Source organism: Scyliorhinus torazame, chromosome 21 (genome assembly GCF_047496885.1).
Source record: "Scyliorhinus torazame isolate Kashiwa2021f chromosome 21, sScyTor2.1, whole genome shotgun sequence".
Lineage (NCBI taxonomy): Eukaryota > Metazoa > Chordata > Chondrichthyes > Carcharhiniformes > Scyliorhinidae > Scyliorhinus > Scyliorhinus torazame.
Genome location: NC_092727.1, coordinates 10,268,603 through 10,407,517, shown reverse-complemented (window position 1 = coordinate 10,407,517; position 138,915 = coordinate 10,268,603). Strand labels below are relative to the sequence as shown.

At 45.9% G+C, this 138,915-nt stretch overlaps 1 protein-coding gene across 5 annotated transcripts; it reads right to left on the bottom strand.

Moving 5' to 3' along the window:
- Positions 1 to 38,913: 38,913 nt before the first annotated feature.
- usp28 (ubiquitin specific peptidase 28) lies at positions 38,914 to 122,551 on the bottom strand. Of its 5 annotated transcripts, XM_072486484.1 has the most exons (26): positions 122,314 to 122,551; positions 98,076 to 98,153; positions 90,685 to 90,817; positions 90,176 to 90,299; positions 88,804 to 88,966; positions 81,718 to 81,804; positions 81,193 to 81,330; positions 79,689 to 79,759; positions 79,106 to 79,182; positions 78,130 to 78,278; positions 75,143 to 75,270; positions 73,837 to 73,932; positions 69,978 to 70,154; positions 68,725 to 68,942; positions 68,353 to 68,423; positions 67,480 to 67,708; positions 66,048 to 66,248; positions 63,498 to 63,637; positions 55,573 to 55,740; positions 53,671 to 53,766; positions 47,943 to 48,121; positions 46,734 to 46,812; positions 45,790 to 45,869; positions 43,485 to 43,608; positions 40,834 to 41,029; positions 38,914 to 39,347 (listed from the first exon to the last, which is right to left on the bottom strand). In XM_072486484.1, the coding sequence occupies exons 1-26, from the start codon at positions 122,356 to 122,358 to the stop codon at positions 39,172 to 39,174; spliced, it is 3,423 nt and encodes a 1,140-aa protein (XP_072342585.1). In that variant the 5' UTR covers positions 122,359 to 122,551; the 3' UTR covers positions 38,914 to 39,171. The 5 variants fall into 5 exon arrangements, with proteins under 5 accessions (XP_072342585.1, XP_072342587.1, XP_072342588.1 ...); XM_072486486.1 differs by lacking the exon at positions 53,671 to 53,766; XM_072486487.1 differs by lacking the exon at positions 55,573 to 55,740.
- Positions 122,552 to 138,915: the final 16,364 nt, after the last annotated feature.

Sequence of the window (138,915 nt, the reverse complement as noted above, 5' to 3'; positions counted from 1 at the left end):
GAGAGTATTAAACAGAATACCAATCAGAGTATTAATCAGAGTATTACAGAGTATTAATTAGGATATTACAGAATATTAGTGTATTAATCAGAGAATCAATCAGAGTATTACCGAGTATTAATCCGATAAACAATCAGAGTATCAATCGGGATATTAATCAGACAAGTACAGAGTATTAATCAGAGTCTCAATCAGAGTATCAATCAAAGCATTACAGAGTATTAAACAGAATATCAATCAATATTAATCTGAGTATTACAGAGTATTAATTGGAATATTTATCAGAGTATTAAGCAGAGTATTACAGAGTATTATTCAGAGTATTCATCAGTATTATTCAGAGTATTCATCAGTATTAATCAGAGTATTCATCAGTATTAATCAGAGTATTAATCAAAGTATTACAGCTACATAATTCATCTATTTTAATCAGATGGCTTATCACTATCCATTAATCATATTTCTACCATTATATAGTAAGAAGTCTTACAACACCAGGTTAAAGTTCAACAGGTTTGTTTCAAATCACTAGCTTTCAGAGCACTGCTCCTTCCTCCGGTGAATGAAGAGGTAGGTTTGCGAAATCCTACCAACTGTCCTGGCTTGAGACAATTCACACCTCTTTAACCTGGGAGTGCCCCTCTCTCTGGATCTGTAAAGACTTAATTACCTGCAAATGCTCGCTTTCAAAGTGTCGTCTTGCATCTTTAACTTTGTCTATATGTATGTTTCTGGAACCTACCTCTTCATTCACCTGAGGAAGGAGCAGTGCTCCGAAAGCTAGTGATTTGAAACAAACCTGTTAGATTTTAACCTTGTGTTGTAAGACTTCTTACTGTGCTCACCCCAGTCCAACGCCGGCATCTCCACATCATGGCTACCATTATATATGTATTATGTATGTCTATAAATTATTTTAATTGTACTTATTTTTTTAGGGATAAATCCGAAAAATATATATGCAAATAACAGAATTATTGTTAATTTCAAGATTCTGGCAGCTTTTATTCTCCTATCTCACTTCCACTCTCTTTTATCTCAGGCCATCATCACTTTTATGATTTAATCTTTCCTGTCTTCCTTCCTACCAAGGATCTTCCTTGTTCCCACTCCCCAATCCCGCCTTTGTATTTGCTTAAAACCTCTTACAGCTTTAACCTTTTCCAATTCTGCGAACGGTCAACGACCTGAAACTTTAGCTCTGTTTCTCTCTCCTCAGATACTGCCTGAGCTACTGTGCATTTTCAGGGTTACCCCTACCTTCTGCTTTCTGGATGTTTTAAAGTGATGGTGGCCTTCACCATGGCCTGTATTAGAATCATTGGGCGTGATCCAACTGCTACGTTGCGCCCAAAAAGCATGGTCAACAAAAGCAGGGAGACCCCGCTCCTGGGTTATGCCCAGCCCTTGGGGCCTAATGCGATCTCACGAGACGTTGTGATTAAAATCCCGCCCATTGTGGGTTAGATCACTTTTTAGCAAATCTGCGTATTAAAGCGAGACAGTAGTCACACTTTAATGTGCAGATTCCTGAGGTACCCCAGGCGTTGGGATCTGTTCCCTTTGCCTCAGAGACCTCGGGTGAGTGCTGTCATGATATTCAGATAAACGTCATGGTGCAAACATACATACACACTGATGGACAGATCAACAGACCAATCAATACACCCGCAACATCACAGCCAATCACAAGCAAGAGCAGACACACTATAAAACAGGGACACAACACTTCCGAGGGATTCCAGCAGGAGACAGCTCAGGGCACAGAGCTCACAGCAAGCCACTCAGACATTCACCATGTGCTGAGTGCCTCTCCAAGATAGTGTTAGGGCTGGGTCCACAGGTTAGAGGGTAATGAACGAACCACAGTAACCAGTTTACAAATGTTAATATTGTTAGTAATAAAACTGAGTTGTACCTTCCACAACCGTGTTAGTTCGTCTGTGTAGCAGAGCACCCAACACGACAAGTGCCATTCAGCACTGGTCCCCACAAACGGGGACCAGATGGAACGGCACTCATGCTGGTCTCTCAGGGGATCAGATGCCCCCAGGTGCATGCCCTTTGGGCAGGGTGGCACCCGAACACTGCTCTGCAAGATGTTCAGGTGGCAATGCCAATGTACCAAGCTGGCATTTTATGTGTGCTGCCGTTTGGAGGGGGGGGGCCCTGTGCGTGTGGGGTCTAACATTGCAACATTCAGCAACCTTTCAAAGACATATATGAGATCCCATGCAGCCAACTGATAAGACTTTCTGTGGTGGCGATGGTTGAGTTTAAGGAAGGGTTTCTGCTCATTATCCAAAACACATTGCCAAATTTGGCCTGGATATAGTGAACTCTTGGACCATGAGGCACAAATAAATTACTGGTGTGCATAATCTAACCATTGTGTGATAATAACGTGTATTTATATAGTGTCTTTGACATAGTAAAACATCCTAAGGTGCCTGACAGGAGCATTATCGAACATTAATTCACAACGGCTCTCAGGAGACAATATTAAGGTAGGTGACCAAAGCCGTGGTCAAAGAGGTGGGAGCTAAGGTGTGCCTTCAAGAAAGAAGAAATGTGGAGAGGTTTAGGGAGGGAATTCAAAAGCTTAGGACCCAGATGACTGAAGGCATGGCCACCAATGCTGGAATAATTAAAATGTGGGATGCCCACACCTTTTATATATTTACCTCGGTGCAAGTACAATTTCCGTCTTCCTTCTCAAAAGGGAGACTTTGACTCATTACCATTACCTTGTTCAGGATTGATTTTCCTTGTGTGGATTCAAAATATCCTCCACAATCATAAGAACATAAGAACTAGGAACAGGAGTAGGCCATCTGGCCCCTCGAGCCTGCTCCGCCATTTAATGAGATCATGGCTGATCTTTGTGGACTCAGCTCCACTCTCCGGCCCGTACACCATATCCCCGAATCCCTTTATTCTTCAGAAAGGTATCTATCTTTTTCTTAAAAACGTTTAAAGAAGGAGCCTCAACTGCTTCACTGGGCAAGGAATTCCAGAGATTCACAACCCTTTGGGTGAAGAAGTTCCTCCTACACTCCGTCCTAAATCTGCTTCCCCTTATTTTGAGGCTATGCCCCCTAGTTCTGCTTTCCCCGACCAGTGGAAACAACCTGCCCGCATCTATCCTATCTATTCCCTTCATAATTTTATATGTTTCAATAAGATCCCCCCCGCATCCTTCTAAACTCCAATGAGTACAGTCCCAGTCTACTCAACCTCTCGTCATAATCTAATCCCCTCAACTCTGGGATCAACCTAGTGAATCTCCTCTGCACTCCCTCCAGTGCCAATATGTCCTTTCTCAGGTAAGGAGACCAAAACCGAACACAATACTCCAGATGCAGCCTCACCAACACCCTATACAATTGCAGCATAACCTCCCTAGTCTTGAACTCCATCCCTTTAGCAATGAAAGACAAAACTCGATTAGCCTTCTTAATCACCTGTTGCACCTGCACACCAACTTTTTGCGACTCGTGCACCAGCACAACCAGGTCCCTCTGCACAGCAGCATGTTTTAACATCTTACCGTTTAAATAATAATCCATTCTGCTGTTATTCCTCCCAAAATGGATAGCCTCACACTTGGCAACATTGAATTCCATCTGCCAGACCCCAGCCCATTCACCTAACCTATCCAAATCCTTCTGCAGACTTCCGGTATCATCTGCACCTTTTGCTTTACCACTCATCTTAGTGTCGTCTGCAAACTTTGACACATTGCACTTGGTCCCCAACTCCAAATCATCTATGTAAATTGTGAACAACTGCGGGCCCAACACTGATCCTTGATGGACCCCACTAGTTACAGGTTGCCAACCAGAGAAACACCCATTTATCCCCACTCTCTGCTTTCTGTTAGTTAACCAATCCTCTTCCCATGCTACCACTTTACCCTCAATGCCATGCATCTTTAGTTTATGCAGCAACCTTTTGTGTGGCACCTTGTCAAAAGCTTTCTGGAAATCCAGATATACCACATCCATTGGCTCCCCAATATCTACTGCACTGGTAACGTCCTCAAAGAATTCTACCAAATTAGTCAGACACGACGTACGCTTTGTGAACCCATGCTGCATCTGCCCAATGGGACAATTTCCCTCCAGGTGCCCCGCTATTTCCTCCTTAATGATAGATTCCAGCATTTTCCCTACAACCGAAGTTAAGCTTACCGGCCCATAATTACCCGCTTTCTGCCGACCTCCTTTTTTAAACAGTGGTGTCACGTTTGCTACTTTTCAATCGTCTGGGACCACCCCAGAGTCTAGTGAATTTTGATAAATTATCACTAGTGCGTTTACAATTTCCCTAGCCATCTCTTTTAACACTCTGGGATGCATCCCATCAGGGCCAGGAGACTTGTCTACCTTTAGCCCCATTAGCTTGCCCAATTCTGCCTCCTTAGTGATTACAATCATCTCAAGGTCCTCACCTATCATATCTTTATTTCCATCAGTCACTGGCATGTTATTTGTGTCCTCCACTGTGAAGACTGACCCAAAAAACCTGTTCAGCTCCTCAGCCATATCACCGTCTCCTATTATTAAATCTCCCTTCTCATCTTCCAAAGGACCAATATTTACCTTAGCCACTCTTTTTTGTCTTATATATTTGTAGAAGCTTTTACTACCTGCTTTTATGTTCTGAGCCAGTTTACTTTCATAGTCTACCTTACTCTTCTTTATGGCTTTTTTAGTAGCTTTCTGTTGTCCCCTAAAGACTTCCCAGTCCTCGAGTCTCCCACTAATTTTTGCCACTTTGTATGTTTTTTCCTTCAATTTGATACTCTCCCTCACCTCCTTAGATATCCACGGTCGATTTTTCCCCTTTCTACCGTCTTTCTTTTTTGTCGGTATGAACCTTTTCTGAACACTGTGAAAGATCGCTCGGAAGGTTCTCCACTGTTCCTCAACTGCTTCACCATGAAGTCTTTGCTCCCAGTCTACCTTAGCTAGTTCTTCTCTCATCCCATTGTAATCACCTTTGTTTAAGCACAAAACACTAGTGTTTGATTTTACCTTGTCATCCTCCAACTGTATTTTAAATTCCACCATATTGTGGTCGCTCCTTCCAAGAGGATCCCGAACTATGAGATCATTAATCAATCCTGCCTCATTCCACAGGACCAGATCTAGGACCACTTGTTCCCTTGTAGGTTCCATTACATACTGTTCCAGGAAATTATCCCGGGCACATTCTATAAACTCCTCCTCAAGGCTGCCTTTACCAACCTGGTTAAACCAATCGATATGCAGATTAAAATCGCCCATGATAACCGCTGTACCTTTTCTACATGCATCCGTTATTTCTTTGCTTATTGCCTGCCCTACCATCCTGTTACTATTTGGTGGCCTATAGACTACTCCTATCAGTGACCTTTTCGCCATACTATTCCTGATTTCCACCCAAATTGATTCAACCTTGTCCATCATAGCACCAATATCATCCCTTACTATTGCCCGGATGCCATCCTTAAACAACAAAGCTACAACACCGCCCTTACCATCCATTCTATCCTTTTGTATAGTCTGATACCCTTGGATATTTAACTCCCTACGCGCCGGCTCCTGTAGTCCTGCGCCATGTTGCATGGGCCGGCGCGTTGAAGGAGGCCACGGTGCATGCACGCATTGGTGCCAGCGCCACTGCGCATGTCTTCGGTGACGCCGGCGCAACTGTACATGCGCGGATCCCGCGGCACACAGTTCACGCCTGGATCGGCAGCTGGAGCAGCGTGAACCGGTCCAGCGCCGTGCTGGCCCCCTGTAGGGTCCAGAATGAGTCCTGGGAGCAGCCATTCACGCCATCGTAAAATGTGATGGCGTTTATGACGGCGTGGACACTCTGCCGCGGGATTGGAGAATTCCGCCCCTAATGCTTTACAAGACATTCATTTTCATTAAAGCATCAATTCATCTAAGAAACTACAAGCATGTCATGAAAGAGACTGAGACAATCAAAATTGTAATTGTATTGTTTTACCTTCATCTGTATCTAATCTTCATGTGTGCATAAATTGAGTGAATGAGCCATCATATTTTAAATGTTCAGGAAAAGTGTGGGATAATATTTAATATTTATTTTAAAACTCACTAAAATCTTGCTGCCAGAAATTATTTAAATTGGAACAATCACTCCAATGGTAAGAGAGCACACACCTTTTACAGACAAATATACTGATTGTGAATAATAAAAGGAAAACAAAGTTTTTAAAATTTATTCATTTGTCGGATGTGGATGTCGCAAACTGGGCCAGCACTTATTGCCCATCGCTGAGGGCATTTAGGAATTGAGCACATTGCTGTGGGTCTGGAGTCACATGTAGGCCAGGTAAGGATGGCAGATTTGCTTCCCTGAAGGACATTAGTGAACCAGATGTTTTATTCCGACAATTGACAATGGTTTCATGGTCATCAAATTTCGTCATCTGCCGGAGTGGGATTCAAACCCAGGTCAGCAGAGCTTTATCCTGGGTCGATTACTAGTCCAGCGCAATACCACTACACCACTGTCCCTGACATCTGCCATTGATAATCTGACGGTGCCCTTAATCTAGCAGGAGCAGGAGAAATGTTAATGTGTCAGTCAGCATAGTAAAAAATATTATAAGCATTTTAAACTGAATAACACTTCAACGATATAATTTTGTATCCAACTTAAGTGGAATCTATTAGCAATATTTCACTATATATTGCTTACATTTTTCAATATCCTCCAAATGGTAATAAATTATTTACAAACAATTTCCCAGATTGCTTTAAATAATCCATGCTTGGTCAAGCTTCAACATCATAAAGTTTAGGTGAATCAAAAGCTGAAACTATGAGTTTGTTTGTTCTGTTTTATTCTGTCTTCCGAATGGACAACCCCTTCAGATTTTTACAAAGAAATAGAGAACAGCAGTACAAGTGGATGTAAATATCATTTATTCGGGTATTCTAATTGCTGGAATATATAATTGCACCTCCCCATTTTCTCTTCAGTGTTAGGTTTTTTGGTCAAGCAGTATTAAGGCAACATGAATAAATACTAAGGAATAAAATGCAGCATTTACGCCTTCAAAGATTTGAAAACCTTTTCTTCTCATCATATTGAAATGTTTGAATCATTCAGGGGACTAACTGTTGCCTTGCCTATTAACACTAACGAGTGCCTGTTAGCAGTATTGTGATTTTAGCTGAGGGTGTTACTCCTCCGAACTATTTAACCTCCTGAAATATTAATTCCTCTGACTCGGCCCTCTACTGGCCTCATTTGGCAGTCATGCCTCCAGCTAGGCTCCACATCCAGGAATTTTCTCCCTAAATTAAAATGTTCATGTGTTGCATCAATTTCATGAAGATAATAATTCTGCATTCAAGAGAAACTTTTAATATGAATTTCCCTTTGAGCATGAGGACCGGAGTAGCACTGCCAGGCACTAAGGCAAAATTTTAAATTATACCTTTTAGAAATTTGCTCATCAGTCAGATGATTTAATACCATCAATATGGGTCTCAACGAATAACAGCCATTTCACTTGACTTTCAATGTCTAATCAAATTCTGAACACAGTAGTTGATTCCATGAAGTTCGAGTCCTTGGGAGAACAAGCTGATTACATTAATCAGCTTTCCAACCTGACCAGCAGTAACTGAACAGGACTGGGGCTCAAGCGATGCAGTACACAGGTACAATGATACCATCCTGTCCAGTGATGGGCTGCAGGTTCAAATCTTTATTCTGCCCCACTTTTCACATCGGTTGCATTAGCACAGAGAATAATCAGCAGAAACTAGTCATTCCCTCGTTAAGTCTTTGGAAAGCACCCTTGATATAAAAACAAATATGCTGGAAATACTCAGAAGGTTTGGCAGCATCTGTGGAGCAAAAAACCTTAATGTTTAAGGTTGATCACCCCTCATCAGAACTGGGAACGTTTGGATATTAGTTACATTCCCCACAGATTCTGCGTGATCTGCTGAGTATTTCCGGCATTTTCTGCTTTTACTTCAAATTATCAGCATCTGCCGTACTTTACTTTTGTATTAAAGGCTATCCTTGAGTTATTTCAATGTGTTGTTTTATTGCCTCCTTTTGAGGCATTCTGGAGATTTCTATGTGGAATAGGATCATTTCTCGAGGAATTAAGGGCTATGGAGAGAGAGCGGGTAAATGGAGTTGAAATCAGCCATGATTGAATGGTGGAGTGGACTTGATGGGCTGAATGGCCTTACTTCCACTCCTATGTCTTATGGTCTTATGGTCTTATTTTACACTTAATACACCATGAAAAATGTAATAGCACATGTAATATCCAGTATGGAATCAATACACTCTATTTGTTCGTGGGATCGGAACATTGCTGGCAAAGTTAACATTTTGTTTGGCGAAAATTATTCATAAAATATCTCTAGGAAAACATTTCAAATTGTCCTTGCAGAAAAGTGCAATGACATTCACATTTTCTACAAAGATGAAAATGCAACTGAGGTGCTACAATACAGGAATGAGAACATTACAAACATTTCAATATTTTAATTACAGAGACTACAATGCTGTTTCACTGATATACATCAATCATGTCTGAGGGATTCCACACGGTTACCAGACCCTTGATGTCTGTTGGCTGTAAGGCCTTACACAGTGGCCTTTCCTCTTTGAGCCTTGGCAGCGACTGCCCCAAGTTTGAGTGCGTCCCTCAGAACATAGTCTCGGACTTTGGAATGTGCCAATTTGCAACACTTGGTCAGGGACAACTCTTGGCACTGGAATATCAACAGGTTTCGGGCAGACCAAAGAACTTCTTTCACTGAGTTGGTGATCCTCCAGCAGCAGTTGACATACCATCAATGTGTGGCCCGTGTGGATCCCCAAGGCCAACATTTACTGCCCCTCTTCAATTAGCCGAGAAATTGGTGATGAGCTGCATCGTTGAAGCACAGCAGTTCACGCAGCAGAGCATAGACCCAGTGTGCTTTTACACCTTCATGCCTGACCTTCATTATCTCTTCCCCAAAATGCAAGCTAAGTGCTTATGTCACAACAGTGTGACATTTCCAAACCCCACCCCACCCCTCAACTTGTAAAAAGAGGGGTGGGGTGGGGGTAAAGGTGGAAACACACCTGTATACACAGAAGTGTGATAGTAGAGTCGGACACTTTAGGAACTTTCAAGCAGTTATTGGATAGGCACATGGAGCACACCAGAATGACAGGGAGTGGGATAGCTTGATCTTGTTTTCGGACAATGCTTGGCACAACATCAAGGGCCGAAGGGCCTGTTCTGTGCTGTACTGTTCTATGAAGGTGAAGACGAAGAGGATGCTGTCACATCTGAAATAATGGCAAGCTGTGCTCCTGTTGGCAATTTATTTGAAAATATCCAGTTATTTTTCTGTCTTTGTAATTAGATTAAAACACTAACATAATTGTAAAAGACTATCTGTACAGTCAAATAATGTCAAAAATAAAATCTGGTGGTAATGACTTTGAATATGAAGTCAAAGGGATAGAATTAACATAATATAGGTTCCGAATTAGGGGCCGATAAACATGAGATATTGCAGAATGCTACCTGTCCCTGACAAGCAAGGTCTGGTCTTGCCTGAAGAGGAAAGCTATCGAGTTGACCCAGCTGGCCAGCCGATTGAATAGAAATGCTTTGCAGGTCAATTTACTTCACATCACTGCCACTCACAAAAGGCGTGGAGATGCTGGACTGGGGTGGGCATCATAAGAGGTGTCACAACACCAGGTTAAAGTCCAACAGGTTTGTTTGAAATCACAAGTTTTCGGAGCAATGCTCCTTCCCCAGGTGAAGTGGAGGCAGGTTCACAAGCACAGCATATATAGGAGACACAATTGCAAGATAATTACAGATTGCAATGTGAAGAATGGTTGGAATGCGAGTCTTTACAGGTAAACAAGTCTTTACAGGTACAAACAGTGTGTGTGGAGTGAGGGATAATCACAGATAATCGAGGTGTGAAGTGTCTCAAGCCAGGACAGTTGGTAGGATTCTGCAAACCTGGGCAGTACGGTGAGGGTTACATATAATGTGACATGAACCGAGACCCCGGTTGAGGCCGTCCTCATGCATGCAGAACCTGGCTACCAGTTTCTGCGTGGCGATTCTGCGTTGTCTTGTGTCTTGAAGACTGTTTTACCCATAGATTGGAGGCTGAATGTCCTTGACGGCTGAAGTGTTCCCCGACTGGAAGGGAACACTCCTGCCTAGCGATTGTTACACGGTGTCAGTTCATCCCTTTTCGCAGCGTCTGCATGGTCTCGCCGGTGTCCCACGCCCGGGGCATCCTTTCCTGCAGCGTATGAGGTAGACAACGTTGGCCGAGTCGCACGAGTATGCACCGTGTACCTGGTGGGTGGTGTTCTCACCTGTGATGGTAGTATCGATGTCAATGATCCAGCCTGTCTTGCAGAAGTTCATATCTGCAAGGGCTTAAATACATAACCTACTTGAAAGACCGATGTACAACCAGATATGTTCCCTGTCAGGTGAGATGACAAACCAAAGCTCCAGTTGCACGCTCAGCTTGACAAGAAATAGCCGATGACAGTTTGCAAAGAGCCGAACTTCATCTGACCAATGTTCACTCTTCCATGAACAAAGCCAGTCATTTAGTTCATTGTTATTCATGTGATCTTGCAGTCTGTGAAGTGACTACCAAAGCTGTCTATATAGTCAGTGTCCTTCAAAGGTCATTTTACATGGAGCTATTTGCAATAGTAATGAGATTTAAAAGAGGCACCCTAAATTCGAAGAGGTTTCGATACAATGAAGAGAGTAAAACTGTTTCCAATGGCAGAAGGGTCTTTGAGCTGAGGACACAGATTAATAATAATGTCCGATCACATGACTGAGAAGGAAGACCGAGCCGGAAGGAGAAGTCCCGATCTCATGTAGAGACCCAAGTGAGTAAATACCTACTGTGAATAAACATAGAACATAGAGTGCAGAAGGAGGCCATTCGGCCCATCGAGTCTGCACTGATCCACTTAAGCCCTCACTTCCACCCTATCCCCACAACCCAATAACCGCTCCTAACTTTTTTGGACACTAAGAGCAATTTATCATGGCCAATCCACCGGAGCACCCGGAGGAAACCCACGCAGACACGGGGAGAACATGCAAATTCCACACAGACAGTGACCCAGCAGGGAATTGAACCTGGGACCCTGGCGCTGTGAAGCAACTGTGCTAACCACCGGGTGCTCCGGTTTCCTCCCACAGTCCAAAGATGTGCAGGTAAGGTGGATTGGCTATGTCAAATTGCCCTTAGGTTAGGTGGGGTTAGGAGGGAGGGGTGGAGGTGTGGGCTTAAATAGGGTGCTCGTTCCAAGAGCCTGTGCAGACTTGATGGGCTGAATGGCCTCCTTCTGCATTGTAAATTCTATGAAAATTAACAACTGATTTAGCTTCAACCGCTGTTTCTGGGAGAGAGTTCCAAACCTCTACCACCCTTTGAGCGAAGAAATGTTTCCTAGGCCGGGATTCTCCAATCCCTTGGCCAAGTTGGTTTATGGGGCTGGTTTAGCACACTGGGGCAGGCCAGCAGCGCGGGTTCAATTCCTGTACCAGCCTCCCCGAACAGGCGCCGGAATGTGGCGACTAGGGGCTTTTCACAGTAACTTCATTTGAAGCCTACTTGTGACAATAAGCGATTTTCATTTCATTTCATTTCATTTTCAAGTTCTCACGCCGGCGTGAAAAGCGGCGCGAGCCACTCCGGCGACAACGGGCCTCAAATGGCTGGTATTCACCCCTTCCAAGGGGGCTAGTATGGCGCCGCAGTGGTGTCCGTAGCTCCGGCTCCCAAATGCCGACGCGCCAAGGCCGGCGCAATTTCGTGCATGTGCGTGGGTTTCCGTCTCCGCGCCGGTTCCCAGGCAATATGGCTGAGCCCTACAGGGGCCTGGCGCGGAGGAAAATAGGCCGCCCAACGATCGGTAGACCCCGATCTCGGGCTAGGCCACATAAGAGGCCCCCCCCCCCGGGTCGGATCCTCCCAATCCCCTCCAGGACGGCCCCCGCAGGCAGAACTCCGAGGTCCATACGTAACCCCCGCCGGCGGGCACTCGGCCCGTCGAGGCCCAGAGAATTGCCGGGTGGGCCGCTTTCAACGCCCCCCCCGACCGGCGCAGCGGTGATCCCGGAGGCGCCCGAGAATCGGCGCTGGAGAATCGGCGAGCCAGCGTCGGGGCGGCACGGGGTGGGAGAATCCCGGCCCTAATATCTCTCCTGAATTGTCTGGCTCCAGTTTTTAGACTATGCCCCCTAGTTTTAGAATCTCCAACCAGTGTAAATAGTTTATCTTTATCTGACATGTCTTTCCCTAAGTTGAGTGAGAGGGCAAATGAAGTATAATTTGGATAATTGCGAGGTTATCTATTTTGGTAGTAAAAATGGGAAGGCAGACTATTATCTGAATGCATATAGATTGAGAGAGAGGAATGTGCAACAAGACCTGGGTGTCCTCATGCACCAGTCACTGACGGTAAGCATGCAGCGACAGCAGGCGGTAAAGAAGGCAAATGGAGTGTTGGCCTTCATAGCAAGAGCATTCGAGTACAGGAGCAGGGATGTGTGGCTGCAATTACACAGGGCCTTGGTGAGGCTACACCTGGAATACTATGTGCAGTTTTGGCCTCATTACCTGAGGAAGGATGTTCTTGCTGTTGCAAAGGTTTAATGGACTGATTCCTGGGATGGCAGGACAGATGTATGAGGAGAGATTGAGTCGGCTAGGTTGCATTCGCTGGATTCAGAAGAATGAGGGGGGAATCTCATAGAAACCGAAAGAATTCTAACAGCATTATACAGAGTAGAGAGTAGATGCAAGAAGGATTTTCCCGATGATGGGGTGTCCAGAAAAAGGGGTCACCAGAGGATATGGGGTGGACCATTTAGGACAGAGATGAGAAGAAATTTCTTCACCCAGAGAGTGAGCGACCTGTGAAATTCATTGCCATAGGAAGTGGTTGAAGCCAAAATATTGTATGTTTTCAAGAAGCTGTTAGATATAGGGTTTGGGGCAAAGGAGATCAAAGGATATGGGGGGAAGGCGGGATTAGTCTCTTGAGTTGGATGATCAGCCATGATCAGAATGAACGTTGGAGCAGCCGCGGAGGGCCGAATGGGCTGCTGCTGCTCCTATTTTCTATGTTTCAAGAACACCGCAAAAAACTGAGGCATTTGCCTCCAGGTTGGGTATTCCCAGCAGCATGGCTAGTTGATGAATTAGCACTGCTATTTCATTAGCACTGCAGGCTCATGAATCCCCATTACAGACACATAATGGGGCTGGTTTAGCACACTGGGCTAAATCGCTGGCTTTTAAAGCAGACCAAGCAGGCCAGCAGCACAGTTCAATTCCCGTATCGGCCTCCCCGAACAGGTCACAGTCACTCCCCACAGTCACCCGAATGTGGTGACTGAACAGTAACTTCATTGACGCCTACTCGTGACAAGCGATTTTCATTTCATTTCACAAATCCAACCTGTGGCTTTCCTTCTGACTCGCAGCGTTCTCATTTTTAACCCAGCTCATCCTTCACCCAATTGAAAGATTTTCCCAGGGCAACATGATCAATGCTTTCTTGTAGCCTGGGAAACACCCAGCATAATGTCTCAAATTCTCCTCTTTCCTGAAAGCAAGCAGAGCTCAGCTTCCTTCATTTTCCTTCTCCATTTAAACTCCTGATACACGGAATAAACTTTGCTGCCTGTTTCCATCTCTCTCAAGGGGAAAATCATTGAGAGCGCAAGGTTAAATTGACTGACCTAACCAAATTCCCAAACCATCTGTTTGTGCAGTAGCAGCACTCTTTGAAATTGCACTCAGCCCACTGTATTTCAGGTTCCTGAAATGTCCAATTAATTCTGATTTCCAGCAACCTGCTGAGGGCATTTAAGATTGGCTAATAGTTATACATGATACGTCAGCTGGTTTTCACATTCTGGAGTCACGCAAGGTTAAGGCATGGGATGCATTTAAGGGAAAGCTAGATTAACACACGGGTGGGGGAAACAAGAGAAGGATTTGTTAACTGGGTGGGATGCAGCAGGGTAGGTGGAGGAGGTGTGGAGCCTAAACACCAGCACAAACCAGTTGAGCCAAATGGACTATAATAATAATTTTTATTATTGTCACAAGTAGGCTTACATTAACACTGCAATGGTTACTGTGAAAATCCCCTAGTTGTCACATTCTAGCGCCTGCTCAGGTACACCGAGGGAAAATTCAGAATGTCCAATTCACCTAACAAGCACGTCTCTCGGGACTTTGTGGGAGGAAACTGGAGCACCCGGCGGAAACCCACGCTGACATGGGGAGAACGTGCAGGCTCCACACAGACAGTGACCGAAGCCAGGAATCAAACCCAGGTTACTGGTGCTGTGAGGCAACAGTGCTAACCACAATGCTACCGTGCTGCCCTATGGGTTGCCTTCTATGGGCCACAATAGTTGCCGGTATGCAATGGGCTCTATGTAATTCTATGTTTCCGGTTAATTCCTATTAAGCAGGCTTTTCAATTATGAAGGGATGACAGCCAAGTCCATCCTATGACTTCCACACGCAGACACACACACAGCCACACACACACATAGGCAGACACACATACACACACACACACATACACCCACACACACACAACCTCAAATTCAGCCCTTCAAGCCTGTTCCACCATTTTTTTTCCTATGTTTTTTCATGGGGTGTGAACATTGCTGGCAAGGCCAGGGTATTTGTTGTGCATCCCTATTGGCTTGCAAGGCCATTTCAGAGGCAAGTTGAGAGCCAACCACATTGGAGTCACATGTAGGCCAGACCAGATAAGGATGACAGATTTCTTTCCCTAAAGAACATTAGTGAACCAGGTGGATTTTTACAACAATCGACGATGATCACTATTACTGAAAATAGCTTTCAATTTCAGATTTTATTTATTGAATTTAAATTCCACCAGGAGCTGCCTTGATGGGGTTCAAACCCTTGTCCCCCAAAGAATTAGCCTGCGCCTCCGGATTACTGGTCCAGTGACATTACCACGATGCCACCGTCTCCCGCATGATCCGTTAGATCATGTTTGAACTGTCGCACATTTGCTGTTACAGTGGAGGCAAAGGATAACCAGGTTGCACCCATACTGTAGGTTTCTTAACCAGTTGTCAGAATTTATTGCAGAGATGTCACTTGTTCACAGTCTATAAAGGAGAGGGCCTCTGATGATGTCGCCATGTAATCATGTGACATACTGCACAGAAGGGCATTGGTTACAAGACATAACACCCCTCCCCCTTTACTCCTGTAGTGCAACAACAGATATTAACTTAAACGTTTATTCATGGTGAACAGGGATTGTTTAACCAAGTATTATAGACACACACATCAGGATGTGAGTATTTTAGCCTTGATCCAAACTTCTTGGTTTTGATGTCTGTCCACGACAAATAACTTGATTTTGTTGTTGTCGCTCTACTGTGGGAGAAATGTCAGGCAGTAAAATCATTTCAGGACGCTGTCAGGTTTTATCTTAAGTCGGGCCTCGACTCCGGTCATTTGCCCGAAAGTGTTTTCAAATACCGCCTTGTACTTTTATAAGAGTTTCTGTAATGTGTCCTTTCCATAAATCAACTGGTTCACAGCTTGCCAATTTAGTTTGATTTTGTTCAATCATGCTCTTCCAAAAAGTGCTGGAAGATTTCCTCTTACCACATGTGATGACAATTTTTCAGATTGACTATTCCCTTCAACATGCACCAGAATAAAACCCTTCACCGCAACCACCTCTTCCGTGTAAGTTCTCAAGACTATATCAGTTGATTTTAATGATACATTCTTGAGTTTTTGCTGATATAATGTTTCAAAGAGATAAAGTGGCTCCCATATCTACTTCCCATTTAGTTTCGGATAGACCCAGAATCTCTGTGCTTTGCTACGATAACACATCGACTTTTAGTTCTTTGATCTCCGTGGACATTGTGTCTTCCTGGGAACTTTCATTGTCTTTGGTCATACTGCAGACTCTTTTTGTGGATTTCAGTACGTTCTTGTTTTTAGTCATCTTCGAGGTTTGAGGATTTTGTCTCGCCCAGCATACATTTGTTATGTGACCTTTTTTGCCACAATCACAACATTTGCTTTCTCAATGACAGCACTCCTGTGGAGAATGCCCCATCTGGGCACACCTATGGTATGCTTGTGTGTTGAGAGATCGCCTTTTCTCAGTATTCAGCTTTACTTTGGTGCCAGCTCCAATCTGGGAAGTTTATTTTGCTGCCAATTCCATAGACGCTGCTATTTCAACAGAAAACTTGAGTGTTAGACAGCTTTCGGTCAGCAATCATCTTTGAATTGTCTCATTTCTGAATCTGCACACAAGTCTGTCTTGCAGAGTGTCCTCAAGGGTTGATCCAAACTCACAATTCTTTGCTAGTTTCCATTGTACTGCTAAAAGTCATTGAATATTTCACCCTCTTCTCAACTATGTTGATGAAATCTGAATCTCTCTACTACAGTTTCTGGTTTGAGCGAAAAATGTTCTTCAAGGACCTTCTTTAAGTCCTCTAAGTTATTGTACCAGACTTTGCAGAATGGACAAGACTGTGTAATACGGCAAAGGTTTTCCATCCTATTACACTCAAGAAAGTTGCTACTTTAATTTCATCTAATATCCTGCTTGCTGCAAGGTAGTACTGGAGCCTCCCTTCATAGGAACTCCATGATGGGGCAGCACAGTGGTGCAGTGGTAGCACTGAGATCCCAGGTTCGATCCCGGCTCTGGGTCACTGTCCGTGTGGAGTTTGCACATTCTCCCCGTGTTTGCGTGGGTTTCGCCCCCACAACCCAAAGATGTGCAGGGTAGGTGGATTGAACATGCTAAATTGCCCCTTAATTGGAAAAAATGAATTGGGTACTCTAAATTTATTTAAAAAACAAAAAAAGAATAGGAACTCGTGATTCCACATTCTCATCGCAGTTAACAGTTCTTAAGTTGTAGTACAATCTTTAACTTTTCCTCCGCTCTAATTTCTGTCCCTTCCAATTTAATTTGCACCCTTTTCTTTGTATTTTTAAAAAAAAATTATTGCTTGGACTGTAGCTTTAAGAAAATGTTTGGTATTTTTGCAAAGACCAATCTGTTTTAAAATCAGAAGATTTCAGCAGTAATTCTGCTGAATCGCAGTTACTGTGACTGTATTTTATCCTTTTCGAGCAGTTACTTCCCAAAATCAGCTCTCTCCCCCTTGGAGAACAAGGATCCGTCGCTGCCCCCCCCCCCCCCCCCCCCCCACGTGAGAAGGCACTGCTGGAAACACCCCCCCCCCCCACGTGAGAAGGCGCTGCTGGAAAAACTCCCCAGCTTTGACAAATAACGTTTTTTTTACAGCCTAGCCCCTTATTTCCTGACGTGCTCTGATCATTTTCCAGGAGGTTTTTATTTCTTTGGCCCACTGACTGTGCAAATTGACCAGCACAACAGTCGATGCTCTGGCTGAAAGGTTTTTCCCTTTTCCCATCTCCGACTCTCCGAGCGTTCCCGGGCTGCAGCGACGGAGAAAGAAATACTGTTATGCTTTTGGGGGGGTTTACTTGTTTTTCCTTTTAAAATAAAATTTCGAGTACCCAATTCATTTTTTCCAATTAAGGGGCAATTTAGCGTGGCCAATCCACCTACCCTGCACATCTTTGGGTTGTGGGGGGTGAGACCCACGCAGACACGGGGAGAATGTGCAAACTCCACATGGATAGTGACCCAGGGCCGGGATCGAACCCGGGTCCTTGGTGTCTGTGAGGCAGTAATGCTAACCACTGAGCTACCATGCTGCCCCTCACCATAGGTTACTTAAGCAGTTGTCAGAGTTTATTGCAAAGATTTGCTCACAGTGTAAAGTGAAAGTGAGGGAAATCTCCCAAGTGCCTCTAAATGATGTCACCACGCAATCATTTGAAATACTGTACAGAAGGGAATTGGTTACAATACAAAGCAATTTCCATCTGTCCACCTTGGTTTTATAACTCTTAACATCCTTGCCTCATAAAAACGTGTCAATTTCTGCTTTTGAAATTTTCAATTGACCTCTGCCTCAAAAGCGTTTTGAAGAATCATAGAAAATAGGAGCTTGAGCAGGCCGTTCGGCCCTTCGAGCCTGCTCCGCCATTTAATATGGCTGATCCTCTATCTCAACACCATACTCCCCATAACTCATGATACCTAGAGGCCGGGATTCTACGACCCCCCGCCGGGTTGGAGAATCCCCGGGGGAGACGCAAATTACGCCCTGCCGCCCCGACTCGGCTGCCCTATTCTCTGGCGCCGTTTTTCAGGCGGCGGCGGGATTCTCGCCACGCGGTCGGGGGCCGCTGACAGTGTCCCCGCCGGCAATTCTCCGGGCCCCGATGGTCCGAGCGGCCATTCAGCTTTGGCCAGTCCCGCTGACGTGAATCACTCACCTCACGCACCGGCGGGACCTGCCAGGTGAGTGTGCGGGGGTAGTCCTCGGGGGGGGGGGGGGGGGGGCTGTTGATGCTGGAGTCATTGGCTCCGGTTTTCCCGCCGGCGTGGGGACTTAGTCCCCAGAAAGGAGAATCCCGGCCATAGTGTCTAGAAATTTACCTATTTCCTTCTTAAATATATTCAGTGACTTGGTCTCCACAGCCTTTTGTGGTAGAGAATTCCAAAGGTTCACCACCCTCGGAGTCAAGATATTTCTCCTCAACTCCGTCCTAAATGGCCTACTCCAGACCCTGAGACTGTGACACCTTGTTCTAGGTCCTCCAGCCAAAGGAAATAACATCACTGCATTCAGTCTGTCCAGCCCTGTCAGAGTTTTAATTAGACCCCCACTCATTCTTCTAAATTCCAGTGAATACAGGCGCAGTCGACCCAATCTCTTCTCATACGACAGTCCTGCCATCCCAAGGACTTTTGTTGCACTCCCTCTATGACAAGTATATCCTTTCTTTTATAAGGAGACCAAAACTGCACACAACACTCATGCCATGTCTCAAATTACTCACACTTTGCAGCGTTCTTGACTTGAGCACAAATCTTACATTGAAATAGTTCAACTTTGAATATTCTTTCCCTTTTACCAAAATATGTCGTGTGTGTTACTCGGCACGACTACTGTTCTCATCTCTATTGCTTTAACATAAAGCAACACTGACAGATTTTTAAGATTTACCCTGGAAAATGCATGGAGCTGCATAGTGATAGTGGACAAGCAGACATTCAGGGACTATGGAAACATCTTTGCTCGATATTCAACCCCGCAACCTATGATTAATTTAAGGTGGTCAACTGGATGTTCTAATTGAACCTGACATCGCATCACCTCTGTACAGCAGACATGCCAGGGACTAGGGATCAGATCTGATTGCTTAATTCCTGTAGCACCAGGGCAAAGTATTTCAAGTCAATGACAAATGCATTTACAGCAGGGGATTGTACAGTCGCTGCTACAGGAACTGTCAAAACTTCAAAACGAGTTTTAGTACGTGCAGGGTACTGGGAACAACTAAGTTTAAACAGTGAGTCAGCCAATCTCAGCTGAGGCAGTATTTGCTACAAGTGGTTTCCAATGCCCTTACATTGAAGGTGCCTGGGTTCCAATTCCTGACAATAATTAGGGATGAAAACAGAAAGTGCCGGCGAAACTCAAAGCCTGACAGCGTCTATGGAGAGAGAAAAAACCTAACACCTCGAGTCTCTGTGACTTCTTCAGAATAAAGGTGCGGCTCTCCTGACGTCCTCCCCTACTCCCCCCACTGCCCCCCCCCCCCCTACCATTTCCCCCAATGCCCTCCCCTGCCCCCTCACCACCGGCCCCCACCGTCAACCCCCATGGCACATGAAGAACAAAAAGGTTGAGAGATGTATGGAGATGGATTTCGGGAAATAGGGTAGTCGAGTACAAGACAGCATGAGGAGCTTCGATAGTCTTGCTGGGTCCTAATGAGACAGCTTCATCGACCCGACAGAGCTTAGACACCGGATTTCTGTGTCTCGTCGGCTGCTGATCATTAACCAGGTCCATTTAGCAGAAGTTGAATCAATTATTTTAATCTTTTGCACACCGAACTGCACTCGGATTGGACAGAGTGGAAAAATAAATTCATAACGCAGGAATGAAATAAAACATTTACAATTCTTCAATCACTGGAACCTGCGCTGCTCAATAAACCTCAGGTAATCAAAGTTATATGGTTTTGCTTTAGTATTTTTGTTTAATTTTGCAGCTTTTAATAATAAATGCAAAAGTAAAACCCTGCGGATGATTGCAAATTGCAGCATTTGAGTAGAGGGAGAGAGACTGAGTGAGTGAGTGTTAATGGGTGGAATCTTAACCGAGATGATTCTTGGACATTGAGGCTGTAGGCAGCCCTGAAGGTGCCTGAGGCCCCACCCGCCTGCACAATCTTTCTGGCATTGGAGAATTAATAGGTGGATCGGGCCGTACCAAGGGAGGAACTCTCTTTTGGACGAGAGTTAAACTGAGGCCCTAATCTACCCACTCATGTGGATCCTAAGGCACTATTCAAAGAGGAGCAAGGGAGTTACCTCTTGGCCAACATGTATCCCTCAATCAATATTAAAACAGCTGATCTAGTCATTTAATTGATGTTTGTAAGGTTTTTCTCATGTACAACAGTTCCAAAAGTATTTCATTGGCCTACAGACGCCCGGAGGTTGTGGAAAGAAATACACAATTGCTTCCTTTTATTCCTTTTCTGTTGCCTCTTATTTATTGTTTTGGCCACCTATTGCTTGAAAAAAACCTATTGTTCCTCACTGTGCTCGCTAACCTTCACTGGCTCCCGGTCCTGCAATGCCTCAATTTTACTATCCTTGTCCTGCTTTTCAAATCCCTCCATGGCCTCACGCCTCTCTATCTCAGTAAACCTCCTCGAGTCCGACGGCCCTTTGAAATTTGTGCTCCTCCCATCCTGGCTTCTTACATAAGGCTAATTTTCATCCCTCTACCATTCAGAGCCAAGCCTTCAATTGCCCGTATCTTACTCCATGGAAATTTTTCCGTGAATATCATTACTCCTCTACCTCTCTCTCATGATGCTTAAAACCAACTCTAAGGTCAAGCTTTGGTCACCTGTCCTGATTCCTCCATCTGCGTCTCATTGACAAAATTGCAGAAATCATTTTATTGACATCGCTCTTATGAGGTGGTGGCACAGTGGTTAGCACTGCTGCCTCACGGCACCAGGGACCCGGGTTTGATACCGACCATGGGCGACTGTGAGGAGCTGGCACTTCCTCCCCGTGTCTGCATGGGTGTTCCTTTGGGTGTTTGTGTTTCCTCCAGAGGTGTGGAGGTTAGGTGGATTGGCCACGCTATCCAGGGCCTCAGTAGGCTTCATTTGGAATATTGTGTACAATTCTGGTTGCCACTCTACCAGAAGGATGTGGATGCTTTGTAGGGGGTACAGAAGCGGTTTACTAGGATGTTGCTTGGTATGGAGGGCATTAGCTATAAAGAGAGGTTAAATAAACTTGATCTGTTCTCACTGGAACGACGGAAGTTGAGAGGCGACCTGATAGAGGTCTACAAAATTATGAGTGGCATGGACAGAGTGGATAGTCAGATGCCCTTTCCTAGGGTAGGAGAGTCAAGTACTCGGGGACATAGGTTTAAAGTGCGTGGGGAAAAGTTTAGAACTGGTGTGCAAGGCAAGTTTTTTTACACAGAGGGTGGTAAATATATGGAACGCGCTGCCTGGGGAGGGGGTGGGAGAAGGTACAATAGCAGCATTTAAGGGGCATCTAGACAAATATATGAATAGGGTGGGAATGGAAGGATATGGACTCCGTAAGTGCAGCCAGTTTTAGTTTAGGCAGGTACCATGGTCGGCGCAGGCTTGGAGGGTTGAAGGGCCTGTTCCTGTGCTGTATTGTTCTATGTTCTTTGTAATTTGCCCCTTAGTGTCCAAAAGGTTAGGTGGGGTTACAGGGATAGGACATGTGCATGCACCTATCCGAGGGTCAGTGCAGACCTGGTGAGTTGAATGGCTTCTCTTCTGCAGTGTGGAGATTCTACGATTCTATTCTATGATTCTAAGTGCCTTGGGATGTTTTACAATGTTAAATGTGCTATGTTACTGTTGGTTGCTGCTGAAGGTAGATTTTGATTGGTGAGGGAGTTAAGGGTTGGTGGGGGGGGGGGGGGGGGGCAGACAGGAAAGTGGAATTGAGGCCATAATCAGATCAGCCATGATCTTAGCGAATGGAAGAGCAGGCTCAAGGGGCTGAATGGCCTACTTTGCTGCTTCTTGTGTTCTTGGCGGTTTAGTGTGAAGACAAGGGAGGTTGAAAATCAGCTGGTGCCTGTGAAGCTGCAGATGTCCCAACCTTCGCGAAGTGAAAGAAAAATGGGGCAGAAGCGAAGGAAATCTCAACTGTTCTCCAGAGGGATTGACTAACAAATTTCCGAGTGCTATGTAATGCTCAGTGAAGCCTGTGTTGACCGTGTCATGTTAGCTCGAGAAAAACTAGGGGCTGTTGGAAAGCTGCATCAATCTTTCAGTACATGAGCGGAACATGGCCGTGAATGCACTGAAACTAACTGGGACTCTTCACATGTAAATGTAACCTGTGACTGTTCCTTGGCCTTCAAGTGCCTCTGCGCTCCCTGCGATCTAATGTTCGTCGTTTGTCATCCCGGGTAAATAGTTTTAGTGCAGCCTGTGATCCATGATCACAAAAACACGCAGTGCACGTCTGCGCTCTATATGCCTCAACATTGCCGATTGTAACCAAGAGCACATGCAGGCAGGAACATTACACCTCCCACATCACAGTGCAGCATTCCACTGCTAAGGCAGACCTCGACCAGGCCTCTTTTCATAAGGCTCCAGGGACTAAAGTGCTGAAATTGGGCATATGCTGAGATTAATTGCCAGGGCAAGTTTGTCTGCAGATTGGCAATTGCTTGGGATTCCCCAGCACCTTCAGAGGTAACCAGCAGGAGATTAATATTTTTCCATAAAATGCACAGAATTTTGCATTTTGCGACAGTATCCACTGTGGCTCAGTGGGTCGCAGTGTCATCTCAGAGTCAGAAGATTGCATGCTGAAGTCCCACTGCAGACACTTGAGCACATAGCCCAGGCTGACTCCCTCAGTGCAGTACTGTCAAATGAGCTGTTAAACAGAAGCCCTCTCAGGTGGACATAAAAGATTCCGCGTGGCATTATTTTGAAGATTAGGGGAGTCCCGCCCAAAGTATTTGTCAATATTTACTCCTTAACCAATGTCACTTAGCTGGTCATTGCAACATTGCTCTTTGTGGGAGCTTGCTGTGAGCAAATTGGCTTCCACGTCTTTTATAAGGGTAAAGTGGGGAAAGTCACCATAGTCCCAGATGACCATAGGCTGCTTTCGCCTTTGAGGGGGACAGCTGACTGTTGGTGGTTTAACCTGAGGGTCACCACACCTCAGGTGAGGGGCAAGGTTGAGATAATAATAATAATTACTTATTGTCACAAGTAGGCTTCAATGAGGTTACTGCGAAAAGCCCCTCGTCACCACATTCTGGCGCCTGCTCGGGGAGGCCAGTATGGGAATTGAACCCACGCTGCTGGCATTGTTCTGCATTACAAGTCAGCTGTTTATCCCACTGTGCTGAACCGGTGGCGGGCCCTTCATGAATAAACTCTTCCATAACATCTTCTAGATTACAACAGTGACGACTCTTCAAAAGCTGTTTCAGTAGGTGTAAAACACTTTGTGGCATGCTGAAGTCATGTGTGGTGTTATATAAATGCAATCTTCTTTTCCTTCAAAGGTTCCGTAGAGATACGTCCCTATATTTATCTAGGAATACGGAAGAGGAACAGACCATAGCCATCAATCCGAATGATCACAAAATTCAAATGGACAGCAGGATTGAATTGTGTCTCTGATAAGCTGCTGTCTAACTATTCAGAGCCACCAGCAACAATGGAGATTTATGCTAAGGTGCCGAGGGATATCTGGGGATACGCAACATCATATCAAAGAGACAGTGGCTTCAGGCAAGGTGGAGAGACAGTGTTGCCAACGCAGGTTGGATATGTCTCAGGAGGTTTTATTGTGGGGCCATTCGCCTCTAACCATCCTATCCCCAGCGTAGCAGCCATTGGTCCGCGAGCATATCCATCCTCCAAGCCAGCCTCACCTTCTCACACCCACTGGAGAGGAAACAGAATTCAGTTATCCCATTGAATGTTCTTGACTACCAGACAAGCAGCCCGCTCCAAAGATTTCACAAGTTTTCAATGAAATTGTTCCAGACAGATGCAATAAATTCTCCTTCACGTTCTTACATTTTTATTTTCCGAGCTGTCCCATGCAGCCAGTGCCTGGAACGTTAATTCCCAATTCCTTGGAGGTTCCAGTCAATCCCGGAGGGTTAGCAACTTCAGGAAAAGTGGGAATCCAAGGTGACAATGTTCACAGTGCAAGGCTGAGAATCATAGAATCCCGACGGTGCAGAAGGAGGCCATTCAGCCCATAGAGTCTGCACCAACCCTCTGGAAGAGTACTCCACCCAAGCCCACTTCCCCGCCCTATTCCTATAACCTTTTAACTTAACCTACACATCCCTGGACACTAAAGGGCAATTTAGCGTGGCCAATCCACCTAACCTGCACATCTTTGGACTGTGGGAGGAAACCGGAGCACCCAGAGGAAACCCTCGCAGACACGGGGAGGAAGAGCAAACTCCACACAGACAGTAGCCCGAGGCCGGAATTGAACCCGGGTCCCTGGCGCTGTGAGGCAGCAGTGCTAACCACAGTGCCGCCTCAAGAGCAAGAGGTAAATCGAGTGTGATGAATGGTTACTGTACCCTTAACATCATGTTGGTGATGCCCCTTTAAGACCGGGTTTGGAACCCTGGGGGACTCCGCCTCCGGCTCCGCTCACCAGGGAGCCGTATATAAGGTGACGCCCTGTAGGCGGCACCCAGTAAGCACACGTCCCGGCAGCAGGCTAGTTCTCTGCTTATTAAAGCCTTCATTTACCATTCCACACTCTCGTGTCGTTATTGAGGGTACTACATCGAGCTTAAATGTTTTTTTAAAAAGATAGTATAAACCCATTTGTCTGCGGCAACACCTTTCACCCATTTGAACCCAAGATTCAGCAAGAGAGAGGAATGAGGAAAGGACCCCGAGGGTGAGCCCCAGGGTTGGGACTTTTCTGGGGGAATTCCCTTGATCCGCCGTTTTAACTAGAAGGCCTGGAGGAACCCCACCCAAACAACCAATATCTCTGCTGATTGCCTCCAGAGACAGAAAGGGCAAATTTCCAGCACCTATGTTTAATCCATACGATGCAAGGCCCACACATCATTTTCTTATTTCTCTCTGAAATAGTTTTCTTGTTGAGTGTTACGGGGAGGCCAAGATCTTGCAATCTATCAGACAAACATGTGATTCACAATAACTAAGAAGGATGATGAGACAGGCAGCAGCAATTGCTACCATTTCCCGCTTCTGTCACCTCTCCCTGGATTGGTAAATGAAACATGTTTAATGAGCCTTCTGACAATGTCCAGTCTCAACACACAATCAACAAGGCTGGATGCAGCAATCCTGACCCCTGGTGGTTAGGCAATAGATGTTCCTCTCGAAACCTATTTCTTACCAGTTTTCAACCTTTTCGCCACAGCTAGGCTTTAGGGGTGTTCACAAAGCATCCTTGGAGGAGTCAATGCCCCCGCCGATTCATTGTGGTCCGCAGCTTGGGACCGACCAAAATGCAGCAGGTTCATTCAGAACACGTCAAGAGACTTGGGAACACACAGAGGCAAAGTTGAGGCATCAGAGGCAGCGAAAAAAACCTCCAACAACTTATCCACCTGGCCATTCAAGCACCAGCCGCTCGGCACGAGACACAGTCTGCAAAACACGCATTGGGATTATCAGCCACCTCAGACCCTATCAAACCGGAATGAAAGTAAGTCATCTTCGATCCCAAGGGACTGACTAGGAGGAAGAGACAGTTACGCCTGGCCAAGTAGTTTATTCTCGCAGTCTGAAGGTTAAACGTGGGCAAATGAAATCGCGTGTGTTTTGAACCTCCGCTCATCCTCTGTTGCATACTCATTTGAGAGGAAATTGTTGATCACCTGCCCATGACGCCAACAGACAGTGGGTGAAATTATTGAGCAGTTTCATCATAAGAGTAAAACGTCAAGAGGGTTGATTTCAATCTGTGCTGAGTTAGCTGGTTTAAACCAGATGGAGTTGTTGTTGTTTTTCTTCCCGCACCCACAGACCTTCATCCGATTTCATAGCTGGCGTTTCTTGGCCTAACTACAGAGGCTTATATCCTGAGGGACGCCACTCCGCATCAAGCGTGGCTGACCAGGAGTCTCTCTCGGTCGTACCACCAGCCATTGGCCTGTCGGAAGGATTTTGCAGGTTGGCACTCACCCTCTTCGGCCGCGTTATGAACACACCTTCCTCGGCCGTAATGTCCAGGGCTGGGATTTGAACCCAGAGCTTCCGGCTCAGAGGAGAGGACACTGCTCACTGTGCCATAAGACCTAAACCAGGCAGGTGTAGGGACAATAAGTTTCTCCTCAATACCCATAGGATGGGTGCAGGGAGGGGATATAAATAGGCCTAAGACTCCTAATTGCTATTTAGTGAGTTTTACCAGGCGTGCAGAATGCCCCCACCCCTGTTTAAGCCAATGTCAGTTTTCAGCCTCTGGTAACTCAGCTCAGGTCAAGCTCCTTCTGCTCTGTATAACTCACCAGATATATTTATAGGACCATGATCATTAACATTTATAAGGAACCGGAATAGAGTAAGGATCGTAGAACAGTTTCAACACAGGAGACCATTCGGCTCATCGAACCTCTGCTGGCTCATTCCACGAGTGGTACCGCTAATCTCACTCCTCCGCCCTTTCTCTATCACCCTGCATTTTCTTTTTTGACCTCAAGTGCTTATCCTCTTCCCTTTCAAAAACCAAAGTTGAATCCGCCTCCACCACACTCTCAGACAGTGTATTCCTGACAATAACCACTGTAGCCATCTGAGATGGCCACCTGCAAAGGACCATGGGAATTGTGGCCAACCCAGGACTCAGACACACTCAGAGCTTGTGTGTGTATTTGCAACCCAGGCAGCTAGACCCGATCGAAACCCCCAGCTCGTTTGCATTCTAATGGCCCATTTCCCCAGAACAAAAAGATTGTACTCAGGTAACTGATACAGATGCAGACTAACCTGCGCCACTCCCTTTGCTAAGAAAGCCCAAACAATGACAGCTCACGACACACCCAGCCATCAAGGCACCCGCCTCTTTATTGGCCAAAATCGAAGGCAGTGATCGAAGCTTGTCGAATTATTGGGTCCAAAGCTAAGGACCGCCCCAAAGAGCACAAAATCCCAGGGGGATAAAAAGAGACACAGCCATGTGCTCGGTCTCTCTTGGCCCCGGCCTACGCCTAAAACCAAGTGTAGCATTACGACCAGAAGACAAGTTCAAGACCAACGATCGCTACCAGACGGATGAGCCCAGCAGAAACGAAGCCACTTCTTCTACCCAGCCACGCAAGATCTGAACAAAGGCCTTGTTCATCTGCAAGGAGCCGGTTGCCCTGAAGTTAAGTGTAGGTTATTGTAGTTGTTAGGTGTAGTTTAACTTGTAGTGTTTTATGTTGCATGCCGAAGTAATCCTTGTGTGTAAATAAACTATATTTGAACTTGAACTGACTAACTGGTTGTTTGGTCTTTGATCGATATCCGGTAAAGCCTTGTGGTGGTATCATTTGATACCTGGCGACTCTGAAAAGCAATATTATCATTAATAACTGCTATATCTAGTTAATTTGGCAACATTATTGGTGACACTGGTGGGATAGTATTCCACTCATTAAAAAGAGCAACATTATTGGCGTCTCCGGTGCCGATTGGCAACACCACTAGCTGCATTGAAAAGATTTTCCCCATGTTGCCGTTGGCTTTTTTTTGCCAAATACTTTAAACCTTCGCCCTCTGGTTCTCAACCCTTCCATCAGCTGGAACAGTTTCTCCCCCGTCTGGGTCCAGACACCTCAGGATTTTTGAAAACCTCGATCTAATCTCTCAGTCTTCTGTTCTCTGAGGAGATCAAGCCCAGCTTCTCCAGCACAGGTAGCACAGTGGGTAGCACTGTGGCTTCACAGTGCTAGGGTCCCAGGTTCGATTCCCCGCTGGGTCACTGTCTGTGCGGAGTCTGCACGTTCTCCCCGTGTCTGGTGGGTTTTCTCCAGGTGCTCTGGTTTCTTCCCACAGTCCAAAGACGTGCAGGTTAGGTGGATTGGCCATGATAAATTGCCCTTAGTGACCAAAAAGGTGAAGAGGGGTTATTGGGTTATGGGGATAGAGTGGCAGTGAGGGCTTAAGTGGGCCTGTGCAGAATCGGGCCAAACAGCCTCCTTCTGCACTGTATGTTCTATGTTGTTCTCCAGCCCATTATAAAGTTGAACTCCTCAGTCCTGGAGGCACAGATAGCAATGCCAAATGCACCTCACACCTGACCACCAGATATCCACATGCCTAGTTTTTGTTTTACCATAACTACTCACTCCTTCCAGGTTTTTAGCCATTGCCCCTCCAAACCATATCGCCGGCAGCTTCAGGTTGTCTGACGATGACGATGACGGGGACATCAGATCAGGCGGCTCAGTTCCCAGAGAAAATAGCCAATTCTGAAATTTTGTTCCGCACAACCAGCTCTCAACTGATTCATGAAAATCTTAACGTTCAAATGATTTACTTAAAATCTGTCTATCTATCTCTTCCGTTATTTTACCATAGCGAGGCACTGCACTTTGCATATCTACTTGTTCAAATGTCCCGCTTTGTTACAGATATAAAAACAATCTTCTGGTCAACCATTTTTGTTCTCAATTAGCACAGGGTCCAGATTACACTACCCAAAACCATAGGACGGCACAGTGGTTTGCACTGCTGCCTCACACCACCAGGGACAAGGCTGGATTCCGGCCTTGTGTGACTGTCTGTGTGGAGTTTGCGCATTAGCCCCGTGTCTACGGGGGTTTCCTCCGGGTGCCCTGAATTCCTCCCACAGTAGAGAGAGGCACGTTAGGTGGATTGGCTATGCTAAAAAAAAAACTGTCCCTTGGTGTCCAGGGATGTGGTTTCCCCCAGGGTGGGATTATGGGGATAGGGCGGGGGAGTAGGCCGAGATAGGGTGTTCTTTCAGAGGGGCGGCGCAGACTCGATGGACCAAATGGTCCACTTCTGCACTGCAGTGTTTCTATGGATGGACTGCTAGTGGTTAATAAATATGTTGACGGTTGTTTTTGCAATAGAGTCAACATAACTGTTTTTATTTTGCAATTGCTATATCTCATATTAAACAATGATGTAGTTCAACTGACACTACAAAATACTGTGACAGGCAAAGCAGAAATGAACAATCCAAACACCATTCTTGACACAATCGTTAGCACCAATGTTGAGAAACAATAAGCTTGCTCTCCAATTAACAGCTGTCCTTGCCATAAAGATCCTCGGCAGTGCACTTCACACATCGACTTGTTCAACAGAAGCTGTCGTTTTAAAAGAAGCTTTTATGTTACATACTGACAAACAAAAGAGAATGTGAAGCCTCATGTTCAGTCCCATTTGACAGAGCTAATCTCGACCCTTTCTACACGAGGTAAAAGAGCAGAAACTTGTTTAACAATTCTAGGCGCTTGCTTACTTTTCTGACACGAAAGCCAACTAACTTTAGGATTATGAATTGCTTTCATGTTCTTTAAATGTGCCTCATGTTCACTCACGAAAGCAGCCCGGTGGCGCAGCGGGTTAGCCCAGCTGCCTCACGGCGTCGAGGTCCCAGGTTCGATCCTGGCTCTGGGTCACTGTCCGTGTGGAGTTTGCACATTCTCCCCGTGTTTGCGTGGGTTTCGCCCCCACAACCCAAAGATGTGCAGGGTAGGTGGATTGGCCGCGCTAAATTGCCCCTTAATTGGAAAAAATGAATTGGGTACTCTAAATTTTTTTTTTAAATGGTTCATTCCCGAAAGTGCAAAAGAATTGCAGATTGCTCCAAGAATAGGCATTTGCGTAAATGCAGTTTTGTAATTTTCTTCAGTGTTGGTTCTATGTCACACCCTAGTCTGTTTTTAAACTGCAGGGTATAGACGTGCTCTTACATTATATTTATATAGCGCTGTAGATTATTCGATAAATAAAAGCTAGGTCAACATATTGAGTTAAAAGCGTTGCAGGCTCCCAGACTTCGGATCACCGGGGCGGGGGGGGGGGGGGGGGGTGGTTAAGATTGCCATTATAAAAAAAGGTCATGTTTCTATAAAGCACTGAACAAAGTTTTTGCAATGGCTCAAACCTTACCAACCCCAAAGCTCATGCACCATCTCATGGATTCTCCAATGGTGGGGATTGGTGTCCAGAGGACATCTAGACCTCCTGTGGTATGCCCGCTGAAGTCAAAATAACCTACCTAATGAAGAAGAAGAAGGTCGCTTATTGTCACAAGTAGGCTTCAATGAAGTTACGGTGAAAAGCCCCTAGTCGCCACATTCCGGCGCCTGTTCGGGGAGGCTGGTACGGCAATTGAACCCACGCTGCTGGCCTTGTTCTGCATTGACAAGCCAGCTGTCTAGCCCACTGTGCTAACCCAGCCCCTATGGTCTCATGGTCATCATTACTACCTTTTAATTCCAGATTTCTAAATTGAATTTAAACTCCGTGATGGGATTCAAACACACATCCCCAGATTAGCAGCCTGTGCCTCTGGATTATTAGCCTGGCGGCATTACCAGGTCGCCACCATCTCCCCTTAGGGAATGCTCCAGTTTTCAGCAGAAGACAGTACCCAGTATATGGATCAGACAACTTAGCCTGGTGGTACCTCTCAGTGGGTAGCAGACTGGGCTCGGTGTCAGAGGCCCTGGTCTCAGATCCTGCTCCTGATGAGGAGGTTTTAGGAGCACAAAGGAACAAAGCTGTGGAAAGACAAACGTGAAGAAGAGGTTTGATGTTGGGGAATGGGGAGCGAGTGGAGGTTGGGGTGAAGAAGTGCCAGTGTGTCGCACGGGGTGGGATAGCAGTCACAGTGGTATTGGTGATTGTCGAGTGGAACAGGGGTGGCGGGAGAGGCAAGGCTTTCGAGGAAAGTGAAGTTGGCAGTATTGCAAAAACTGCCAATCATCAAATCCCACAGATAGGTTGATCCCGGGAGGCAACCATAAAAGTGTGAGCTGAATCCCCAAATTTAAATGACTTGAGGCTCCTTGCAGTGGACGAGATCTACAAGAGCTGAATCCTATCTGTCCCTATAATGACAGTCCGGTGAATCTCCTAGCAACGGTGAACGGCTGTTAGTGAGTGACACTGTGGTAATTATCTTTGACTCAAATTCTCTCATTTCTCTCTTCACTGAGAATATTATAGCATTACGTGTCGCTCCTTCATGCAATGCAAATAATGCTTCATTAACATTGTAGCAGAGTTGTCACATAAGCTGACAAGCATAAAATATGTCAAGTCATTTCTATTAAAGATCCTGCAGTAATTTCAGCTCAATCTATGAATATATATTACTCAATAGATATCCACTACCAGACAGGAAATGGAATTGAGGCCATAATCTTATTGAAGGGCTGAATGACCTACTTCACATCCTATTTCTTATGTTGTTGTGTACCTGACATGGTTGTCCCTTGTTGAACACTCTTTGACTTTCAGGTGTCCGGTGGTATGTTTTGGCCAATTTTTCCCGTAGTCTATATCCAGAAATCTGTATTGCTAACCCATTTCATTTGTTAACTGTGCTAATAATTGAGTGACAGATATTCTCCCTCCCAAAATTGAAAGCATGCGAATCCCATATCCAGCAAGGGATAATGAGCGTTAAACTTTCAAATCAACTCGGAGCAGGGTTATATAGAGAACAGCAGACGTTTGTTTGATAATAAACAGTAACCCATTCTGGCGCATACCATCTTGTGCCTTTTCCCATCCAGATCTCGTCTTATATATCCAACCTCCCCATGCCCTTCCCCACCACTTGGGGCACGAACTCCACCAGCCCATACCTAACTCCCTCAACATCATTACAACCATTTTTCAATTGTTATGGACAAGGGTTTAGAGAATCCCAAAGTGTATCATGGAGTTCACCTGACCCACAACTTTTAATAGATTGTGATTATGGGGAGCACACGGGCCCATTTTACAGGTGTGGTGCAAGAGCGTTAAAGTACTTTTAAATTAAAACAATGTTTATTTATGAAACCAGTTAACACTTTATAAACCCACAGTAAACATCTTCACAACTATCAATACCAATAATCCCCACAGATACAATATTCTATAAGTAACCCTTAAACTTTCCTTGCAACATCCACAATAAAAAATAAGATAAAAGACCCTTTTTAACACAGAGATCAGGTTAAATTCTCTACTGAGAGCAGTTAGCACTTTGAAATCATCCAAATGATCTGGAGACAGTCTTTAGATTGAAGAGAGATCCTTATTCAGCTGCTTGCTTTTCCTGCAGCTATCCAGCTCTCAAAAGAAACTAAAAACACCCTGTGGCTGCTATCCCAAAAACGAAAGTGAAAGACAGGCAGCCCAGCTCCACCCACACTCTGACATCACTGCAGCTATTTGATAAACACCCATTTCTTAAAGGTACTCTCACATGACACAATAATGAGGACAATTAAAAGAACTGGAAGTAAAATAGTTGAAAGATTATTTTACAAGCTGTCAATCAAAAGAGAAACTACAGAAAACCATAAAAGGAAATAAAAAAATATTTGAAAACATAATAAATTATAGGACAGGATAAATACAATTAGTAGATGGCTTCAGATGAAGAACTAATATTGAGAATACTGTGCTATAACTTATATGATTTGCCTATGAAACCTTGAAATTTTTTTTTTTAAGGTACCCAATTAAGGGGTAATTTAGCGTGGCCAATCCACCTGCCCTGCACATCTTTAGGTTGTGGGGTGAGGCCCACACAAACACAGGGAGAATGTGCAAACTCCACACGGACAGTGAGCCAGGACCTTGAAAGTTCAACATTATTTTTCCACTCTTTTTGCCCTTGGGAACAATGGGTGAATTTAGACTTACAGGTTTCAAATCTCTCCAACACTGGGGCATTATCTCATGTCATGTATGAGTCTGTTGTTGACTAATTGACAGAGCTTGGTCGCTATGATTAGTCAACAACTCGGTTACTGTTGTATAATACAACTACCAGCATGGTAGAGGGTTGAGTGGATGGAGTTTGGTCAATTTTCATCGAGCAGTAACTATGAAAGAGAAACTGATGGTAATGGATTTTGTTACTGATTTCAGAACAGTAAATATAAATGGAGATTCACCGTCTCATCCGACAGGTGGACAAGAATCAAAACCAAGGCCCTGTTTGCCCTCTAACTTGAACATAAAGGATGCAATGGCACTATTTTGAACTGACGCAGTGGACCTCTCTCCAGCATCCTGGCCAATATTGATCGCTCAACCAAAAATTGTCATCTGGTCATTATCTCATTGTTGCTTGTGGGAGCTTGCTGTACCCAAAAAGAAAATGCTGGAAAATCTCCAGCATCCGCAGTAATTTGCTTTTATTTGCTGTGCTCAAATTAGCTGCCACACACAAAAAAAAAGAGCTTTGATGAAGGGTCACCGGGACTCGAAACGTTAGCTCTTTTCCCTCCTGACAGATGCTGCCAGACCTGCTGAGATGTTCCAGCATTTTCTCTTTTGGTTGCCGCACTTGCTACATTCTGACAGTAACTACACTTAAAAGTAGTCCATGGGCTGTGCGGTGCTTTAATGCGTGAAAGTCTGGAGGTCAAGAATCGGGAAATGTCCATGCAAGTTTTATTTTTAACTGCAAGTGTCCCAGAGAATGACAAGGGCATCGGTGTTGTAACACGTTCCCGTGTCTCTGTGTTCTTTTCCTTGTCCTCATTTCAAGTTGTTGCATTTTTTAAAAAATCATCTTCTCCGTGCCCTAGTCCCTGACTCACACAACTCTGAACTATTGTCTGTTCCTCTCCCCTTCCCCATATCTCCAATTTCCTGATCCACCAATTACCTGTCAAACTGCTGCATTAACATCTCCTCCCAAAATGACTTTGCCTGTCAACCTCCCTTCCCACCTACAAAACAAAGTCTCTTAGAGACCGTCTGCTTTTAGTTTCCACACCTTCTGTCATTTGATAAAAATATTGACTAACGTGGTTATATTTGTATAATAATTTATTGCCAGGCAAAGTGTGATTTGATTGCAATAAGTACAAATAAGTTGTGTTCGTTCATGGCTGTTAAGCAAAGTTAGCTCTCGCTCTCAAGTTACATTCCCGCTGATGATTTTCGCAAGCCGAAACCTCAGGGCAGAATTTCAAATCTTACTTAAGTATATTTGAAAGCAGTAATCACCCCACTCTGACATACATCAATTCAGCACAGGAGGCTGGTGGTAAGATTTGTTACGGGGCATTAGAGCTGCTTAATCCTCGTTCAGAGACTCAGCAGGCTAATGGTAAAACGTTTAGGAGCCTTTCCCAGGGATTTCACCTCTCACCAAATACTTCTGACACTTTAGTATCATTTTCAGAGCTTCAGTAAATCTGTTGACTCATGAAGTTAATCCCATTGGTAACAAAAGCGGAAAATACTGGAAAACACTCTGCAGGTCAGGCAGCGTCCGTAGAGAGATAACGTGGTGAGCATTTCAGGCTGAACGCCTTTCATCAGAGCTGGAAAATGCTGAAGGTTTGACAGGTTTTAAGAAAGTACAGAGGCCAGGAGTAAGTGGGGGAGAGGGAGAACAATTAGGAAGATCGGTGATAGGGTGAAAGGCGGGAGTGATAAAATGACAAAAGTAATGATGGTGCAGAGTTAAAGGGGGTGTGACAGGACAAGGAAGAAACAAAAGGATAAGTCCAGAGGAGAAATCATTTTAATAATAATCTTTATTGTCACAAGTAGGCTTATATTTAACACCGCAATGAAATCACCGTGAAAATCCCCTAGTCGCCACATTCCGGCGCCTGTTCGGGTACACTGAGGAAGAATTCAGAATATCCATATTACCTAACAGCACGTCTTCCGGGATTTGTGGGAGGAAACCGGAGCACCCGGAGGAAACCCACGCAGACACGGGGAAAATGTGCAGACTCCGCACAGACAGTGACCCAAGCCGGGAATCGAACCTGGAACCCTAGCGCTGTGAAGCAACAGTGCTAACCACTGTACTACCATGCCGCCCATTTTAGCACAGGCAGAAGCTATTTGGCCCAGTGCGCCTGCGCTATTTCTTTGAATGTGATGTCCAATTTAATCCCACATTTTCTTCCTAACCCAGATAATTAGTCCTCAAGACTTTTGTATTCAATTCTTTTGAAAGTTCCTATGAAAGCTGATTCCAGTATGTTCTCTGATAGTGCATTGCAGATCACAACAAGTGTAAAAAAAGGTTCCTTATTGTCCCTCTCAATATTTTGCCAATTATTTTAAACCTATGACCACTGCCAATTGATGCACATAGCAGAAGAAACAGCTGATCCCTACTTGTTCTATCAAAAGCCCTCAATTTTAAGCATCTATAATTTCCCCTTAGTCTTCTATGCTCCAAGGAGAGCCATCCTAGTTTCTCCAATCTCTGCAAATAGCTGACGTCTCTCATCCAGGTACATTCTAATAAATCTTCTCTGCGCCCTCCCCAAGGCCTTGACATACTTCCTAAAGCACCGTGCCAGAATTGGGCACCGCGCCAGAATTGGATGCAATGTTCTGCCTGAGGTCTAACTTGATTTGTAAAAGTGTAGCATGGCTTCCTTGGTTTTGTATTCAATGCCCTATTTATTAATCACAAATGCTTTCCTAATGTCTTCTCAACTTGCCCTGGCACCTTTATAGATTCGTGAACATGTATCTCCAGGGCCCTCTCACCTTGTCACCCCCAAAGTGTACCATTTCAGAGATAAAACAGAAAGTGCTGGAAATTCTCAGCAGGCCAGGCAGCATCTGTGCAGAGAGAAGTAGAATTAATATTTTGATGTTAATATGACTTCTTCGGGAAATGTAGATGTTTCACTTCATAGTTATCCACCTCAAATTCAATCTTCTATGCTTTCCATTTCAGCAGCCAAATTGCTGGTAATTTCTCCTTATTATTTACAAAGTTGCCATGTTTTATATCACCCACAAATTTTGAAATTGTACCCCCTCGAGACCCATATCCCGGTCACTCAAATACAAGAAAAGGAATAAGTCTAATATAACTACTGGCAGACTGCACTGCACAATTCTCTGTCAGAAGATCATTGGTTTACCCCTATTTTCTGCCTTTTATCCCTTCACCAATTGGTTTCAAGTTACCATTGCCCCGTTAATCCCACGTATTTTTACTTTCTGAATAAGTATATCACAAAGTCAGGGATGGCTGGACTGTCATATGAGGAGAGATTGACTTCGATGGGATTGTTCTCGCTGGAGTTCAGAAAGATGAGGGGGGAGATCTCATGGAGACTTATAAAATTTTAACGGGACTAGGTAGGGTAGATGCAGGGAAGATGTTACTAATGATGAGTGTGTCCAGAACCAGGGGTCACAGTCTGAGGATTCAGGGTAAACCATTTCGTACAGATATAAGGAGACATTTCTTCACACAAAGAGTGGTGGGCCTGTGGAATTCATTACCACAGGAAGTAGTTGATGCTAAAACCTTGAATATATTCAAGACGCGGCTGGATATAGCACTTGGGGCGAATGGGATCAAAGGCTATGGAGAGAAAGGCTATTGTGTTGGATGATCAGTCATGATCATGATGAATGGCGGAGCAGGCCCGAAGGGCCTATCTTCTATGTATCTATGTATTACAAACAGGAGCTCCTTTGATCCAAATCCATGCTGGAATATATTGTGTCACTTATCATGACGTCTGGAAGACTTCAAGAATATTGGATTCTTGGTATTGGGCAATTTAAGGGTTAAAAGGCTGGGGTGAGAGTGTGTTTGACTGCAATGGTCGCTCACCTCATTTCTGGGTCTGTTCTAGGCTGGTCAACAGCTCCTTCATCATTGTAACATACAACTATCCAGATGGTAGGTGAACAAAGAAAAGTACAGCACAGGAACAGGCCCTTCGGCCCTCCAAACCTGCGCTGACCATGCTGCCCATCTAAACTAAAATCTTCTACACTTCCGGGGTCCGTATCCCTCTATTCCCATCCTATTCATGTATTTGTCAAGATGCCCCTTAAACGTCACTATCATCCCTGCTGCCACCAGCTCCTCCGGCAGCGAGTTCCAAGCACCCACTACTCTGTGTAAAAAAAAAAAAACTTGCCTCATACATCTCCTCTAAACCTTGCCCCTTACACCTTAAACCTATGCCCCCTAGTAATTTACCCCTCTACCCTGGGAAAAAGTCTCTTACTATCCACTCTGTCTGTGCCCCTCATAATTTTGTAGACCCCTTTCAGGTCGCCCCTCAACCTTCTTCATTCCAGTGAGAACAAACCAAGTTTATTCAACCTCGCAAGTCTTCTTCTATCAGCCATTCGTATGTTCAATTTAAACTTTTTTTTTAAATTAAATAAACAAGAAACAAAGTTTCTAATCTGTTCAATCCCAAGCCACACTATCCAGCAAGCACCGAACCTCAATTGTGAAAATGAATTAGGATTAAGGGATTTTGGATAGCTTGCTCAAAAAACACAAATTCCAAAAATCAGAAAATACTTCACGGAAATTAAATGAGAGCTGCTGTGAAAATAAATTTTTGCAGTCATTTTCGACTGACTTCATGATGGTTTCGGAATTCCATTAAAAGCTGATTTTAAGGATTAGTCTCGCTCTTGAGAACGATCTGCTGTTGCAAGCTTGCAATACCCTCTGCTGGAGAATGTTCAGAACTGAACAATAGTTTTAACATAGGATAGCCAGGACTCGCAAGCCAGGGGAAATAGCCTCTCAGTATCTAACTATTCAGCCGTCTTTAGAATGTCATGGGCTGGATTCTCTGTTTTGGGGACTATGTCTCCATGCCGTTGTGAAAACTGGTCTTTTACGCCAGGAAAACTGGCGTCAAAAGGCCACAGATTCCCAGTTTTGCTGGGGGCTAGCAGGCAGCTGTCGTGGAGCTCGCAGCTGCCGATACGGCCCCCCGCACTTCCGAGTCAGAGGCCGCGCATGTTCACGGCGGCAGCCTCCAGCGGACATGCCGTGCTCCATGGCGGACTCAGCCCGCGGATCTGGACCGCCAAAACAGTGCCCCTGATCGGTTGCTCGCCCGACCCAGACTGCCGCACACATAGCCCTCAGTCCCGAATGAGGCCCCCCCCCTGCTCTCCGAACGGCCCTCCCCCGACTGTGGCGGCTGCGGGCTGAGTCCGCAGCCACCTGGTGAGTTTCCCGAACGGCAGGACCACATCAGAAATACGCCATTGGGAATTCGGCCGGTCGGGGACCTGTTCTAATATTTTCTTATGTGGCTCAGTGTCAAATTTTGTTTGCTAACTCTCCTGTGAAGTGCCTTGCAATGTTTTGTTAGAATAATCATTATTGTCACAAGTAGGCTTTACGTTAACACTGCAGTGAAGTTACGGTGAAAATCCTCTAGTTGCCACACTCCAATGCCTGTTCGGGTACACGGAGGGAGAATTCAGAATGTCCAATTCACCTAACAAATCTTTAGGAACTTATGGGAGGAAACCAGAGGAAAGTTGCCACAAGTATGTTGCTTTCATTTCTGCCAGCAGTTTGCCCCACCCTCCTGTGGTGGTTTGCACACTTTCAAGATTTAATCTTTAAACAAAAACATGCAAATGCTCATGCAATTGTAAAAAAGTACTTGCACACTGCAGGGAAATAAAACACAAAAGGTTTTATTGCACAACAAATACAAAATAAAAGGTCACATGAAAATAAAGGCACGCAATATTTCACAGAACCATTGCTATTCTGCACCCTCACTCCCGCCCTAGTCCTGATGTAACAGATAACAGCGATTGACAATTAACTGCAGGATCAATGCTTGCGAGGGGCTTTGGGACTCAAAGACCGCACAATTGAATGGGTCCAGTGTTCAAAATTCCAATCTTGAGCTGTTATCTGGTGGAATAGCTATTTGACGGTGACTGGCGATGTGCTGTGAATTGACTCCATTACTGCAGCAAACCTGTTGCAAAGGTCATGGGGTGAGTTTGGGCGGATCTTTGGTGGCTCTCTCAGGATTCGAACCTCGGCAGAGCAGTCCAGAAGTCTCGGGAGGAATTCGGTAAGTTTCTCCTGCAGCCGGGCTGTAAAAGAAATGTAGATTTCAGGCATTTTGTAGGGCATAAATAACAGCCCTGTGTTAACAGAACATATTCTCAGGCCATCTCCAAAACAACTCACATCCAACAAGTTACAAGTCCCGGGAAATATAGAAGTCAAGTTTGTATGTACATGAATGGCCAGTTATTTTGTTTTTGGTGATGGTCGGTGTGGTGATTGTCTCCCTCAGGGCAACACAGCAGAGTAAGCGTCACCCGGCCTGGGTGACCTATTGGGACTCAGTGGGGAACCACCCCAGGGGGAGTAGCTCACCTGGGCAGTATGGTAGCACAAGTGGATAGCACTGTGGCTTCACAGCGCCAGGGTCCCAGGTTCGATTCCCCGCTGGGTCACTGCCTGTGCGGAGTCTGCACGTTCTCCCAGAGTTCTATGTGGGTTTCCTCCGGGTGCTCCGGTCTCTGCCCACAGTCCAAAGACGTGCAGGTTAGGTGGATTGGCCATGATAAATTGCCCTTAGTGACCAAAAAGGTCAAGAGGGGTTATTGGGTTACGGGGATAGGGTGGAGATGAGGGCTTAAGTGGGTCGGTGCAGACTCGATGGGCCGAATGGCCTCCTTCTGCACAGTATGTTGTGTTCTGTGTGTATTTTAGAATTAGCTTCAAACATGCTACTGCTTTTTAAGGTCACTAAATAAATCCCAACTGTAATGTTCACTGTTCACCAATGAAGTCTCAGAAAGTGCATCATTACAGTTGATTGAAGGATGAATGTTGGCCAAGAAATTAGGATAACCTCCTGCCCTTCTTTCCATAATGCCACAGGATCTACCCGAGCCACTCCAGCAGGCGCAGGAGGCCTTGATTTGACATTGTATCAGAGAGATGGCTCCACCAGTAATACAGCACTTTGAAGTATGCTTGGACACCAGGTTGTCACTGTAATAATGCAGAATGGTTGTATAAAAACATTATTAGCCAATATATTAAAGCTTGTGGTTTAAAACCCTTTGGGGCTAAATTATATATCATAAAAGCAAATATGACCAGAAATTCACAAATAAAAACAAAAAAAGATTGAGATCAGCTGTAATGCCCCTCACAGCTACGATCATAAGAAAAAAAGTTCTATTGTTGACCAGACCACCAAATTCTAGCAAGGACTAAAAAACAACTGCCCACTTTATTCAGAACAGAGGTGCCCAAAAGTATTGGGAGTCTTCAAGGATAGATTGACAGAGCTGCTTCCAGCAGGAGGGTCAGTAACTGGAAGACAACCAGGTGACAAAAGAGTTAGAGTGGGATACGGATGAGTTATTTTATGCAATGGGTTCTGATGATTTGGAAGGCGTTGTCTGAGAGGGTGGTGGGAACAAATTGGATCGCAACATCGGAAAGGGAATTGGATATTTACTTGAAAAGTTCTTCCAAAGACCTTCCACAGTTGTGTTGGGTCAAATGGCCTCCCCTCTGCAGTATCCAACTGAGAACAAGTGGTTCACAAAGACTTACAATCCATGTCTTCGCCGAGGTAGGAACACCAGTGGTTCCTCATCATCTCCACCGCAGCCAGGTCTTCCTTGGCGAGCTCATTGGTGACTATCAGGTGCATGCACGGAATGACCATGTCGTTCATTATGCTAAACCCTTCTGCTACATCGTTTTCATTGCCACTTTCAAACAGGTCTGCTGCACAGGCATTCAGCTCCTGCAATGGTAGGTGTGACATCATTAGTGAAAGGAATGCAAAAATTATGGAACCATTATATGAAGCGTTCAGCCCTCCAATATCAGGCAGCTGTGTTTTCTTTTCCACATTTTGTTGGTGTTGCTGATACTTGTCTATCATCACAGATTATTACCTGGCAAAGACAGCAGGCAAAATACCTGCTTCTAGGCTGCTGAACTAGCACTCTCTGACCAGCCACTCAGAGAAGAGTGGTTTGTTCCCAAGGAAACACGGTGTAGACTTCCCTACCTGCGTGAGCCCTTGGCTTCCACTCTGTATTTGTGTTCACGGATACATGGAGAACTATCAGGATAGATTGAAAAGGTTGGGGCTCTTTTTTGGGGAGCCAACGTCAAGATTGAGGGTTGACCAGACGGAGGTCTTCATCATTCCAATAGAGATTGACAGGGTAGAGATAGAGATTATGCTTCCACTGGTAGACAAGACCAGAATTAGAAGTCCTCAATGGAATTCAGGAGATTTTATCTTTATCCACAGACTAGCTAATATATAGAACTTTCTACCAGGGGTTGAGGTGAGGAGCATTCAAAGGGAAGTTAGATGAGCAGACAAGCAAGGGATAGAAAGTTATGTTGATGAGGTAGGTAGGAGGAGGCGTCTTGTGGAACATGAACACCAGCATGGATCTGGGCAGAATGGCCAACTTCTGTGCTATAAGTTAACACTTTAGAACTGTTGCCACATTACATAGAATATGCATCGTAGAAACAGGCCTTTGGTCCAACTGCACTTTCCTTAAGTTTATACTCCACACAAGTCTTCCCCCATTCTATGTACTTTATCTCGGTCTTTCAGAATACCTCTCTATTCCCTTTTCTCTCATGTATCCATTTAATTTCATTCAGAAGTCATCTAAGCTATTTGTCTCAATTATTCCACGAGGTAGCGAGTTTATTCTAATCACCATTGGGATTTATCGGGACTGTCGGTTATTGGCCTATCCCAAAAACACCAGCACAAAGATTCTCAATGAATTTTTCTCAATCAACTTCACACCAGAAAAAGTAGATTTAACAAATGCGAGAAGCGGAAGGAAGAGGCAAAGAAGTAAATAGAAAGTTAGAAGTCAAATTAGAATTAGATGGGGGAGAAATAACGCGAGGGAAAGAAAGATTTGTAAAAAAAATAAGACAAAAGAAAAGCAAAACGCAATTTCCATTATAAAATCTCCAACAATATTTTATTGCCTGTAAGAATGAGATTCCATTGCTTTATCTGGGGCAAGTGTGGTATCTCATCAGTAAAATGTTCCTTACAAAGTGAGAAGTATCTCTCTTAACTTTGTATGACGAGTTTAATTGGCAATTAATATGCAACTGTATCAACATCTTGAGATTCGCCTGAGGAAGGAGCAGTGCTCCGAAAGCTCGTGTTTGAAACAAACCTGTTGGACTTTAACCTGGTGTTGTAAGACTTCTTACTGTACTAACATCTTGAGAGACATGGGAGGTTGATGTCGAGCTGACATTTCTACAAGGCTAATGGCCGAGTGGTGCAACAACCTGTGGTGACTCCCAAATCAAAGGGTTCCTTGCCACAAGATGCTGGATGATTTACTAATTAATAAAGGCATCCACCATTAAACCCGCAGTGGTGGTGGCTGCAAATTCTGTCCCGATGCATCTGACAAGAGCTGGCTGCTGTCCAGCTCAGGACTGGGACAGAGATGCTGTAAGTGCTGCTCAGCTGCAGGAGCTGCAGCCTAAGCCTTGAATGTACCCGGGATGCATGAAGCTCACCTAGACTTCTTTCAGCACCCTGATACTGGCGGGAAGCAACAGCAGTACACATTGTGGCATTATAGAAATGTACAGCATGCGAAGAGTTAATGTCATGTTACAATTAGCCACTAGATGGAGCTAGGGACAGTACTATAAAAGGCACCGACTCTTAGGCTTCTGGGAGAGAGTGGAGTAAAGGAGAAGAGATTGGAGTGAAGTGCATAGTACTGCTAGAGAAGATAGAAGTTACAGTTAGAGTGAGTGTAGTTTAATATCATCTATTTGTTTATTATAGGAAGAAGTGTCAAACATTAATTTTAGTGTAAATAAATTTAGCTTTGTTGATGAACATTGCTTCAAGTGTCTTTGTGAACACTACGTTTTCCATCCTGAAGTCAACCTCAAAGATCACCACAGACACCAACAAAAATATTAAAAATGTCAAGAGCTGAAGATCTGAAATAGAACTGGAAAACACTCGAAACACACAAGTGATATCTGGTGGATGAGGCATGATTAACTTTTTGAACAATGGGTATTTCAGATCTGACAAGGCTACACCTGAAACATTAACCTGCCCTTTCTCATTCAGATGTTGCATTTTCCCAATTTTCTAAAGTTTTCAACCATAGTGCCAAACCTTGCCCCATGTATTTTACTTGGTATACCTCTTCTAAAAAATATTGACTGACCAAAAGGCACTTTCTCCTGTAATATGCAATTAGTGTATCATCAATCCCTCTGTTCTTCCCGTTCTTCAGCAGCTTCAGATTGCTATGGTACGCATGAACCAAGTAAGTCAGAGATTCACGACATCTATAAGTAGATACAAAATATTAGTGCAAGTACTTCATTAAGTACATCCATGAACCTACCATGGTTAGAAGAACCGGGAATGAAGAGAAGAGGAAAAGGACACTCCGTTCTCTGCCCTATGGTGTACACCTTTTCCGGTAAATCTCAAGCCAAGAGTATCCTATCTCTTCCGTAAACACGGTGACACTCTTTAACCTACAACAATCTAACAGACGCGTGTCTCACTTCAGAGCCTCGGCACATAAACCATTTTGACACTCTACTGGAAGAACTGAAGCGATGCCGCTCTGCAAAGTGCTGTCTTTCCAATGAGATGTTAAAGATCTGCCCTCACTTGGGGGCATGGAAGATCCCACGGTACTTGTGTGAAGAGCTTGGGCATTCTCCCCAGTGTCTGGACAACATTCGTCCCTCAAACAACATTACTAAAGTAGATTATACGATCATTATCACATTGCTGTGTGTAGAAGCTTGCTGTGGGTAAATTGGTTATAATATTTCCTACATTGCAACACTGTCTATACTTCAAAAAGTACTTTACTGGCTGCAAAATACTGTGCCATCCTGACATTATGAAAGGTGCTACAGAAATACAAGTCCTTTTTTTTCTGTCTCTCACTGTGCCAACATGATCCCATTCATTGTGTACTTAAGACAGCCATTCCATTTGGCCAATGTGGAATACTTAATATTTATTAGCACTCAACTGTTATTTGCAGCTTGTATTGCTCCTCAAGCTCTTTTGCTGCACCTCCTTATTCTTTACTGTCCCCCTACTTCAGGACACGTTGTCAACCTTGGATACAATGAACCTGTTCTACTTTAGGCCTTTTGGAAAGATAATAATAATAATAATAATAATAATAATGTAGATTAGCTACACCATTAAAAATAAGTTTCCAAATAAATTTACAGAAATCTCTGACCCTGTGAGAATCTCATCACTGGGAGAAGTAGGAAGCTGTAGTTACTAATTCCTCACACCCCACCTGATATGAAGCCTTGTTAAAGCCTTCTCCAGATTAGTTGGGTGCTCCTCTTCTGTGGCTCCCATGATTAGCTCATCATCCAAATAGATGGCTACCGGAGGCAAATCTTGCAATAGGCTCTCCATTGTGTGTTGAAAAATTGCACAAGCAGACGAGACTTCAAACGGCAATCTGGCGTAGTGGCAGAGGCCCTTGTGTGTATTAACAGTGACCAGCTCCCTGGAAGCCTCATCCAGTTCTAGCTTCTGGTATGCATGGCTCATGTCTAACTTCGTGCATGTTAAGACCTCAGCCAACTTTGCATGCAAGCCCGCTGTTTAGGTTTTGGGTACATGTCTAATTTTTGGTGTCCGGTTTATTGTTATTTTGTAGTCTCTGCATATTCCTACAGTGTTCTCTGGCATGACCACTGGCACAATGGGAGCTCCGTCTTTCTTAGTGGCAATTTGAAGGCGCTGCCGTTGATCCTCATCGCCAATGTAATCATTCAAAGATGGGCGACCACCAAGTTTACTAACTAAACAAAGTATTTACTATAAGGAATAAACTATGGGCAAAGTATAAGAATCTATAACAAAAGAGAAAATGCTCGAAAATTAGCTTTGGCAAAGTCATTGGACTCGAAACGTTAGCTCTTTTCTCTCCCTACAGATACTGCCATACCTGCTGAGATTTTCCAGCATTTTCTCTTTCGTTCCAGCATCCGCAGTAATTTGCTTTTATAAGAAACTATAAGACTGGCTGGGAAAACCAGCGCTCAGCTCCAGGATGCGTGGTCTTGGGCTCGAATGGTTGATTGGGTTACATAATAATAAGAATCCTTATTAGTGTCACAAGTAGACATACATTAGCGCTGCAATGTAGTTACTGTGGAAAGCCCCCAGTCGCCACATTCCGATGCCAGAACTGTTGCATGGAGGGAGAATTCAGAATGTCCAAATTACCTAACATGATGCCCCCACCCTACCCCCACCTTACAGGGGCTCGCTATCACACAATCCATTCCCCTATGGCCCAGGAAAAGTTTGGATATTCCCCGTGTCGTAATCGCAGCCTTGTATTCAGCTTGTGCCACTACTTGCAAAGAGGTGGGAGGCACAGTATGTCTAGACAGGAAGGCGCGGGCCACACAATTAACTCTTCAAGCATTCCAAAAGAGAATCACACTGCTTTCGAAACATTCAATACATACTTTCCATTCTGATAGCACTCCAGCCCGGTCAGAAGATAGACGGAAACCTTCCGGAACAGACTGTAATCCTCATGCCATTCCTGTAAATGAAACCAGGAGCCACATTATTGAAATGTGATGAAAAAAGGTGCTAAGAGCCGACCAATCCCGGCCACTGTTTGCTGGCATTGTACAATGGGTGCAAATTTGCTGCATTTGACGGCATGTTTATACGGCCAATATGCAACTCCAGGGTTTATTTGCCACCCAAACACAGGACAGAAACAAGAGGTACTGATTCTTAAATGGGTTTACTACTTGACAATGATAGGAACTTTACAGTAAAAGCAGAAAATCTGGGGCCCCAGATATACTGGATGCACGTGCAACAATGCTCACTATCCGAAAATACGAAGTGAAAGGAGTAGGCCATTCGGCCCCATGCCTGCGCCGCCATTCAATAAGATCACGGTTGATTTGATTGTAACCTCAACCCCACAAACCTGCCGACCCCTGATAACTTTACATCCCCTTGATAATCAAGAGTCTATCTAGCTCTGCCTTAAAAATGTTCAAACACTCTGTCTCCACCGTCTTTTGAGGAAGAGACTCACGACCCTCAAGTGAAAAAAATGTATCCTCATTTCTGTCTTAAATGAACGACTCCTTATTTTTCAACAGTGGCGACCCCTAGTTCTAGATTCTCCCACAAGAGGAACCATCCTCTCCGCATCCACCCTGTCAATACCTTTGAGGCTCTTAAACGTTTTGATCAAGTCACCTCCTACTCTTCTTAACTCCACTCCTACCTCTCCAACCTTTCCTCATAAGACCACCTGCCTATTCCTGGTATCAGTCAATAAACCTTCTCTGAACTGCTTCTAGTGCTGTTTTTCAGCTCTATGTCAAAGTGCATAAAAATATCTCTGCAATAGAAATCACACAACAGGCTAGTGCAGTCGCACCTTGTACTCCTGCATGTCCATATCAGAGGGTCCAATGAGCTTCAGTTTTGACTGTGCCACCTTCATTATACTTATGGACCTACGAGTTGAACACAAAATAGTTGATTACATTTTGGAGCAATGTTCCAGTTGGAAGATGGTTAAATACATTTTGATTTGAGAATCAGTGGGTTAGACTGTCTCCTTTCACCTCGGGATCTGAAGTCCGACACGTCCAACAGGGAGTAAGGTCATTTCTGTCAGTTGCTTATATTCTAACTTTAATCGTGTTTACACAGTTCCCAATGGGTAGCAGCAGTTCACAGCACGAAGCTATCCAGCAACTTGCAATGAAAAGATCAAACACCTCAAGAATTGCGTGTGAAACAGGAAATTTCACAATCTGGTTTGGCCTGACGCAATTGTTTTTAAATCCGAAGGCTTAGCCTACATCTTTATTATTGTCACAAGTAGGCTTACATTAACACTGCAATTAAGTTACTGTGAACATCCACTAGTCGCCACATTCCAGCGAGTGTTCGGTTACACGGAGGGAGAATTCAGAATGTCCAATTCACCACACAAGCACGTCTTTCGGAACTTGCGGGAGGAAACCGGAGCACCAGGAGGAAACCCACGCAGACACCGCACAGACAGTGACCCAAACGGGAATCGAACCTGGGACCCTGGCGCTGTGAAGCAACAGTGCTAACCACTGTGCTACTGTGTCACGACTCTCTGCTGTGTTACACCCAATCTAAATGCACATTCCCAGTAATATTAGCAAGTTTGCTTTATTGACCAGTTATGGTCTAAATGTCACTTGGTTGAATCCAAAGAGGCAGACCTCTGGAATGAAGTAAAGCTCTAACTCGGAGTTGACATTATACGTACTTAGTGTTGCCATGAAATGCAAACCGGCAATAAAACTGCAGGGTTTTCAAGCTTGATGCTGAAGCAACGTGCAGAAAGGAACTCTCCAGGAAAATCACCCCCAGTCCAACATCGATGTCCCTTACTGAGCACAATAACACATTCTCCTTCCTTAGGTCATTTTGGCTTGGTGTCACACTCCGTTTTATGACGAGCCTGTGAAGCACTTTGGGGCGTTTTATTACGTTGCTGTATAAATATAAACTGTAGCCGCTGATGATGTATGAAGGGTGGAGAACCAGACTTTGAAAGGTGCAGTTGAATATTTGACACACGCGTGGTTAAATCGATCTCTACCTTTCATCGTAGCTCAGGTTTTTATCTGCAAACTGCTCCAGGAGTGTCCGCTCGATCACCCGCTTGGAAGCTTTATTCTGGAAGAAGTAGATGAGGACGTGCTGGAGCCGAGGATCATTCTGGGGTGTTGGTTTATCCTTCGCCAAGTCAAACAGCCGTGAGTACTCTTCATGGAATGCCTAGGAATGATTGGGGGGGGGGAAGAAAGATCAAGATACAATTTAGCACTAAAATATTTCCAAAGGTGAAAACCTAAAATGATTTTTTAAAAATTAGTTTTTAAATAAATGCTGGGATATACTCAAGTGCCCCCCCCCCCCCCCCCACCTCTCACAAGGAACCCTGCAGGGATCAGTTCTGGGTCCTCTGCTGTTTGTAATTTTCATTAAAGACTTGGATGAGGGAGTTGAAGGGTGGATCAGTAAATGTGCAGACGATACGAAGATTGGTGGAGTTGTGGATAGTGAGGAGGGCTGTTGTCGGCTGCAAAGAGACATAGATAGGATGCAGAGCTGGGCTGAGAAGTGGCAGATGGAGTTTAAACCTGAAAAGTGTGAGGTTGTCCATTTTGGAAGAACAAATATGAATGTGGAATAACGGTAGGGTTCTTGGCAATGTGGAGGAGCAGAGAGATCTTGGGGTCTATGTTCATAGATCTTTGAAAGTTGCCATTCAAGTGGATAGAGCTGGGAAGAAGGCCTATGGTGTGCTAGAGCTCATTAGCAGAGGGATTGAACTTAAAAGCCGTGAGGTGATGATGCAGCTGTACAAAACCTTGGTAAGGCCACATTTGGAGTACTGTGTGCAGTTCTGGTCGCCTCATTTTAGGAAGGATGTGGAAGCTTTGGAAAAGGTGCAAAGGAGATTTACCAGAATGTTGCCTGGCATGGAGAGTAGGTCTTACGAGGAAAGGTTGAGGGGCGACTTGATTGAGGTTTATAAGATGATCAGGGGAATAGATAGAGTAGACAGTCAGAGACTTTTTCCCCGGGTGGAACAAACCATTACAAGGGGACATAAATTTAAGGTGAATGGTGGAAGATATAGGGGAGCTGTCAGAGATAGGTTCTTTACCCAGAGAGTAGTGGGGGCATGGAATGCACTGCCTGTGGAAGTAGTTGAGTCGGAAACATTAGGGACCTTCAAGCGGCTATTGGATAGGTACATGGATTATGGTAGAATGATGGGGTGTAGATTAATTTGTTCTTAATCTGGGACAAAAGTTCGGCACAACATCGTGGGCCGAAGGGCCTGTTCTGTGCTGTACTTTTCTCTGTTCTATGAACCAACTTAAAATAGGAAAGGTGGAGAGGGTTCATAACTGTTGTGCAGCAAGCAACACAGCTACTTTATAGGTCCGATCAAGTCAAGAGGTGGGGCTGGGGAGTAGAAGTGCTCTTACACGAACTCCGATAAAAAGACTCCAGACAGATCACTAACTTGTGAGCTGTAGTATGTGTAGTTTTGGTCTCTGCATTTAAGGAACGATATGGTGGAAGTAGCACAGCAAAGGATCACTAGATTGGTTCCTGGATTACCTTATGATAATAGGCCGAGTAAATTCAGTCTTTTTTCTATTGAGAATGAGGGGTGATCGCACTGAAACATGCAACATTCTGATGGGGCTGGTGAGGATAGATACAGAGACTGTATCCCCTGACAGGGGAATATAGAATCCATGGAATCCCTGCAGTGCAAAAGGAGGCCATTCAGCATGTCAGGTCTGCACCAACCCACCAAAAGAGCATTCCACCTAGGTCCATTCCCCCGTATCCCCATAACCTAACCTCCACATCCCTGGACACTAAGGGGCAATTTATCATGGCCAATCCATCCAATCTGCACAGCTCTGGACTGTGGGAGGAAACCGGAGCACCTGGAGAAAACCCACGCAGACACGGCGAGAAAGTGCCAACTCCACACAGTCACCCAAGGCTGGAATTGAACCCGGGTCCCTGGCACTGTAAGACAGCAGTGCTAACCACTGTGCCACCGTGCTGCCCAAGGGATGTTCATGCCTTCAAGATGCTGAGAGAGCGAGTTGTGTTTTTCTGTTTTGCTCAAGAGACCCTACAATCTAGGACTCTTATTTGGCACACAACTTATAATAATAATCTTTATTATTGTCACAATTATTATTATTAATCACTCATTAACTCTGCAATGAAGTTACTGTGAAAAGCCCCTAGTCGCCACATTCTGGTGCCTGTTCGGGTACACAGAGGGAGAATTCAGAATGTCCAAATTACCTAACAGCACATCTTTCAGGACTTGTGGGAGGAAACCAGAGTGCCCAGAGGAAACCCACGCAGACACGGGGAGAATTTGCAGCCTCCGCACAGTAAGTGACCAAGGCTGGAATCAAACCTGGGATCCTGGCGCTGTGAAGCAACAGTGCTAACCACTGTGCTGCTGTGCCACCCACTCTTGGTCTTAGTGACATATCATTTTACATTCCAACTTCTAACATGTCAGAAAGCTTTTTTTCGCTTCAAGATAACAAGCTGCCAACTTTTTAAGTAAAGCCACTTAAAGACAGTGCACTAATTAAGAGGGCTGATACATCAATGTCAAAAAACGTGCAATGAAGCTGTATCTTAGTTACTTTCCTTCAAATTAATTAACATCATAACTGTTATGGATCAGAACACATGTTTAATATCCTAATGGGATTGAATTAGTGCCACCTCAAGATGTTTATAGGCGTGTGATGTGATCATAGGTGCCTGTAATCACTCACTATAAGTGCTAATTTTGGAATGATTGGTTCGAGAAAATGATTCTCACATAAAGAATAAAAGGCTCCCATTAATTTAAATGAGTGTAAAATGTAATTACACTACCAACAGCATGGGCGGAGAAAGGGAGACCCTGTCAAAGTCCAGCTAGATTTCATTCATGCTACAACTGTTGTGTTTGTACAAAGTGATTTCACTTTGCACAGATGCTTTGCTGGGAGTTGCATGTGCAGCCTGAGGCTAGAGTCAGGCTCTGTCATCCTTACTTGGGGTCCGGCCTACCTGTGACTCCAGATCCACAGTAATGTGGCTGACTCTTAACTGTGCCCTCAGTGGTGAACAAGAAATGCTGACCCAGCCTGTGACGCTCACGTCCCGTGAACTCCTCGATACCAATTCATGTGACACAGGCTGGGTCAGTGCAAAGCGGAAACAACCTTCAAACTTTGCAGAACTGATGAATCATTAGACTCAATATTTAATTTCCCAAAGTTCAATCTTGTATTCATTGGAAATGTTTCCATGGTCAGTGAACACCAAGCCTATTTCCCCCACTCTATCAGATCGTGGCTGCTGTCCTTGTTTCTCTAATGCTCAAAACCCACACCTATCAAAATGATCTCTCAATTTTCAATTGATTCCCAACCTCAAACGTTTCTGGGAGGGGGTCCACTACACTTTACGTGATGTCCCCTTCCTGACATCATTTCTGAACGATCGAGTTCTAACGTTAATGCTCTGCCTCCTTCCACTTTGCTTCATCCACCAGAGGAAATAGTTTCGCTTGATCTACCCAATCAACTCATTTCATCACTTCTTAATCTGCTTTATTCATGAGGGCCAAGCCTAGACTAGCAATGCGGAAATTATAGCACTGATGGCTCAAAATATCTTCTAATGTTTGACAAAATGATGCAATTTAGTCCTTAGATGTCACTATCGTTTGAAGTAGGCAGAAAATATTATAACTGTGACACCATTGCCTAATTTGACAGCCCATTTGCCCTATTTCTAACTATCAAACATCCTGGGAATCAGTCAAACAAAACAGTGGGGATGGACAGCGGGGTGTCATGGTTACCAATCATGCATATTTCGAAGTGCAAAGCATGATTGTTATTGGAGCAATTTCATTTCACGGGTTCTTTGCTGTTCTCCATTTCAGGCAACACGACAGATGCACAGGCCAGAGGATTTGGGTGACCAAGCCTTTGTGGGTCACTTTAGTGTACAATGCAAAGTTTAAATCAATATTTTCATCGATGTGCAGGTGCCTCAAGTTGTTGGCACAAAATTATCTACCATTAACTGCGACCCTTTCCAAAACTTCCAGGACCACCATATTCAAAGACGACAACCAATCAAATAAGACACTTAAACACAAGTAGAATGTACTCATGGGCTGAATTACCAGGTCCCGGAGATAGTGAGTGGCCCCTGCCTGGGTCAGTAGTCCACCACCCATTCAAGAGGTGCAATAATAGATTTACAGTGCCAGTTAATAGTCACACAAGGTCAAGAACAATGGTGCAACCTTACACAGAATAACTTGTTAAATTCATTACCCACAGTTTAGGAATGAGCTATACTGGCCTGGGAGGTACAACTAAAAGGAAATAAAAATACAGATGTTGGAAAACTGAAATAATAAAATTAAATTCTGGGTTACCGCCTAAATGTGTTTTCCCATTCCATTAATCTACTGTGCATTTTCAACAATTTCTACCCTTGTTCCATGAGTTTGAGCTAAAACCCTGCTGCTTGTCTCCTAACTCTCACCAAGTCCCATTCATCCATCACCGCCTGTGCTCGCTGACCTGCACCGACTCTGATCCAGCAAAGCTTCAATTTTAGAATTCTCGGCTAATTTTCATATGGTCCCACCCCCTTCAGCATTCAGAGATATCCTCCAATTCTGAGCTTTGGAGCACCCCAAATATTAATTGCTCCACCAATGCAGACTGGGCCCCAAGATCTGAAATTCCCCCTTTAAACCTCTCCCGCCTCTCTCTACTTTTAAGATGCTCCTTAAAATCTATTGCTTTTTCACGGTGCCGAGGACCCAGGTTCGATCCGGGCCCCGGGTCACTATCCGTGCTGAGTTTGCACATTCTCCCCGTGTCTGCGTGAGTCTCACTCCCACAACCCAAAGATGTGCAGGGTAGACCCACGCTAAATTGGCCCTGAATTTGAAAAAAAAAAATTGGGTACTCTAAATTTTTTTAAAAATCTATTGCTTTGGCCAATAAGATTTTGGTCACCTGTCCTAACAGTTCCTTAAGTGGCTTAAGTGTCGAATTTTGTCGAATAACGCACTTGAGAACTATAAATAACTTGTAACTATAAATGCAAGTTGGAGTTGAAGGTATCAGTTTTAATTCCAGGTTTATGGGTTATGCGGAGTTAGCCGGTTGCCGCCACAGCATCACTTTCAACATCATTGGGACTTGGGAGAGGGATTTGACAAAGAATCATCCAAAATGTTAGCTCCCTTTTCTCTCCACAGATGCTGTCAGACCTGCTACAATTGTCCAGTATTTTCTGTTTTTGTTTCAGATTCCAGCTTCCGCAGTAATTTGCTTTTAGTTTTTCTGCCCCTGATTGCTATCCAGTGGTCTGCTTGGGTCAGTATTTGCAAGTGGAGGCCAGACAAGTGACTTTAAAAAGGGAATTGGTTGAATGATTGAAGGCGATACATTTGCCGGGTCATGGGGAAACAGCTGAGAGATTGCGACTAGTTGGATAATTCTTTCAAAGAGCTGGCACGGACACAATAGGATGAACGGCCTCCACCTGTGCTGTAAGGTTGTGTTGGAAACTGTCTCAGCATGAGGAGCTTATAAAAGGAGGAGGGGGAGTTGGAAGATATCAGAAGACATTAAATCCACAAAATATTTACAAAACCAAGGCTGAAAATCAGCATAAAAAACATCTGCAAAGTTGCATTCACAGCAAAGCACAAGACTCGCAGAGCACTTAATATTATGTACCTTTCTGAACCCTGCCTCGGCCCCATCCCGATCATAGACTTCTCTGGACTTGGCAATAGCCAGGATGATGCCTTGCATAGCCGGGCTTAACATTTCCTGCCACAAGAGGGCAGAAGGAGGAAAGACAGCAGGAATAGACAAAGAGAGACAGGTCATCAAACCGCAGAGAAATATAGGACCCAAGTCTTAACGCACACCACAAAATCATTCATCAACAGCATCTACACATGGATGGCAATGAGGGAGATATTGGGCTATTGAGATATTGAGTACCTTGTCCAGAAGGACATAAATTGAGAATCAGCTGAGTGTTTATAAGCAGGGGAGGTGTTTACTCGGAAAGTAAGGATATGGAGAAAGGAAGAAAAACTGAAGTTACATAGAACATAGAACATATGGTGCAGAAGGAGGCCATTCGGCCCATCGAGTCTACACCGACCCACTTAAGCCCTCACTTCCACCCTATCCCCGTAACCCATTAAGCCCGCCTACCCTTTTTTGGTCACTAAGGGCAATTTATCATGGCCAATCCACCTAACCTGCACACCTTTGGACTGTGGGAGGAAACCGGAGCACCCGGAGGAAACCCACGCAGACACAGGGAGAATGTGCAGACTCCGCACAGACAGTGATCCAGCAGGGAATCAAACCTGGGACCCTGGCGCTGTGAAGCCACAGTGCTAATCACTTGCGCTACCGTACTACCCTTTCTGCTACCGTGCTGCCCTTACAAATAAATACAAATAGATAGAGGCTTCAGGGCTGCGTGGCATATCCTGACATCTACATTCTTAAAAGATGTGCATCCGTCTATATCCATCTCTTCACATTTCTGTACTGTTGACTTATTAACAATTTTTTTTCCTGTGGCAATCTAGACCAGGCCAGTAGTTAGAGGAGTCCCACCCCCGCCTCCATAGGGAGTGCACCAACATTCTAAGGGAGTCCACAGGGATTCTGTACTACCAGAAACAGTAATGGATGAGAGTTCCACAGTGGCTTTTCAAAGGGGATTGGACAATTATTTCAGAAAGAAAATAAGTGCAATATTACAGGGAAAGGGTAATTGGGGGAGGGGGGGGGTTTAATAGATAGCTCTTTCAAACTCAAAAGACCATACAACAACATTGTTTACCGTGACTTAACATGCGCTGTGACAAGATGGCAAAATATTAATTCGTTCCAGAGCCATTGTGGAAAAATATTGAGGAAAATTAGGCATTTAATTAATTCAATGCACATTCCAGGGTACAAGTTGGGTTGGGAAGGGGGAATTGGACAGGGTGAAAACCCAAACTAGTTTTATCCCTTTACAGAAGTCAAGTTATGGAGCGGCAATAATAAAGTTGCAGGAAAAAGTCCCAAGCCCAGTGGTGCACAACATGTGGAGAGGGACAAACTGTGAACATATTGTACCTTGCACTGGAGTAAAATATGGCATTATTAAAAATAAAAAAAGATGGTGTCTCGCAAAAGAAACTTTTTTTTGCATTTGCAATAATCTTAAGAAGTATTTTTCCAACTTTTAAGTATATTTCTGACACATTTAGGGCTTCACATTTGCATCACCTACCACAGTAACTGTATGAAAGAGTTCCACTTCACAATGACACTACAGTTACAGTGTGACTACAGCCAAGACCCCAAACCAATGCTCAAGTGAATACATCCTGTAGGATGGAATCTCATGCTGGGCTTACACTGGTCTACACTGCACAGGGTCAGCACTGGGGCAAAGGCACCACAGATTCGCAGTGGTGCTAAAATTAAGAGGAGCGATCTACCTTCTTTGAATTTTAATCTAAGTCACTTCAAAAGATAATTGAGGGATCACAGATACTCCTTCAGCAAAGAATGGTTAATGTTCTCAGCTGGTTATAAGGTCTCCCGTTGACTTGGTACCTCCTCATTGTAGCCATCAGCATCGTGTCGAACCGTAACCGTCCCAACATTAGGTATCTCCACCTCAGAGATTTGGGTAGCAGTGCTTTCAGGCTGTTGTACTTGCTCTCTGGCTGGCTCTGGCTCAGGCTCCACTGCAGTGTCCCTGGTCTCCTGCTCTGTGTCTGACTAGCTCAGCCATCATTTAGGGTGATGGGGGAAGAGCAGAAAGGAAAGTGAACAGGAGGGAGGGAGGGAAGAAGAGGAAAAGAAAAGATGATAGAAGCAGGTAAGAATGATAATCAAGTTAGGCATGACAGAGCGCACCTATTGGTGCTAAAATACAAACACACCCCTCGAGCAGAAGTGCATTATGTTTGGGTACAACGGTGTTGCAGTTACTACCGGACGAATAATCCCGAGCCCTGAATTAATGACCTGGTGAGAGGAATTCAAATCCCACCACGGCTGCTTGTGAATTTATTCGAAGTAATGGTGACCATAAAGTTAATAAAAATCCAACTGATTCACTAACGTCCTTTCGGGAAGGAAATTGGCCATCCTTACACGGTCTGGCCTATGTATGACTCCAGAGCCACAGCAATGAGATTGGCTCTAAACTGCCCTCAAATGGCTGAGACCACTCAGTTGAGCCAAGAGCTACAAAAAGCTATAATCCACAGGGACCTCAGCGGTTCAAGATGGTAGCTGACCAAACGTTTTCCGAGGGAATTAGGGAATAGTTGGTGGACTTACCAGCAGCTCCCACATCCCCAAGAAAAAAGTTTTAAAGATGCATGTGATTGTTAGATGGGGAATAGACTCAAAATTGTTGCTCCCACTGTATAGCTCACACATAAAGGATAGGCACCAGGACAGGGTTGTGAAGGGTTACGGTGCCATAGTACACATTCAGTAAGTGTGAGGTGATGCATTTAGGAAAGCCCAACAAGGCAAAGGAATATACAATGAATGGAAGGACCCTCGGAAGTACAGAGGGTTAGAGGGACCATGGGGCACGTGTCCATGGATCCCTGAAGACAGCAGGACAGGTAGCTAAGGTGGCTAGGAAGGCATATGGGATATTTACCTTTATTCGCTGAGGCACTGAATATAAGAGCATGGAGGATATGGTGGAGCTGTATAAAACGCAGCTCAGGCCCCAACTGGAACAATGTGCGCAGTTCTGGTCACCACACTATAGGAAGGATATGATAACACCGGAGAGGGCCCAGAGGAAGATTCCCCAGGATGTTGCCTGGGCTGGAGCGTTTCCCCAATCAAGAGAGATTGGTTAGCCTGGGATTGTTTTCCTTGAAGCAGAGGAAGCTGAGGGGGGACTTGATTGAAGTGTATAGAATTGTGAGGGGCATAGGCAGGATGGATGGGAAGGAACTTTTCCCCTTAGAAGTGGGGGTCAATAACCAGGGGGCATAGGTTTAAGGTAATGGGCAGGATGAGCAGGATGTCTAGAGGAGAAGAGAGGGAAAACATTTTAACCTAGAGAGCGGTGCGAATCTGGAACTCACTGCCTGAAAGGGTGGTAGAGGCAGAAACCCTCACAACATTTAGGTAGGATTTAGATGAACAGTTGAACCATCACAGCATACAAAGCTATGGGCCAAGTGCTGGAAAATGGGATTAGAGTAGATGGGTATTTGATGGCCGCCGCAGACACGATGGGCCGAAAGGCCTCTGTAAACTCTCTGACAATTTGAATGATTGTGCCAAACAATGTTTCTTGGAAATGAACTAGATGATCAGCTCGACTTCGCTCATCACCCATATGACTCCTTGGTGTAGTCAGACATAACGTCAGCTCCTCCCCTCACTCATTAATCCCTGTTGAAATGGTTCTAAACACACAAATTAAACACATCTCCACTGATGGTTCATGTGGACTGTGGAACCCTCTTCAACTATGACTCCCCTTGTGCAAGCTCATTGCCCCGTGGTCCTGATCGCTCCCATGTACATCCCCCAAAACTGTGCCATCTCGATGTACCAACACATTGCATTAGGACTTGCCTGGTGCTCATCCATCTCCTGGTCACATTCCTCAGAAATACCTCAAGGTACTTTGCACATGTGGCACAATATTCACGAGTCGAGAAGTGATGAAGTCAATCGAGGCTTTATTAAGCAAGACTTGTTCCCCAGCAGCTCAGTTACAGAATGCGGCTGCTGGGAGAACCCGGGCTCTTATACTCCGCCTTACTGGGTGGAGCCAGCAGGCGGTCCAATCAGGACCCAGTGTCTGTCTACCAATAGCCTCTCGGCATCACAGGTACCGTACTACCCCTAATACATACCACCACATTCACCCCTTGTTAAAAAGGAACCCGGCGGGGTGGTGGGCCGCATGGTGGTAGGGGTTTACAAAGCTGGTCCTGGACTTATCTCCATACAGTGGCTATGCCTTGATCTCAACAGTTAACTATTTACAGATTTTGGCCGACTTATTTACAGATTTTTGCTTTGTCACCCGGATTCCACGAGTCGAGTGGGTGCCCTGGTCGTCCTTGTCGATCGTCTCAGCCCTGGTGGTGGTGCAGGTGCTGGCTCGGGCACTGTTGTCTCTGGGAGCATTGCGCTGTTTGTTCCTGTTTCACTACTCCTGGGCGGGCACGGGAGGAGGACCGATCCACCCGGGAAGGGAGCGGCTGTGGGGTGCGCCGGCGGGAGGGAGGGGGTGATTGGTGTTGGGGGGGTGTGTGTGTGGTTCCAGCGGGCGCCAGGTCCCGCAGGGAGACCGTGTCCTGTCGGCCATCGGGGTAAGCCACGTAGGCTTACTGAGGGTGTGCATGGAGAAGATGAACCCTCTCGACCAACGGGTCCAATTTGTGTGCCCGCACATGCTTTCAGAGCAAGATGGGTCCTGGGGCTGCCAGACAGGTCGGCAGCAACGTTCCGGAGGAGGACTTCCTAGGGAAGGCAAGGAGGCGCTCGTGAGGCGTTTGATTAGTTGTGGTATACAGCAGCGACCAGATGGAGTGGAGTACATCTGGGAGGACTTCCTGCCAACGGGAAACTGGGAGACTTCTGGACCGTAGGGCCAGTAGGACGGTCTTCCAGACCGTACCGTTCTCCCTCTCTACCTGACCGTTCCCCCGGGGGTTGTAAATGGTCGTCCTGCTCGAGGCAATGCCCATGCTGAGCAGGAATTGACGCAGTTCGTCGCTCATGAAGGAGGACCCCCTGTCGCTATGGATGTATGCGGGGAAACCGAATAATGTAAAGATGGCGCAGAGGGCTTTAATGACCGTGGCCGCTGACATGTCGGGGCAGGGGATGGCGAAGGGGAAACGGGAGTATTCGTCCACCACGTTGAGGAAGTACGCGTTGCGGTCAGTGGAGGGGAGGGGGCCTTTGAAATCCAGACTGAGGTGCTCAAAGGGACGGGAAGCCTTTATCAGGTGCGCTCTATCTGGCCTGAAAAAGTGCGGCTTGCACTCTGCGCAGATTTGGCAGTTCCTGGTGGCTGTTCGGACCTCCTCAACAGAGTAGGGGAGGTTACGGGTCTTCACAAAGTGGTAGAATCGAGTGACCCCCGGGTGGCAGAGGTCCTCGTGGAGGGCTTGGAGACGGTCTACTTGTGCGTTGGCACATGTGCCGCGGGATAGGGCATCGGACGGCTCGTTCAGCTTTACGGGACGATACAAGATCTCATAGTTATAGGTGGAGAGCTCGATCCTCCACCTCAAGATGTTGTCGTTCTTGATTTTGCCCCGCTGTGCATTATCAAACATAAAGGCTACCGACCGTTGGTCAGTGAGGAGAGTGAATCTCCTGCCAGCCAGGTAATGCTTCCAATGTCGCACAGCTTCCACTATGGCTTAGGCTTCCTTTTCCACTGAGGAGTGGCGGATTTCTGAGGCATGGAGGGTACGGGAGAAAAAGGCCACGGGTCTGCCCGCTTGGTTGAGAGTGGCAGCCAGAGCTACGTCGGATACGTCGCTCTCGACTTGGAAGGGGAGGGACTCGTCGATTGCGTGCATCATGGCCTTTGCGATATCCGCTTTGATGCGGCTGAAGGCCTGGCGGGCCTCTGTCGACAGGGGGAAGGTAGTGGACTGAATTAACGGGCGGGCCTTGTCTGCGTATTGGGTAACCCACTGGGCGTAATACGAGAAGAAGCCCAGGCAGCGTTTCAGGGCTTTGGAACAGTGGGGGAGGGGAAATTCCATAAGGGGGCGCATGCGTTCAGGGTCGGGGCCTATCACTCCATTACGCACTACGTAGCCGAGGATGGCTAGATGGTTGGTGCTAAACACGCATTTTTCCTCGTTATAGGTGAGGTTGAGGGCGTTAGCGGTCTGGAGGAATTTGCGGAGGTTGGCGTCGTGGTCCTGCTGGTCATGGCCGCAGGTGGTTACATTGTCGAGGTATGGGAATGTGGCCCGCAAACCGTGCTGGTCAGCCATTCGGTCCATCTCCCATTGGAAGACCGAGACTCCGTTAGTGACGCCAAATGGGACCCTTAAAAAGTGGTAGAGCCGCCCGTCTGCCTCGAAGGCCGTGTACTTGCGGTCACTCGGGCGGATGGGAAGCTGGTGGTATGCAGACTTAAGGTCCATGGTGGAAAAGACCTTGTACTGTGCAATCCGATTGACCATGTCGGATATGCGGGGGAGAGGGTACGCATCTAGCTGCGTGTACCTGTTGATGGTTTGACTATAGTCTACGACCATCCTCTGCTTCTCCCCAGTGTTTACAACTACCACCTGGGCTCTCCAGGGACTATTGCTGGCCTGGATTATGCCTTCCTTCAGCAGCCGCTGGACTTCAGACCGGATAAACGTTCGATCCTGGGCGCTGTATCGTCTGTTCCTAGTGGCGACGGGTTTGCAATCCGGGGTGAGGTTCGCAAACAAGGAAAGCGGTTCAACCTTGAGGGTCGCGAGGCTGCAGATAGTGAGGGGGGGTATAGGGCCGCCGAATTGGAACGTTAGGCTCTGGAGGTTACATTGGAAATCTAACCCTAGGAAAGTGGGTGCGCAGAGGTGGGGAAGGACATAAAGCCGATAATTCTTAAACTTCCTCCCTTGCACGGTTAGGTTCGCGATGCAGAACCCTTTGATTTCTACGGAATGGGATCCCGCTGCCAGGAAAATCTTTTGGGTGCTCGGACGAATGGAAAGAAAACAGCGTCTTACCATATCCGGATGGATAAAACTTTCCGTGCTCCCAGAGTCGATCAGACATGGCGTTTCGTACCCGTTGACCAGCACCGTTGTTGCCGTTTGGAGCGTCCGGAGCCGCAACTGGTCCAGGGTCACCAAAGCCAGTCGTGGTTGTTGCATCGGGGCGTTTCCTTCAGACCCCGTGGAGCCGCCTATGCTGGAGTCCTTGGCTATCAGCCAAGATGGCGGCGTCCATGGATCGCACGCGGTCGGGGGCTGACAAAATGGCCGCACCCATGGATCGCACGTGGCCGGGGGGGTCACAAGATGGTGGCGCCCATCCTCCCCGCGTGGCGTCCGGGACCCAAAATGGATCATTGGGGGGGGGGGGGGGTTGAGTCTGCTGTCCCCGCTCTCCCCCGGAGATTGCGGCGACCCCCCGGGACTAGCACACCGCTGAGTAGTGCCCCCTTTTGCCGCAACTTTTACAGATGGCCGAGCGGGCCGGGCAGCGCTGCCGGGGGTGTTTCGACTGCCTGCAAAAATAGCAGCGGAGCCCACCCGGGTGGTCCGGTACTCTGGCCGCGCAGGCTTGCGGAGGGGTGGGGGGTGCCGGGGAGTCGGTCGCAATGGGGGTCCACGGACCCCAAGCGGCTGCTGCGCGGTCGGGGCCGTAGGCGCGGGCATTTTGTGAGGCCACGTCGAGGGAGGCCGCAAGGGCCCGTGCCTCTGTGAGCCCTAAAGAGTCTCTCTCTAGCAGTCGCTGGCGAAATTGGGAAGAAGTCATACCTGCCACAAAAGCATCCCTGATTAGGAGCTCCGTATGTTCGTTTGCACTCACCGATGGGCAGTTGCAGTTCCTTCCCAATATCAGCAGCGCGCTGTAGAACTCATCCAGCGATTCTCCGGGGATTTGCCGTCTCATCGCGAGTTGGTGGCGTGCGTAGACTTGGTTTACGGGCCGAATGTAGACCCGTTTCAGCATGGTGAGCGCCGTCGGGAAATCCTCCACGTCTTCGATGAGCGTGTAGATCTCCGGGCTCACCCTGGAATGCTGGACCTCCATTTTCTGGTTTTCTGTGGTCCGGCCGGCGGCCGTTCGGAGGTATCCTTCGAAGCACGCTAGCCAGTGTTTAAATACGGCCACTGAGTTTGCTGCATGGGGGCTGATTCACAGACACTCCGCGGCGATCTGGAGCTCCATAGTCTTTTTAAGTCTGCTTAATAAATTGTGGCACAATCAATTACTCACAAGTCGAGAAGTGATGAAGTCAATCGAGGCTTTATTAAGCAAGACTTGTTCCCCAGCAGCTCAGTTACAGAATGCGGCTGCTGGGAGAACCCGGGCTCTTATACTCTGCCTTACTGGGTGGAGCCAGCAGGTAGCAGATCCAATCAGGACCCAGTGTCTGTCTACCAATAGCCTCTCGGCATCACAGGTACCGTACTACCCCTAATACATACCACCACAGCATACAATTGCTTTTTATTTTTCATTGCAATGAATACCTCTAGGCAGGCAAATCTCACAGCCCACTTGCCTCGATTGCGGATGAGACTCTGATGACCAGTTAATCGGTTTACAGCAGTGCTGGATAAGAGGGGAATCCTGATTAGGACCACTTGGAGAAGATCTTGCCCCAACCCCATTGTGGTCGTGTGAATTTGAAAATCCACCTGGATTATTTGATGGGCAATATCTCTGACAATGCAGCCTTCTCCATGTGGTGCAGTAGCGACCGAATTACTTCAAAATGCAGCCACATTGTTCTTCGTATCAGAGCACAAATTGATATAAAAACATGTGCTGCAGCCATATTGCACAAAGCACGATACTACGCAAACAGCAAGCTAATCTGTTTCTTGTTTCGGGAGGATTAATAGTCAGGATACTGGGAGAAATTCTTTCCAAGAATGCAGTAGACCCTTTGCTGCCCGTCTATTTACTACCGGAACAGATAAACCGCTCTTTAGATTAATTCATTGTCCAAAGGATTGGTGGATCCGTCTATTGTGGGGGCTCATGGACATTCTCTTCATTAAAATGTTTTTGTAAAAACCAACAAATTATCAAAACCTGATATTGCTTCCAAAAATAACTTAATATTCCCCCCCCCCCCCCCCCCCCACAAGCACAGAAAATGGAGTGTCCACCTACACAGATCACTAAAAATCAAAAAGATTTGTACAAAAAGCAATCAAAAAGGGTAAAGAATACTTTTGCATTCATCTCAAGGGTCTGGAATACAAGGGAAACCAGATATGGTTGGAGGAAACACAGTTTAGATTATTCATTATAATACCCGGACTCCAAGGACTAAATTAAATAGAGAACTTACACAAAACGCGGTTACATTCCCTGATATTTAGACAGTTAAGGAGCAATTTGATCAAAGTTTTGAGATATCAAAAGTAACGGAGAGGGTAGATGGAAATAAACCACTGGTTGGGAATTCTATGATTAGATTTGGAACCAAACATTTCCGGAGTGAAATTAGAAAAATATTCTATGTACAAAGGCTGGTAGAAGTCTAGAACTCTCTTCTGCAAATGGCAACTGGTGCCAGGTCAAATGTTAAGTTTAAACCGGAGATTGATACATTTTTGTTAACCCAAGGTATGAAGGGTATACGGAACAAAGGCAGGAATATGGAAGTGTTAGATTATCCGTGACTGGTGAGATAGGTTCCGGGGGCTAAATGGCATTGTATTATTGCTATGTTCATACCTAACCTGCTTAAAACTGCGATGTTATTTTTCTATTATAACCTCTACAGTAGGAAAGGTGCCAGTGAAATGATTGTGTACACCTCAGACTCTCACCTCCTTCAAAGCAGCCTCTGCCCCAGCGCTCTGGTAAGAGGTTGCTGCTTTCTCAATAGCCTGGGCAGTCTGCTCCTTCACCATGGCAGCGTGCTTGGCAGAAACAGAGCATGTATTCTGCTGGCAGGTTACAACCTCTTCTGCGCGGCACAGAACAAAATAACAATTGGGAGTGAGAATCACCAAACTTTACATACAGTAATGCAGCAATAATTGATCTATAAAAAGAGAGTTCAGAATATTGGTCAAAAATTTTAACTCATAGCCTTAAGATTACATATATACATAAAACAAAACATGATGTATTAGAATTGTGGACTGCATTAATCAGCATCTAGGAAGAACGTAATCTGATGTCTACATACATCAAATTATTAACCTATCCTTCCTCTCCATAATATTGACATCCATTCCAAGGCTAACATAATTAGAAACTTGTAAGATGCAGAGAAAAGCTCGGCATTTTGCATTTCAACAAAAAATAGTCTTGATCTGTGTTCATGGTCAGTTACGTCCTAGAGCCCAACAACCCTTGAGAGCTCTGCACTGGATTTCTGCATTCCTTCAGTTCTGGCCGCTTGTGCATCACTTACCATTGTCGGTCATGCCTTCAACAGCCTAGGGCTGGTGACATTGTCATAAATGCAAGAAATGCAAGGGTTAATGAAATGTCTAGATCAGCTACTCGAGGGAGCAAGAGCTACAAGTATATAAGACATTCAAAGCCTTGTGGGGAGAGAAGTGAAGGAGATAGCTCGAGTACAGACTGAAGGAAAGATAGTGTGAGTGAAAGCGGATCATAGTTTATAATAGTGTAGAGATTAGCAATAGATGAGTATAGATTATATGTTAATTGTCAACTGTGTATTATATAGGAGTAAGTCTCAAATCCCATTAAGTAGTGTTAATAAATGTATAGCTTTGTTCAAGTTAAAGCTATTTTGTGGTCTTTGTGAACAGTACGCCAACCATCCTGAATTTAGCAACACAAAGAACACCCCAGGGCCCAGCACTGGAATTCCTTCCCTAAACCTCTCCAACACTCTCTACCTCTCCTCCTTTAAGACGCTCCTTGAAAGCTATCCCACTGACCAAACCTTTGGTCAGCAGTTCAAAACTTTTCATGTATGTATGTGTCAAATTTTGTCCCGGCAACAAACTCAACCACCAAAGTCGTTTTAAAATGAGCCGCAGCCAGCAAAACTTGTGACTAAAATCGCCGCTATCTTTTTCGATAAAATCACAATGATTTCAATGTTCTGTCAGGGCGGGTCAACCACTTCAGCGCCATGCTAATGCTCAAAGCTCAGCTTCCTCCTCAATGTGCTCTCCATCACTTCAAACCCTGGAATACTGTCCCACCTCATGTCCGCCCTTTGCCACAGAAACCCCAGTCCATCTTTACTCCCCTCAAGACCTAACTCGCCCTGTTAGCTACTCTCTCAGCTCCACAAGCTTGAATCCAACCAAAATGCTGCATTCTCATCAACACTCTGGCCCACACACCCTCTAACTGTTTCTAGCAAAATTCTTCTCCTGGTTTTCACAATCCCTTCATGACCCTGACCACCCCATGATGATGTCCTGTCTTCAACCCCTGATGTCCACTCCGCTCTTCCAAAGCCTCCAATTTCCCACCTACCCATCTGTGACCCCTCATTCAACTATTGTATCCCTTCTGAAATTTTCATTCCAGTTCCCCTGCCTGGCCACCATGCCATCCATTTACAAAAACACATCTTCAGTTTCCCTCTTTACTCCTAATTGGGATCCACGCTCTCCTTTTCTTCCTCACTGAATTACTCAGGCACCTTCCTGCACGAGGAACCTCAATGCAAGATACTACTTTAAGCTCCAATAAGCCATTGCATGTGTTTCCCTAATTGAGACACACAAACTCATTCTTTGCCTGTGCTTCAAAACTATGGATCTCCTTTGTCCTGTTGGCTCTCAGAGCTTAATGAAGCCGAATCATTATTCCTTTATTTTGGCTTCTCTTCTACTCTTTGATACATGGGTAATCGTTCTTCTGCCAGCTCTTTGAAATAACTATCTAATTAACCCCATTTCCCTGAACTTTTCCCACAACCCTGAAAATGTTGCTCCAAGTATTGATTCAATTCCCTTTTGAAAGTTACAATTAAATCTGCTGCCTTTTCAGGTCATGCTTTCTGGATCAAAAAGCTTCCCATAAAAATTCTCATTTTCCCCCTAGTTCTTTAGCCAAGTACCTTAAAACTGCATTTTCTCGTTACTGACCATCCAGCCAGTGGGAAGTTTCTCACTATATGCTCCTCGCAACACTACATCATTTGGAGCAACTCAATTAAATGTCGCCTTAGCCTTCTCTGCTCTAAAGAGAACAATCCAGCTTCACTAATCTATACATAAATGGAAACAAATGTCCCCAAGACCATTCTTGTAAATCTCCTCTGCATTCTCTCCAAGGCCTCGACATCTGTCCTGTGGTCTAGTGCCCAGAACACTGGACACTGTTCACATCCCGCACTGTAGCCTTTTGCCTCGATTTCCCACTAAGACGACAAGTACCTTCTTTAAGAGTGACCACAGGCTCCTGAACCTCTTCCGTGGCGATAAGCTCCTTTTGCGGAATCTTTCGGACCTGCTCCTCATTCCACTCGTCGAGTTCTTGTATAAAGTGCTGGTTGTCTTCACGAACGTACTGCCTGAGTTCGGGTGGAAGGGCATGGATGGCTTTCAAAATCTGCCCAGTTTCCACATCAGTATCCTCTGCAATTTGGATAAAACAAACTATTTTTCAGTATGTCGAGTTAAAAAAAAAAATAGGCTAAGAACTTTTCAACTGGATTGCATTCTTGGTCAAACCAGGGGTTGGCCATTTCAGACTGAGGCGAGGAGAAGTTTCTTCACTCAGAGTGAATCCTTGGAATTCCACATCCCATTTGCCTTGTCAATGCTCAATCATTGGGTGTACTATAGACTGAGGTTGATAGATAGTTCGGCACTATAGACATCAATGTATACGAGGGATAAGAAGGGAACGTGGAGTTGACCTAGAAGATCAGTGATGATCTTACTGAACGGTGCAGTACGCCTGAGGTCCGACTGGCGCCCCCTCCTATTTCTGACGCTCTTGTAAACAGGAATGCATGCACTTCTTACCTTTCACAGGGATATTCCATCTAAGGATGGCGGTTTCTGCAACTATTTTGCAAATTTTAAACTAATTTCAACTATCAAACCATCAGTACAGTAAGCGGTACACATTCTGTGCCCAAAAACGGGTACCGACCGTGCCATACATGTCTAGACCAACATGGCTGTGGTTTTGATGGTTTTTGACAGAGGGAGGAATGTTGGGCAGGGGACTGGAAAACCAAACTGTTGTACTCCACATTGTGCAATGGATTGCTAAATCACTAGGCATACCGTGACTAGTCACAGACAGAAGAGCCCCGAATTGAAATGCTAACCCAGGGTGGTTAAGGTCTCCAGTGGAAGTTGATCCAAAAGGACTTTCGGGGAATGAGATTCTCTCACCACCACCACCACTTGTTTCTGTATGTCACCTTTAGTGTAGCAAACATCCCAAGGTGCTTCACACAAACATTATTAGCTAAAATTTTACATTGAGCCACATAAGGAGAAAATAGGACAGATGATTAAGAGTTTGGTCAAAGATATTGGCTTGAGGAACTTCCAAAAGGAGAGGGAGAACAAGAAGGAGAGAGAGATTTAGGGTGGGAATTCCAGAGTTTAGAGTCTAGGCAGCTGAAGGCATGGTCATCAATAGTAGGGCAATTAAATCAATGATGCTCAAGAGACCAGATTCGAAGGAATGCCAATATTTCGGATTGTTGAAGGGGTGAAGGAGGTCACAGAGATAAGGAGACATGAGGATTTAAAAACAACAAGGATGTGAATTTTAAAATGGACTGCTCACCTGTATAAGCAAGATTAGCAAATGGAACATAGGATAGTGGAAAGGTCCATCTTTTACCTGCAATGAGTTGTGGTAAATTATCATTGATGTACATCAGACAATAAGCACTGGCATTCCGCGACCCTCCGTATGAATCTCGCTGCAGCTCTTCCCACGACGATTCTGCTACTGAGACATCGTTGTACTTGAGCCACATGCTCTGGCTGTGGTCATAGATGTAGGCCCAATAATGGCCAGCCGAAGCCTGGCCTTCGTGTACCAGCACTGCGTGAAGTCGATAAGGAACCTAATTGACAGACAAAGAGGCATCAGTTCATCCAAGAGGAAAAAGTCCATCTGCGCAGAAACAACTAACACTGCAGAAATCAGACCCTGATGTACCATGCTTGCTTGGCCATCTCCATAGTTACCAACAGTGCATTACAGTTGACCCCAAAACCGTATCCCAATCTAGTGGAGTAACTAGCTCTGGAGTAAAAATCATCAGCTGGAATGTCGCCAGGACCCGTGCCTTTGGCTGTGTCCAGTGTACTCGACCATTTCTCAGTATTACGTGGAGTGAATCAAACTGAATGAAGACTGACACCTTTGATGGTGGCGTCATGAGGAAGAAGTCAAAGGGCATCATGCTGATTGGCACGTCTGGCTGAAGAGGATGGGGCTTCCTCTTCCCCTGCGTTGCTTCACCATCCGCCACTACTGTTTGCGACTGGGCCTGACAGCACTCCCCAGCCATCACAGCTCTTAGCTGAGACTAGCTGCCCCAGCGAGGGTGAAGGGATTTGAGAATCCAGGAACTGCCAAGTCTGGATGGTCATTTTAACATCACATTATTGCCATATGCACTGGGCCAAAAAAGGAGCTACTTTTTTCACCCGAGATGCTGATGGCTACATGCACCCGAGGAGCAGACATGGATTTGGTCTTTACCTGACACACTAAGCTGTCCATATACATCTGTTCAACTGACTGTGAGATCTGTGTGATGCTGTCCTTTAGATCTTCAAATAAAAAAGGTACAAACAAATTAAAAGGGTGGGTGAATGAAGTGGACCGGCAAGTCTTAGATTCTTCAACCGTACATATCTGGTTCTGATGAAGGATCATCATGCTGAAACATTAACCCTTTCTCTCCGCAGATGCTGCCTGAACAGCTGTGTACTTCCGCAATTATCCATTTTTATTACAGATTTCCAGCAACTGCGGTATTTCACTTTTATGTTGTATTGCTGTTCATCTAATTCACTATCTCTCCCAGGCACAGTCACAAAGAGGTTTCCGTTCGGTTCTCAGTCTGTTTACCTGCAATATCATGTTCAACCTCTGTCCTCCAACGCTGAAGGCAGTTCTCAAAGAATTTGAGCTCTTCTGCTGTGATGTGTCGGGGTGCAGGATGTGCCTGCATTTCCATGGGGGGTCTGGTCTGGGTGAAAGGCTTGTGCACGGTTGCATGGGGTGGTTGGGGTGTGCTCGGGGGACGTGTAGTTTCGGGGGTTTCGGCAATCAGCGATTCTGAGGAACTGAACAGAATTGAACTTAAGCATGTAGGCGTTACACAGGCTCAGTGCTACTTAATTCAGTTCTGGATTTGCACAGATACAACAACACTCGAGCAGCTCGCCCCATTGAGGAGGAGGCATTTTGCTGAATTTTGGCACTCACCCCCCACCACCGTAAACACCCATTTCCCTCCCCGTGGAAGTCACGCTCAGTTTCACATTCTCCGCCAAGTCACACATCACCCTAACATGGACAAATATCACCCCCATTCGTTTATTATCGTTAGATCAAAATCCTGGAACTCCCTGCCTGACAGCACTGTGGGAGCACCTTTATCACACAGGCTGTAGTGGTTGTCGTGTTGGGTGTTCCGATATACAAACGAACTAACACGGTTGTAGATGGTACAACTCTGTTTTATTATTCTGTATAATAACAACTGTTAACTTCTGGCTGTGGTTTGTACTTCACCAGTTAACCTGTGGACCCAGCCCTAGCACTAACTTAGTGAGGCACTCAGCACATGAGCTCTGTGCTCTGAGCTATCTCCTGGTGGAATGAACGGGAGCTGTGGTGTTCCCTGTTTTATAGTGCGTGTGCTCTCACTGGTGATTGGCTGTGATGTTGCGTGTGTGTTGATTGGTCCGTCTACCTGTCCATCAGTGTGTGCGTGTGATTGCACCATGATATGTTAATATGGATATCATGACAGTGGTTTAAGAAGTTAACTCACCACTGTTGCCTCAGTGGCAGATTCCCAATAGCACCTGGAGAAAGGCAATAAAAAACAGCCTTGCCAACAATGCCCACATCCTATGAATTTTTAAAAAGTCAGTTCTCAATTTCTTTCTAAATGAATTATCTTTCTCCCTCTCTGCACACTTATGTCTGTTGAATTTACATGGCAAACTCATGATTGAAGATACCGGACACAGGACAATGAACCTCACACTCTGGTTGCTCAGTCGCTCCTTTGTGAAGCTTCCAAGAAAGGTTTCTTTCTGCTAAAGGCGCGACGTAAACACAAGTAGCTGCGCCCGTCCAGATAGGATTACCTGATTTGCATCCCTGATGCCGTGTTAGGGTGACATCTTGTTGCCGGTGTTGGCAGTGTGCCCACAATGTCCTGAGTGGGGGGCACGCATGATGGTTTGGTCTTGGTAAACTCCCAGACATACTGCAGCATGTCGGCCAAGGGGTAACGTTCGGGACCAGATCCATAATTCATATACCTAAAAACGAGGGGGAAAAATAGGAAAAAGATCAACTCCTTTATATAGAATTTACAGACCATTTGGTCTAAATAGTCCACGATACTGTGTATACTCCACATGTGCTACCCCCACACCATACTTCATCACAGCCCATCAAATTTCCATTTTCTTTTCACCGAATTTTATACTTTTGTCATAAATGCATCTATGCTATTTGCCTCAACTCAATGTGGTTTCAACTTTTACATTCTAACCACCATCTCTGTTCAAGAAATTTAACCTGAATTTCCTGTTAAGATTTACTGGTGACAGCGGACGGCATGGTGGCGCAGCGGTTAGCACTGCTGCCTCACGGCGCAAGGGTCCCAGGTTCGATTCCCGCTTGGGTCACTGTCTGTGCGGAGTCTGCACCTTCTCCCCGTTTCTGCGTGGGTTTCCTCCGGGTGCTCCGGTTTTCGCCCACAAGTCCCGAAAGATGTGCTGTTAGGTGAATTGGACATTCTGAATTCTCCGTGTACAGAAAAGGCACCGGAATGTGGCGACTAGGGGCTTTTCACAGTAACTTATTGCAGTGTTGATGTAAGTCTACTTGTGACAATAAAGATTACTAAAAAAACAAATTGCCCCTTAATTGGAAAAAATTAATTGGGTACTCTAAAATTTAAAAGAAAAAAAAGGGAAAAAGATTTATTGGCCACTGTGTTGAATATTTATCATCCCTTGTTTTGGATCAACTCACAAAGTGAAAATATTTTCTCCACATCTACCCCATCAAATCCGTCCATAATTTTATACCCCCTCATTTCTGGCATCAAACCGATTTACTACTACTAAACCGAGGAAAACAGAGCCAAGATTATTTTTCTCTAAAGTGCAAAATACCAAGTTTCCTTTTGGACCCCACAGCTGTTCAATGATGTTAACTTTAGTGAGGATTTTCAAGGCATTAAAGAGGATGGAAAGGTGATTTACCTGAAAAGGAATAGGAGTTGAGGGGCTTCAATTATGTGGAGAGGCAAGAGGTGTCATAATATACACCAGTATATCATGGTGCAGACACACACACTGATGGACACACAACAAGACCAATCAACACACACAACACCGCAGCCAATCACCAGTAAGAGCATACTCACTATAAAGAAAGAGGGCATCAGAGTTCCCGCTTATTCGGGATGCAGCCTCTTAGAAGGACAGAGCTTACAGCTTACAGCACAGATCTTCACCATGTGCTGAGTGCATAGACTGGTTAGGACAGGCATAGGTCTTTAGTTTAATTTAACATCGTGTTAACCCACAGTGAAAGTATGTTCAACAGTTTCTAACTTAATAAAATAGTGTTCTACTATTTTAAGTGTTGGTGGCCTGTATGTGTTCCACGGATCCAGAGCACCCAACACATCAAGAGGTGCTTAGATTGTTGTGTTTGGTGCAGATAATGTTAAGGGGAGAATTAATAGAGGTGTTCAAAATTATGAAGGGTTTTGGCAGATTAATAAGGAAAAATTGTTTTCGCTGGCAGGAGGTTCATTAAACAGAGGCCACAATTTATGAATAATTCGCAAAACAAGCAGGGGAAATTTTCTTTCAACACAGTGAGGTGTTATGGATCAGGAATGCACTGTCTAAAAGGGCAGTAGAAGCTGATTCAATTGTAACTTTCAAAAATTAATATATCTGCGAGGGGCAGAGGATTTTCAGTCACAATAGGGTAACTGGATGCATAATGGAAAAGGAAAACAAATTGCACTGCTAGGGAGAGAGAACACTGGAGTGGGACAAACTGCTTATGACTTTCAAAGATCCATCAGAGACATGAAGGGTAATGACCTCCTGCTGTGTTGTGAGATTCTTTAGTGCTGTCCGTGAAAACACTAGAAGACCAAGCATCTAATTTCTCCAGCCTGAGGCAAGGTGAATTTTCCCAGATTGTTCAGTCTCACTATTAGACAGAGAAGGTATGCAGGGATTTCTCAGTCCATGCAAGCTGCAGACTGATGTCCTTTATCATCATGTCATTGCATAAATGGAAGTGCAGAACATTCTTATGATCACGTAGAGGAAATATAGCAGCAGAATGGAAAAGAAGTTCCTGATTATTTGCATAAAGTGCGCTCCAATGTGTAATTTGACATCGGACTACCTACAGTCTTAACTGAGGTCTTTCATTTCTCGAACTTCTCACACCAATGCTTTCTGCTACGTCTATCATTTAATCAACCTCTATCCTCTACCGGAGCACAGACCACTCATTCTCCCCTCACCTCTTTCCTTCTTTAGAAACCACCCATCCTGTAACAGCATCCGGTTCTTAGATGTTGAAATGTGAATCACAACTTTTCTGCAACCACAGGTGCTACATGGCCTGCTACGTGCATTTCCATCACTGTCACGCATTTCCAGTTTTGCAGTTCTTTACTCTTGTTAACACCACCATGAAAGTAGTTTGAGAGGCATATTGACCAAAATCATTAAGTCTCCATAATCTAGCATGACCAGCTGAAACTTCTAGTTTGATAAACCTTAATTGAATCTGGTGTGGGCACCTCCATTTCACACTCCAACCACCACTGAGGTCTGATCACGTGTCCCTGGTCTACTGGCCCAAGGAAAGTGCCAATCTTTTCTCCTTTCTAGTTTCAACGAGCTGGTTCTGTGTATCCAACGTTTTCCTGTTGGCATTCCAGACTGAGCAAAATTTGAAGCTTAACATGGGCGATAGGGGAGGGGAGTGAACTTGCTGAGACTGTGAGAACTTCAAAACAGAGAATGATAGGTTGTTTGTCAATGGGATCAAGGGATATGGAATTAAGGCAAAGAAATGGAGCTGAGTTGGAGATTAACCGCAGTCTATTAGAATGGTAGAACAGGCACGAGGGGCTGATCGGGGCTTACTGTACTTGTATATCCACAACAAGCTAACTTTAGCATGCTGGTTAACACGTTCCCATCAAATAGGCGCTTGCGCTATTGCAGTGCAGCTGCCTCCTGAACAAACAAATCAAAGGAACGGCAGAAAGGAAATTAATGCAAGCGAATTCACCAGACAGCAGAAATAATTAAACCAAATGAAGAGTTGTAACCAATGGACGTTGGGTTTAGATTAGCAAGGATATCAATTTCTTTGAAGGGTTATGGAAGAGATTTACTAGAATGGTGTCAGGGAAGAGGGACTTCAGTAATGTGGAGCCACTGGTTTGTTCCCCTTAGAATGGAGAAAATTTGGGAATTTGATGGAGGTGTTTAAAATCATGAATGGTTTCAAAAAAGTAAATCAGGAGATACTTTTACGGTGAGTAACCAGAAAAAATGGATTGCAAAAGAATTAAGGGTGAAATGAGGAAACAAACTTTTTATTTTAAGAACAGCAAGGTGACGTGATCTGGGGCAGACTGTTGAATAGCCGGTCGAAGTAGGTTCAAAGTAACGTTTGAAAAAGGAATGGGATAAATATTTGAAGGGAAAACAATTACAAACAGCAGGGGAGTAGAGTTAATTTGATAACTCTATCAATGCGGTAGCACAGGCACAATAGTCTAAATGGCTTCCCTTCTACACTGTACCACTCCATGATGGCACTTCAGTCCAGACCATCACTGTTGTAAGTTAGAGAAGGTTCTCAGCCCTTTAGTCGAAACTGATACAAACTCAGGTCTAAGTGGACGCAACTGTATAACGGTGTCTGATTGCATGGTGGTACCTCTCCAGTCGCTGCTGTAGGGCGGTTGACTGTTCTTTCAGCCTCTTCACCTCCTCCCTCCTGTTGCGGGTAAGTTCCTTGTTCTTGTGTAGATACCTGTGCACACATAAGCAGGAGGTTAAGGCCACATTTACAGTGTCAAGTGGCTTACTCTTCACAAAGTGGAAGGCAGCCACTATTGGTATCCAATTTTTCTTTTTTTCACTCATAGGATGTGTGCATCACTGGCCTTCCACAAGCCTTTCACAGGTAATGAATTACTAACGAAGGTCACTGCTGTAATGCAGCGAAACGAGCAGCCAATTTGTACAGCAAGGAGTAATGACCAGATCATATGTTTCAGTGACGTTGGTTGGAAGATAAAAAGCCCGGACACTGGAGAATGTTCGTGCCCTTTTTTGAAAATAGTGTCGCGAAATCATGTCCACCCGAGTCCAGATGCGGTGGTATTCTCTCTTGTGGCATTGGAGTGCCAGCCTGGACGATACATTCAAACCTCTGGAGAAGGCTTTGAACTCACAACCTTCTTCCTCAGAGTTCAAGAGAGGCTAATTAAAACAATTTGAAACGTGTCCACTGGATTCACACCTCAACCCCCACTTTGAAATTGCACCAACCTTCAACTTTCCTCAATAGTGTTAAAACCTCCCCTCCGTCACCAAGGGTACAAGTAACAGCAACAGGAAAGGACATAATTCAACCTCACACCCGTTCACATTTCAGATGAGAAAGTGGAGTTTAGTAGATCTAATTAAAGCCTAAGAGCAAATGTGAAATTGAGAAACATTAGTCCATCAAAAGTAGGGCTTTGATGTTTGGGCATTTTAATGCAAGTTCTGTTAATGCAATGCACACTCTCTCAGCACTGTGGACTGGTGCCAAAGAGATGATGAACCATTTCTGTGGTGGACTGTTCCAAAGTCAAGTCTTACAAGTCTCCAATTTACCCAGGAGGACCTCAGGTCACCTGCACTCCAAAGACTGCAATTAAATCTCCTAGCTGCATTAAACAAACACAATGTCTTTTGCAATGTTTCCTTCATTCTAGGAATGATCAAACTGCCACAAGAAATTACTTCCTTGGCTGCAAAGTCCTTTGGCATTTACAAAGGTTGCGAAAGGTGCTATAAAAATTCAAGTCTTTGCTTCTTTATATCTGGAGTTGTAAGTCTATCCATCTACAACATCAGGCAAATTGACTCTACACAGAAGACCCTCTCAAGAGATTTGCAAGTTATCCAAATTACATTTAGAATTTCATTGATTCCCTATAAAACATTTTTCATTGCCCAGCAGATCGACTCACCTGTCCATATAAATGATATGAGGAAATTCCAGTTTCTTGTGAATTTTTTCTGGTCTGCCCAAAGACTGATTGAACTCAAATCTAGAGAGTTCAAAAGTCAATACAGGAGGTAGTTTTGTAAACCAGTTCTGGAAAAGAAATAGGCAGAATTAAATATTGAGTGTGTTTAAAGTTCATCACTTATTGGCTAACTTCACACACAGCATGATAGAATGTACTTAAGTAATTCATAGATTAACCTAGAAGGTAAGAAGAAAGAGCTTGTATAGTGATAACGTTCCTCATTACAGCCCTTTAATTTGACTCCACTGTAACGGTAAAATAAGCAAATTTGCAACCACAAACAGCTGTATGATGCAGAATCAGTTATTGACCTAAAAATTCAGGCATTGATTTGTGGGTGCGTGGGGAGAGGAAAGGCGGAGGCACGGTGGTTAGTGCCATAGATCTGGGTTCAATTCCAGCCTTGGCTTTCTGTCTGTGTGGAGTTTGTACTTTCTCCCGGTGTCTGTGTGGGTTTTTTCCAGGTGCTCCGGTTTCCCCCCACAGTCCAAAAATGAGCAGGTTAGTGTCATGCGAGAGTACCTTTAAGAAATGGGGGTTTATAAATGGTATGTATATAAATATCTGTAGTAAGAGTACCTTTAAGAAATGGTGGTTTACTACTGCAGTGATGTCAAAGAGTGGATGGAGCTGGGCTGTGGTCAGCTTTTTGCTTCCGTTTTAGGCTGTTTGCGGCAGGGTGTGGTTTATTTTCATTTTCAGAGCTGGGTAGCTGCAGTCACAGCCAGGAGGTGTATGAGTCTCTCTCTCTGTAATCTAAAGACTGTAAATCGATCCTTTGGTGATTTAAAACCAGTAACTGCTCTCTGCGACTTTAACCTGATGTTCTTCTGCTAAAAGTTATTTTTTAAGTCTTATGGATGTTAAAAGGACAGCTTAAGGATTACATAGTGTTATATTTTTTGGGGGTTGTATTAGAATTAATGGTTGCTAAGATGTTCACTGTATGTTTTAAAAAGGTTAACTTGAGTTCATAGAATAAACATTGTTTTGCTTTAAAAAATACTTTTCCATTTCTGCTGTCCCACACCTGTAGAGTGGGCCGTGTGCTCCCCATACCACAATCTAGTAAAAGTTGTGGGTCAGGTGAACTCCATGATACACTTTGGGGTTCTCTAAACCCTGGCCCATGACATTAGGTAAATTGGCCATGCCATTAAAAAAATGCCTCTTAAGAGTCCAACGGTTAGATGGGATTACGGGATTGTGGGAATAGGGCAGGGGAGTGCGTCTCGGTGATGTGCTCTGTATGGAAGATATAACCCCTGCATCCTCTCATCCCTGTGTTTCTTTTATTTATTATTTCATTGGATGTGGGAATCATGGTGAGGGCTGGCATCTATTGCCATCGTCATCTGTTTTGCAAAAATATATTTTATTCATAGAATATCTGAAATAAACAGTACAAAACATTCAAATTGTCGTAACAGGAAATGCGATGATATTCACATTCCCTAGCGGCACAGCGGTTAGCACTGCTGCCTCACAGTGCCAGGGACCCGCGTTCGATTCCAACCTTGGGGGACTGCCTGTGTGGAGTTTGCACTTTCTCCCCATTGATGTGTTGGGTGTTCTGGATCACATACAGGTCACCAACACTTGAAATAGTACAACACTATTTTATTGAATCATTAACTGTTTAAACATACTTAGACTGTGGGTTAATACGATACTAGCTTTAACTAAAGACCTCTTCCTTGTCCTAACCAGTCGACGCACTCAGCACATGGTGAATGTCTGTGTTGCAGGCTGTGAGCTCTGTCCTCCTAGCTAGCTGCAACTCGAATGAACGGGAACTCTGATATCCCCTGGTCTTTATAGTGCGTGTGCTCTCACTGGTGATTGGCTGCGGTGTTGTGTATGTTGATTTGTCCCACTGTGTGTCCATCAGTGTGTGTCTGCACCATGATGTGTGTCTGGTGTATATTATGACACCCATGTCTGCGTGGATTTCCTTCGGGGGCTTCAGTTTCCTCCCATAGTCAGAAAATGTGCAGCACTGAAAATGTGCCTACACCACATGAACCACAGCAGTTCAAAGCGGTGGCTCACACTACATTCCCGAGAATAATTTATAACGGTGATCCTGCATCCCATGAACAAATGTTGGGACTCCAGAACTCAATTCTATGAAGACAAGATTTTGCCATTTTTACGGGCCAGGGTTTAGAGAACACCAAAGTATATCATGGAGTTCACCTGACCCACAGCTTTAAATAGATTTTGGTTATGGGGAGCACAAGGGCCCACTTAGCAGAGAGCTAAAGTACATTTAAAACAAAACAATGTTTATTCTATGAATCCAGTTAACATGTTATAAACATCTTATCAACTACAAAAACTGATACTTTCCCAAATACAATATTCTATAGGTAACCCATAATAACTTCGCAAACAACATCCATAAGTTAAATCCTTTTTAAAATAAAGACATCAGGTTTAAATGCTCTACAGAAACAGGTATTACTTTGAAATCATCAATGATCTAGAGACATGCTTTAGCTTGTAGAGAGAGAGATCATTATACAGCTGCTTGCTTTGAATGCATCTCTCCACCTCTGAAAACGAGACCAAAAAGACACTGCAGCTGCCAGCTCAAAAACAAAAGTGAAAGACAGACAGCCCAGCTCCACCCACACTCTGACATCACTGCAGCTATTTGATAAACACCCATTTCTTAAAGATACATCCACCTGACAGGCATAATATCTGAAGCATTGGTGTATTATAGATCTTGCCTTTCGGTTCCGTGGATGCAATGTTTGATGCAAGTTTCCTAAATTGGTTCGGGACCTCACTTTCACTCTCAGCTAAGCGGGGTGGAAATACAGGGATGAGTCCAGTAAGAGTAATTTGGAGGACTGCACGCATGAGCTGCTGGCCATTTCTCATCCTCAACGCACGACATTCGAAAGACAGCTCACCTCTTGGCCAGATGTGACCGACTGATCCGAATGCAATGTCTCTATCTCCCCAACCACCATGGCTCCTTCCAGACACTCATGGAGATCGTTGAAGCCATTAACCTGCAGAGGATACTGTCCGAACGTTTCAATGTTAGAGAACATTTTGCCTGTATTAAGAGTGGCAGAGAGAGAGATGCACCTGTTACAATGACATAACGCAGCCCAATATTCAGAAGCAATCTGTTCATGCTTTGTCAGGAAAACATCGACTGTTTTCATTCATGTCAGCTGTAACTAGTGTTAAAAACAAAGTTTTTAAAAAGTTATAAATGAGAGCTTGCTGAAAGCGTGATCAGTCAACTTTCTGCTGTTTGGAGGAGTTAAATCTTAAATAATATAATGACCTTCCTATACAGTCAAAGGTATGGTTGTATGGTGGGTATATTATTGTACTAATGTTACAGAGACAGAAGTTCAAATAACACCATGGCAGATGTGGAAATTAAACTCAGTTAACTAAATAAATCTTGAAAAAAAAAAAGCTTTTATCAGTAATCGTAACTATAAAACTACCAGATTGTCATAAATCCATCTGGTTCCCTGACGCCCTTTAGGGAAGGGAAATCTGCTGTCCTTAGCCAGTCTGATCTACATGTGACTCCAGACCCACAGCAATGTGGTTACCTCTGAATTGCCTCAGAAATGGTCAAACAAGCCAGCCAGTTAAATTCACGAAGATGCCCCTTCTCCACCTTCTTCGAGGGTAATTAGTAATGGGCGATCAATACTGGTCTTGTCAAGATGAATTAAGAACAAATTAATCAGCCCATCAGGGATGGATTGATAATCTATCTCCCAATAATCACAGGACAACATGCCAACCCATCCCGCTTATTCCGAGCAATTTATAAAGATACGAGAGAAGTGGCAACTACAAATAACTTTCAACTAGTTAATGAAGAAGAGTTGACAAATCACAGCATGATTTTTGTACCATCGTGGATGCCTTCAGCCAGGAACGTCCCATAGAAGAGTTCCACCATTGGGTTTTGCGATTTTTTGTGTGAATTTCTGCAGCATATCAAAGACAGTGAATATTGTTAATTACATCCAACAGCCTCCTTTTCATAGTTAATTGAGACAAAAGACAGAATAAACAGCTGCAGTGCCACATGATAGACTTATTAGAAAAACCGATTAATGAGACGGTCACAAAAATTGGCGCAGCAGAGAGTCGGATGGATGGTTGTTTGGCAGGTGAAGCGCACAATGGGATTCCGCAGGAGAGTGTTGGTGATAGAATTGGGGAAACTGGCTGAAAATAATTACTACCGAGTATGGAGGAGCTCAGCGGGGATACGAATCATGCAGCCAGAGGAGATTTGCATTACATTTTCCAGTAACCCGATGACAAGAAAATGATAACTCCCGTTTTTGTATTTTAAAACCATGAACTATGATTGTTAATTGATGATGAACCTGATGACTACTGCAGGTAACAATGCTCCCTCTGGCATCCCTTCACATGGAATTGCCCTTCAAGTACAGCACCTTCAAGTACAGCGAGCTCAACTTACTTTCTATTTGTTGCCATTTGGAATGCATCCTCCAACCAGTCCAGGAGTTTGTGGGTAAACTCACTCACATCCTGGTGTTTAAAAAAAAAAGAATAATGCAGGCAGCAATAAGAGGTTTGTTCAAATAAACACAGCTCTTGACCTGCTCTTAATGTCCTCCATTCCATATACACTAACCCCAGATTAGGTAGGACCTCGGGTTAATGCCTCCTCTGAAAGGTGGCACCGCCGAAAATGTAGCTGGGCTGAAATATTAGCCTATGTTATGAGCTCAAACCCTGGCATGGGGTTCAAACTGAGCTTACTAACCCACAGAATAAAGTAATGCCAGCAAAGTAATGCCAAGAGACTCAAGCTGACAAGGGTCCAGATCTAGGAGTCAATGTACAGTCATCGGACCAACTTCAATACTGAGCTAAGGAGAAGTTAACTCAAGTGACAACAAAACTTCCTGAAGAAATGGGCAGGGCCTCCAACCAAAGAGAGACCATCACTGATGATGCATCACTTTTCTACAATACTGCATTTGCCCATGTTATGTGGCGAAACATTTATTTTTGTTTCAGAGGTTTCAATAGTGCCAAACAAGCACAAGAATCTTTCAGACTTCACTTAGGAAATTCTTCCATAAGGTGAAATGGATCTGAAATCATTTCCTATGTTTTCAGTTGTGATGTGCCTATCAGCATAGTTGCAATGGATGAAGTAACTTGAAATATCTGAAATGGAAAGGAATTAATATTGAATAAATGGAGCAAAGTGTATGGTAAGATGTAACTTATTCAGCACACCAGTTGAGTGACCTATATTCATTCGCCATTCTGAGTCATCAAGTCAGCCCAGTGTTAAATGCGTTATATTTCAATAACAGGTATATCAGCAGATAAAACAGAAAGATGAGGTAACGTATATCGGATTCTGAGGGAGCGGGATAGAGTAGGTGGAGAGAGGATGTTTCCTTTTGCGGGGAAATCTAAAATAAGGGTGCACAGTTTATAAACAAGATGTCTCCAATTTAAGGTGGAGATGAGAAGGATTTTCTTCCCTCTCGCTCTCGAGAGGGTCGTCAGTGTTTGGAATTCGCTTCCCCAACAAACTGGAGGCTGGGTCACGGAGTAAGTTCAAGGTTAATTCAGACAGATTTTTAATCGACAAGAGATTCAAGGGTTAAGGGGGCCAGGCAGGAAAGTAGAATTAAGGCCACAATCAGATCAGCCACGATATTATTGAATGACGGAGCAGGCTCAAAGGGCCAAATGGCTTACTCCTGCTCCCATTTCTTACCACCTTATCTTATTTAACGCAAATCAGAAATCTTGCAACTTTCCAACTGAACCATTAAATTATGATTTTCTTCCACATGTTGGCCAATCTAGAGGATATAATTCTAGAATTTTCCACTGTTATCAGCTTTATGTTCAAATCCCGCCATCTAGTTGCACATCTCTATTGATGTTAGAATTTCTGCATGATTTTGAGCATAAGCAGTGATTCTCAGACCCACCTGCTGTGCTTCGCTTGATCGAAATGCGTCCTTAAGGAGATCTACTGCATTTGATGGATCGATGTACTTCCGCTTGGAGGCAACCATCAAGGCGAACAAACATCGCAGTTCTTGCATAAATGCCAAGTTTCGCTGCTCCTGGTCAGTGAACAGCACAATTAGGAATTTGCAAGTGACGATTAATGTATTCAACCCAAGTGGTCCAGGCCAGGGTTGATGCAGCACACAAACTCCTCCTGTTCTATTTCACCTCACCCAATCAGCATAACCTTCCATTTCTTTCCCCCCGCAATTTTCCAATCGGATTTATTAATGACCATCATATACTTATGACCCCTAAAACTGGTCTTCCCCACAAGCGGAAACATTCTCTATTTTTACACAATTGAAATGAAACCCTTGCTAATTTGAAAAGCCTCTAATAGATCACTCCTCCGCCTGCATGGTTTTTCTCGATAGTTCTAAAATCACAATTCTGGAATCACCCCCTTGTAGATCTCTTTTGCATTTCACAGGTGAACTTACAGCGTGGCTTCTGCAGTTTTCCTGTGGATTTTCTGGTATTGTGTAGTTCAGCACTAGCCGTCGGAATTCAGGCAGTTGGAATAGGGACTAAAATCAAGATATACAAAAGAGTTAAAAGCATTACGCAGAAACTCAACTGGACCAAAAGCTGTTCTCTGCAAATTGCAAACAGCCTCTACCCAAAGGTGCAGAACAGAAATTAACGCCCATCACACAGGAGCCAACTGGACTTGCTCCATAGCTTACAGGTATATCACTGCCCCATCACTTAATCATGAAATAATTCCAATGATATTTTCACTGCTCACAGTTTCACTAGCGATTCCCACAGAATAAACATTGGAGCAATTGCACTTGGCAGCACTTCAATCAGTGTCTGATGTGTTATTAAGTTTTGGGAGCGCAGAACCGAGGATATAAATTAAGACCTTAATCTCCCCGTTTCCTATTGTTATTGCTAGTTCGAGCGAAAGTACACCCTAGCAACAGAGGAATTACTCAATGAAAAAAAGACCAAGGTTTATCTAGTCCACTGTCTACTATCCCAATCGTTGCATGATGCAATGATAACGGACTAATCAGAGCACAACTGTCAGGGCTTCAGGAGAACGCCCCTACCTTCTCTTTGAAGTAATGCCATGGGATATTTTACATCTACCCTTAAGGGCAGATGGAGCTCATTTCAACGTCTCACTCAAAAGACCATATTGAAGTATTGGCTGAGATTATGTCCTCAGGTACTGGAGCCGGGCTTGAATCCACAACTTTCTGAATCGGAGCAAAGTGCGCCATCCACGGCTGACACAAATCATCCAGGACAGCTGGAACAGTGCTGACAAACACAAGAACCTGACAATATCATAGCCTTGGGGAGAGCTATGCCACTCTCAGCATTGAGTTACGCTGTAGTAAATATGTACCACCACTGAATTGTCAACAAAGGGAGGTATCTGTAACTCAAAAGTCATTGCTTGAACAGTTTTACCTTAGGGGAAAACAAACATTGTGTACTATTGCTCCTGCTGTACTTTCTTAGTTCAACAATGAGAACTGTTGCTTATCATCCCTGATCATGTTGCTTCACTGAGTTAAATTTATAGCTGGTGGTTGAGCAGGTAAACTCAAGGCGTGCTGCAATATTAAGTCACGCAGACCAGTGAAGTCCCAGGTTCAGTCGCTAGGCCTTTCTGAATTAGGTGATGTGAGCCATTGGCTGTGCTACAACTGATCTCAGTATCCTTGGTGTGAGGCCCTGTGCTCTCTGATCTACTGCAGTTAACGGTCCAGTGCCATTCTCAAAATTCCCATCTTGTGTTTCAAATCTCTCTCCACTGCCATGCCTCTCCCCATCTCCTTCAGCTCTTTGACTCCTGAAGATCTCAAAGTTCCTCCCAATCTGGACTCTTGTCCATGTACATTGAACAAGTTACTTTTGTTTCTTAGGTCCTGAGCTCTGGAATTCTTGCCCTCAACCTCTCCGCCTTTCTCACTCCTTCCTTTAAAACCCAAATTATCAAATAAGCTTTTGAGGTTGGTTTTTTAAAAATTTAGATTACCCAATTCTTTTTTTCCAATTAAGGGGCAATTTAGCGTGACCAATCCATCTACCCTGCACATATTTGGGTTGTGGGGATGAGGCCCACGCAGGCACGGGGAGAATGTGCAAACTCCACAAGGACAGTGACCCGGGGCCGGGATCGAACCTGGGACCTCGGCGCTGTGAGGCACAGTGCTAACCACTGCGCCACAGTGCTGCCCCAATAAGCTTTTGAGTTACCTGTCACAAGATTAGCTCGCTCAGTGTCAACACGCTATTGTTAGCTGTATTTTAATTGTGTTGAATTATGAACGTTGAGGGCATTGATTTGGGATTTCACTTGAGCATGTTTAAAGACACACTTACTGAAACTCTGGTGTCATTGAGCTAAGAGGTGTAATACTTGTAATGTTTCACACTAAATAATTGCAAGGCTGAGTGAAGATTGGCCCCCGTATAATCCTTCACCACCTGGAATTCCAAATTAAAACATCTGCAAGTGGCTTAGGAAACTTTACAAGTTAAAAGTGATCATGAAATGTGTGTCGTAATGAAGCAGGGTGCGGCATGGTGTCTGTTCCCGATTCCTATCTTGTGCCTTCTACAGGAAATGTTCAAGCATTCATATTAGATAATGACAAAAATCAAAGTTGGCTTTGATGTTGCCCAACAGAGAAATAACCCATTGACAGTCACTGTCCAGACTCACTGGTCACATGAGAAAAATAGCTCAGGGGAGAAAGTTAGGGGAGAAATGCCACAGAAGGATCAAAAAAATTTCAGAGACAGGGGGCGCAACCAGAAAGCAAGGGGGGAATTCTCCCATTCTGGGACGAGGTCCTGTTGTGCAGTGGGAACATGGAGGGCGCAAATCCCCGGCCACGTTGGGCTCTAGCTTGAACGCAACGCGGCCGGAGAATGCTAGGAGAGGCTTCCAGCAAACCTCCCAACAGGCTCCGTGCCTCCCGGGGTTCTCCAAAATCCCGCGAGACGTCAGAATCGAAACCCCGCCCCAAATGGCCGTGATCGACTGGCCTCTCTTGATTCTTCAGCCCCCACAAGGAGGCTGCAGCCGGGTGCCGATCAGTATTGGTCCACACAAACGTGGACCAGGCGGAACGGCACCAAGGGGGTCTCCCGGGCCACCGGCACCAAGGTGGTCAGGGCAAGTGTAGGGTGGCTCCCTGGACCTCCCCCTGGAACGCAGGCACAGTGGCACTGCCCAGTTGGCACTGCCACCCTGGCACTGTTAAGGTGCTCGGATGGCACAGCCAAGCCAGCAGGAGGACTGCCTGGGTGCCAGAGTGCCACTGCAGGTGCACTGCAAAGGGCCAGGGCGAGGGGGGGCCATGCCCATAAAATGAGTATGGAAGAGGGGTTTGAAGGGTAGGGGAGTGCAGGGTAGGTAAGTAGGGGCCTCCGGGAGGTTGGGTGGGTGATGAGGGGGGGGGGACCCCCAGGGACCCCATAGCGGGGTGTCCAGACTTGGGGGTAGTGTCCATGTGTGTGGAGGGGTGACATTGCCCATGGGTGGGAGGGTGTGGGGGGGCCCACAAGCTCACTTAGAGATCGGAGAACCCTTTCAAAATGGCAGCCCAATCTCGGAGTTCGGCTCCACAGTGCTAAAAGAAATTCTAAGTATGGGCTAAACTGTTGAGAAACTCCCCAGGGCCCCAAAACGTGACTGTCATTGAATAGCGGTGGGGAACTCTCACTGCGGAGGCTGATGGGGAAAACACATCATATTTATTCGGCCCTGATCTTATTAGTTATGCAACTGGTGTTTTGCGCTAGCTTCCATGGTGAGGCAGGCCTAATGGCATGTAGTCAACCATTGTATCTCGATGCCCAACATCACTGACCCACTATTGAGGAAAGATGGTGGACCTCCTAACATTGAAGATTGATCTCCGGTCGCACTCTGAAGCTGGAGGATGGGCCCCCCTCCTGGACACCAAATCTGGAAGATCCATTTGCAGATACTCCCCCTGACACAGTGGTTAGCACTGCTGCCTCACAGCACCAGGGACCCAGGCTCAATTCCAGCCTTGGGTGTCTGTCAGGGTGGAGTTTGCCCATTCTCCCCTTGTCTGCGTGAGTTTCCTCCGGGTGCTCTGGTTTCCTCCTCTAGTCCAAAAATATGCAGGTTAGGTGGATTTGCCACGCTAAATTGTCTCCTAGTGTCCAAAAATTTAGGTAGGGTTACGGGGTTGCGTGCGAAGTGGGACTAGGTAGGGTGCTCTTATGGAGGCTGGGTGCAGTCTTGATGGGCCAAATGGCCTCCTTCTGCACTGTAGGGTTGTTATAATTCTACGGTGACAATGTCCTTTGAAAGATGTATTTCTCATTCCATTCACTGAAAAATTAATTTCCCTTGTGTTTTAAACACCGCTAGTTTTAAACGCGGGGTGTGATTGGATCTACAGATCTCCGTTGACCCATTTTCACCTGTTTATCTCCTACTAAGATCGGAACGTTGGCTCATCTGTTCTGATAAACATAACAAGATAGGGCTTCTGGCTCAGCACATTCGCGGCCATCTGATACCCACCTTCTAATGATACTCGATGCGAATTTTGTGCTCAGTGCCAAATGAGATTGGATGAAAAGTCATCCATCTCAAAACGTTAGCTCCGTTCACTCTCCACAAATGCTGTCAGACCTGCTGAGATTTTCCAGCAATTTCTATTCTTATTTAAAACTGATGAGGTTTGATTTGGATATCTTAATTCTGCAGCCAATTTGGCTGGAGCTCAAGGAATGAATCACAACAAGGATTAGATTCCCAGTGAAAATTGCCATTTCCATGATCTCCCCGTTTGCTACAGTGCCTTCTGATTAGTAGACTTGAGCAGAAGACACCATGAAACCCACAAAGTGCACTGGCAACTCTGAATCTTCATCTCAAAACTTGGTGCTCCAATCTCAGTAACTCGCCTAGGTTCCTCAGACAGCACCTCCACGACCACTACCATCTAGAAAGACAAGAGCAGCAGGCACCCCGGAACCCCACCACCTGGAGGTTCCCCTCCAAGTCACTCACCATCCTGACTTAGAAATATAGCACCGTTCTTTCACTGTCGCTGGGGCAACATCCTGGAACTCCCCTCATAACAGTACAGCGGGTGTACCTACAACTCAAGGACTACAGTGTTTCAAAAAGGCAACTGACCATCACCTTCTGAAGGGTAACTCAGTTTGGGCAATGTATGCTGGCCTAACTAGCGACGCTCACATTCCATAAATGAATTTAACATTTTAAAAATTAAATTCTGCCTTCCTGAATTCTTCAATCATCCATCCATTTGTTTGTGTTCAAAGTGAATTATTTATGCTTTTATGTGTAATGCTTTTCTTGCCATGTATTATGTATTGTTTGATATTTTGTTTCTAAGTTTTCATTCAGTTCTTATGCAAGTGTTTAAAGTGAATAATTAGCAATAAAGTTGTATTTTCGACACCTCCAATCAACCGGACAATCGAGTCTTATTAGAAGAAGATAAAACAAGAGTTCCTACACTTGGGTAGTGATTTGTTATGTTGTAGGTGTAACATAAGCGGCTTCCTTGTGGTGCACTTGACAAAGGAAGGTTCAGGCGTGGAGATAACTTCAACACGTTTATTAAACTATTTACACTTCTATTACTCAGGTTCGACACTACTGCTAATCCTACTATAGCTACCCAGACTGACTAACCAGCTGCTGCAATCCACGTGGTGGGTGTAATATTGAATCAGCCCTGTGTCTGTTCTGACTGACTGTCTCCACTCGAAAGAGGCAGATCATGTGTGTGGTGTCCTTTATATATGGGTTGGTGTAATGCCCTCCTGTAGTCGTGTCACCTCCTTGTGTATCGTGAATGTCCATTGGTCGTCTCCTATCTAACTGATCTATTGGCTGAGTGTGTGTGTGATGTTTCTGGTGCTCCCTCTAGTGTCCAGTTAGCCTACATGCATTTACATTGATGCACATCACCACAGGTAGGGAGGTTAAGGTCAAGAAGGTTAAGAGGTGACTTAATTGAGGCATACAAGATGATCAGAGGATTAGATAGGGTGGACAGTGAGAGGCTTTTTCCTCTGATGGTGATGTCTAGCACGAGGGGACATAGCTTTAAATTGAGGGGAGATAGATATAGGACAGATGTCAGAGGTAGGTTCTTTACTCAGCGGAGTAGTAAGGGCGTGGAATGCCCTGCCTGCAACAGTAATGGACTCGCCAACACTATGAGCCTACAAATGGTCATTGGATAAACATATGGACGATAAGGGAATAGTGTAGATGGGCTTTAGAGTGGTTTCACAGGTCGACGCAACATCGAGGGCCGAAGGGCCTGTACTGCGCTGTAATGTTCTATGTTCTATGGGTAAAGCCAAATAAACTGGTGGCCAATTTAAGGGATAAACTTTGGGAAATTTCTCTCCAACTCCGTCAGGCAATCAAGCAAACTCAAGGAGAACCTTGTTATCCATAGCCCATCGCGAAGTGAACTGAACTAACCAACATTCACTCAGGTGGGCCAAACGCATCCCCCCAGCCAAGTCTCATCTTGTAATTATAATAATGCAATCCCATGTCAAAGCTAGGTCAAAACCGATTTTTGCGAGAAGCAGAGGAACCTCTTGGCGGAAAGATCGGATCAAAAATTGTAACCCATATGCGAGTTCACGAAACAAAGTACGAGAGGGAATTAGACGGATCTTTTTCTCCCATCATCTCTGCCCCTCTTGTCCCACTGGCCACCCATCCTCACATTTCCAATCAGGTTGGTTGGGAGAATCACCCCATACTCTGCACCTCTTCCTCTTCAACCTTCTTGAAGAGACATGGCACAGCTGGAAGCACTGTTGCCCCAGAGTCACAAGCTTCTGGATTTAAGACCCCTGCTTGGATTTCTGGCAAAATGTCGAAACTGACGTTCCAGCGCAGTACTGAGGGAGTGCTGCACTGTTGAAAGTGTGGCATTAATCCAAAGCCCCAGATGCCCTTTCAGGTCAATATAAAAGATGCTCTGGCATTATTTTGAAGATGAGTCAGAGAGTTATCACCTGTATCCTGGCTAATATTACTTCCTCAACCAACATCACAACAAGTTTTTTTTGGTGGGGGGGGGAGGGGAGGCTTGCTGTGTACAAATTGGCTGCCACATTTTCTACATTACAGCAGAGACCGCACTTCCAAAGTATTTCGTCACCTATAATCTGCTTTGAGACATCCAGTGGTCATGAAAACCATTGTCGAATAAATTACTTTTCTCTTTACCTCTTTGGCAAAGGTACCTAAATATCTCTATGTAGCTTGGTGTCAAACTTAATTTCTACACTGCTTCTATGAAGTGCCTTGGGATGTTTTCCTACAATAAAGGTGCTTAACAAATGCAAGTTATTATTATTGCACTGTGACAGACGAGGATAGCCACGAGCTGGAGTGTGGCGACGAGGGGGTTTTCACAGTAACCTCTTTGCAATGTTAATGTAAACCTACTTGTGACACTACTAAAGATCATTATTATTAGGCTCGTGTTCTCTTTAGTACTCAGCCTCATTACCTGTATTACTGCACTGAACCAGCAGGTGTTTCCAACATTCTTGAGTCCCACCGGCCACTTGTCCTCACGTTTCCGATCGTGTGGGTTGGGGGAATCGCCCCATACTTCGCACCGCTTCCTTTTCAACCCAACTTTACTCTCACTGGCATTCGTGTCACCCGCCCTGCAAGAAAAGAGCCAATTCTAGTACATACAAACCAAGAGGGCTTAATTACGCACGAACACGTAATTAAATCTACATCAAGTTGAGACAAAAAAAAAGTTGTTTTTATAAATCAGGAAGCACATTTACCAAATAAACCAAAGAGGGGAGAGAGTGGGCGAACAGACTCACTCGGATTTAAAGTCTATTACTCTGAGGGAGGGACGCAACAAAGACCAGGGCCTGGATTTTCCGCTGTCGGGATTCTCTGTTGCGCCGGCAGCCCGTGGATTTCCCGACGGCGTGGGGCTGCCCACAATGGGAAGCCCCATTGGCCGGCTGGCAAGATGGGGAATTCTGGGGGTGCGCTGGACGGAGAATCCAACAAGAAACGACCGGTTGGTAAGTTTCAGGTTAAGACCCTGTTCCCAATCAGTCCGGGACTTAAACAGACTTGTAAACCAGAAAGGAGTTTCAAAACAAGCTCAGGGTTAGGATGGGGGTGAGATCAGGAAAAACCAAAAAAGACCCAAAGGGTTTGTTTTCTTTAATTAATTCACGTTACGTCAGCTTTGTTAGCCCATCCCTAATTGGTCTTGGGAATGTGGTGGTGAGCTGCCTGCTCGACAACTGGGTGGCTTACTCGGACATTTCTGAGGGCACTCAAGTCGGCCATGTTGTTACAGGTCTGGGTCTGGAGTCACATGTAGGCCAGACCAGATTAGGATGATGGTTCGTTTTTCCCCTGAAGGACATTGGTGAAAGAGATGGCCTTTTATAATAATCAGTAGTTTCGGGGTCACAATTCGAGATTTCTTTTCGTTTTAAATCCGATGTATTTAGCTAACTTAATTTAAATTCCCCAGCTGCTCAGGGTACTGAATACATACTGTCTGGATCATTAGTCCAGTAAGATAATCACAGTACAACAAATCCCCCACAGGTGCTGTGCTTTCATACTGGGATATTGTTCCCTCCCTCATCGACAAAAAGCAGTTGGGTTGAGCTTTGTAGAAAAAGCCTATTGGACGGTCAAAGCAAAACAACAAACCGAGAGCTGTGAATAAAAAACACACTGCTCAAATTCTTAAATGGAACTTGACATCGAGTAAACTTTTAATGCTCATCCCAGATTCCTGAACAGTACTGATTATTGTGACTTGTACCCAAAAAAAAAGGGAAATAAAGGGCCTATTCAATTCTTAAATCCAATAATATGTAGCACTATACTGGTTAGTGTCCTGATTCTCTGCAGCAATTTCAGCTTCTTTCTGTAACTTCTCGCTTTCTCTCAAGCTCAGTGCTATCGCCTTCTGGAGGTCCTCCTTCTCATCGTTAGTGAGGTCAATGACACCTGAAAAAAAATAGTTACCATTGGTGCGGATTTACGAACCAGAAACTGGGCTGAAATAACGACATTCAAGTTGCTGCAGATAGTTTTAAGATGGTGGTTGTACTTTTTAGTTTGCACTGTGAGTAGGTAGGGGTTTTCTTTTGATTAGTTTTCTTACTGATGACGGAACTGATACAAGTGACAGACTTGGTGACTGGGGGAGGGGGGGGGGGGGGGAAAGAGGATGCTATGGGCCCTGCACATAGTGTACTGCAGTTATTCAGAGGCGCACAATGCAACCTTTCTCTCCACTCATCAGCTCCTTCCCTCAACACAGTCTCCTGCTTCACCCAAACCAAACAGCACCACACTGAAGTGAGGTCAGCATCAGACTTAAGATACTCACTCCCACGTGGCAGGCTGCCCGTGGCTCCGCTAGACTTGTTGTCTGGTTCACTGGCTGTCGCTCCATAACCCGGTTCCCTGGCGCTTTCATCGGTGAGGAAGCTCACCGCCTGATTCACATCCCTGTTGCTGACCTGCATATAGACAATGATCACATTAAAATGTTACAACAATTCAACATGCTCATCAATGCCAATTTTATAAAAAGGAAATGGAATTTTTTTTTTTTTTTTTTTTAAATATTTTATTGAAAATTTTTGGTCAACCAACACAGTACATTGTGCATCCTTTACACAATATTATAACAACACAAATAACAATGACCTATTTTATAAACAGAAAATGAATAAATAATAAATAACAAAAATGAAAACTAACCCTAATTGGCAACTGCCTTATCACAAGTAACACTCTCCAAAAATATAATTTAACAGTCCAATATATAATTATCTGTAGCAACGACCTATACATATTATACAGTATATATTAACAACCCTGAGAGTCCTTCTGGTTCCTCCTCCCCCCCGATCCTGGGCTGCTGCTGCTGCCTTCTTTTTTCCATTCCATCTATCTTTCTGCGAGGTATTCGACGAACGGTTGCCACCGCCTGGTGAACCCTTGAGCCGACCCCCTTAGAACGAACGTAATCCGCTCTAGCTTTATAAACCCTGCCATGTCATTTATCCAGGTCCCCACCCCCGGGGGCTTGGCTTCTTTCCACATTAGCAATATCCTGCGCCGGGCTACTAGGGACGCAAAGGCCAAAACATCGGCCTCTCTCGCCTCCTGCACTCCCGGCTCTTGTGCAACCCCAAATATAGCCAACCCCCAGCTTGGTTCGACCCGGACCCCCACTACTTTTGAAAGCACCTTTGTCACCCCCATCCAAAACCCCTGTAGTGCCGGGCATGACCAAAACATATGGGTATGATTCGCTGGGCTTCTCGAGCACCTCGCACACCTATCCTCCACCCCAAAAAATTTACTGAGCCGTGCTCCAGTCATATGCGCCCTGTGTAATACCTTAAACTGAATCAGGCTTAGCCTGGCACACGAGGACGACGAGTTTACCCTGCTTAGGGCATCTGCCCACAGCCCCTCCTCGATCTCCTCCCCCAGCTCTTCTTCCCATTTCCCTTTTAGTTCATCTACCATAGTCTCCCCTTCGTCCCTCATTTCCCTATATATATCTGACACCTTACCATCCCCCACCCATGTCTTTGAGATCACTCTGTCCTGCACCTCTTGTGTCGGAGGAAATGGAATTATTTCTATAAAATGTTTGTGCAAGGCGAGTGGAGTATTTGAACACTGACCTCGGAACACATCAGAGAGGGGATGTTAGCTTTAACGAGGGCAGCACGGCAGCATTGTGGATAGCACAATTGCTTCACAGCTCCAGGGTCCCAGGTTCAATTCCCGGCTTGGGTCACTGTCTGTGCGGAGTCTGCACGTTCTCCCTGTGTGCGCGTGGGTTTCCTCCGGGTGCTCCGGTTTCCTCCCACAGTCCAAAGATGTGCAGGTTAGGTGGATTGACCATGATAAATTGCCCTTCGCGTCCAAAATTGCCCTTAGCATTGGGTGGGGCTACTGGGTTATGGGGATAGGGTGGAGGTGTGGGCTTGGGTAGGGTGCTCTTTCCAAGAGCCGGTGCAGACTCGATGGGCCGAATGGCCTCCTTCTGCACTGTAAATTCTATGATTCTATGACTAAATATATCATCCCTCTCGGCCTTCTCCTCCCTTAAAACCTACTTCTTTGACCAGGTTTTTGGCCACTTGCTCTACTTTCATACGTGGTTCATGCGATATGTGCCTGAATGCATTGTAATGTGAAGATGCTTGGCAGAGCAAGGGTTACCATGGGACTGGAGAGTGGCACCGCCCATGGTGTGAGGCATGCAATCACATGGTAGGTGACCCTCAAAAGAACAGTCAAAGCAGCACTCTAAGCAGCTAACCTGCACGGTACAGCACCATGCAAGACCATACTTGCAACTGTAAATAGTTAAAGCCTACCAATAAATGGTGCTCATGTCCAAACACGGAAGTCGCAAGACCACCACAGCAAGACAAAGAACCCACATTCTGAAAGGTCTGGACTAGAGAGTTTTTACTGATGACACTCCCATGATGCACCTTGGGACGCCTGACCAATGTTAAAAGTGCCATACAAATGCAGGAGGTTGTTGGATGGAGTGATGGAAACATCCATGCCGTTATTTGCTGATTTGAGCAAGCGGTGGGTTTTCGTCATTGATGTCATGTTGTAAATGTTTGAGAGGGGGAGTTAAACGTCCTATACCGGATTGCCATTTAGTAGCCACTCCCTCCTCCCCCTCCCAGCCCCTCAGTCTGCAGGCCAGTAAACACTGAGCGAGGGTAGAACGGAGCTGGAAAATCTACAGTCCACTTATCCTCACTGCATTGACTTACCCACATATAGTGGATAAGGCAGCAGGTGATTACACTAAGAAACATTGCACTTGAGAAAAGGAGAAAAGATGGGTGAAAAACATAGAACATAAGAGCATACACTGCAGAAGGAGGCCATTCGGCCCATCGAAACTGCACTGACCCACTGAAGCCCTCACTTCCACCCAATCCCCCTAACCCAATAACCCCTCCTAACCTTTTTGGACACCAAGGGCAACTTAGCGTGGCCAATCCACCTAACCTGCGCATCTTTGGACTGTGGGAGGAAACTGGAGCACCCGGAGGAAACCCACGCAGACACAGGGAGAACGTGCAGACTCAGCACAGATCGTGACCCAGCAGGGAATTGAACCTGGGACACTGGTGCTGCGAAGCCACAGTGCTAACCACTATGCTACCGCGCTGCCCCTACCCTGGCTCACAAGAATTAAGGGCCCCATCATTACGAGCAAACGGAGTCATCAGCAGTGCACCTCAATTGTTCGCTATTCTGGGCTCCATACGCGAGAGGGTCAACGTCAGCCCAGATTGTAACCACCTTACCTGTGGTTTCAGAGGTTTGGGAAGGATCGGGAAGCCTGATTTGGGCGGGGGAGAGAATTAGATTTTATGTTAGTCAGGGACACTGAGTCAGGAGGGATGATTCGTTGAATTGGGTAGAAAGTCACTGATCAAAACAAATGTGCATGTGGTGATAGGAACAGAGAGAAGCGAAGGACATGCTACGGAAAGCAAATCAGCTGAAACTCCAGGTGTGTATGAAGGAAATGCCGTGTTACTCAAGAAGCCTTTCTTTGGGTGAGGTATTAAACCAAGGTCTTGCTCAATGAGACATTCGAAGAATAATCAAGAGTTCTCTTGGTGCTCGAGCCATCATTTCTCCCTTCATCAGTGGAACAAAAACAAACAAACTGACTGCTCATTTCTCCAAGTGATGGCTGTGGAATCTTGCTCTGTGCTGAATAAAATGGTTGCACAGGTGCTAATACAACTTACTGTATGTGAAATGTTTTGAAGAGGTGCATTAGGTGCTGTACAAAAGAGGCATTTTCTTCCACAGATTCAATCAATAAAATGGATGGCTACTATTTCAGACTTCTACCACCAGAGGCCATAAGTGAGTTATGTAAATGCTGTACCATGTCTTTGCAAAAGGAACCAAGTTCTTCAGTTACTGGGGAGAGAGTGTGACCATGCTGGTAGAGAGAGCACACCACATCCATGCCATTAACTATCTGGCACTTGGCATGCTCAGTGTGAATAATCACATCTCTGGACACATTCACTGGGGAAAATTTCAGCACATTTGCATGCAAGTCATATGGAAGATCCACTTTACAATATCCGATTGAAATCCATAGAAACCCTACACTGCAGAAGGAGGTCATTTGCCCCATCAAGTCTGCACCTACCCACCCAAAGAACACTCTACCCAGGCCAACTCCACTGCCCTATCCCTGTACCCCCATCTGACTTGCACATCTTTGGACACTAAGGGGCAATTTAGCGTGGCCAATGTATCTAACCTGCACATCTTTGGACTGTGGGGGGAAACCGGAGCACCCGGAGGAAACCCACGCAGACACGGGGAGAACGTGCAAACTCCACACAGACAGTTACCCAAGACTGGAATTGAACACAGGCCCCTGGTGCGAAGCACTGTGGCACCAAGAGACAGCGACTTTGGTGATACCTTGGACATCATCAGAACACTGTATGGAGTCTCTGCTTTTCCCAAGCCTGGTGCTTCCACCACCTCTACCAGACAATAGTTTCTACACCATTATGCAAAACTACATAGAATTTATAGGATAGAAACAGGCCATTTGGCTTCACCTGCTCACATCAGTGTTCATGATTCACATCAACCCTCACCCAGTATACTTCCTCTCGCCCTGTCTTCCTCACGTACCCATCCAAATTCCTCCTAAATGTATAGAACTACATCCAACGGCAGAAAATGGGTTCCTTCATGCTCGGGGGTGGTGTGGGTGTTCTAGGATGGCACTAAAACCATGGCCAGCATTGATGTCCTCTTAAATGTATTCCTCCCCCCCCCCCCTCAGACTCATGCCCACCGGAGATGCATGGACAGGAACAACTATCAGTGCAAAAAAAGCTCCTTGTACTTAAAAGAAAAAGTGAATTCCACACTTGTTAAGACACGTCGGAATGAACAATGAACTACAACCAGGAAAATGCCAGAGAGCTTGGAGTGGCCTCTTGGGATCTGGGGGAAACAATCTCAGGCCGGAGACCCGCCACAGGTTCTTCTCATTTGGATACATCCTGAAGTGTCAGACGAGACACGGAGCGAGGGTGGGAGAGGTTGAATGGAGTCCAGATCAGCCTTTTTATTTAAATTCATTCATAGGATGTGGTTGTCACTGGTTGAGCCGGCATATATCACCCATCCCTAATTACCCTTCAACAGTGTGGCTTGTTGGGCCATTTCAAAGGGCGTTTAAGAGTCAACCACATGGCTGTGGATCCGGAGTCACATATAGGCCAGACCAGGGAAGGATGACAGGTTTCCTTCCCTCGAGGCCATTAGTGAACCAGGTGGGTTTTTGCGACAATCAAAATGGTTTCATGGTCATCATTAGACGCTTAATTCCAGATTTTTATTGAATTCATATTTCGCCATCTGCCATGGTGGGATTCGAACTCGGACCACCAGAACATTACCCTGGGTCTCTCTCTGGGTTACCAGTCCCGTGACAATACCACTCTATCAATGCTTTCCCCATTTGGGAGCACAAGACCTATTTGCTTCAGTTGAACTGACATTTAATCTGTTGGAAATTCTGAGTCAACCACCATTCAACGTTGGATTGGCAGGTGGACAGGATAATGATGAGGAGTTAGAAACATAACACTGTTATCTGGATCCACATCAAGAGGGAGCATATACATCATCAACTTGCATTTTCTACTGCATCTTAAATGTTCTAAGATGCATCATAGGGGCATATGAAACCAAATCTGTCACTGATCCACCATAAGAGATATCAAGAGAAGTGATCAAATTCTTGGTCAGTGTGATACCAGGTTAATTCACCTTAGAAAACCTTTTGCAGCTGTGCCAGTCACAAGCGAGATGCCTTTGTGTCAAGCTAGTGGTAATTATTTACTGGTTTGTGCGTATGTAAAGATATTGCTTGGGTAAAGGAATAGTGTGAATTTGAATTGTCTTCTTGTGTTTGTATTGAAATCTTTCCAACCTTTTTGTCTGGTGCAAGATGGTTCATTTTTTTTGTTTGATAAATATTTTATTCTGGGTGTTAAAAGTTTATCAGCAGACTCTTGTGAATTTGCTTGGCTCAGTAGCTCTCATCCACGGTATCAGGGGGGGGGAAAAAGCTAGGATCTATCAAGCCAGGTTTCACTCTTGTCCAGTATTATCGGCAAGCAGTAATGATCTGAAACTTGCTGTCCCACAAGGATGCTGGAAGTGTAGATGATGAATAATTCCACAGGGGAATTGGATGGGTATTTCAGGGAAGTAAGCTTGCAGGATTCTGCAAGGACAGACTGGGGAAATGGCACTGACTAGATTCCTCTGCAGACAGCTGGAATGTAGTCGGCGGGACCTATTCTCTAGATCCTCCACCTTCTTCAGGAGCCTTTCCTGCTGGTCTCTCAGCATCTCCATCTCCACCTCTATTGCTGTTTGGTGTTCCTCGTGCTCGGTCAGTGCCTTCTCCAAGTTCTGGATCGCGCAATCTTGAGCGTCCAATCTCTGTTCCAGCCGAGCAATCGATTCCCTAATTGGGTCCAACCTTTTGTGTTTCTGCTTTCCGAAGCCTTCTTGGATAAACGTCATCAACTGCTCCATCGACCGCTGGGTCGTTGAGACAGAACTCCGCTCATCCGCCATGCTTTTCCCCGCTGCAGCTTCAACCCAGGCCTTCTCTATTTCTTCCTTTGCGAGCACTCCTGGTCTGCCTATCAATGCACTGGTGTGGGACTCCTCCTCAAGGTCGCTATTGATTTTACAAGTAAAATCAGAGAATAAATCGGAGGAAAGGTCCAAAGGTCCGTCCTGAGCGGGAGCTACCAAATGTGTGACCTACTCCTTCATGGCTGCCACCAGAAGTGTAGCTGGAATCAATTGGGTAAATGGCCTCCTTCTGTGGCATTAAGGCTCGATGATATGATATAAAATAATCTGCTTAATATTATCCAAAGATAAATTTTAAAGCAGTCTGCATCCATTGCCACAGTTATTACTGACCAGGCTTTTCTTTACGAAGCTGTTCTGTCAAGTAAGCAAGGTTGAACAGTACTCTACTTATCAAAACATAATTCTCTTATATATTTCAACTAAAGTGACGGAAGAAGGGTTAGTTGCCCCTGATGCTGTGTAGATACTGATCCTGCGCAATTTGCAAAGCTACCTACCTGAATTACTGATTAAAGAACAGAAAGTAGGCAGCACGGTGGCGCAGTGGTTAGCATTGCTGCCTCACGGCGCTGAGGTCCCAGGTTCGATCCCGGCCCTAGCTCACCATCTGTGTGGAGTTTGCACATTCTCCCCGTGTTGGCATGGGTTTCGCCCCACAACCCAAAGATGTGCAGGGTAGGTGGATTGGCCATGCTAAATTGCCCCTTAATTGGAAAAAATTAATTGGGTACTCTAAATTTAATTTTTTTTTAAAGGAACAGAAGGAACGGAACCGAGACTGACCTCATGGTTTCTGTATCCAGGTACCACCATTTCAGTTAAACTTTTCACTTCATAGGTGATATTTGCTTCACAATGACTAACACACAGGGTAGTGGAAGCCTAACTCAGGTATTCATTAAGAAGCAGTTAGATAATGGTTGTGTTGAGGGACAGAGGCTTTGGTGTCTTTCAGGCTGGGTGGGTTAAGATTGGTCAAATTGTCTTCCTCGCCCCCATCTGCCGTACAGTCCAGCTTGTACTTAAATACACGAGTCAGCAATTGCTAACCTGGAGTGCCTTCTGCAACAGTCGATTGTCGTGAATCCCTGTGATTTCTCGCAGCTGGTTGATGATAAAGCAAATGTTCTGCAAACGAAATGGAGAAAGATGAGGAGTGAGATAAGAGCAGCAATCAGCAGGTTGCTCATGTTGTATAGACATTGAGACCATGAAATTTGTCAAGTTACCGATGTGAACCGCTGATTGGGGATCGGAACGCACAGAACTCAACCCGGTCAAGATTCCTACACTTAGACACCACCATTTCAGTAAACCTTCTCACTCCATAGGCTCAGAGAAATTACAGCACCAAAAGTGGGCATTGTGTTGGTGCCAGATCTGGCACTTCAAACATCTTCAGCTATCTAATCTAAATTCACTTTCCTTTATCCTACACACTCTCACATGAATGATCCAGTTACCTTCAAAATTGTGCCAATTGCGTGAACACATTTCATTTTCGGAAATGGAGAACTTGCATTTCTATAGCACTTTCATGGCTGCCCCAAAGCACTTTACTTTTGGACGTGTGGTCACAGGTTGTGCTTCAGGAAAAAGGGTAGCTGACTTCTGCACAGCAAGATCCCACAAACAGCAATGTGATTACGATTGGATAACGTTTTTAGATATTGGCTGGGGGGGGTGAATATTGACCAGGAACACTGCAAAAAAAAAAAAAAAGAAAACGCTCCTGCTGTGCATCGACCGACTGCCATGGAATAATTTACTTCTACCAGAGTGGGCAGATGGAGTCTCTGTTTAACATCTCACGTCAAAGACGACAGTGGAGTGTCGCCTCAGAAGTCCTCGGAGGGGGACATCCAAGGTTACAACCTTCTGATTTAGTGCTGACCCAAATGAGCCGCAGCTAACACTCAAACTTCCACAGCAGGTCTCTTTATGTGACACCTGGTCAAAGTTCATATGCACAACATCTATTGAAACCCCGTCATCATCTTACAGGCTGAGGTTTCCCCCCAAAATTTAATTCAATAGCCAAGCACCAGCTTCCCTTGACAAATCCACGCTGGCTGCTCTAATTAGCCTTATTGTAAGTGCTCAATTTCCTTGTGGTTGACTGGAGTTAAAGGTCAGACTTGTCTAGTTTTCCAGCCCCTGAGGCACAAGGATAGTGTTGCAACTCTCGGCGTTATTAAAAATCAATCTTCTGTTACAGGAGCTATATTGTCTTTCCAAGGAGGACCAAAAAAACAGCTCCCTACACTTTCCTTCACTTCAAATTAGGCTTCTTGCATTTTCTCTCTTTCTATATATCGACTTGCTAATTGAATAAAGGAGCTGAGAACATGGTTTTGTCCCCCGCTTTGAGTAAGAGAGTATGTCAGACCATCAGAGCCTATTTTCTGATGGCCCTGTGCTATGTATCCGAGTAACGTCACGTGTTGAGCAACGATGTCAACGGAGTGTGTCGCGCGTGGGCTTTTGAGGAGTTTACCATTGTAACCTGTTTAAGCAGCATCTTGCAAATAAACGCCTTGCACTTGGTTGCACCAACTTCACGTGTGCCACCTCTGATTCTCTCCCTTTGCAGCTACAACAAAGAATACAACGAAAAGCGATGCATCGACGGAGATCTAGACCCCTACACCATCAGGGGTGAGGTCGGGAGAAATATCATCAACTTCCAAGTTGAAGTCATCTTTGTAATAATAATAATAATAATAACCTTTATTGTCACAAGTAGGCTAACATTAACACTGCAATAAAGTTACGGTGAAAATCCCCTAGTCGCCACACTCCTGCGCCTGTTCTGGTACACTGAGGGGGAAATCAGAATGTCCAAATTACCTAACAGCACGTCTTTCGGGACTTTTGGGAGGAAACCGGAGCACCCGGAGGAAACACACGTACACACGGGGAGGACGTGCAGACTCCACTCAGACAATGACCCAAGCCGGGAATTGAACCTGGGACCCTGGCGCTGTGAAGCAACAGTGCTAACCACTGTGCTACCATGCCACCCTCATGACAAGTAAAAGCACCTCTCAGGTAAATACTTGGACACCGTTCTGTCGATTGCTGGGCATCGGCGAATCATCCGGTCGGTCGCGACAGCCGCTAGTGCAAACGATAAGGGTTTTCACAAAAATAAGCTATCGGAAAGCTGCGAGTTATTGGAGGCTTACTTCAAACGAGGGATCAAATTTTTCAGTACACTTACCACGAGACACTGAAACGGGCCGCAGGAATGCGAACCTACGGGGCCGCCGACTCTGCAACTTACTGCCCGGGAATCGATAGCGAGCTACACGGAATAGCTAGTCTGCTTGTGCGCGGAGAGTTTGTCTGCTTTAAACAGAGAAAATAAACGGCAGGGAAGAGAGGCTGGAGTCGGAGTCGCCCAGATCAGGGAGCTGCAATCCAAAAATGGAGGAATGAAAAGACGCCATGGACAGGTTTGATGAGGTGGAGGAGACATTGAACTCTTATGAGGAAAGGTTCCAGACGTTCCTTACAGCCAATCAAAACCAGCAGACCTGCACACTGCGACCTTTCCTCAGTTCAGTGGGGAGGAAAACATTCAAGTTGCTACAGAATATAAGCACGCCGAACTAAACCTGGAGACAAGTCTTATGATGAGCTAACGACTGTCTTGCAAGAACATTTCTCTCCCCGTCATTAATAGCTTAAAGATTCCGCTTTCACCATCGTGCACAGGAGGAAGGGGAAAACATTTCACAATTTGTTGCGTCGCTGTAAAAACTAGCAAAGCACTGCAAATTTGACCAGACTTTGGATGATACACTTAGCGGCCGATTAGTTTGCGGCCTCAGGAATGAAACCATCCACAGGAAATTGTGGAGGGGAAGGTGCATTAACCTTAAAATCTGCAACTTCTGTGGAACTTGCTGTGCGAGAATTTCGCTGATTGGAGCTTGAGCTAAAGTCCATAAGAGGTCTGTGAGCAGCAGGTCCAGCAAGGACCTACCAGGTTATCGCTGAAACCAAGTGGGGCATATGACTGGAGATTGTTGGAGTAAGGGGAACAATTGCAAAGGTTCTGGTAAAGTTGGTCACATTGCGACAGCATGTTGGTCACAACAATGTTCATTAGCATAAAAGTGTACCAAGAAAAACACTGCAAAGTCTACAGGGAGAGTTTACCAGTTAAGTGATCCAACTGAAGACCTACTGGCAGCTTGAGGAATGTAAGCTTTGCACAAGGAGACAAGCATCGATTTTGGGTCAATCCAAAATGAAATGGGAACACTATGAAGGTGGAGGTGCATACGAGCGCTGCAGTATCACTTATACCTGAATTGATGTACCATAAGAAATTGAAGTGTCTGCCAGTACAATCATCTGGTGTGGTCTTCAGGATATATACCGAGGATGTGGTGCTGCTGAAGGACTTCATCAAAGTGACTGTGGATGTTAGCGAGCATAAAGTGGAGTTGCCTCTTCTCATTGTTCAAGGAGATTTTCCAGCATTGCTTGGGAGACCTTGGGTAAGGAAGATTAAGCTAAACTGGGCTGTCGTAAACCAACTTGTTAATTCTACGAACGATCCTCAACTATTTCGGAGAAAAGTATGTGAAGATGTTCGAGGAGTCATTTGGATCCATGACTCAGGTCAAAGTGAAACTCAAGGTAAAGGCAGACAGCGCGCCTAAGTGTTTGAAAGCGTGTACTGTACCCTATGCTATTTGACCTGAAGTGGAAGAATTCGAGAAGTTACTAAAGGCAGGAGTCATTGAGCCGGTTACCACCAGCGATTGGGCAACACCAATTATCCCAGTCTGAAAGAAGGATGGTTCAGTATGAATATGCGGGGATTTAAAAATGACTAACAACTCTGTATTATGTGCAGATCAGTCGCCTCCATCACTTATCGAAGATCTTTTTGCAGGCGGTCAAACATTTGAGCAAAACGTATCTCTCCCAAGCCTATCTGCAAATGAACGTAGCTAGTGAGTGTCAATCCATTACTGCCCATAATAACCTACAAGGGTGTGTTTTGGTATTGGAGGCTTCCATTTGGGATAACATCAGCCCCGACTTCCAACGCTCTATGGATCAGATCTGGAGTGGGCTATTGGGTGTGCAATGCTACCTGAAAGACATTTTGATCACAGGTTCGAACAATGTAGAGCATGTAAAGAACCTGAAAGTTACTCTTGCAATTGAATAATCTCAAAGAACAAAGAACAAAGAAATGTACAGCACAGGAACAGGCCCTTCGGCCCTCCAAGCCCGTGCCGACCATACTGCCCGACTAAACTACAATCTTCTACACTTCCTGGGTCCGTATCCTTCTATTCCCATCCTATTCATATATTTGTCAAGATGCCCCTTAAATGTCCCTATTGTCCCTGCTTCCACTACCTCCTCCGGTAGTGAGTTCCAGGCACCCACTACCCTCTGCGTAAAAAACTTGCCTCGTACATCTACTCTAAACTTTGCCCCTCTCACCTTAAACCTATGCCCCCTAGTAATTGACCCCTCTACCCTGGGGAAAAGCCTCTGACTATCCACTCTGTCTATGCCCCTCATAATTTTGTATACCTCTATCAGGTCGCCCCTCAACCTCCTTCGTTCCAGTGAGAACAAACCGAGTTTATTCAATCGCTCCTCATAGCTTATGCCCTCCATACCAGGCAACATTCTGGTAAATCTCTTCTGCACCCTCTCTAAAGCCTCCACATCCTTCTGGTAGTGTGGCGACCAGAATTGAACACTATACTCCAAGTGTGGCCTAACTAAGGTTCTATACAGCTGCAACATGACTTGCCAATTCTTATACTCAATGCCCCGGCCAATGAAGGCAAGCATGCCGTATGCCTTCTTGACTACCTTCTCCACCTGTGTTGCCCCTTTCAATGACCTGTGGACCTGTACTCCTAGATCTCTTTGACTTTCAATACTCTTGAGGGTTCTACCATTCACTGTATATTCCCTACCTGCATTAGCCCTTCCAAAATGCATTACCTCACATTTGTCCAGATTAAACTCCATCTGCCATCTCTCCGCCCAAGTCTCCAGACAATCTAAATCCTGCTGTATCCTCAGACAGTCCTCATCGCTATCCGCAATTCCACCAACCTTTGTGTCGTCTGCAAACTTACTAATCAGACCAGTTACATTTTCCTCCAAATCATTTATATATACTACAAAGAGCAAAGGTCCCAGCACTGATCCCTGTGGAACACCACTGGTCACAGCCCTCCAATTAGAAAAGCATCCCTCCATTGCTACCCTCTGCCTTCTGTGGCCTAGCCAGTTCTGTATCCACCTTGCCAGTTCACCCCTGATCCCGTGTGACTTCACCTTTTGTACTAGTCTACCATGAGGGACCTTGTCAAAGGCCTTACTGAAGTCCATATAGACAACATCTACTGCCCTACCTGCATCAATCATCTTAGTGACCTCCTCGAAAAACTCTATCAAGTTAGTAAATAATCTCAGGCTCAAGAAAGGGAAGTAAAAATGTTTTAAATCTTCTATTCAGTATCTTGGACACATCATCGACCAAGTCGGTCTTCACAAAGAACCTAAGATAATGTGAGAGATCCTGGATGCTCCACGAGCGTATAACGTGACTCAGTGAAGGTCCTTTTAAGAATTATATTACTATGGAAAGTTCACATCACACTTAGCGATTGTCTCGCATATAATGTCTTCAGGTGAAGAGACCAAGCATTTGCTTTCAGGATGTTGACAAGTGCTGAGTCAAACTATACCCGCTTGAGAAAGAAACTCTCGGCATTATTTTTAATATTCGAAGATTCCACCAATATCTATTTGGCCATCAATATACTCTATTGACTGACCATCACTGAGCAATTTTTGGGCCACATGAGATGATCCCTTCGCTTGCTGCGAGTTGAATACATTGGGCGTTAATCTTGTCGGCATATGATTATGTCATTGAATATTGTAGGTCTGAACAACACGTGAACGCAGATGCCTTGTCTCGACTGCTGCTACCAGATCAACAAGACCAAAAAGGTAAGCACAAATCTGATGAACATTTCAAAGACATATTCGATCTGTCTCCTGTGAAAATGTTCTGATAACTTCTTCTCAGGTACCGCAATTTACCAGAACGGAACCGCTGATGAGGAAGGTGTTGGACATGATTCAAAAAGGTTCTCTGATAAAAGTGCACAAAAAGAATCCAGACCTTAAGCCCTATCCTACCAGACATCTTGGAGTTGATAGTACAAAATGGAGTATTGCTGTCAGGTATTAGAGTAATCATTCCGTCATGTCTAAGAAGTAAAATCCTGGAACAGCTGCACAAGCTCATCCCAGTGTAGTTAGAATGAAAGAGTTGGCGAAAAGCTACTTCTAGTGGCCCGGGTTGGATGCTCAAATAGAGGAGAAGGTTGGGTTATGCCAATACTGTGCAGAGAAATGTACCTCCACTACAACCTTTGCATCCATGGGAATAGCCCACATGGCCATAGCAAAGGATCCATGTTGATTATGCTTGACCATTTGAAGGACACACAAGACCATAAGACATGGGAGCAGAATTAGGCCACCCAACCCATCGAGTCTGCTACGCCATTCAATCATGGTGATATTTTCTCATCCCCATTCTCTTGCCCATAATCCCTGATTCCCTTATTAATCAAGAACCTATCTATCTCTGTCTTAAAGACACTCAGTGAATTGGCCTCCACAGCCTTTTGCGGCAAAGAGTTCCACAGATTCACCACCCTCTGGCTGAAGAAATTCCTCCTCATCTCTGTTTTAAAGGATCGTCCCTTTAGTCTGAGATTGTGTCCTCTGGTTCTAGATTTTCCTACAAGTGGAAACATCCTCTCCACGTCCACTCTATCCAGGTCTCGCAGTATCTTGTAAGTTTCAATAAGATCCCCTCTCATCCTTCTAAACTCCGAGTACCGACACAGAGTTCTCAAACGTTCCTCATACGACAAGTTCTTCATTCCAGGGAACATTCTTGTGAACCTCCTCTGGACCTTTCCATGCCAGCACATCCTTCCTCAGTTGCGGGGCACAAAACTGCTCACAATACTCCAAATGAAGTCTGACCAGAGCCTTGTACAGCCTCAGAAGTACATCCCTGGTCTTGTATTCTAGTTGATGGTTGATGTGCATACAAAGTGGCCAGAGGTGGCCATCGTGAAATCAACAACTATGGAACGGACCATAGAAAGACTCGACGAGGTATTTGCAAGGTTTGGGCGACCTGAACAACTCGTGAGCAATAAAGGTACTCAGTGCGCATCAGCCAAATTAGAGGACTAATTGAAGGGATGTGGCATCAGCCAAATCAAACCTGCCCCCCACCATACAGCTGCCAATGGCTTAGCTGAACGTTTCAAACAATTGCTCAAACATGCCGTGACGGTTTTGAGGGATTAAGATTCTCTACCGAAATGCGGCAATATGTCTGTGCAGAGTCTGCACGTTCTCCCCGTATATGCGTGGATTTCCTCTGGGTGCTCCAGTTTCCTCCAGTGGTCCAAAGACGTGGGGGTTAGGTGGATTGGCCACGCAAAATTGTTAGTTGGGGTTACTGGGTTACGAGGACAGGGTGGAGGTGTGGGCTTAAGTAGGGTGCTCTTTCAAGGGCCGGTATAGATGGGCCGAACGGCCTCCTTCTGCACTGTAAACTCTATGATTCTATGAATAGCTTTGTAATGACATACAGAAACACTGAGCATTCAGCAACACAAAGCTCACCGGCTATATTGATGTTCAAAGGAAACTACATGCACAATTCTTGCTTGGCCATTCGGCCCATCGAGTCTGCACCACCACTCTGAAAGAGCACCCTATTTAGGCCCACACCCCCACCCTATCCCCGCAACCCCACCTAACCTTTGGATACTAAGGGGCAATTTAGCATGGTCAATTCGTCTAACCTGCACATCTTTGGATTGTGGGATGAAACCAGAGCACCTGGAGGAAACCCACGTTGACTCGGGGAGAACATCACATTTGCAAATCACTTTAAATCTGTGCCCTCTCGTTCTTGATCCTTTTACAAGTGGGAACAGTTTCTCCCGATCTACACTGTTCAAAACCCTCATGATTTTGAACATTTCTATCAAAACCCCTCGCAGCCTTCTTCTCTCCAAGAAGAACAGTCGCAACCTCTCCATTCTATCCTCATAACTGAAGTTTCTCATCCCTGCAACCATTCTTGCTGCCATAAGGTGTAGTTCAGGCAACTAGCGTAGATGCATTTAGGGGAATCATACAATTCCTCCAGTGCAAAAAGAGGCCATTCGGCCTATCGAGTCTGCGCTGACCCTCGGAAAGAGCACAGTACCTAGCACCCCCCCCTCCCATCCCAATGATCCCACCAAAGGTTTGGACACTAAGCCGCAATTTAGCATGGCCAATCCACCTAACCTGCACATCTTCGGAGGAACCCGAAGCACCCAGAGGAATCCCAGGCAGACACGGGTAGAAAGTGCAAACCCCACAGTCACCCCCCCCCCCCAATGTTGGAATCATCCCTGGCGCTGTGAGGCAGCAGCGTTAACCACTGGATAAAAACATGAAGGAGAAAGGAAGCAAGGGATATACTGATGGGACGCGATGGAGTGGGGTGGGAAGAGATTCATCCACACACACCACCACCCCCACCCCCACCCCCACACCACCCCCCCCACACACCCCTCACACACACCCCCACACACACACCGCACCCCCACACCCCCCCCCACACCCACACTGCGCCCACACCCACACTGCGCCCACACTGCCCCACACCCCCCCCACCCACACACCCCCCCACCCACACCCCCCCCCACCCACACACCCCCCCCACCCACACACCCCCCCCACCCACACACCCCCCCCACCCACACACCCCCCCCACCCACACACCACCCCCACCCACACACCACCCCCACCCACACACCCCCCCCCACCCACACACCCCCCCCCACCCACACACCCCCCCCCACCCACACACCCCCCCCACCCACACACCCCCCCCCACACACCCCCCCCACCCACACACCCCCCCCACACCCCCCCCCACACCCCCCCCCCCACACACCCCCCCCCCACACACACACCCCCCACACACACCCCCCCCCACACACCCCCCCCCCACACACCCCCCCCCACACACCCCCCCCACACACCCCCCCCACACACCCCCCCCACACACCCCCCCCACACACACCCCCCCCCACACACACCCCCCCCCACACACACCCCCCCCCCACACACACCCCCCCCACACACACCCCCCCACACACACACCCCCACACACACACCCCCACACACACACCCCCACACACACCCCCCCACACACACCCCCCCACACACACCCCCCCACACACACCCCCCCACACACACCCCCCCACACACACACCCCCACACACCCCCACCCACACACACACCCCCACACACACACCCCCACACACACACCCCCACACACACACCCCCACACACACACCCCCACACACACACCCCCACACACACACCCCCACACACACACCCCCACACACACACCCCCACACACACACCCCCACACACACACCCCCACACACACACCCCCACACACACACCCCCACACACACCCCCCCCACACACCCCCCCCCACACACCCCCCCCCACACACCCCCCCCACACACACCCCCCCCACACACCCCCCCCCACACACCCCCCCCCACACACCCCCCCCCCACACACCCCCCCCACACACCCCCCCCCACACACCCCCCCCCACACACCCCCCCCCACACACCCCCCCCCCCCACACACCCCCCCCCCACACCCCCCCCCCCCCACACACACCCCCCCCCCCCACACACACCCCCCCCCACACACCCCCCCACACACACACCCCCACACACCCACACACACACACCTGTGGCTGAATGGCCTGTCTCTGTGATGAATATCATTTTGATATGACGGCATATAAACGTCAGGTTATCATTTCTTCAACTCATTAACATATGGCATGATTCTCCTGTCATTATACACCCCGGACATTGGTAAACAACAATGCAGGTGATCCAATATTTAGAGGGGATTCCTGGGAAAATGTCACTGTTTGCATGGGATACTCAAGAGTGTGCCAACATTTACACAGGTCTCTCGTAGTTTGCCAGCATTTGCATGCGGTCCACTCTGCAAAATAACGTTTGCCATGTGTTGTGTGGAGCAGTGGGCTACATTCACACTGGCACATAGCCTTCATTCCCTTTCTGTAACAGACTCCACACAAATACAATTGAAAACTTCAAAAAAATGTATAAGCTTGAAACATTCACTAAGTATTATATAATTTGAGAAGTATTTAAATACAGTGGGGTTCAAGAGAGCAACAACCAACAAGCTAATAATAATCTTTATTAGTATCACAAGTAGGCTTACATTAACACTGCAATGCAGTTACTGTGATAATCCCTCAGTTGCCACATTCCGGCATCTGTTCGGGTACACGGAGGGAGAATTCAGAATGTCCAATTCACCGTTCGGGACTTGTGGGAGGAAACCAGAGGAACCGGAGGAAACCCAAGGAGATACAGGGAGAACATGCAGACTCCGCACAGACAACGACCCAAGCAGGAATCGAACCTCGGACCCTGGCGCTCTGAAGCAACAGTGCTAACCACTGTGCTGCCATGCCACTCCTTGTCTGTGCGCTCAGCAGTGATGATGGAGGGAGATGGAATTTGGTGATACTAGACAGATTGTATTTTTCTACATTATCCTGAGAAATTACAGATAATTGTTAAGTGTGGGCAATAGACAGAGACATAAACCATATTCGGAAGGAGGCTCAAATTTTCCATAGAATGCAACACATCGGAGATTCAACTGCGTATGGTTTTCTCTGAAGATAATTCCCATCATAAACAAGATACTTTTAAACTCATGATAAACAGCAAAACATTGGCCAAGTACAACATGCCCTTTGCTGCAGACATGTTACTCGATCCTGCCATGAAAAATTGCTGCGAGTGTGCATCAGAGGCTAAGAAAAGAACAGAGTCCAGCATAGATGCGAATCTGTTTACTTCTTCTCAGGAGTCAAGGCATGTGGCTGTCAGACATGTATGGAGGTAATTCCGGCAACGTCCCGGTATCAGAGTTATTTTCAGCATGGTCACAAATACCATTCCACTTCTCATATGACACATCACCGAGGAATGTTGAGCATATTTTTTTCATGTTAAGGACCAAACACAGGCCTGAGGTTTTACTGCTCTGTCATCCCTCTGCTCTTCTCAAGGTGCTGGCTCTTGTTAGGGGCTTTTGGCAGACACCTCTTTGTACAGAGCATGTCCAAGCTGTAAATGACCTCCTCATCTTCTGCGGGTTGGTCCTCCCATGGCATGGCCGTCCACAGAACCGACAATTCATGTTGTGGTTGTTGGTGCTTGGGGGAAACTTCTGTGCCGGTGTCACCTCTGGTCCTCTGGGCTTGTCAGATGGTGAGAGTTTGGCATACCAGGTCAGAATCAGGCCATTCGACCCAACCGGCCCATGCCAGCATTTATGCTTTACTCGAACCCCTGCCCATCTTGCCTCATCTACACCCAATCATCAGGGCAGCACGGTGGCGCAGTGGTTAGCCCTGCTGCTTCAGGGCACCAAGGTCCCAGGTTCAATCCCGGTTCCGGGTCACTGTCCGTGTGGAGTTTACACATTCTCCCCGTGTTTGCGTGGGTTTCGCCCCCAAAACCCAAAGATGTGCAGGGTAGGTGGATTGGCCACGCTAAATTGCCCCTTAATTGGGAAAAATGAATTGGGTACTCTAAATTTTAAAAAATCTACATCAATCATCATGACTCTCTATTCCCTTCTCCCTCACCTGCTTGTCCAGTTGCTCCTTGCATCTATAATACTTGCCTCAACCACTCCCTGTGGTAGTGAGTTCCACATTCTCACCACACTTCAGGGAAGGTATGTTTCCTCTGAATTCCTCATTGAAGTTATGAATGACTATCTTATACTGGTGGCCTCTAGTTATGCCCTTTCCCACGAGGAAACATTCTCTCTGTATCCGCTTCAGCAAACCTTTCATAATTTTAAATATCTCCATAAGGTCATCCCTCGGTCTTCTTTTTTTAAGAGAACAATTAATTAATTTAATTCTTAAGAATTAACAGCACAGAAACAGGTCATTAGCCCAATTGGTCTATGAAAGTTTTTTTTTTAAATTTTTTTGCCCGGGACCCATTTTTACCAACCGGCCATCCTTCGGGACCCACGCCGGCCGACCTTCGCGACCCACGCTGGCCGATCATCGCGACCCACGCTGGCCGATCATCGCGACCCACGCCGGCAGACCTTCGTGACCCATGCCGGCTGATCATCACAACCCATGCCAGCTGACCTTCGCGACCCACGCCGGCCGACCTTTGCGACCCACGCCGGCCGACCTTCACATCCACCATTTTTCTATTACTTTTAATGCAAGAGGTGAGCCTGGGCTTACATTCTATAGACTAGAGAAGCGAAGAATGAGAAATTACGCCATTAAAACAGGCATTATTCTCTCAGGATTCTCCAGAGCAGATGCAGAATGTAAGTTTTCCTCAGATGGGTGGTTTACAGACTGGGGATGTAGTCTGCAAATTACAAAGCAATGATTTTAGACATAGATGAGGAGGAATTACTTAACTCACAGTATTGTGAATCTTTTTAATCTCTAAAATTCAGTCAGATGCAGGAAGACTGAATTGAATTTTTAAAAAGATCTTCTCCTGGGTCTGTGCGCTGATGTCAGGAGGAGATGGTGTTTCTCTCTGGGCTCCGAGCGCGTGCACCGATGAGCGGGCACGCATGCACAGCATGCCCGCATTTTTAAAGCGGGCCACTGCTGTCATATTTAAAGCCGCTCGCAGCCGACATTTTTAGAAGCCAACAGCTGTGGCCGTTATGCCTGAATTCCTGCGATCGGGAACGCCACGAAGAATGGCTCCACGACCCTCCCGACACCCGCCTACAACCCACCCGCGGGTCGCGGCCCCCACTTGAAAATGCCTGGTCTATGAGGTGTTAAAGTGCCAAACAAGTTCCTCCCATCCCACTTCATCGGACTGTATCGCCACAGCCCTTCCACTCCTTTCTCCTTCATATGCCTATCCAGCTTCCCTTGAAATGCATCTCTGCTATGCACCAAACTGCTCCATCTGGAAGCGAGTTCCACATTCGCACCACTCTCTAGGTTAAAGTGTTCCTCCTGAATTCCCGACTTATTAGTGACTACCTTATATTTATGTCCCCGAGTTCTGGACTTCCCAAAAGCAGACACATTTTCTCGAGGCCTGCCGATCAAGCCCCTTTATAATTTTAAAGACCTCCATTAGGTCACATCCAAACCTCTGGATTGCTAGTTTAGTAACATAAACAACACATTACTATAGCCTTTGAAAACATTTTTTTAAATATATAGACGGCTACAGTTGACATGGAAATGCTTTCAGGAGCTGAATCACAAGGGCTACGGAGTGGAAAAAGACTGCGAATTATAATCTTAATCTGTGATGCTCTCTTACTTTCCATTACACCACAACAGCAGATAATGTGAAGGGAAGACATTACGAACCCACTATAATTAACTTCAGCAATAAGGGCACTAGACCATTCTCTGGTGGAGTCTCCCAATTTGGGATGGCTACATATCTCTCTGAATGGATGCATTGAATGTACTCACAGCTGTGACTTACATCTGCGTGAATGGTTTAAAAATTCTGGGACTATTAAAGAAACTCTCCTTAACCTCTTCAGTTGCCAGGGAAGGATTTTTATAATTAGCAGTGATCACATGTCAGAGGTGCATTCCATCAGTACAAAAATGTTGGAAGTGCTTTCTGCCTGTTCAGGCAGATGTTCGCGCTCGCATTGCACAACTGGAAATGCAAGGAGTTACACCGGTGCCCTGGATAGCATTCCTATTTTGTGTAAATCAAATAACCAATCAAAGTAAATCAAGTAAACTAAGGGACAAATTAAAGGGGCATCCCCTTAAAGGGATATCGCCTGAATCAAAAAACAAATGACAAATTAAACCTACAACATCAAATCAAAATGTGATCAAGAGGGTCAATGAGACACCCCATCCCCGCAGTGCCCACCAGATATGGAAGGCTATGATGGTGTCAGTAGACACCGCGTGCACCCACTCGAAGGACACCCGAGCGAAGAGGTGCAGGCAGTCGGGTTGGATGACACGGTTGCCCATTGCCTGGATCTGTTTATGACAAGTTTGACCAGACCCAGGAGCAGATGAAGGATGGGGTCCTCTTTCCCCGCCCCTCTCCAGGCCGAGTACCCATAGATCAGGAGCGTGAGGCTTTAGTGCAAACAAACCCGCAGCAAAGGGTTTTTTTAAGAAACTGAAAAGGTTTTTTTTCCCAAATCTTTTTTTGCTCCCTGGGCCAGTTGATCAAATGAGAATTAGAAACATAGAAAATAAAAGTGGGAGTAGGCCTTTGGTCCTTCGAGCCTGTTCCGCCATTCATTACGATCATCCAACTCACTGAATTATAACAAATCATGAAGTTGGAGTTTCAATGAAAGGGATCACTAATTACACAGAATCTGTTGCAGTGTGTAAATTTTACTTCTTGAAAAAACATCAGCGAATAATCCCATAATCCTCAGGAATGTTTAGTGCAAACACTGATTATCTACAGCTAAGAAATCAGTTTTCTAACCAGGAAGCAACTGTGAACACTGGCCTTTCCCCGGTCTTAATTTCCTTGGTTTTTCATGAGTAAACAAAAACTATTTTTATGCCATGCTCCATCACACAGAACCTAAAGGAGCAATTACCAACCCGAGAGCGAGCCTGAACATCCACTGTTTAAACTCACACAACAGCTTGTGTTTTTTGGCAGTCTTTAGTAAAGTGTCACAAGATGCTTCACAGCGTCAGCCCTGGCTCAGAGGGTAGTGGTCTCGCCACAGAGTCAGTAGGTTACGGTTTCAAGTCCCACTCCCGAGACTGGAGCACAAAATCTCGGCTGACTCTTCCAGTTTCGGACTGTCAGAGAAGAGTCACCTTTCGGACGAATAAAGATTCCATTTATTCTCTCTGGAGCCCAATAGGTCTAATTAAACTAGTAAGAGTGGGGTATTTATCCCCGGTGCCCTGACCAATATTTATCCCTTAACCAGCATCACACAAATATTATTTATCCCTTAACCAGCATCACACAAATATTATTTGCACATTCTTACGGGGCTGTTTGTGGGACCATGCTGTGCATAAATGCACGCCGCCATTTTCTTACTTGCAAAAGTGACTACACCTCATTGGAAGTTTTTCCATTTCCACAAATAACAGGTGCTGAGGGGCAGTCACAGATTCAGTGAATGGCCACTTGGAGATAATTCAGGAGTTTAGAAACATGGAAAAGAACAAGTGACTTCATAGAACGCCTACAGTGCAGAAGGCCGGCATTTAGCTCATCGAATCTGCACCGACCTTCTGAAAGAGCCCCCCCCCCCCCCCCCCCCCCATTTGGCCCACTCCCCTATCGCCAGAACCCCACATAACCCGCACATCTTTGGACTGCGGGAGGAAACCCATGCAGACACAGGGAGAACGTGCAAACTCCACACAGTCACCCAAGTTTGAATCAAACAGGGTCCCTAGTGCAGAGGCAGCAGTGCTAATCACTGTGTCCCCATAACCTCATAGGGAAGAGGTAGAAAAACACATGATTGAGAAGCAAATGGGGGACATGGGAGCCAGGCAGTCCTGTAACTGCAACATCTTCTGCATGAGTACCAATTCTTTGAGAATTTGTTTCACTCAATTACTGCAACCATCCTATAATCAGCTGCTGCGCTTGGAAACTAGATGCAATATTTTGCAAACCACCTTTTAACTTAAAGTTTATCTAACTAACATATCATTAGGATGAATCTGGCACAGATGACTTGCTTTAGTTGCTTGCAGGTGCGACAGTGCTGAAACCTGAACAACTTCAGGTCACCTAATGTCATGCTCCCAGAAATATCTCAGTTGCTACGTCCTTAACATGAGGAAGGCTCAGAAATAGAACCTGCTGAACAGCTGCTCAAAGAGGTAGCAATATGAAGAAATATTAAACTAACCACCCCCCCTCCCCCCCCCCAGCCACATTCAACGTTGTGGGAAGGAAATGCAATTTCAAAATTTGCGATTGACATCAAATTGGGCGGAGGGCAGCACAAAATACAGGAAGACGTTGGTCCATTCTCAGAATGGGCATGCAAAACAAATTAATTTTAATGTAGATCAGTGTGAAGTGGTGCATTTTGTGAGGAGATTAAGGATGCCACATACTCCTTGGAAAATAAGGGTGTAAATGTAAGCGAGAAGCAAAGGGGACCCACGGCACAAATCACTAAACAAAGCCGTGCAGGTTACAGGAGCTCTGTTCTCCAGAAAATAAATGGTTGAGGGTTGAGCTGATGGAGCTCTTCGATCAGGTAAATGTAGAGAAGACATTTTCACTGGTGGGGAGTCCAAAACTAGGGGTTTGCAAACATGCTGTACAATAGTCACCATTAAATTCAGTTCAGGACAACTTAGTTACTCTGAAAATGGCTAGAATGCACAATTAGCTATTACAATGATGCAAGCGGCATTGATGCATTTGAGGGGAAGGTGGGTTAACACAAAAAGGAGAAAGGAATATGCTGATCGGATGACATGACTCGCATGGAGCTTGGACCAGTTGAGCCATCGGCCATGTTACTACACTGAACTTTCTATGCAAAAGAGAGGGAACGGATACATGGAAAGATAGATACAACAGCAGCAGATACCTGGGAACACCGCCACCTGGGGTTTCCCTCCAAGTCACTCACCATCCTGCCTTGTAAATATATCACCGCTCTGTCACTGTGTCAAAATCCTGGGACTCCCTCCCTAACAGCACTGGGGGTGAACCTATAGCATATGGTTCAAAAAGGAAGCTCACCACCACATTCTCAAGATCAATTAAGGATGGGCAATAAATGCTGGTGTAGCCAGCAACGCCCACGTCGCGCAAATGAATAAAAACCTGCTTTCCCATAACAAAAACAGGCAAACGTCAAACAGCGACTCCCATGAAGGGTCTTCAGCCAAATTCACGAGGTTATATCGACCAGGAAGATTCTAGGTTTTACCCGGGGGGGGGGGCTATGCCACTTTCCAGCTGCGGGCAGGATGGTATTGACTGCTGTGAAGGGGGAGTCCGATGGGTGGAAGAGGCAAGTGGCACCTGTGTTGTTGGCAAGGAGAGGGAAGAAGAGCCAGCTATGAATCAGTGAATACTCCAATTCTTATTGCTGTGAAGCCTGCTGGATGGGTATACATGTCCTGACGATAGGATCGCTCTCAGCAGTGATGACCCCCCTTCCCCCAATGTTCAAATAGTCTGTTAACCCTCGCTGTCCAGACTCACATACGGAAAGAGTCACATTTATAATAATAATCTTTATTATTGTCACAAGTAAGCTTACGTTAACACTGCAATGAAGTTACTGTGAAAATCCCCTCGTCGCCACATTCCGGCGCCTGTTCGGGTACACAGGAAGAATTCAGAATGTCCAATTCACCTCACAAGCATGTCTTTTGGGACTTGTGGGAGGAAACCAGAGCACACGGAGGAAACTCACGCACGAGGTGTAGTGCTGGTGAAGTAGTGCACGAGGTGATCCTACCACATGTGGATACATATTCGGGATGAGTCATTGCTTCCAAGTGAAGGGAAAAAGATGGGACAACACTCCAAAAATGTTAAATTTCAGGTTAGATTACAGACTTATTAGCTCCACACAAATATCCCCTAGATCGGAAAAGAACAAACTCCAACCATATACTCACACACACATACTTAGTATTCCTATCTGACACATTCCCCAGCCTAACTCACAGAAAACAAAGGTATAGTGTTCTAACAGATAAGATTCAATTCAAAGCCAGTGCTATACAGTTCACAAAATAAAAGAGTGCAGGAGCAGATCAAATATTCTAGGAATGAACTAGGTGCTTAAAAGTAAGATACAGATCAGAGGCATAAAAGCATCACACAACCTAAAAACTATCACTTGTCAGGGTTAAATCCATCATGATTCAATTAGAGGAGTTGGTATTGTCACTGGATTTGTAGTCCAGAGAATTAGGGTAATGATCTGGGGACCCGGGTTCGAACCCCACATGGAAGATGATAAGAGTTCAATGAAAATCTGGAATTAAAAGTCTAACGATGACCATGAAATCATTGCCAACTGTCCTAAAAATCTATCTGGTTCACTAATGCCCTTTAGGGAAGCAAATCTGCCAACCTTATCTGGTCTGGCCTGCAAGTGTTTACAGCTCCACAGAAATGTAGTTGACTCTTAACTAAATGCCACTAAAATACCAGTAAAAGGAATGAAACTGGGCAGGCCACCAAGCATCGACCAAGGCACTGGAAGCAACAACGGCAAACACAGCCGTATTGACCCTGCAGTCTTGCTTGCTAACATCTGGGGGCTAGTGCCAAGATTCGGAGAGCTGTCTCAGACTAGTCAAGCCTGATAAAGTCATGCTCATGGAATAATACCGTCCCAAACATCACCATCCATGGGTATGTCCTGTCCCATTGGCAGGACTGAGCCAGTAAAGGTGGTGGCGCAGAGTTATACAGCTAGCAGCGAGTTACCCTGTGAGAATTCAAAATCAAATACGGACCCCCATGAAGTCTCATAGTATCAGATCAAACACAGGCAAGGAAATTTCCTGCTGATTACCACAACCTCCCTCTCCCCCTATTGAACACAACTTGGAGAAAGCAATGAGAGTGGCTTGGGTTCAGAATATACTCTGGATAGAAGACTTCAGTGTCCATCACCAAGAGTAGCTCAGAAGCATCACCACAGACCAAGCACCAAACCCTCAAGGGCATAGATGCTAGGCTGTATCTGTAGCAGGTGGTGAGGGAACCAACAAGAGGGAAAAATATATTTGACATCATCCTCACCAATCTGCCTGCTGCAGTTGCATCTGTCCATGACAGTATTGGTCGGAGTAACCACTGCGCAGTCCTTATGGAAGCAAAGTCCCGTTTTCATATGGAGAATACCCTCCATTGTGTGGCACTACCACGGTATTAAATGGGACAGACTTCGGACAGATCTAGCAACTCAAGACTGGACATCTATGAGACACTGTGGGCCATCAGCAGCAGCAGAATTGTACTCAACCAGAAACTGTGACGGCATATCCCCCACTCTACCATTACTATCAAGCCAGCTTCAATGAAGAGTGCAGGAGAGCATGCCAAGAGCAGCACCAGGCATGCCAAAAAACAAGGTGTCAATCTGGTGAAGCTACTAAACAGGATTACTTGCATGCCAAATGGCATAAGCAGCAAGTGGTAGACAGAGCTAAATGATCCATAATCAACGGGTCAGATCTAAGCTCTGCAGTCCTGCCACATCCAGTCTTGAATGTTGGTGGACAATTAAACAACTCGCTGGAGGAGGAGGTTCCACAAACATTCCCATCCTCAAAGATGGAGGAGCCCAGCACACCAGTGGAAAAAACAAGGTTGAAGCATGAAATCCATGAGTTGTAGAGTATTCCTGTTAACTGGAAATCTTCCCCAGTCATGAAGTGTTTATCAGGAGTAAATATGATAAGAGATGTTGCACTTGTTGCAAGCAACAAGATAAGATTTGTATTTGTACAGAACAATTGAAATGGCACTCGATGATAAAACTGATGATTAATCTCGAGTTTAACACTTTCACAATCGGCCAGGATGTGAAAGCCCAAAGGCACAATGGTGGATGCTGAAAATCAGAAATAAAAAAACATTGCTGGAAATACTCAGGTGGCATCTGTGGAGAGAAACGGAGTTAACATTTCAGTTAGAATCATAGAATTTTTTTAGAATGTTATAGTGCACAAGGAGGCCATTCGGCCCATCGAGTCTGCACCAGCTCTTGGAAAGAGCACCCTACCCAAGCCCACACCTCCACCCTAGCCCCATAACCCAGTAACCCCACCCAACACTAAGGGCAATTTTGGTCACTAAGGGCAATTTAGCATGGCCAATCCACCTAACCTGCACATCTTTGGACTGTGGGAGGAAACCCACGCACACACAGGGAGAACGTGCAGACTCTGCACAGACAGTGACCCAGGCCGGGAATCGAACCTGGGACCCTGGAGCTGTGAAGCAATTGTGCTAACCACCATGCTACCGTGCTGCCCACGGTATGGCCTCTGGTCAAAGAAGGAAGATCGAAATGTGAAGGCTTTTAAACCATTAGAAAGGGCAGAGGGCAGGAGAGAACAAAAGAGAAGGTCTCTGATAGGCTAGAGGGAGGTTGGAGGGAGGGCAGGAGCGTGCAACTAACAAAATATTTCATGATGCAAAAGCCAAGTAGAGTGGTAATGGGTATGATATGGAAACAAAGGCTGTGCCCAAATGAAGCATGAATGGTGTGGCGTTTGACTTGCACCCAGTAAACCGGTGCAAAACCCATGTGGCAGACAAGATTGTGCAGTGTGTTCTTTGGATTTTCCGGCTCTCCCATCAAGTTTGCCACACAGCAAGATCCAAATCCCTGTTTCTGGGACAGGTTGGGTGGGTCGGTCAATGACATGGTGTACACCCATCACCATCTGCACTGCCGACACAGCCAAATGGGTTCAAAGGCCGAATAAAACCACTGCCTGGTAAGGCTTCAGCAAATCTACACAGTGGGTGAGTAATTTGAGACCTGACACGTGGCGAGAGTAGCATGGCTCTGGAGCAACAGGCGACTCGAGAGCTTTGGGGTATTCCTCGCTTCATGTCTGGGTCTGTTGCACACTAACCCGTAGAGATTGTTCGTTATGATCATTCAACAACTCCATTATCATTGTAGAATATAACTGGGACCGTCGGTCGATGGTATTTTTCCTCCCTCTCTCTGAAGATGCTGCCTGACCTGCTGAGTATTTCCAACATCTTCTGTTTTGATTTATGTTAGAAGGTGAGCTAGATGGACAGCAGTTATTTTTCATGCACAAATTCCAAAATGAAATAGGATTCAGATGAGTTGTTGATGGCTTGAATTTCAATCTCCCCAGTTATTATAGAACCCAAATCCCTTCGTCACATTACTGCCATGTAATCAAGGGGTATGACCTATTTACTACCTGACTCAACATTTGCTGCCTAACAGTACTGCATGTGAACTCTAACTGTGATTAATGTGCTAGAGTGCAACCAACATTTGAGTAACTCGCACAAAAAGTGATTAAGGAATAAAAATACAGATACCACTACAATCCCCCTTTAAAATAATCAAATTTAGTTTTTGCTTTTCACAGGGTCTCTGTGACAGCTTTCTGAAGCATCAGACAATCTGAGCCATGAATGTGTTGTTCCACAGCATCGATGGAACCTCAGGAAGAAAGAACTAGCCTTTCCACAACTCCCTTCATGCCATGCTCTCGGTTCCAGCCTATTGACAATCGGATACCCCATCCACTGCATCTGACATCCCAAATTAACCACCTCAGACAAGTTTGGTCAGGGCACATATCTTTCCTTGAGACGACTGCAAGAACTTACGTTTTTACAGTATCTGCTTATCATAGTAAAACGCCCCGAGCTACATCCCAGAGGCATTATAAAACAAAATTTGACAACGAGCCACATATCCAGGCAGATTTGTCAAGCTTTGGATGCTTTGGCAAGGGGTGGCTTTAATGAACATCTGAAAGGAGGAACGATAAGTAGAGGCGTGAAGGGGTTTAGGAAGGCATTCTGGAACCTAGGGCCCAGGCACCTGAAGTCACGATCTCCAATGGTGGAGTATTTAGAATTGGACCATTGAATTTACAGTGCAGGAGGCCATTCGACCCCTCGAGCCTGCACTGGCCCTTGGAAAGAGCACCCTACTCAAGCCCACACCTGCACCTTATCCCCATAACCCCACCTAACTTTTCTTTGGACACTAAGGGCAATTGAGCATGGCCAATCCACCTAACCTGCACATCTTGGACTGTGGGAGGAAACCGGAGCACCCGGAGACACGGGGAGAACGTGCAGACTCCGCACAGACAGTGACCCAAGCCGGGAATCGAACCTGGGACCCTGGAGCTGTGAAGCAACAGTGCTAACCACTGTGCTACCATGACGCCCGAGGCTCAAGAGGCAATTCTAATTCTCTTAACTCTTTATTCAAGAAAGCCAACTAGTGAAGGACAGAACTGGAGCCAATCTGTACTCACTTTTATATTTATTTAAGTTCCACAGTACACTACACCCAGCCTAACAACTACATTTGCGTTACATTATCAACTGAGCAAAGTTGGCCTCCTCAGCCTTTGTAGAGGCATGTTTGTTAGAACATTCCACGAGCTGAGAGAGATTTCCCAATGGGGAACAAATATCAACAGATAACAAGGATGAATATTTTATCACATGTCAGTTAAATAAATAGATATAAGAGGTGATTGACCAGCAGTTTCCCAGCCACAACAAAATCACCAGGACTTTTAAATAAAGACTTTGGATGACCTTGGCTCCCAAAGATATGCCAAACTTAAAATAGCATTAAAAGGTCACTGTCGGCTTGAAGTGGGAGTTTCAGAACCAGCTGCCTACAAATCTGCCTCTCAAATTCTGCATTTCTGGTGGATGGGATGATTTGAAGTTTCTGCTCATTCAGATTAACTTTCAAAAACGCCCGGTCAGTTTCCTATTTTCTCTTTCTCTTCTCAAACGGGCTGGAGGCCAGGGTTCTGCTAATTCTGCTCCTGGGTCTTGGGGGGGGGGGAGCCCCCAAGGGGAGCTCCAGAGGGGGAGGGGTGACAACCCCCAAGTGGTTGGGTGGAAGCCCACGAAGGAAGAAGAGGGGCACCCACCAAGGGGAGAGATATTCAAGATCCTGATGAGAATGGGCAGGATAAATAGCAAGGAAATACTAGCACTCTCCCCCCCCCCCCCCCCCAAAGAGTACCAATCTATGTAGAGGGCAGAGATTCAAAATCATTATTAAATGGTGTAAAGGTGATGAGAAGAAAAAAGGCATTCACCCAGAGGCTGGTTGGAGTCTGGAAGCAACCTCCTGATTGGGTGGTTGAGGCAGGTTCAATGGAGGTATTGAAAACGCAATTGAATTGCTCCCAGAAAAGATGGGACGAGATAGAATGCCTTTCAGTGAACCAGTGCAGACCTCATGGGCCAAATGGCCTCCTTCTGCATTGTAAAGATTGTCAATCTATGAAATGTCGTGAGGGCTGGTGAGGTAAGTGCTGAGAGACTGCTTCTGCTGGCTGGCGGGTCTCGAACGAGTCTCAGTTTAAGGGGATCAGCAACTGAGGACTGAGGAGGAGAAAATTTATCTACCCAGAGGGTTGCGAGTACTCAGCTGTTGAATCACTCAAGGCACAGAATGAGACCATTCAACCCTGCGAATATTTATAGATTCTCCTCACCTGAAGAATAAAGGATGTGGAGATAGGCTTGATGTGGTGGGTCAGACATGATCATAGATTTTACAGTGCAGAAGGAGGCCATTTAGCCCTTTGTAAAGAGCACCTTACTTAATCCCGCACCTCCAACCTATCCCCTTAATCCAGTAACCCCACGTAACCTTTTTGGACACTAAGGGCAATTTAGCATGGCCAATCCACCTAACCTGCACATCCTTGGACTGTGGGAGGAAACCGGAGCAACCGGAGGAAACCCACGCAGACACGGGGAGAATGCGCAGACTCCGCACAGACAGTGGCCCAAGCCGGGAATCGAACCCAGGTCCCTGCCGCTGTGAAGCAACAGTGCTACCCCCAAGCCCCATTTATTGAAAGACGGAGCAGGGTTGAGGGTCCATCGAGTCGTCTGCCATGCCCCATTCCAAGTTTGCAGGAATCAAATCCATAGCAGAGGGGGCACAGGAGCAAAACAAAGCAGAGGGACTTGGGTGTGCTGCGATGTAACCGAACAACACAGGCCAGTGTGGAGGGGCTGAATGGCCACCTCCTCCCACCTGCCCGACGCCATGAAGCGGGCAAACCTTTGAAACCCATACCTCTGTGGACACAGGTGGCAAGCATGCCATCCTGGGGAGGCAGCAGGGGCGACACCAAGTTAAAATAGATGATTGGAGGTCATGGAGAAGAGGATATGTGATTTTTCTAAAAACAAACACACACAGATTGGCTCAGGGCAGCGGAGAACTTTCCCAGAGTGGAGAGAGTAGAACTTTGAGTTGCCGCTGAGAGGGAAAGTGTTACAAAGTATCTGTGCCATTGTCTGCGGGTTAAACCGGATACATTGTTGCTGAGGGGAAGGGACTTTATTACCTTCTCCTCGCCACTCGCTCCGGGCTCACTCTCCCCCGCCGTCATCTTCCCTCTCACTGATCCCCACGGCCGCTTCTCAAAGTTGGAATCAGATTGTTGTGTGGTGTTTATTTTTGTTCAATCCCAATTTTTGTTCCTTTGTTGTTGTCTTTTTTTTTGTCTCCTTCTGCCGGGGATTTGCAGCGAGGAAGCGGAGCAGCAGCCGCCGCCACACAGGGAGACAAGCGACAAGCGACCCCCCCCCAACACCCGCCCATCAGCCCCGGGGGCGCGCACGCCTCCCGTGACGCGCGCGATCGACTGCGTCCGCGCTCCCCCCACCAAGCCACCCCTGGGCGTGCGCGCCCCCTGCTGGAGGCTGGTCTGTTCCTCAAACAGAGCAACTGGGGGTTGAATCTCTTCACCTCTTCCCCCCCACACACAGTGTGTTTCCCTCCCTGCTCTCTTCAGCAGCAGCAATCTCATTCTTTTGCTTCCATTTCGCTTTGGAAGGTAATCTCAGGGTCTAGGTACATTTGAACAATAGTTGAAATGACGGAATCACACAGGACAGAAAGAGGCTAGCAAGCTCATGGCGCTCATGAATGAAATGAAATGAAGATCACTTATTGTCACAAGTAGGCTTCAAATGAAGTTACTGTGAAACGCCCCTAGTCGCCACATTCCGGCGCCTGTTCGGGGAGGCTAGTACGGGAATTGAACTGTGCTGCTGGCCTGCTTTGGTCTGCTTTAAAAGCCAGCTCTTTAGCCCTGTGCTAAACCAGCCCCTGTGGCCACTTTGATAGCATCATCCAATTTCTATGCTCTTCTCCCTTTCAAGGAATTCCGCACAGTGCAGAAGGAGTCCATTCGGTTCAGCGAGTCTGCTCCAACCCTCTGAAAGACCACCCTACTTAGGCCCAGTACGCCCCTCCTTAATCTCTGTAACTCCACCTAACCTGCACATCTTTGGGCTGTGGGATTGGAGTTGGGTTTGCTCAGCTGGACGGCTAGTTGGCGGTGTGGAATATCACCAACAGTGTGGGTTCAATTCCTCTACCAGCTGAGGTATCCATGAAGGTCCGGCCTTCTCAACCCCCACGCCTGAGGTGTGGTGACCCTCAGGTTAAATCACCACCAGTCAGCTCTCTCTCTCAAAAGGGGGAGAGCAGCCTATGGTCCTCGGGAACTCTAGAACACAGAACATACAGTGCAGAAGGAGGCCATTCCGCCCATCGAGTCTGCACCAACCCACTTAAGCCCTCACTTCCACCCTACCCCCGTAACCCCTCCTAACCTTTTTGGTCACTAAGGGCAATTTATCATGGTCAATCCACCTAACCTGCACGTCTTTGGGCTGTGGGAGGAAACCAGAGCGCCCACAGGAAACCCATGCAGACACAGGGAGAACGTGCAAACTCCACACAGACAGTGACCCAGCAGGGAATCGAACCTGGGACCCTGGCGCTGTGAAGCCACAGTGCTATCCACTTGTGCTACCGTGCTGCCCAAGTAGTGATTTTCAGTTGCGGATTTCAATACAGCTTTATCGTTGCACTGTGGGATGAAACCTAAGCATCTGGAGGGAACCCACGCAGACACAGGGAGAATGTGCAAACTCCACAAAAACAGCCACCCAAGGCCATAATCAAACCCGGGTCCATAGCGGTGTGAGGCAGCCGTGCTAACCACCATGCCACCCTAATTATCCAATTCCCTTTTGATACTTTTTAAATTAAACAAAAAATTTCAATTAAAAGGCAATTCAGCAAACCAATCCACCTGCTCTGCACATCTTTGGGTTGTGGAGGTGAGACCCACGCAGACACGGGGAGAATGTGCAAACGCCACACGGGACAGTGGACAGTGACCAGGGCCGGGATCGAACCCAGTTCCTTGGTGCCGTGAGGCGCAGTGCTAACCACTGCTCCACCATGCTGCCACCGTCCCACCCTTTTGATAGTTACTCTTGAATCTGCTTTCACCTGTGTATCTCAGATCACAACAATTCACCTGTCATATAATCTCATCTCTCCTCTGGTTCTTCCTTTGATCTGACCTAATTACCTTAAATCATCCAGCCACCAATCCTCCCTGCCACTGGAAACAGTGATTTACCCCATCAAGAACCCTTGATTATTTTGCATGCCTCTATGAAATCTCCCCTCGCCCTTTCTGTGTTCTAAAGAATATCGGGAATGTAGGACCAATCTGAAACGAGGAATCAAGAGGGTGAAAAGGGGTCATGAAATATCTTTAGCAAACAGGGTTAAGGAAAATCCCAAAGTATTTTATTCATATATAAGGAGCAAGAGAGTAACTAGAGAAAGGGTTGGCCCACTCAAGGACAAAGGAGGAAAATTATGCGTGGAGTCAGAGAAAATGGGTGAGATTCTTAACAAGTACTTTGCATCGGTATTCACCGAGGAGAGGAACGTGACAGATGTTGAGGTTGGGGATAGATGTTTGATTACTCTAGGTCAAGTCGGCATAAGGAGGGAGGATGTGTTGGGTATTCTAAAAGGCATTAAGGTGGACAAGTCCCCAGGTCCGGATGGGATCTATCCCAGGTTACTGAGGGAAGTGAGAGAGGAAATAGCTGGGGCCTTAACAGATATCTTTGCAGCATCCTTGAACACGGGTGAGGTACCGGAGGACTGGAGAATTGCTAGTGTTGTCCCCTTGTTTAAGAGGGGTAGCAGGGATAATCCAGGTAATTATAGACCAGTGAGCCTGATGTCAGTGGTAGGGAAGCTGTTGGAGAAGATACTGAGGGATAGGATCTATTCCCATTTGGACGAAAATGGGCTTATCAGTGATAGGCAACATGGTTTTGTGCAGGGAAGGTCATGCCTTACCAACTTAATAGAATTCTTTGAGGAAGTGACAAAGTTGATTGATGAGGGAAGGGCTTTAGATGTCATAAACATGGACTTCAGTAAGGCGTTTGATAAGGTTCCGCATGGTAGGCTGATGGAGAAAGTGAAGTCTCATGGGGTCCAGGGTGTACTAGCTAGATGGATAAAGAACTGGCTGGGCAACAGGAGACAGAGAGTAGCAGTGGAAGGGAATTTCTCAAAATGGAGAACTGTGGCCAGTGGTGTTCCACAGGGATCCGTGCTGGGACCACTGTTGTTTGTGGTATACATAAATGATCTGGACCAAGGCATAGGTGGTCTGATTATCAAGTTTGCAGATGACACTAAGATTGGTGGAGTTGCAGATAGCGAGGAGGACTGTCAGAGAATGCAGCAGAATATAGATAGATTGGAGAGTTGGGCAGAGAAATGGCAGATGGAGTTCAATCCGGGCAAATGCGAGCTGATGCATTTTGGAAGATCCAATTCAAGAGCGAACTATACGGTAAATGAAAAAGCCCTGGGGAAAATTGATGTACAGAGAGATCTGGGTGTTTAGGTCCATTGTACCCTGAAGGTGGGTGCGTAGGTCGATAGAGTGATCATGAAGGCATACGGCATGCTTTCCTTCACCGGAAGGGGTATTGAGTACAAGAGTTGGCAGGTCATGTTACAGTTGTATAGGTCTTTGGTTCGGCCACATTTGGAATACTGCGTGCAGTTCTGGTCGCCACATTACCAAAAGTATGTGGATACTTTGGAGGAGAGGGTGCAGAGGAGGTTCACCAGGATGTTGCCTGGTATGGAGGGCGCTAGCTATGAAGAGAGGTTGAGTAGATTAGGATTATTTTCATTAGAAAGACAGAGGTTGAGGGGGGCCTCATTGAGGTCTACGAAATCATGAGAGGTATAGACAGGGTGGATAGCAAGAAGCTTTTTCCCAGAATGGGGGACTTAATTACTAGGGGTCACGAGTTCAAGGTGAGAGGGGAAAAGTTTCAGGGAGATATGCGTGGAAAGTTCTTTACGCAGAGGGTGGTGGGTGCCTGGAACGCATTGCCGGCGAAGGTGGTAGAGGCGGGCACGATAGCGTCATTTAAGATGTATCTAGACAGATACATGAATGGGCAGGGAGCAGAGGGATACAGATCCTTCGAAAATAGGTGACAGTTTTAGATATAGGATCTGGATCGGCGCAGGCTTGGAGGGCCGAAGGGCCTGTTCCTGTGTTGTAATTTTTCTTTGTTCTTTGTTCGAAAGAGAACAATCCAGTCTCACGCTGTAACTCAAGCTTCTCACCTCCACACCCACCCCACCCGCCACCCTGGATCATTGTCATAAATCACCTCTGCACCCTCTGCAAGGTCATGCCATACCCACATTCATTTTCAAGGCGGGTATATATTGCCAATGGGGTCGGTTATCTCAGTAGGCTGGATGGCTGGTTCATGATGCGGAGCGATGCCAGCAATTCGGGCTCAATTCCCATACCGGCTGAGGCTATTTATGAAGGCGCCGCCGTCACAACCTTGCCCCCGGCCGGAGGTGCGGTGACCCTTGGGATATAACACCACCAGTCAGCTCTGAAAAGGGAGAACAGCCTATGGTCATCTGGGACTGTGGCGACCTTTACATTTACATCGCCAATTGCTACTCACCCACAGTTTGACTTAACAAAGTAGAATGATGGGTCACTTCAGTGAGTGGTTAGAAAGCAACCACATTGATGTGGGACATGAGTCACATGTCGGCCAGACCAGGTAAGGATGGCAGATTTCCTTCGCTACAGGACCTTAATGAAACAGATAGGTGTTACTCAATCCAACAATCTCACCATCATTTTACTGATAGCAGATTTTTACATAACGTGTTGAAATATTTGAAGGTGTTGCGCACAATTAATTAATTCATTAATTATGCTAGTGGCATCACAGTTGTAACAGGAGAGGAGCATTTATAGAGCAGATTTACAGAACAATATTTACAGAACAATAGCATTTCTATAGCATCTCCCAGACCACAGAGCTTCATGAAGAATTTTATAGCCGATGAAGTTAGAGTTCACTATTGTAATGCAGGAAACTGTAGGCCTGGGTAGTCAAATTTAGTTTTAAAAATCAATCACTTTCATTACAAATTCATTGTTATAAGTAACAAGGTCAAGGAAGCCATTTTAATTTCTTAACATTGGGCTTACAGCCTTTTCACATTCTATACTTTTTCTTTATTAATTATATATTGATTTTATATTAAAAGTCAGCCATGAAATGTAAAATTATTCAGTGATCAATTTTGATTATCTTATTAATGAGCGGCACTGTAGCACAGTGGTTAGCACTGTTGCCTCACAGCGCCAGGGACCCACGTTCGATTCTCTACTTGGGTTACTGTCTGTGTGGAGTCTGCACGTTCTCCCTGTGTCTGCGTGGGTTTCCTCCGGGTGCTCCGGTTTCCTCCCGCAAGTCCCGAAAGACGTGCTTGTTAGGTGAATTGGACATTCTGAATTCTCCCTCCGTGTACCCGAACAGGCGCCGAAGTGTAGCGATGTGGGGATTTTCACAGTAACTTCATTGCAGTGTTAATGTAAGCCTATTTGTGACACTAATAAAGATTATTATTATTATATTTTTTAAGATGGTGAAGAGCTGAGACCCATTAGTCAGACATAGCCAAGTTGAAGGTCAAATATTATTGGGTGACCTATAGATTGTCAGGGGGATATCTGGGGCACATTCAATTAATATTTTAAAGATATAATTATATTATATTGTCATTGTAAATATATTGCATGTCACATCATAATCTAAATCTTGTATATATTGCACATGCACCATTTAATCTACATTGAAAGTCACAAACTCCAAAGTGTTAATGCTACTAAATATACCTTGCCCCATTGGTTCTGTGAGCTTAGTGAAAATGTGTTGAGATAACCACTAACGTGATGATTGGGGGCTAGACTGACGGCATTAGAAAGTGTAATTCGCTGTTTATGGTAAATGATAGCATTGGATTCACAGGTGGCATTAAACGTGTGCCAAGCTGTCATGTTGACTCAGTTGTATAATTCCTGCCTCTGCGTCAGAATGTGTTGATTCAAATCTTGCTTACGTTGGACCGGGGGCCGGTTTAGCTCAGTTGGCTGGACGGCTGGGTTGTGACTTAGAGCGAGGTCAGCAGCGCGGGTTCAATTCCCGTACCGGCTGAGGTTATTCATGAAGGCCCCGTCTTCTCAACCTTGCCCCTCTCCTAAGGTGTGGCGACCCTCAGGTTAAATGCCCATCAGTCAGCTCTCCCCCTCAAAGTGGAGGTCAGCCTATGGTCATCTGGGATTAAGGTGACTTCACTTTACCACTGGACTGACACCACATTGCGGTACTAAGAGAGTGCTGCACCATCACAGCAAACCTTGTCAAACCCCACACCTCCCCTCCCCAACGCCCACACAGACACCCTCAGCCCGATCACACGTGCACAAAATACCAACATGGCACCTTGGCATCCTAGTAGTGCCCATGCCAGCTGGCAGTGCCATCAGCAAGATTTAAGTTGCAATATTCAAGGGAAACCTCAGTTCTTTTGGGAGTGAATCACTGCCTCTGGGTACAGTGGGTTCAAGTGTTGCCGAAGGAAGCATGACACTTTACATGTAAACATATGAATTAGAAGCATTTGGCCCCTCGAACCTATTCCAACATCCAATAATATCATGGCTGATCTGACTGTGGCCTCAACGTCACATTTGCACCTACGCACGATGACCTTTGACTCCCTTGTTAGTCGAATACATCTAAATTCTGCCTTTAAAATATTCAATGACTGTGCCTCGACCTCTAGAGAAGAGAATTCCCCAGCCTCATAACCCTCTGAAAGAAATATGTTTCCTCATCTCCATCGTAAGTATGTTTCCTCATCTCCATCTGGCGTAAATAGGCAACTGCTTATTTTTAAACTGTGTCCCTTAGTTCCAGTTCTAGAGGACAACATGGCTCAGTTTCCAATGATTGTTTGTTTAGCTGTATCTATTTAGCTGTCTCTATTGGCTTAGATTTTCCTCAAGGCAGAAGTTTTAAAATTAATACTCAGGATACGGGCTTTGCTAGGAAGGAGAGCATCTTTTGTCCATCATGAATTCTCCTGGGCCTGAATGTCCAGGATGGCACCCGTTATCCGGAGAAGCAACCCCCAACACCCCCAGTCTGAACGCATTATGGCAAGGTCCCCAGCCCCTCCCCCCACATCCCCCCTCAGCCCAATCACACACACACAAAATACCAACATGGCACCTTGGCATGCCAGCCTGGAACCCTGGCAGTGCCCATGCCAGCTGGCAGTGCCACCAGGGCACCTTGACAATGCCAGGCTGGCACCAAGGTTGCACTGACAGGGTACCCAGATGGCATCAGGGCACAACCCTGCCCAAAGGGCATGCAGCTGGGAGCCTGAGATCCCCTGGGAGACCCCACGAGTGGCATTCCATCTGGTCCCCATTTGTGCAGACCAGTGCTTAATGGCACTCACCCAGAAGTCTCCAAGCCAAAGTGGATGAATCCCGAAGCCTCAGGTACCGCGGGAATCTGCACATTAAAGTGAGGCTAACTGTCTCACTCTAATGTGCAGATTTGCCAAAAAGTGATCCTGCCCACAATGGGCGGGATTTACATTGCATTGTCTTGGGAGATCACGTTGGATCTCACGAGACGTGAGCCGGGTAGATCCCGGGAGCGGGGTCTCCCGGCTTTTATTGGCCACGCTTCACCACGGCGAGCTGCATTTCAGGCACAGCGTGCCCACTGGATCCCGCCCTGAATTCCAGGAACCGCGGTATTAGTAAGCACCAGGTATGTTATTCTCTAAGTCTGAATAAAGATTGTAGACTTCCAGTTAACACAAACACTTTATTCAAAGGGTTCGTTCTGTTTCCAGAGCTCAACTAGATGCAATACAGTCAAGAGGTATGACCAGTGAAGCTCAGGTAAGCTGCCTATGCTGAGCTGTCTCTGTCTGCTGCTGCTCACTAGCCCTGTGCTTCTGAAAGAGGCGGATCCTGCCTTGGGCTCGACCCTTTATACCCGTCTATGATGCTGCCCTCTAGTGATGCTGTGGCTGTTACATCTGTGCTGCAGTCCCTGGTGTTTGTGCAGATGTATGTACAGATGTACAGATCACTACACCCCCCCCCCCCTTTATTTGACATGTTTTCTAGACTGACTTCAAGAAAACTGTACAAAACAAATGGTGAGACTATGGAAATCTGCACACTGTGAAAATGATAAAAGTAATACAGAAACAATTAACTGTGTTATGAGTCCATCGTGAGAAATGTCCATATTCGCCTTGTGCGTGTGTTGAAGTGTCGTCACAAATCTAGCCAGTCGGGTGACTTACGGCTTCTGCTGGAGCGCCTTAACGGTGGTGGTGGTGGGGATGATGGTTTGATGTCATCAAGAGTACTGTCTGGCGTTGTGTAGTGAGGAACGTCCTGTGGACAAATGGACTCGGTCAAGTCCAGTGTGGGAAATACTGGCGTTGTAGGTCGAATCACTAACAGATCCTGGCGGTTACGGCGAAAAGGTACTCCCGCTGACGATTTGACAATGTAGGACCGCGGTGCCTCCTGCCTGATCACCGTGGCTGGCTCAGACCATCCGCCTTCTGGGTCCCTGATTCTGACGATGTTGCATATTGTCAGTGGCTTGAGTGGGATCACATGTTGATCGTCGTATTGTTTTTGTTTGGACCGTAGTGCCCGCATTTTGTCGAGGACCAGAGCGTTGTCGGGGTCTCGAAATTGTATCGCCGGTAGGGTTGTCCAGATGTCTCTGCCAAAGAGCATCTGCGCTGGCAACAGTCCTGAGCTCAATGGGGTTGCTCGGTAAATAACAGTGCTAGGTTGAACATAGAACATAGAACGATACAGCGCAGTACAGGCCCTTCGGCCCACGATGTTGCACCGAAACAAAAGCCATCTAACCTACACTATGCCATTATCATCCATATGTTTATCCAATAAAATTTTAAATGCCCTCAATGTTGGCCCTTGATGTCCGAGCGTGAATCTGTTGCCTTGCTAATGAGTTGTTTAACCATGTGGACACCTTTTTCCACTTTCCCATTTGACTGTGGGTAGTGTGGGCTGGATGATACATGCCGAAAGCTGTAGCTGTCTGAGAACTCTTTGCATTCCCAGCTCGCAAAGCAGGGACCATTATCTGACATCACCACACGCGGGATTCCATGTCGCGCGAATGTCTCCTGGCACGCCCTGATGACAGACGAAGACGTGAGATCAGGGAGTTTCAGTACCTCTGGATAGTTTGAGTAATAGTCCATGATCAGGACGTAATCACCCCTGTGGCATGAAATAGGTCAATGCCCACTTTTGTCCACGATGCCATTGTGAGTTTGTGTTGCTGCAGGTTCTTTACACTGTGCGGGTTGATGTCTTTGACAGGTGTCACATGTCATGACCATGTCCGTTATGTCTTGATTCATGCCGGGCCAGTACACAGCCTGTCGTGCTCGCCTTTTGCATTTCTCAATTCCAAGGTGGCCTTCATGAATCTTACGTAGCATCTTGGCGCGGAGAGTGGTCGGAATCACAATCTGCGCATTGCGTAGCAGAAGGCCGTCAACTTCAATCAGTTTTGACTTGACATTCTGAAAATGTGGACATTGTCTCCTTGTCCAACCGTGCTGGAGTAGGTGCAGCACTCTCCGTAAGGTTGCGTCTTTCTGCGTCTCCTGTCGGATTAGGCAAAGTTTCTCATCCGAAGCAGGCAAATTCTCCATGCATAACTGTGTTTGGGCCTCGATTTCTCTGACGGGGGCTGGTGGTGCGCTGTCAGTGCCAATTGATCGGGACAGTGCGTCGGCAATGGCAAGGTCTCTTCCCGGGGTGTGTACTAGGGTGAAATCATACCTTCGCGGCTTCATCATGATGCGCTGCAGACGAGGTGTCATGTCAAGTCATGTCTTGTCTATGATATGGACCAACGGCCTGTGGTCGGTTTCCACTATGAATGTGGGCAGGCCGTACACGTAGTCGTGGAACTTCAGAATCCCAGTGAGGAGTCCGAAACATTCTTTCTCGATTTGTGCATATCTGCACTCAGTTGCGGTCATGGCCCTGGACGCGTATGCCACCGGGACCCAGTCAGACTGGTCGTCCTATTGGAGGAGAACGGCGCCAGTCCCGTCCTGGCTGACGTCAGTGGAGATCTTGGTAGGTCTGGTTGCGTCAAATAAAGCAAGGGTCGGTGCCCTCGTTAGTTGCTGTTTGAGATCCGCCCATTCATTCTGGTGACATTGTGTCCACTCAAACGCAGTGGTCTTTCGTAGGAGATTGCGTAAAGCTACCACCGTGCGGACAGGATTGGGATGAATCTGCCGAGGAAGTTGACGAAGCCCAGAAATTGTAGCACCGCCTTCTTGCCGTGTGGCGTCTTCATGGTCCATATCGCAGCGATTTTCACCTCATCAGGGCTGACACCCTGAGAGGATATAGTATCACCCCAAAAGGTGACAGACTCCTTCGCAAATGTGCATTTTGCCTGGTTCAGTTTCAAACCGTATTTATGAATCCTCTGAAACATCTTCTTCAGACGACAGAGATGTTCTTCTTCAGTGGTGGACCATACGATGATGTCATCCACATAGACTCTGACACCCTCGATGCCCTTGGTCATTTGCTCCATTATCCTGTGGAAGATCTCTGATGCAGAGATAATGCCGAAGGCCATGCGATTGAAGCAGAAACGTCTGAATGGTACGTTGAACGTACACTGTAATCTGCTCGAGTCATCGAGCTGTATCTGCCAAAACCCCTGCGAGGCGTCGGGTTTGGTGAAAATACGAGCATTTGCCATCTCAGATGTGATCTCTTCACGCTTGGGGATGGGGTAGTGTTCCCGGTGAATGTTCTGGTTCAGGTCCCTCGGGTCTATACATATGCGAAGATCTCCAGAAGGTTTCTTAACACATACGATGGAGCGAACCCAGTCAGTCGGCTGTGTGACTCGCGATATGACGCCTTGTGACTGCAGTCTGTTGAGTTCCGCTTTCAACTTCTCCTGCAGTGGAGTTGGAACCCTCCTGGGTGGCTGGATGATGGGTTTGGCGTCTGTTTTCAGCATGATTTTGTATTTGCAGGGTAAGGTGCACAAGCCTTTAAATACGGCGGGGTATTCTTGTAGCATGCTGTGGATTTTAGCTTCCAGGTTTGATGGATCCTGGGTGTGCATGTAAATGCGTTGTACCAGCTGCAGGTCTTTGCAGGCGTGAGCGCCTAACAGTGATGATTTATTGTTGTCTACAATCTCGAATTGTAGCTGCTTGCATATCGTCTTGTTGTCCACCCGGAGATGGCACGATCCCTTTGAGGCGATCTGATTGCTGTTGTAGTCCTTCAACCGACATGCAGCGGGTATTATTTCATGGTCTCCTGGAATCGAATGGAGATCCTCATTAGTGAGGACGTTTGCTGAGGCCCCAGTGTCAAGCTTGAAGACTAATGGAAAGTCGTTGACTTGCACAGTCGCAGTCCACTCACTGCTGGAATCAATGCTGTCGACCGGGTGAGGTGTGGCGATTGTTGTGTCATGTTCCTCAATTGTCTTGATCGTGTCCACGACAAGCGAGTTGTCGCAAGCGAGGTTGTCCTCGTCCGAGGAATACTCACCATTGGTTTTTTTGTGCTCCGTTGAGTCTATGCTTTTTACGTTGAAGTTCATGTATTTCTGTCCTATTGTCTTCATTTACGATGCAGCTCTGCACTGTGAGGCAAAGTGGTTGTATTTGCCACACTTTAAACATTGTTTTCCAGAAGCTGGACATTGCCCTTTTAAGTGGGCGTGTCCGCAGAGGGGACACATCATAACGCTGTCCCTCCACGCTTGCGCATGTGCAGTAGGCCTTTCTTCTGTGTCAAATCTTTAGGGAGAACTGCGCATGCATGTGGCCTGCACCCAGGTTCGCGCGCACGGGATTGCCGCTACAGGAGCACCTTCTGGAAGCCTGAGCCACCATTTTGACGGGCTCGACCTCGTGATGAAGGCCTTGGTCCCGGTAAGTAAATTCCTCATATTCTTCTTTACTTTTTTCATGAGTAGAGCATCTTTGCATGGCCGTTTCTAGGGTTAGGTCTTTTCGTTATAATAAAGATTTTCTGAGTCCCGCATCAGATATGCCATTGACTATCTGGTCTCTGATGAGGGAGTCACGGAGGTTTTCAAAGTTGCAGGATTGAGCTAGTAATTTTAAATCAGTTACAAAACTGCTGAAAGATTCTCCCGGTTGTTGCAAACGCCTGGTGAACTTGAATCTTTCAAATATCTCATTGACTTCAGATTGCCAGTCGGTTTCAAATTTTTTGATGATTATTTCCAGCTTGCCCTTGTCCTCCCCTTCCAGGGAGATAAAGGAATTATATATTTCTAATACCTGTGGCCCTGCAAGGGATAAGAGCAAGGCTATCTTCCTGTCATCAGACGCTGAGGTCAGACCCTTAGCTTCTAGATATATTTTGAACTGTTGTATGCGAAGTTTCCAATTGGAATGCATATTACCCGTGGTCTTGAGCAGGCGGGGAGGTTGGATTGGGTCCATCGTGTCGATTGGTATCTGAAGATTCCGAATGCTGCGAGGCCTTCCTTGGTCGAATGTCTGGTTTAAGTTCTCTTCTCTTGCTGGTGTCTAGCTAGCTTGCTGAAATCACATCTGGTACCATATGTTATTCTCTAAATCTGAATAAAGATTGTAGACTTCCAGTTAACACAAATACTTTATTCAGAGGGTTCATTCTGTTTCCAGAGCTCAACTAGATGCAATACAGTCAAGAGGTATCACCAGTGAAACTAAGGTAAACTGCCTATGCTGAGCTGTCTCTGTGTGCTGCTGCTTACTAGCCCTGTGCTTCTAAAAGAGGTGGATCCTCCCTTGGGTTGGACCCTTTATACCCGTCTCTGATGCTGCCCTCTAGTGATGCTGTGGCTGTCACATCTGTGCTGTAGTCCCTGGTGTATGTGCAGATGTACAGATCACTACACCAGGGTCCTGGGAAGGGGAGGGTACGGGATGCAAGGAGGCGGGGAGGAACACGATGGTGGTGGTGGGCGGGGGGGTGGGGGGGGGAACCTTGCTGTCGTGGAGTAGACCGAGGGGTGAGGAGGGAGGACTGGAGGCTGGAGGGGAGGATATTGCCAGTCTGAAGGGGCCTTACAATTAAGACATTACTCCCCCCCCCCCCCCCCAATCAGCCCCCTTCCCGTCCGAGGTCGAGGGTGAGAACGTTTTCTGTTTCCCATTCTCAGTCATCAGTCACCCGCCAGCCTAAAAATTGAGGCTGAATGGGAAAAGGCCATTCAGTTCTCACTTAAGGGGAACGGACGTGCTTCCCTTCCGATGCCCTGTCCGACTCACCTTAAAATCACATCCGGGTTGGGGCAGGCGGGATCCCAGAGGGAACCGCGCCCATGCTATGTTAAGCTGCCCCGCCACCGCCTCAGAACCCCATAAAATTCTGACGCTAGAGAATTAGAAATAAGAGCTGGAGTGGGGCATTTAGTCCTTCTAACCTGCTCCACCATTCACCAAGGTGGCCGCCCTTGCCTGTACTTTCCTGCTTGATCCCCGTAACCCTTTATTTCCCTGTCAACCTCTTTCTTAAGTTCACTCGATAATTGAACATCCAGAGCTCTCTGGGGTAGAGGATTCTAATGATTGACAGCCATTTGAATAAAGAAATGTATTTTCGTCAGTCTTTTAAAAAATCCATTCATCCCATGAATAAGTATGGTTCCAGATGACTGACTCCTTAATGTAAGGCTGTGACCCTCATGTTCTGGATTCCTGAGCCAAGGGGAACATTTTCTCAGAATCTACCCTGTCTAACCACTTAAGAATTACATATGTTTCAGTGAGATCAGTAGAAATTTGACCTGAAAAAAAAACCCAAAATTTAAAAATGCAACTTTAAAAGGACGCTGTTTGGCCAAGTTTTGTTTTAAATTTTATTTACATACCCATGACATAATTCACTTTGTGGCCATGTAAAAATTGATACACATTCCTCATTAAAATGTATTATTTTTGTCAGACTAAAAGGATGGGTAGCTGTTACTCTTCCTCTGGCCTTTATCGCCCCCATATGGACATCCTCTGAACTTCAGCTTATTCTGGAATTTACTCGTTGAAGAGCAACAGAAAGCGAAAGGCAACAGACACCCGCCTGAAGGCCTCGTCAATCCCAATTTAGAATAAAAGAGAACTCATGATTAAGCGCCAGTGGTGTTTGCACAGAACCAGTCAAAATCCACCTGAAATACCAATGATCTATTGTCAAAGCCTCCAGAAGAGGCTTTGGGTTTGGTTTGGCACAGGGCTAAATCGCTGGCTTTGAAAGCAGACCAAGGCAGGCCGGCAGCATGGTTCAATTCCCGTACCAGCCTCCCCGAACACCACAGCCAATCACAGGCAAGAGCATACACAGTACAAAACAGGGAACACAACACTTTCTGAGCATTCCAGCAGGAGACAGCTCAGGGCACAGAGCTCATAGCAAGCCACTCAGACATCCACCATGTGCTGAGTACCACTACAAGATAGTATTAGGAATAGGTCCACAGATTCTAGGGTTATGATCGAACCTCAGTAACCAGTTTACCACTGTAAATAAATGTTAGCAATAAAACTGAGTTGTACCATTCGCAACCGTGTTGGTTTGTCTGTGTAGCAGAGTACCCAACACATCACAGCCCTTATTTCCTATGAGTCATTGCCACCATTGTTTTTAGTCATGCTACACAATCAATTTCACATAAACATTGGCCTTTTGCATTATAGTGATCCGGCAAGGCTGGCTCCATAGAGATTGGGGCGACATCTTAAAGGGCACCCTGATCTGAACTGAAGATTAACTCTCCCCAGCCCCACAGAGGTATCGCCAGCAATCTCCACGGCATGCAGGGGGCGTGCAGGGGGGTGGGGGGAATCCCTTTGGCTGAATCACATCTTCAAATAGTTGTTGTAAACCTCGCCAATGTTTGAATATTCAGTGAAGGAGGATCATGCGGCTGGGTAATTACATTGAAATGTATTCAAATACATTAAAATGAGGTTCTCGACCTTTGTGGGCATGAACCCCATGCATCACCGGTGAGGGCCATGGAAAATCGGGAATCTCTATCTGTCCAGATTTTCCATCCGTGTGGCGATACCGCACACAGATAACACGGGTTCAAAGTCACACCCAATTGGTGTTTACTAACAACAGTTACGTCTAATTTGCAAATTCTGCAATTTGTACCTTCTCTGTGTCCATTGGCAGGCTTTCTAAGCAGAACAGTCACAAGAACACTCCGCGGAATCCCTTGCCATCACAGCTTATGTTGAATTTACATTGTCGATAACCACTTTGCGCAATTTAGTAAATATTGGCAGGCAGTGTCGTAAAACGACAGTGGTCTGAGGGAAATTTCACAGGATCATCGGCAATGCATCAGGAACGGTACATGTAGTGAGTGTAGTTTGTGGAACCTGGTTAGGGTTCCCTAAGGTTGGGATAAGGTTGGGGCGGAATTCTCCCGAAACGGCACGATGTCCGCCGACTGGCGCCCAAATCGGCGCCAATCAGACGGGCATCGCGCCGCCCCAAAGGTGCGCGCATCTTTGGGGGCCGAGCCCCAACCTTAAGGGGCTAGGCCGACGCCGGAGGAATTTCCGCCCCGCCAGCTGGCGGAAACGCCCTTTGTTGCCCCGCCAGCTGGCGCGGAAATGACATCCCCGGGCGGCGCATGCGCGGGAGCATCAGCGGCCGCTGACAGTTTCCCACGCATGCGCAGTGGAGGGAGTCTCTTCCACCTCCACCATGGTGGAGACCGTGGCGGAGGCGGAAGGGAAAGAGCGCCCCCACGGCACAGGCCCGCCCGCGGATCGGTGGGCCCCGATCGCGGCCAGGCCACCGTGGGGACACCCCCCGGGGCCAGATTGCCCCGCGCCCCCCCCCCCAGGACCCCGGAGCCCGCCCACGCCGCCTTGTCCCGCCGGTAAGGTAGGTGGTTTAATCCACGCCAGCGGGCCAGGCAATTTATCGGCGGGACTTCGGCCCATCCGGGCCGGAGAATCGAGCGGGGGGGCCCGCCAATTGGCGCGGCCCGATTCCCGCCCCCGCCGAATATCCGGTACCGGAGACTTCGGCAACCGGCGGGGGCGGGATTCACGGCAGCCCCCGGCGATTCTCCAACACGGCGGGGGGTCGGAGAATGATACCCATAGTTCTAAAAGATCATAGCAATCAACCTCTATCAATTAATCTGCAACAGATCGCTATGATTGGTCAGCAAATCCATTATCGTTACATCATGTGACTGCCAGGATGGTAGAAAGAAACTTTAAAGGATCTTGGATAATAATAATCTTTACTAATGTCACAAGTAGGCTTACATCAACAATGCAATGAAGTTACTGTGAAAATCCCCTGGTTGCCACACTCCGGTACCAGTTTGTTCAGCAATTCCTATCTGCAGTTGATTTTTCACAATGCATCTTGTTTCTGGTGGATAGAACTTTCTCACTGACTGGCGAATACCCATTGAAAGCTGTAAGAAGTAGCAAGGCGGGCAGCACGGTGGTGCAGTGGTTAGCACTGCTGCCTCACACGCCGAGGACCCGGGTTCGATCCTAGCCCCAGGTCACTGTCCGTGTGGAGTTTGCACATTCTCCCCGTGTCTGCAACAACCCAAAGGTATGCAGGATAGGTTGATTGGCC

Bases quoted from the DNA above. Each gene is read 5' to 3' on its own strand.
- usp28 (XM_072486484.1), bottom strand. From the start codon at position 122,358: ATGACGGCGGGGGAGAGTGAGCCCGGAGCGAGTGGCGAGGAGAAG. The intron at 90,300-90,684 runs GTGAGTATCTTA...ATTTTTTTTCAG, and splicing joins GGGCAGCCTGCCACGTGGGA to GTGTCATTGACCTCACTAAC. The intron at 70,155-73,836 runs GTACCACCATGC...CCTCGTTTTTAG, and splicing joins CTACAGCAGCGACTGGAGAG to GTATATGAATTATGGATCTG.